We start from the raw sequence: 144,179 nt of genomic DNA, 5'->3' as shown, positions 1-144,179 counted from the left end.
GTTGGATTTGGAAGCTTGCGTGCCTCAATGACCTGGAGAACTATGCTGGCTGGAGTCAGGACCTTGCGCTTTGGTTCTTGGTAGGGTCACCCATGCCAAGCAGGTCAAAAAGTCAAGGCCAGACTATGAGTGGTCCACTCGTCCTCCAGGTCTGGGGACTCTGCTCAGGGTTAACAACCCTGATTCCCGACTGGTACAACACAATTGTTACAGAAACAGCAGAGAAGAATCTTTCTGCATCTGAGTTTGATGGTATCCTTGCGTCTCCACTTGGGACTTGCATGGCTGTCTGTAGTGAACACTGAGAAGAGGCTACTGACGTGATGAAGGAAGCTCTGAACACCGCCAGAGATGGAAGACCTTCATTGCTGCTGTAAACACCAGCGACATAGTGGGCAGTAAGTAAGTATGTGCCTACTTAAAAGTCTGTTAGATGTCTCTAATGTATCTGCCTCTGCTACCATTTCCAGCAGTACATGCCATACACCCACCACTCTCTTCATAAAAAACCTGCCTCTGACATTCCCCTTATACTTTCCTCCAACCACCTTAAAAGTATGTTCTCTTGTTTTAGGCATTACCACCCTCAGTAACTCCGTCATGGGCACTAGCCTCCCCACCTGTAAGGACATCTTCAAACGGTGATGCCTCAAGGAGGGACTATCTATCATTAAGGACCCTGACCACCCAGGAGACGCCCTCTTCTCATTATTATCATCGGGGAGGAGCTACAGGAGCCAGAGGACACACCATCAGCATTTTAGGAACAGCTTCTTTCCCTCTGCCATCGTCTTTCTGAATGATCCATGAACCCATGAACACTACCTCAATATTTTATGCTGTTTGTACTGCAGTTGCAAAACAATAAAGTTCATGCATACGTCAGTGATAATAAACTTGATTCCGATTCTGATTCTCACTCAACCTTTCCTAAGCGGAACAAGCTGAATTACATGTGTTGGTTCTGGAGGAAATTGACAGATGTCAGCCAGTCGGGCCTCAGCTTGAATTATACCCCTGTACATTCCTGGCCAAGCACTGAAGTCTGACCTATTCAATCTGACTGATTAGGCTGAATTCTCTGTGTGATCACATTTTAATTTAATGTGGACTGATAGCTGAAAACATCTTTGCTGGGTTGATAATCAATGAAAATAGCCACTTCCATTAATTAAATTCCGTCCCAATACAATCCTCGCATAGATTTTTCAGCAGCCGACATCGTCTCCTGCCTTTTCTGTTCCATCAGCATACCATTTAATACTGCATACTTCCTTAAGTGCTTTTTATTGATTCTCATTGGGGGTACTGTAATGCTTTGATCTTTAACTTTCCTCTCAGTTTGACACTAAACAGAAAACATGGAGTTGTTTGCATGGCCATTGTGATAGAGTCCATCTTTTGATGATGTAAATTGGGCAGTTTAAGTGGGGGAATAAGGGACAGGTGCTAAAGAAAATGTTGGTCCCTTAAAGGCTGATACTGTGGAGTTGATACAGGAAATAGGGAAGTGGCAGAATTCAATTTGTTATTTTCAATCCGTCTTCATGAACAAAACACTGATCATGTCCTCATACATTGGATATCAATAGGCTTTAGAGAGGGAGGAACGATTTCGGGCACTCTGGCATTCGGATACTAGGCAAAGTGCTAACAAATCTCCACAATCTTGATGAGCTGCATTTTGGGTTTTAGAGAAAAGTAGGTGTACAGGTATTGGACGCTTTGATTGTAATTTGCTAAAATCCCATGGCTTCTGAAGAGATCACAAAGGATTGGAAAATTGCTAATGTAATGCCACTATTCAAAGAATGAGGGAGACAGAGAGCAGGAAAGTGGAGACCAGTTAGCCAAATCTCTGTCAACTTGGGAAAATGCTAGAATCCAGTGTTGAGGAGGTAATAGCAACAATTCATCAAAAAAACATTGACAGACTCAACATAGTTGTATGAAAGGGAAATTATGCATTTAAAATTTTCTAGAATTCTTTGAAAATGTAACAATAAGGGAAGACGAGAGGGAACTGGTAGATGTACTGTATTTAGATTTCCAGAAGGTATTCAGAGATGATTTTAAATATATTACCATAGAGGGTAAGAAGAAAAATAATATTTTCCACTTAGAAGTACAGCATGATGACAGATCTTTTCGATCCAACAGCCAACACTGCCCAATTACATCCATGCAACCGATTAGCCTACTAACTCATAAACCTGTGGTGTGAGGAAACCATAGCACCCAAAGGAAACCCATGTGGTCATGGGGAGAAAGTACAAACTCCTCACAGAAGTGGACATGGGTTACTGGTGCTATTATAGTTTTACGCTGTTACATTTACCGTGCCACCTATTATGGCACGGATCGGGTAGTAGCCAGCATTGGGATAACTGGGGCACATTCTGCTCTCAGTCATTTGTAGGGTGCCGTTTGAGGTCTGAGCTGAACCACAACCATACAACCTGTATTAATAGATTAATAGCACACTTGACTGTAAAAGACGCTGGCTGTGATGATAGGCAAAGAAAGATATTCTTAGTACCATGCAAAATGGAAACTTGTTTCAGTCATGCCCTGTGCAATAGCTTCCTGGAAGATGAGGCCAGTTCCCCCCACTCCGCCTTTGAGACCATAAGACATTGGGGCAGAATTAGGCCATTCAGCCCATCGAGTCTGCTCCGCTATTCCTTCATGGCTGATCCTGGATCCCATTCAACCCCATACATCTACCTTCTTGCCTGCTCTGGATTATGCCATCAAATCTTTTCCACCTTTGGAAGACATTTTAAAAGTATGCCTTTAATATCACTGGCTTATTAAAGAGCCTTTCCAGAGTTCTCAAAGAGGTTTGCAACTGATGAAATAAATTGAAATGTCATCTCCTTTGTAATGTAGGTTCACAGCAGCCAATAAGCACAGGGCACATGCGGCTGACGTGGGTCTCTCGCCTCAGTCCCGGTCCCAGATCACCATGTGGATCATTGTCTCTTGAGATAGTCGTGCAGTAGTGATTGGTGCTCTATGGACATGCTCAATAAAGAAGACCTTCAGATTGCAAGACCAGAATGGGGTTGAAAGGGTACATCAGCTGCGATCAAATATGTCGTGAAACTTGTTGTTTTGCGACTTCAGCACATTGCAATACATAATAATAAAAACTGCACAGAGAAAGTAGGGAGGTAGTGATCATGGGTTTAACGTCCATTCAGAAATCTAACGGCCGAGGGAAAGAAACTGCTTCTGAAGCTGTATCTGCGCCAATGGGGCAGAATTAGGCCATTCGGCCCGTTGAATCTGCTCTGCCATTTGATCATGGCTTATTCAATCCCCTCAATCCCATTCTCTGGCCTTCTCCCCCTAACCTTTGACACCTTTACTAATGAAGAACCTATCAGCCTCTGCTTGAAATGTACCCAATGTGACAATGCCCAAATAATTTGTTTTAGTGACATTGTGTAAGGAATTACTTTGAGGCCATATCAGAGATCATTTCCTTACTCGCCTTATGATAATGCCAGGCAGAATTTAATGTCTCTCTGAGGCTGTTGCTCAAAACATGAATTAAAGCCTCAAACCCACCACTATCATGCCTCAGAGGAAAGAAAACTGCCAAATAGGTATGTGGGTACACTTAATATGGGAGTTTATGTGAAATGCAACAACACCTTTTTACGAGATGAGATGCAAGAGGGCTCGACCTCCAATTTGCTTCCACCTGACTGGTGGTGTAGTGGCATCGGTGCAGGACTTCGGGACGAAAGGTCCAGAGTTCGAATCCAGCCAGCTCCCCTGCACGCTTTCCATCTGTGCTGGGTTACAAACTGGTGATCTCTTTGGAAACTCACCCGGCAGAAGGCAAATGGCAAACCACTGCTGTAACTGGCAGAAGGTAAATGGCAAACCTCATACGTGGTTCCCTGTGGAGGGTGGTGTGGAGGGAAATCATCCACTAACCGGAGAGACATACCTTTCCATTTCAACCATGTGACCTGCTGTTGCAAGATTCCTACAATCAGAATGCACTGGAACTTGCTACCATGAAGAGCTGCACTTAAGGATAAAACTCAGAAGAGGCAAGGGTGACGTGAGAAAGTAGGAGAAATAGGCCACTCAGAATCGGAATCAGGTTTAACATTACTTGCATATGTATGTCGTGAAATTTGTTACGCTGCAGCAGCACATTGCCACACATTATAATAAAAACTGTGAATTAAAGTGTGTGTGTGTATATATATGTATATGTGTACATATATTACTATAAATTAAATAAGTAATGCAAAACAAGTAGTGAGGTAGTATTCATGGGTTCAGTTTCCATTTAGAAACCAGATGGCAGAGGGGAAGAAACCGTTTTTGAATCAGTGATCAGTGGCCCAGGATCGAAATAAGATCTCAGACTCTTGAGTCTGCCCCATCACTTGAGGTGGTACACTAAGATGAGGGAAGACGAGAGGCGGCTCAAATGAAGAATAAATGCTGACATGAGCTGACTGAGAAAATGGCCTGTTTCTATGCTATACATCTTGTTCAATTCCTGCTACAACAAGCCAGAATCCAGTTTTGCTGTATTCACCTCAAGAACAAATGAATATGATGCATGGACAGCCAAGATGCTGCAGACCTTTTGACCTTTCCTACAGCATGGTTCCCGATGGGAAACCTGCTGCCAGCGTCTGCCGTTGGTTATTTCTTATGTCTCAACAGAAACCAATGCTTAAGCATCTCTCTTAGGTGGTGAGGTGAGGATGTGAAAATTACTGCCTTGTTGTTAGTAAATATATAATTCAAGAGCACTTCAAGTTCTGCTATAGCATTTTAACAATTTAATTTAGAGTCATAGAAAACTACAGCACAGAAACAGACCCTTTGGCCCATCTAGTCTGTGCCAAACTATTCAAGCTCCCTACTCCCATTGACCTGCACCTGGAGGTTTCTCTTAAACGTTGAAATTGAAATTGTAGGCAGTTCGTTCCAAGCTCTCAGCACCCTCTGTGTGAAGGACTTTCTCCTCATGTTTCCCTTAAACATTTCATCTTTCACCCTTAACCCATGACCTCCAGTTGTAATTGTGTTGCTTGTTTAATAATTTATAAGTATTGGTAAAAGTGACCATGAAGCCTTCACTGTACCTAATTACCCCAGGGAGTTCGGTGAAAAAACACTTTTCTGAACCATCATAGTTTTTGTGAAGAAATACAAATCACAAACAAATAGGAGTAGGAGTAGGCTATTCATCCCCTCAAACTTGCCCTAGCATCCAATAGCTTATTTATGCAGGTCTCAACTCCCATTCTGTGCCAGTTCACTATAGCCCTTGATTACTTGATGCTTCAAATATTTATGTATCTCCACCGTAACTCCACCTAATGATTTGATCTTCGCATTTTTTAAGGACAGAGAACTTCAGAGATTCACTGGCCTCAGAGAAAACAAATTCCTGCGCACCTCAGTTTTAAGCAACCAGATTTTTATTTTGCAGCTTGATATCTCAAGGAAGGTAGTGCACCCGTGGCTGACAAGAGAAATTAGGGATAGTATCAATTCCAAAGAAGAAGCATACAGATTAGCCAGAAAAAGTGGCTCACCTGAGCACTGGGAGAAATTCAGAGTTCAGCAGAGGAGGACAAAGGGCTTAATTAGGAAGGGGAAAAAAGATTATGAGAGAAAACTGGCAGGAAACATAAAAATTGACTGTAAAAGCTTTTATAGATATGTAAAAAGGAAAAGTCTGGTAAAGACAAATGTAGGTCCCCTACAGACAGAAACAGGTGAAATGATTATGGGGAGCAAGGACATGGCAGACCAATTGAATAATTACTTTGGTTCTGTCTTCACTAAGGAGGACATAAATAATCTTCCAGAAATAGTAGGGGACAGAGGGTCCAGTGAGATGGAGGAACTGAGTGAAATACATGTTAGTAGGGAAGTGGTGTTAGGTAAATTGAAGGCAGATAAATCCCCAGGGCCAGATGGTCTGCATCCTAGAGTGCTTAAGGAAGTAGCCCAAGAAATAGTGGATGCATTAGTGATAATTTTTCAAAACTCGTTAGATTCTGGACTAGTTCCTGAGGATTGGAGGGTGGCTAATGTAACCCCACTTTTTAAAAAAGGAGGGAGAGAGAAACTGGGGAATTATAGACTGGTTAGCCTAACGTCGGTGGTGGGGAAACTGCTGGAGTCAGTTATCAAAGATGTGATAACAGCACATTTGGAAAGCGGTGAAATGATCGGACAAAGTCAGCATGGATTTGTGAAAGGAAAATCATGTCTGACGAATCTCATAGAATTTTTTGAGGATGTAACTAGTAGAGTGGATAGGGGAGAACCAGTGGATGTGGTATATTTGGATTTTCAAGAGGCTTTTGACAAGGTCCCACACAGGAGATTAGTGTGCAAACTTAAAGCACACGGTATTGGGGGTAAGGTATTGATGTGGATAGAGAATTGGTTAGCAGACAGGAAGCAAAGAGTGGGAATAAACGGGACCTTTTCAGAATGGCAGGCAGTGACTAGTGGGGTACCGCATGGCTCAGTGCTGGGACCCCAGTTGTTTACAATATATATTAATGACTTGGATGAGGGAACTAAATGCAGCATCTCCAAGTTTGCGGATGACACGAAGCTGGGCGGCAGTGTTAGCTGTGAGGAGGATGCTAAGAGGATGCAGGGTGAATTGGATAGGTTGGGTGAGTGGGCAAATTCATGGCAGATGAAATTTAATGTGGATAAATGTGAAGTTATTCACTTTGGTGGCAAAAATAGGAAAACAGATTATTATCTGAATGGTGGCCGATTAGGAAAAAGGGAGGTGCAACGAGACCTGGGTGTCATTATACACCAGTCATTGAAAGTGGGCATGCAGGTACAGCAGGCGGTGAAAAAGGTGAATGGTATGCTGGCATTTATAGCGAGAGGTTTCGAGTACAGGAGCAGGGAGGTACTACTGCAGTTGTACGGGGCCTTGGTGAGACCACACCTGGAGTATTGTGTGCAGTTTTGGTCCCCTATTCTGAGGAAAGACATCCTTGCCATAGAGGGAGTACAAAGAAGGTTCACCAGATTGATTCCTGGGATGGCAGGACTTTCATATGAAGAAAGACTGGATGAACTAGGCTTGTACTCATTGGAATTTAGAAGATTGAGGGGGGATCTGATTGAAACATATAAAATCCTAAAGGGATTGGACAGGCTAGATGCAGGAAGATTGTTCCCGATGTTGGGGAAGTCCAGAACGAGGGGTCACAGTTTGAGGATAGAGGGGAAGCCTTTTAGGACCGAGATTAGGAAAAACTTCTTCACACAGAGAGTGGTGAATCTGTGGAATTCTCTGCCACAGGAAACAGTTGAGGCCAGTTCATTGGCTATATTTAAGAGGGAGTTAGATATGGCCCTTGTGGCTATGGGGATCAGGGGGTATGGAGGGAAGGCTGGTGCAGGGTTCTGAGTTGGATGATCAGCCATGATCATAATAAATGGTGGTGCAGGCTCAAAGGGCCGAATGGCCTACTCCTGCACCTATTTTCTATGTTTCTATGTTTCTATGTATCTCTTGCTTGAGATTCTTCGACAAGATGAAGTGTTCCTAACATCCACCCTGTCAAGCCCCCTTTGAATCTCATATGCTTGAATAAGTTCTCCCCTCTATCTTCTAATCTCCAAGGAATACCAGCTCTCCAAAGTGTCTGAACTCTCTCATCCCAGAAATTAGCCTTTGGAGTGCCCTCAGTGGTACTGTATCCTTTACTAGCAAGGGAACCAAAACTGTGCACAGAATTCCAATGTTCAAAGTAAATTTATTATCAAAATACATATATGTCACCATATATATCACAACCCTGAGATTCAATTCCTTGCGTGCATACTCAATAAACCCATAACTAAATAATAGCCATAATAGAATCAATTAAAGACTACACCTACTTAGGCATTTAACCAGTGTGCAAAAGACAAACTATGGAAATACAAAAAGAAAGAAATAATAACAATAAAAAAAAGCAATAAATATTGAGAGCACTAGATAAAAAGTCCTTGAAAGTGAGTCCATTTGTTGTGGGAACATGCCAGTGATGGGGCGAGTGAAGTTATCCCCTTTGGTTCAAGAGCCTGATGGCTGAGGGGTAATAACTGTGTCTGATCCTGGTGGTGTGAGTCCTGAGGCTCTTGGATTTTCTTCTTGATGGCAGCAGCGAGGAAAGAGCATGGATTGGGTGGTGAGGGTCCCTGATGTTGGATGCTGCTTTCCTGTGACACCACTTCCTGTCGATGTGCTCAATAGTGGAGAAGACTTATCCATGATGGACTGGGCCGTATCCATTACTCTTTGTAGGATTGTCCATTCAAGGGCATTGGTGTTGCCGTACTATGCAGTGATGCAGCCAGTCAAAATACTCTTCACTGCACATCTATAGAAGTTTGTCAAAATTTTAGATATCATGCCAGATTTTGCAAACTCCTAAAGGCACAGCAATGCTTTCTTTGTAATTGCACTTATGTGCTGGGCCTAGGAGAGGTCTTCCAAAATAATAGCACTGAGGAATTCAAAGTTGCTGAACCTCTCCAGCTCTCATCTCCCGATGAGGACTGGTTCATCACCACCTTTGATTCAGCTTACAACAGCGGTGTCATCAGCAAACTTGAATGTGGTGTTGGAGCAGTGCTTAGCCACACAGTCATATGCATAAAGCAATGCTAGGTATATGAGTGTCTGTATATAAGGTGACTGTGACAGGAAGTGATAAAGTAGGGATGGTGATAATGGATGCTGTTTTCCTGCAACAGTGTTTCACGTAGATGTGCTCAAAGTTCCTCTGGGTCAATATCACAAATGACCTGACTTGGTCCAACCAAGCAGAGTCCACTGCCAAGAAGGCCCACCAGCGCCTTTACTTCCTGAGAAAACTAAAGAAATTTGGCCTGTCCCCTAAAACCCTCACTAATTTTTATAGATGCACCGAGGAAAGCATTCTTCTAGGGTGCATCGCAACCTGGTATGGAAGTAGTCCTGTCCAAGACCGAAAGAAGCTGCAGAAGATCGTGAACATGGCGCAGCACATCACACAAACCAATCTTCCGTCCTTCTGTCGGAGCAGTGCTGCCAGGATAATCAAGGACACGGCCCACCCAGCCAACACACTTTTCGTCCCTCTTCCCACCAGGAGAAGGCTCAGGAGTTTGAAGACTCGTACGGCCAGATTTGGGAACAGCTTCTTTCCAACTGTGATAAGACTGCCGAACGGATGCTGACCCGGATCTGGGCCATACCCTCCAAATATCTGGACCTGCCTCTTGGTTTTTCACACTACCTTACTTTCCATTTTTCTATTTTCTATTTATGATTTATTATTTAAATTTTTAATATTTACTATCGATTTGTAATCCAGGGAGCGGGAAGCGCAGAATCAAATATCGCTGTGATGACTGTATGTTCTAGTATCAATTGTTTGGCGACAATAAAGTATAAAGTATAAGTATAGACTGGGCCAATTCACAGGTCAACAATCATGATGTGCTAAAGGAACTCAGCAAGGCAGGTAGCATCTATGGAAGGGCATAAATTGTTGGCAATTTCAGTAAGGGCGTAGAGTCCACAATGAGTAAGTGGGGTTTTCTGTAAAAGCAGTGTGTCCTGCTGGTAAGAGTGATTTGGTTTCAGCTAAAGGTAAGGAGCCATGTTGTCTAACTTGGGAATGTTGTGTCAGCTAATCAGGAGAGGGATGGCATGGAACATTCTCGAGAACTGGGCAGGAGGAGTTTTCTGAAGGATAGTAGTCTGGTTTGGGGTCTTTTACCTGGAGATGCGGAGAGAAGAGAACCAGGGAAGTTGCCTGGAGGATCCCATCGGTAGGGGAGACCCTATTGCAAGGAGTGTTTCAGGAGGCGGAGGATTCCAAGAAGGGAAGTTTGACTTGTGGTTGGTAATGAGAATTCAGTGCAGTGAGTAAAGCTACTCCCAGTCACTACAAAAATGAGCTCCAATGCTTATGTGCACATTTAGACTGGTTTAACTGTAATGGGCCCTTTTATCTTTCTTTTTCTTTCTCTGTTAACTGTTTGATAAAGTTGGAAATTGGTAAATATACTTTCTTTATAATTTTATGCTGGTGTACAATCTGTCATTTATGGGCCACCGATAATTGTGAATTTACACAGCATTCACTCAAATTGAGGAACATCCTGACAGTTCTGTTTGGTTGAACCCCAAGTCATATTGACCCTAGTCGTGTATTGCTTATGAAAGGCAGCCATCTCATCCCTGAGTTACGTGGCTGTTAGCAGAGTCAGCTAACGAGCCATGTTGGTGTACGAGCCCCAGTGAGGGGATTGCAGCTAACTTGTTATTGTAAATTGTCCTGTGATTAGGCTCGGGTTAAATCAATTGGGTGCTGGGTAGCACAGCTCAAAGGGCCAAAAGGGTCTGTTCCAGACTGTATATAAGTAAATAAATAATCTAGGGGGCAGGTGTCAGGGGTTTTGGGAATGCTGTTGGAGTAGGCATCTCTAGTCTAGAGAATTCCAAAGATTGACCGCTCTCAGACTGAAGGGAATTCTCTCTATTTAAGTCCTAAATGACTTCTTCCTAACTTCGGGCCAGTAAATTCTTAGTTCTAGACTCCTCAGCCAGAGGAAGTATCCTCCTATTTCAAACCCTCTGAAAATGGTTCGCGTTTCAATGACTTCACCTCTCATTCTTCGAAACGGAAATCTAATTTGCTTATGTGATGGTACTGGGTTTGCTGACTGCAAAGTTGTAAACTCAAACGATGACGTTCTGCCCGATCTGATATGCCTAGAAAGAACAAGTACCCTCACTAAAGAGAGATTAAATGGCAACTACCAAATCTTAAAAGACTGGTTCATTTCCCTGTTTATTCTCCATGGCAAATTTAGCAAACAATACCCACTATTTGAGTGGTGGGTACCCCCTCCTACCAAAGAGGAGATACTTCCAGCTAACCAAGCAGGTTAGACACAGTTCATTTATTTTCACTGATACACATTTAACACCGTGTTTCTATCATTCCTCTAGATGGCCTAAAATACCTGAACTGCTCTCTTGATTTACACTATCGTTTTGCTCTCTTGATTTACAGTATCGTTGTGTCTCTTGGGTTACTTCACATACATGTGATAATCTTTTAGATACCTTTTTACACAAATGGTCTAAAAGCTTCTGGAGACAGAATCCCAGGTGCCCACAATAAATGCTATGAAGTTGACTCCATGAGTACACAAATTTCCAACTTACTTTTGTGCTAAGTGATATTATCAATCTACTCTGCAAGCTTCCTTCAACTGAACCACTTAGCCAGCATTGTCTATTTTGAAACAAGCCTAATTAATATGTCCATTTTCTTGCAATGCACCTCTTCAGCTGTTAGATCAGCTACAGTGGGGCCAGCACATTTGTTCTATAGACAGTACTTCTGTTTGCAAAGCTCACTTTTCAACTTCAAACTGATTACTGTTTTCTCGTGACATTGAGAACTAAAGACTGGCTCCCATTTATGATCAGAAGCTAAGAAACAAAGAAGGTTAGTTGCAAGTTTAACTTATTTAAAAACAATACTTTGATCCTTAGAAGTGTCATCTGCTGTATTTAGAAAGCTGAGCTTGGTAAAAAAAAAACAAACAATTTTCCCTTTGGCTCAAGCTAGTAAATATTCAATTCACTCAGTGTCTCCTTACATGATATATCTGCTTTCCCATCCACCAACCGGGTGAATATTCATTGCATTCCCTTTATATCAAGTGTATTCATATATGGGAAAGAAGACTAACCGTGTATGAAATACTCCCGGTGGAGTCTCACCAAAATAATTGTAGTCTGATTAACTTTGTTCTTCATACAAATCCTTTTGTACTTGGTTTCCTAATAGTCTACTAAACCTGCACATTAGCTTTTAGTGTTTTGTGTACAAGGGTCCCAGGTCTATTTGGACATTAAACATTTTTCAGTCTCACACCTTTGAAAAAAAGTCATTAAATTTGTACTTTTATTTCAGTCTAGATGGACAGCTCTAGATTTTTCCATATTGTATTCTATTTCTATGAGCCTTATAATGCATTTACTTTAAGTAACATTTGTACTTTTATTACTGCATCAAATATTACTGAGTGTGGGCGTCAAAAATGTCTTTGAAGTTTTCGATGGCTCCAATCATGCTGATGGTGCTTACAGACCATGAGTCCTGGTTTTATATTGCTATATCTATACTCTATTCTTGGTTGGTGCAACTATAACGAAACCCAATTTCCCTCGGGATCATTAAAATATGATTATGACTATGACTATGACTATGACTATGAGTTTTGAGGCAGGTTTTCAACAGCTGTCAAAGCCCTTTGGTTGCCTGCATGGAGACAGTCTCTGTGCGGACTCAGCCCTACAGGGTCATGCAGCCACCAATTCTGCAATCAACACTCAGTTACGAAATGCTGGAGAACTCAGCGCCTCAGGGAGTGGATAGTCAATATTTCTGGATTGGAGTCCAGGTAAAGGATCTCAACCCAAAATGTTGACTGATAAATTTCCCTCCAAAAATGCTACCCAACCTGTTGAATTCTTCCATCATCTTATGTTATTTTTGCTCCAGTTTCCAGCACCTTAAGTATTTTCAGTCTTGAAGCATTCTCAAAATTTTCCACATTTCTTCCACTTTGATTTCCCCACGTTCCCTTGAGCTCCCTCTTCTCCCCCCCCACACACAAATTTTACGACTCATACTCACACTAAGGGCACTTTACAGTGTACAATTAACTCACTGACTGGTTCCTGGGATGTGGGAGGAAACTGGGGTTCCCAGAGGAAATGCACATGGCAGCACTGGAGGTCAAGATCTTGTTTCATATCAACACTGTGCCTTGACCATGTGGAACCAAACTGCATAAGGTCAGATAAAATTGCATTTTTGAGCAACAGGAGGTTTGTCTTGATAACTCAACCTCGCAGGTCTCTGCAGCAAAGAATCCAAAACCTTCTCAATTCCTTCTCATCCCCATTTTATACAGAAAACCACTTTACTTACAATCATCCTCACAACAGAAAAAAGTTAGATAATGAATGTGCTGTCCTCAAAGCTCAAGATAAATTTATTATCAAAGGACATATATTTCATCATATATGACCTTGAGATTCACTTTCTTGCAGACATTCTCAGTGGAACAAAGAAATAAAATAGTATCAATGAAAATTGCACACAAAGAATAACAGGCAACCAATGTACAAAAAATGCAATCAGTAAATAGATAGATAAATAAACAAACAAACAAACAGATAAATAAATAAATAATCGGATGACTGAATGAATAAATAAATAATAATACTGAGGAGTTGAGTTGTAGAGTCCTTGAAAGTGAGTCCATAGATTGTGGAATCAGTTCAGTATTGAGATGGGTGAAGTTATCCAGGCTGGTTTAAGAGCCTGATGATTGAAGAGTAATAACTGTTCCTGAAACTGGTGTTGTGGAACCTATGGCTTCTGTACCTCCTTCCCGATGGGAGCTATGAGTAGGTAGGATGGATTTGGATGGTGGTGGGCTTTGATGCTAGATCCTGCTTTCTTGTTGCAGTGCTCCTTGTGGGGATGGCTTTGCCTGTGATGGACTGGGCTGTGTCCATCACTTTTCGTAGGCTTTTCTGTTCTTTGACATTGGTGCATCCATGCCAGACCATGAGGCAGCCAGTCAGGATGCTCTCCATGGTGTATCTATAGATGTTTATCAAAGTTTTGGGTGATGTGCCAAATCTGTGCAAACATAGAAAGAGTCATAGCAAAGTACAGCACAGAAACCTGCCCTTCAGCCCATCTAGTCCTTGCTGAATCATTCAAACAGCTTAGTCACATAGAGCTGCACCAGCACCATAGCTGTCCATACCCCTACTATCCATGTGTCTATCCAAACTTCTCTTAAATGTTAAAATTGAGCTTGCATGCACCACCAGTGCTGGCAGCTCATTTCACACTCTCATGACTCTCTAAGTGAAAACATTTCTCCTTATGTTCCCCTCTAAAGTTTTCGCCTTTCACCCTTAACCCATGATCTCTAGCTGTGGTCACACCCAACCTCAGTGGAAAAAGATTGCTTGTATTTACCCTATCTATACCTTTTGTTGTGACTGTGAATAAAGTCACTGAATCAGTGGATATAGAAGTGTTTTTTCAGCAAAAACTAGTAGCAGGCATCATATTTGAGACATTCTTGGATGAAGTGGCCTCCCTGACCCAATATTACATGCTAAAGATCAAAGGTAACAGCAGTACCATTCTAAAGTTACAATGTATCTACAATGCTTCCTTTGAATTACATACAATTTTCAGTACCTCCTTCTTCACACCTGCATTCCAGACAATGAATATTAATTAGCATTATCTCCCTCGAGGGGCTTTCATGCATATGTAGACATGATATGAATTGGTATTTCCTAGTTTGCAATCAATCCTAATCTTCAGCTCCAGGAAGTCTATTGTTCAGAGTTACATTTTAAATTCAATCTACAATCCACATTCAAATCTGAAGATTAGTTGCTGTTGAAATTAATATTTTCCATATACTCTAACTCCAGAATACGCCCTAGCACCCCTCATAATTTTGGATACTTCTATCAAATCTCCCCTCAGTCTTATGCATTCCAAGGTATAACGTCCTAACCAGTTCAACCTTTCCTTATAACCCAGGTTCTCCAGTCCCAGCAACATAGTTGTAAATTTTTCTCTGTACTCTTTCAAACTTTCCTGTAGGTAGGTGATCAAAACTGAACTCAATTCTCCAAATTAGGCCTTACCAACATCTTATACAACATAAACATAATACCCCATCTTCTGTTCTCAACAATTTGTCTTATGGCCATAGTACCAAAAGCTTCCTTGCGACCCTATCTACCTGTACCACCACTTTCAATAACCTGTATTTCCAGATTCCTTTGTTCTATTGCATTCCGCAGTGCCCTGTGTTCACTGTGTAAGACCTACCCTGGTTGGTCCTGCCAAATTGCAACACCCCACACTTGCCAGCATCAAATTCCATCAACCATTTTTTTAGCCCACTTTTCCAGCTGGTCCATATCCCGCTGCAAGGTCTGGTAGTCTTCCTCACTGTCCACTGCACCCCCAATCTTGGTGTCATTCACAAATTTGCTGATCTAGTTAACCACATTATCATCCAGATCGTTGATATAGATGATAAAAAACAGACTCAGCACCAATCCATGAGGCACTCCACTAGTAACAGGCGTTACTATCTGTTACAGTCAATTTCTAATCCGATTTACTACCTCATCTTGGATGCTGAGCGACTGAACCTTCCTGACCAACCATCCCCGCAGGACCATGTCAGATGCCTTGCTAAGGTCCGGTAGACAACATCCACTGCCTTGTCTTCATCAACTTTCCTGGTAACTTCCTCAAAAAGCTCTCTAAGAATGGTTAGACACAACCTACCACACACAAAGCCAAGCTGACTATCCCTAATCAGTCCCTGTCTATTCAAATATTCATATATCCGGCCTATTTGAATACCTTTCAATAACTTTACCACTACTGATGACAGGCTCACCGGTCTATAATTTCCTTGTTTATTTTTAGAGCCTGTCTTAAACAGCTGAGTAACATGAGCTATCCCTCAATCCTCCAGTACCTCACGTGTTGCTGGGGATGATTTAAATATTTGTGTCAAAGCCCCAGAAATTTCTGCACTTGCCTCCCACAGGGTCCGAGGAAGCATCTTGTCAGGCCCTGGTGATTTATCCACCTTCATTTGCCTCAACACGGCAAACACGTCCTCCTCTGTAATTTGTATAGCATCTATGACTTTGCTGCTGCTTTGCCTCAGTTCTATAGACTACTGAGTAAATACAGACACAAAACATTCATTTAAGGTATCCCCCATCTCTTTTGACTCAATACATAGATGACCATTCTGATCTTCCAGAGGACCAATTTTGTCCCTTGCAATCCTTTTTCTCTTAACGTATCTGTAGAATCCCTTATGATTCTGCTTTACCTTGTCAGCTAGGCAACCTCATGCCTTCTTTCAGCCATCCTGGTTTCTTGCTTAAGTGTTCTCTTGCATCTCTTATAGTTCATAAGTACCTGATGTGTCTCCGTCCATTATGTGTGTTCTTTCTTTCTTAACCAGGGCCTCAATATCTCTGAAAACCAAGGTTCCCCAAACCTGTTATCTTTATCTTTTATTCTGACAGGCACATACAATGTTTTTACTCTCAAAATTTCATTTCTGAAGGCCTCTCACTTACCAAGAAAACCTTTGCCAGAAAACAACCTGTCCCAGTCCACACTTACCAGATCATTTCTGATTCCATCAAAGTTGGCCTTTCTCCAATTTAGAATCTCAACTCGCAGACCAAATCTATCCTTTTCCATATTTACTTTGAAACTAATGGCATTATAATCACTAAATGCAAAATGTTCCCCTATACAAACTTCTGTCACCTGCCACCTAATTCCCTTATAGCATATCAAGTATCATACACTTTCTCATCGGGACATCTATATACTGATTAAGGATACTTTCCTGAAGACACTTGACAAACTCCATCCCATCTAGTCCTTTTACAGTATAAGAGTCCCAGTCAATACGTGGAAAGCTAAAATCACCTACTTATAATAACCTTATGTTTCCTGGAACCGTCTGCAATCTCTCCACAAATTTGTTCCTCTAAATTCTGCAGATTGTTGGGTGGTCTATATTATAACCCCATTAACGTGATCATACCTTTCTTATTCCTCAGTTTCACCCATAAAACCTCAGACAAGTTTTCCAGTCTGCTCTGACTTAGCACTGCTGTGATATTTTTCCTGACTGGTAACACCGCTTCTCACCCTTCAATCCCCCTGCTCTGTCGCGTCTAAAACATCTGACCCCCTGAATACTGAGCTGCCAATCCTGCCCCTCCTGCAACCAGGTCTCACTAATAGCTACAATATCATAATTCCATGTGTTGGTCCATGCCCTGAGCTTATCTGCTCTTCCTACAATACCTCTTGAATTGAAAAATACACAGCTCAGAACATTAGTCTCACCATGATCAACCTTTTGCTTCCTGACTTTGTCATCCGTCTCCACAACCTCTCCACTATTTGTTCTGACACTCTGGTTCACATCCCTCTCCAACACTAGTTTAAACCCTGCTCCTCCCCTCCCCCCGGTCTCTTCTGTACAGTTCCCAACTTCCATGGAAGAGAGCCCAATGATCCAAAAATCTGATACCCTCCCTCCTACACTAACTCCTTAGCCATGTTTAAACTGCATTCCTGGTTCTGGCCTCACTAGCACATGGCATGGGTAGCAATCCTGAGAACACAACCCTGGAAGTCCTATCCTTTAACTTAGCACCTAACTCCCTGAACTCACTTTGCAGAACCTTGTCACTCTTCCTGTCTGCTCTGTCTGCTCATCCTCCCATTTAAGAATGCTGAGGTCTCAGTCCGAGATGTCCCGAACACTGGCACCCAGGAAGTAACATACCAGCCTGGAATTTTATTCTCGTCCATAGAACCTCCTTTCTGTTCCCCTAATTAATGAATCCCCTATTGCCACAGCTCACCTCTTCTTCCCCCCCCCAACGCCCATTCCCTTCTGAGTCACAGAGCTAGACTTGGTGCCAGAGACTTGGCTACTGTGACTTTCCTCTGTAGGTCATAGCCCCACTCCCCCAAATAGTATTCCAAGTGGTATACCTTCTAAGAAACTAGTGGCTGGTCTCAGGACAGCTCCTCTGATATGATAACGCAAAGGAATTTAAAATTACTGACGGACCTCATTGACCTCTTACTTCCCCCTGTTGTAATCAATAATCAGCTCTTTGGCTTTACTGATATTTGGTTTTGCTCTGGCGTGAAAGACACCTTTGTAGATCAGTCACTGCAAACTCAGGGGGAATTTAAACAAAATCAGTCTGTGCTGGTAGCAAGCAGTAAATCCACCAAAGTTTAGTCCCTTGACAACATCAAAAGCCTACCTCCAAAACATAGCTAAATGTTTGTTCAATGGAAACATGTTTTGATTTAAAAATGAAAGGAAACTTGTTCTATTTTGAAACTTCTTTTCAAATGTCCATGGATAAAGTGTCTGCATTCCTGCTCTGTGCATGCTGGTAATTAGAAATTTTATAATGAAATCTGAGACCGAGGCACTGAAGTAAATAAGGACCTCCCTCCGAACTGATTTTGTGGGTTACAACAGATTTTAAATCTCCCTTTCTCACACAGTGAGCTTCAAATAATCATCATACTTCAGCCAGACTCCCTCCAATCAGTTCCTGGCAATTATATCATCACGAGCTTAAATAAAATGGTTTGTACAAGTCAATGCAAATAGACAGGATCACCACAAAGGGATGTTGAAATTAATGATAATTCCTTGTGAATGTCAGATTTTATAAAAGGAGTCCTAATGATGAAATGTGTGTTTAAATATTGTGGTACTTACTCCAGGCATTACAGGATCTGATTACTTCCTCTTCAATGTAACTGTCTTCAGATGGACAAAAGGCTTTGATATGGTTGTCTTATCTTGATTGGCCATTAGTTCTTGCTTTTAAACTCTGACATAAACAGAAAATGTCCAACGGACTTTAGTTTCAACTGCTTGTAACAGCTCCTATGACAATTCTCCTATGACAAGTTTGCATTTTCTTTATTTTTGGACCTTCAAACAAATAAACGCCACACCAGTCTTCATGCCCTGGCACTCCTAGCTGTTGTAGTGCTTTAAAATTACTGTTCCAAGGTCTAGAAAGTAAATATCAGACTGAAGACACCTTAAGATCTTATCATTTGGACTTTAAGCGGTAAAATGTCACCTTAAAAATATAGATAGTTAAATAGATAGATAGATAGATGGATAGATAGATAGTTAGGTAGACTAACAGATAGATAGATAGATAGATAGATAGATAGATAGATAGATAGACAGATAGATAGATAGATAGATAGGTAGATAGATAGTTAGACAGACAGACAGACAGACAGACAGACAGACAGACAGACTGACAGATAGATAGATCAGAATCATTTTCTTGCCAATATGTGAAACATACAGAATCAATTGTGATTTGGTGCCAGGCATAAAACACAGGACAAAACCAGGAACAGACAACACAATAACAACCAACAGTTTACAAGGCAATATACAAAAAGCCATGAGCAATCAACAATTAGCAGAGTGGTCACTTACACAAATGTCAATAATCAGACTTAAATAAATGTGAACATATGAACAGACTCAATAATTATTAACAGAACAACAAGAGCAGGAAACACCATTTGGGGTTGTTGTACTGGGACATTTGGGGTATTACACCTGAGTGAGTGAGTGAGTGCGAAAGATAGATTTAAACACTTACTTCTCAACATCTACCTGCAACCCTGAGTTCCATTTGTACACACAAGACGTGTTTGTGGAACATTCTGAAACTTTAACATCTATGTGATGGTTATTCAGGGATATAAGCTTTTGCACTGCTTCCTGGTGCACACATAGACTTCACTCAAACATACGGCATTTTGTCAGACTGCCATTATATTCTACACTCCACACCTCATACAACACTGACACAGTCACTGTCCTACTGTGCTTTGATATGCCCTGCTGTGAGCTAGAAGAATCAATCTCAGCAAAAGTCATTTTGTCACTTTATCGTCTCCTGTCAGAGTCACCTTATGTTCAGATACTCCTTCACCCAGCATCACTTTACGTGCATACAGTCAGTCAACAACATTCTCTCACTCAACATCAGCAAAACCAAAGAGCTGATTATTGACTACAGGGGAAGAAGCCAGGGATCTGTGGCCTATTCTTCATTAAGGAACTGGAGATGAAGAAGGTCAGGAACATTAATTTCCTTGCCATTATTATATCAGAAGATTTGCCATGGGACCAGCATGTAAATGACATTTCAAAGAAGGCACAGCAGTGCTTTTACTTCCTTTGTCACCCAGACTGACAAACCTCTATAGGTGCACAGTGGAGAGTATCCTGACTGGTTGCATCATGGCCTAGTATGGGAACACCAATGTCAAAGAACAGAAAAGCCCACAAAAAGTGATGGATGCAGCCCAGTCCATTACAGGCAAAGCCCTTCCAACAATGAGGACATCTACAAGGAGCACTGCCACAAGAAAGCAGCGTCTGTCATCAAGGACCCCCACCATCCAAGCCATGCTCTCTTCTTGTTGCTGCCATCAGAAGGAGGTACAGAAACCTCAGGTTCCACACCACCAGGCTTAGGAGCAGTTAGTACCTTTCAGCCATCAGGCTCCTGAAACAGCATTGAGGACTCACCTCAACACTGAGCACAACCTATGGACTCACTTTCATGTTCTCAGTATTACTTATTTATGTGTAACCCTCAGACTCGGCCAGCGTGTGTTCGTCGAGGAGAAAACAACTTCTGGCCCCGCCAAACTGAGAAATCTCATTTGTGTGGATGCCGCGTGATGTGTTGCCCGGTTACACATCCGTACCGCAGAATATCCGACAGTACACCATATGCAATTAAATGACTGAACCTTATAAATCTTAATCTGAATAGAGGGTTAGTAAAGAAAATAAAAAGTAAAAGGGCCTGTTTTAAGGAAAAAGTCTATTGCGCATCATTGGAGCTCACTGTTCGTTCATTTGTTCCCGCCAACCTCCAAGCGTAGCCGGCCCTCGGACCCTCAGACCCTCACTCCTCAGTCCACTCTGTCTGGTGATCTTCCGACTCTCTCCATTATCGTCCTCTCTCTCCATCACTCCCCAATGAAAGACCGCAAAAATCTCTCTTCCAGACTCACAAGAAAGAACAACATTTCTCCCATTGGATAACATACATTCCAAAGTCCTGCTATCTCTAGTCATAACCCAAACATTGCTGCTACAGAGAAACCATTACATTAGCAATGAAACATTATATAGAAGCCACTGCATTAGCCTTACAGCGTGTTACATGTGCATTTATAATTACTGTTTTTTTCTGTTCAGTTTGTATTCCTTTGCACATTGCTTGCTTGTCAGTATTTGTCTGTGGTTCTTCATTGATTCTATTGAATTTCTTTGTTCTACTGTGAATGCCTGCAAGAAAATGAATCTCAAGGTAGTATATGGTGAAATATGGTTGAGTTGAGTTATTCTCTGATCTTGGCTATCCATCAGCAAATGTTTTGTCACCACACCAGGGGATATTATCAGTGCACTGTTCACTTGTGGTGTGTCTTGGCCTTTATATACTTATCAATCAATTGACTGGTCATCATTACAGGAACTTAAGGTGGGGGGGTTATATGGGAGGCAGTGTTTGAGGGTCGGCACAACATTGTGGGCTGAAGGGCCTGTACTGTGCTGTACTATTCTATGTTCTATGTTCTATGAACTTAATGGTGACATACAGTATATTACTTTGAAATGATAAAGTAAATAAGTTTGCTTTGAACATTGAGCTTTGAACTTTCTATGTAAATAAGCAAATCTTATGTATAAATGGCCACACTCAGGTTACATGTACGTTGTGTTTTATAGGATTGCTTTTCTATTTATATTTATTGTGATTTTTATCCTTATTGTTTTTATGCTGCACTGTATCCTGGGCAACAATTAATTCATTTTTTTACACCTGTGTACTGAAGAATGACAATAAACAATCTTGAATTTTGAATCTTGAATTCTCACCATATTATTTCACTCTGAAGTGAGGTATTTTAAACCCTTTGACTGGAGTTATTTTTGTAGTGATTTATCATTCATCCGTACCAGGAATTATCCCAAGCAATTTGGACTGGATTAGAAATATCCTTAAAAAACACAACAGAAAAAAAGATGATTGTGCACCACTTATCATGTGCTTCCATTTGTTTCCAGATCAGTTCTGACCAGAAAGGTAACCAAATGAGTTTTTATGAATACTAAACTCCATTAATCTCCAGGATTTCAAGCAATGATAACACTGGACAACAAAGGTTTTGTTTCCTGAATACTTTGGGGAGTATCTTATGAATTTTGGGCTGCTGATCATGAAAATCATCATGAAATTTCCCTATCATGCACCATTTAAAAAAAATTCATCTATATTTGTTATTTCAAATCATAATTCAAGTCAGAATAACTGATGCCAAGATTAAGGAAGGCATTTTTGTTGGTCCATAAATCAAACAGATTATCAATGATAGGCAATTCGAAGACCTTCTTGTGGGACTGGAGAAGATCTCATGGAAGGCATTCAAAGACGTTGTTGAAATTTTCTTGCTTACTACAGAGCACCAAACTAAGTGCAGATGGTTGACAACATGCTTCATGCATACAAAACCATGAAGTGCAACATGTCACTAAAGGTTCATTTTCGGCATTTCCGTTCAGGCTTCTTCCCTGCAAATCTTGGCGCTGTCAGTGAAGAGCATGGTGAGAGGTTTCACCAGGACATTGCGGTCATGGAGAAACGGTATCAAGGCAACAGGAATCCATCAATGCTGGCTGATTATTGTTGGACACTTAAGTGAGAAGTGTCAGAAACTGAGTACAAATGAAAATAATCAAGAAAATTTTTTTGGCTTAGTTCTACTAATGTAAAGCATCAGCCCTGTTATGTAATTAAACAGATTATATTCAATAAGTTAATTTCTTGTTTCTCCGAATTCCTATTTGATACAAGTAGTCTGAAGTTATATTTGTGATCAGCTTCAAGCAGTTTATCATAAACAAAAACAAAATTCTGAGGAAGCAACACTTTTGAACAGAATTGATTGTCTGGAGTAATCAAACGCGTTGGTTTGCTTCATTCTATGATGGTGATTTGTAACAAAAAAATTCTATTGCAAACTTGCCTCCATTGTGACAACTCTGAGACTTGAACCTATGGTCCTTCGAGAGTCAAATGTTGAAACCACTAAAGCAGCAAACTGCTGCAATAACAAAGCAATCTCTTTGACTTTACACTCTGTGAAGTGGATTGTCTTGAGTTCACATCTGGTGAAAAATGTAGAATCAGTAGTATGTTATTACAGACATTATTAAGTATGCACCTGTTATATGGTCCAAGAATTAAAAAGCTCTTTGAAGTAGATAAAAGCTTGGATGAAAAGAATTACTAGTGCCATTTATCCAGCTTTGTGTTAAGTATTTACTGAAGACAATTTAATTCACGATAAAACCATGGACTGAAAAAAAGTTATTCATACCACTGATAAAAGAAAGAAGCTTTGTTAGGGATGTCAGATACACAGACAACTGTGGCTTTCACACCCAGTAAATAAACATAGAACTCTATTGCACATTTAAAAAATCCAGAAATAAGTTTTTTTTTCCAAACTTTGGGTTAAGTAATGTTCTTCAGAACAGTGACCCATGTTCTCCCAACTGTAGGTTATATAATAGCTTTCTTTATCAAGCTTTGACTAAAAAGCAGCTCAATAATGTAATGGAAGGCTTAGCTATGGACTGCACGCTATCAGCCAGCTATATTTATCTTGCAGCTCTTTAAGTGTTAAAGAGACCTGTTGACATTGATAAGCGTCGTATTGCTTATATTTGCAATGACCAAATACTGACGGGTCATGACCTGAATCGGATACTATTCACTGTGTAACTCATCCAAAAGAAGAAGATAGCAGTGGGTTCCAGTGAGCAAAGTGTCGAGGAATTAAATGAATTACATTTGAAGCAAAGTCTGACTCATGGCATCCCTTGAGGAGTATATGAACCATGCTACTTCTGCCCCGCTTGCACAATAGAGGTTGCTTTGAACGCACCGTAAACTGACAGCTTTTTTCGGCTCCGTGTGCGGTTCAGGTCCAGACCTAGGCACTCATGCCACTGGTGCATGACCAGGAGGAACGAGGTTCCACTTCAGTTACACAGCAGGCCTCCTTGCCTCGTTCTTTGTTCCCCTTGTACAGTTCAATGTTCCTGCTCGCCACAAGGGAAACAATGAAGGTGCTCGCGGTAGATTGGCTGTGGCCAAAGCTGACATAGCAAGCCATCAGTGGAGCAGAACTAATCTGTGGAGAGGGCTTCCTGTGTGATAAGCCCCCCCACCTCAGTAACCTAAGCTTTGATGGAAATCTCAGGGACAAAATAAAAGTACCCAACTTTTAGTGATGCTTGAACTTTTTTCACATCAGTCTGAAGGCTTCCATTGGGGATGTTCCTAGTCATTTGATGTGGCAGCAATTAGCAAGGAACTTTTGTATTCTGTGAAGCTGAAACAACCCACTTCAATAATCACATTTATGCTTTCAATGGGAACAAAAAGCTGGAGGAACAGATAACATGGTTACATCAAACAGAAAACTAGTTGTGCTTGTAACTATTATGGTGTTTCTTTTCTTTAACACGGCTTAAGGTGTTACTTTTCCCATGAGAAAACTACATGCCGGTGACATCATAGAAGAGCTGTTGTCCACCTCCAAACTTGGACTCTGAGGGTCGAGAGGTTCTGAATCATTTTCAGGCAACCCCTTTCAGCCAGATAGGATTTCCTGCTATTAATAACAAAAAAAAAACAAGCTGAGACTGGCTCATAAAACAACTAAAAGTTCTGTGAACTTTAAATACTGCTTTAACTAATTCTCAAATTGGAGGATACCTGACAAAGAATTTTTAAGATTGTTCGTGTCCATTTCCAAAGTAGTTACCTTTAACTTTGAGACACTGTATAATCTCACATCTAAGAAATGTTATGTAAAACTGAGCTAGTGATATTATGATTATAACATCATATTCCATACCCTGTTTAGAAATTTCTTTGTCTATGGCAACAATCATACAATAGGATCAATTTTAGCATCTGTGTGATCTAAAAACAACAATTGAAACTGCAAAGAGAAATTATTTTCCTTTACAGTTTCAGTTGTACTTTTTGGATCATACAATGTTAAAACAGACCCTTCAGCCCTCTGAGAAGGTTAGCCATCACGAATACATTTACACTATACTTACCCCAATTACTGGTTCCTTAAAGTTGTTATAGCCGGGAGTGATAATGGGGATAAGCTCTCACTATCTATTAAATGCTCCCAATGGGATGCATCTCAAGTAACCTCTGACAACCAAATCCAGCTCCTAGCCTTCACATTTGGCTTAGTTATTAAGCCTGGCAGAACCATTTCTATTGACTGGAGGAGGGGCAAAGGTGGGTTACCAGCACCTTAAAACCTGTCGCTTCGGGCAGATGGGGCTCATCTGCTGTGATTGGCAGCTCATCTAGGAGAAGGAAAGCTCAGATCTCAAACCTCTCCTGACTTGCGGATATACCCACTCATGGGGAAGGATTTTGGAGTAAACCTCACGGGAATAATCCAGAGCTGGAGTCCCTAAGGTAGGTCCTACATTGAACTCAATGCTGACTGGCAACTTCTGCGATGATGCTGGGACTAAACTGTATTGGTCTCTGCCGTTCCCTTGGGTTCGTCATCTCTGTGGAGAGGTGGGAGTCTGCAACATAGACAACGGCTTGCTTTCCATAGCATATCACGTAGACAGCTGGGAGGCAACATCCATGTTCGACCCAAACCAATGGAGGGCCTGATCCCACTTACCTTACACTTAATCTATTTTATTCTCCCCCACATTTCTATCAGTTCCTCTAGATTTGATCACTCTTCAGTAACTCAAATAACCATGTATTACAACAGTGCTATGCAGAAGAGCACTCCCAAAGCACAATATGTCGAACCTTGAAGTGGATGACCTCCGACAGCAGAAGACCATGAAGGTACATTAACTGGAGGGGCAGAACTTAGGATGATGGTGCCTAACAGCAATGCCTTTGCTTGCATCTCGGAAACAGCTCTATTTCTATCTTTGATATCTGTTTTTTGCCTTTTCAAGGTTCTTTTGAAGACCCTGGCCTGGAGTTACACGCTGACTTCGGTTCTCTGCGGAAGTGGGACCCACCCTCAGGGCCTCACTACCGGCCGCTTTTCAATATGCCACGGACGCGGCCTGGAAGACCAGTGAGCCTTCAGGGTGCCGGATTTTCATGGCTCTGGAGACAGGCTGATCCAAGGCTAGGATTTGACAGGCCATGGGAGTACACGGAAGATCAGGAGCAGCGAGCTGGCTGCTGGCTGTGTGCCTAGGGACCAGAGTTCTTTGGGCACAGAGCTTGGAAAAAGTGATCCAACAGACTTTTAACACCATAAATCAGCATGTTTTTTTTTGTTATGTCTCCCCTCTCACTGTGAAATGGGGACATCTCTTTTTCCCTTATTAGGGAGAGAGAGAGAGACTGTGGTATGTTGAATATTGGGTGAATGAGTAGTCTTTGGGGTACTGCAAGTCTGTGTCTTTATTGGTGTTTTGCTGCATACTTGAGTGTTCAGTGGGGGGCACTGATGCTTTTTGCTAGCGGGGGAGGGGGGAATCAATGCCTTGTTGCTGTTTATGCGTGGGACGGGAGAGTTGGGGGGGTGCTCTGAGGTTCTAACATTTAACTGTTACTCAATCTTTGGGCTACTCCTCTGTTTTTGTGAATGTTTGCAAAGAAAAAGAATTTCAGGATGTATATACTTTATACTTTATTGTCGCCAAACAATTGATACTAGAACGTACAATCATCACAGCGATATTTGATTCTGCGCTTCCCGCTCCTTGGATTACAAATCGATAGCAAATATCAAAAATTTAAATTATAAATTAGAAATAGGAAATAGAAAAATAGAAAGTAAGGTAGTGCAAAAAAACCGAGAGGCAGGTCCGGATATTTGGAGGGTACAGCCCAGATCTGGGTCAGGATCCGTTCAGCAGTCTTATCACAGTTGGAAAGAAGCTGTTCCCTAATCTGGCCGTACGAGTCTTCAAGCTCCTGAGCCTTCTCCTGGTGGGAAGAGGGACGAAAAATGTGTTGGTTGGGTGGGTCATGTTCTTGATTAGCCTGGCAGCACTACTCCGACAGCGTGCGGTGTAAAGTGAGTCCAAGGACGGAAGACTCGTTTGTGTGGTGCGCTGCGCCGTGTTCACAATCTTCTGCAGCTTCTTCCAGTCTTGGATAGGACAACTTCCATAATAGGTTGTGATGCACCCTAGAAGAATGCTTTCTACGGTGCATCTATAAAAATTAGTGAGGGTTTTAGGGGATAGGCCAAATTTCTTTAGTTTCCTCAGGAAGTAGAGGCGCTGGTGGGCCTTCTTGGCAGTGAACTCCGCTTGGTTGGACCAAGTCAGGTCGTTTGTGATATTGACCCCGAGGAACTTAAAGCTTTTGACCTGTTCCACTTGCGCACCACCGATGTAAATTGGGTCGTGCGGTCTGCTACTCCTTCTGAAGTCAACAACCAATTCCTTCATCTTGCTGATATTGAGAGATAGGTTATTGTCTTCGCACCATGCCACCAGGTTCTTAATTTCCTCTCTGTAGTCAAACTTATCATTACCTCTCTATACTCAAACTCATCATATTGTATACATTTCTCTGACATTAAATGTACCTATTGAATCTATTGAGTATACATTCAGTGGCTACTCCATTAGGTACTGGACATACCTAATAAAGTGGCCACTGAGTGTATATATATTTGAGAATAAATTTACGGTGAAATTGCATCTGCTACATTAGAGTATCGACAGTGGAGAGTGTCAGCAACTTTAAGTTCCTGGGTGTTAACTTATTGGATACCTTATTCTGGGCCCTTCACCTAAGATTCAAGAACAGCCACTTACCTTCAATCATTCAGTAGGTTTATTATCAAAGTATGTACACAGAATACAACTCTCAGATTCTTTTCTCCCGCAGACACACACAAAACAAAGTAACGCCATGGAACTCATTCAAGAAAACATCAAGCACCCAACTTGTGAGAAAAAAACAAATTGCGCAAATGACAAAAGTGAGCAAACAACACAAGGAATATTAAACATCAAACCAGGAGTCCAGTGATATTCAATTTAGTTCTGTTCTTGAACCAGCCAGCTGAGTCCTAATCACTACCTCAGTACAGCAACAGTGCAACAACTTTGATCATATTGCACTACAATGCTTTTTTTTGTTCTAATTGTTTTCTTTCTTATAAAAATGATGTATAATTTAAGTTTAATTTATGTTTTCCTTGGGTACATTGTGTATCTAATCCTATGTGCTTGTGATGTGGCTTCAAGTAAGTTTTTCATTGCACCTGTGCAGGCATGTACCTGTGCATCTGACAATAAACATTGACTTTTTAATAGTTTCTCTTTAAACACCTTCATTTTTTTTTGTCTTCCTGTGGTTGTGAGTTCCATATTTGTACCACTGTCTGGGTAAAGAAATTCCTCTTGAATTCCCTCTTGGATTGCTCTTATACAGGAATATCTATGGCATTCTGTCATATCAAAAATCACATTTGGTTAAAGTGGTTATTGTCTGGAATGCGCCATAGCAGTGATGGTAGATTTATTTAGAATACAAGGGCAGCCTACTGGTTCAGCTAGATAAGCCACGGCTCACAGTGCTGGAAACTAGAGTTCGGTCCTGGCATCCGGTGCCGTTTGTCTAGAGTTTGTATGCTCTTCCTGTGACCACAGGAATTCCTCTGGGTGCTCTAGATTCCTCCTACATCCCAAAGACACGTGGGCTGGTAAATGACTTGGACGCTGTGAATTTCCTTTAGTGTGTAGGTCAGTGGTAGGATCTGGGAGCAGTTCAGAAGATTCAAAATTACTTAAAGCCATTTCCAGTACACAATTGTAAAGGAGAACAATGTAATATGTTTTTCTGGATCCAATGCAGCGCAAAATAAAGCACAATAAGAAAAAGAACAGAATGATTTTAAAAAAAGCAAATAAATATAAATACATAAGATAGCTTATATACATAGATTGATTGCATGTACATAAAGTAACGCTAGATATAGGAGTGTCTGTATAGAAGGTGACTCTGACAGGAAATGATAAAATAATGGTGGTTGGGAGTGTAGAGGTATTGATCAGCCTTATAGCTTGGAGAAAGTAACTGTTTTTGAGGCTGATGGTCCTGACCGAAACGCTACAAACTCCTCCCTGATGGGAGTGGGACAGACTGTCCATGATCCTGCATGATATTGCTGGCCTTTTTCCAGATTGTGGGATTAATGTAGGATTCATGTGAATGGGTGGTTGATAATTGTCACAATCTCAATGGGCTGAAGGCCTGTTTCTATGACTCTATGACATTCGGGAGAGAAGGGTGGAGAGATAAATGAATGAAAGTAAAGAATTTGCAGGACCGTGGGGAGAGGGGTATGGGTGTAGGACTAGCTGAGCTCTTATGTAGGGCCAGTGGAGATTCAACTGGCTGAACAGCCTCCAGTAGCATTCTGTGATTTTGCCACTTCATACTGGTCAGGGAACCCTGGAAATTTATTGTGCTGAATATAAGAATATATTAAAAGGAATCACCAAGGGAACTAGTCAAAATAAAGTAAGTTAAATACATTTTAAGTTATTTGGGCTGCTTGCTCGAGGCAGTTTTTTCTGTGCTTTACCTTTTGTGCTTGGGGTGATATAGTAACATCATGGTTAGCACAGTGGTTTACAGTACAGGCCATTTGGGTTCAATTCCCGTTGCTGCCTGTAAGGAGTTTGTACGTTCTCCCCGTGACTGGGTGGGTTTCCTCTGGGTGCTCTGGTTTCCTCCTACAGTGCAAGGACATACCTGTTGGTAGGTTAATTGCTCATTGTAAATGGTCCTGTGATTAGGCTAGGGTTGAATGGGGAAAGTTGCTGTGCGGAGTGGCTCAAAGAGCCGGTAGGGCCTATATCCATGGTGTATCTCAATAAATAAATTTGAAAGATAATAATTAATTAATTAAAACAGAACTCAAGTCAAAGCAAGGACTATTTTTATTTGATAATGCAGCAATCATTGTGGGGGGGGGGAGAGGGTGGTAGAAGCAGATTCTAAGTCCACACTACACCGAATAATTTTGAAAACGCCAGTTTCAAGTAAAAACGACAGGCATCCACACTAAGCGTTTTTCAAAATATCTCTGTCCACATTAGGCGGATATTTGGGCGAATCTCCTCCTACTGGGCATGCACAGGACACACAGAAAACAAGCGAAGAGGAAACGGTATACTTGGTGCACATTTGTCCAGTTACAGAGTAGGAAAAACTTAAAATGAATTGCTCTTGGCTCTCGCACAGGAGGACTTAAAACTAAAAAAAAACAAATACTGGAGCATATGGAGGCAACTGACCGGGAGTTCACAGACAGTATGACCCAGCTGATGACGAACATTGAAAAACTGACTAACTCTGTTGCACCTTGTTAAATGTATAAAACATGTCTGCATCAGTGTTATCTTGTATTTCCATACAATGTTACATTAGGCTGTTACACATCTATTGTCAGAGAAGTGCTTGCATAAATAGGTAAACCACTTTGGTTCTTGGTTCTTGGTTCTTGATCCTCCAAAATATTCCGCAGGGAATTTAAACTAGAGGTGGTGGAGGATGTTTTCTGTCCTTACCTTCATGCAAGCAAGGACAGAAAACAGGGCAAAGTGAGTATACTTATTTATTCAGTAAGCTATGGGTCAAAGTATTTGGTGAGTACTTTTCTAACTCTTCTGGCTTCGGTCTCGTTGCTGTCTGTTCTGAAATTGTTAGGTTCTGCGAAGCACAGAATCAAATATCGCTGTGATGGTTGTACGCTCTAGTATCAATTGTTTGGCGACAATAAAGTAATAATAATAATAAGAAGAAGAAAACGATGAAATGGCGCCCTGCCGCCGTCTGTTGCGGCACGTCATGACAGCGGTCTTAAAAAGCTCCGTTTATCATGTCCACACTGCAATGGATATTAGGCATTTTCAGATTTATTCACAATGGAGACCGTTCCTGAAAATTTCCATTTTCGGGGGATGAAAACGTTTTAGTGTGGACAGAAGGTCAAAACGAAGAGAAAAAGCTTCGTTTTCAAAATTATCTGGCATAGTGTGGACATAGCCTCAGAATGACAAAGAGAGACAGACCAACTGTTTTTTATTGCAAATTTAAACTGAGGTTCATTGTCTGGTTCAGGTCAGGCCATTACTGATTTTCAGTGGAAGAGCAAGGACCAGAGATTACTGTTAGAAATGTTGGCTGGTGATCACTCAATGCAAGTGCATGACTTTCCTTTGTCCATTAACCCATCTGCACAATCTGGTTAATGCCTGCATTACTTAAGGAATGCTTGTAACACATCATCCTCTGAATCTGCAGCTGATGCTCATGAAGAGTGAAATATCTTACTCTGGCAATCTTCTCTTAATTTCGCAATCCTTTAACAAACTTCGGTGGCCTCAAGCTTACTTTCTTATTGGATGGGTGAATGCTGTTCTCTTCCCCAGTGTTCCTGAATCGTCGTGGAGCAGCTCAGGGAACAGGAATTAGGTACTCAGGTGTGGTGTGAAAATTGATATTCTCCAATAAACACGTTACCTATCCCGGTGTTAGCAGAGTACAATGTGAGCTACATCTGGAGATAACTAACTAGTCCTACTGGTCAAGCTTTATCCTGCAAACTAGTTCAAGATGGATAGATAAGGGAATTCTTTTGATAAGAACAGCCTCTGAGACAACAAGGACAATCGTGGCTTAAGCTGTGGTGAGCCTCAGGCTTACTATCAAAGAAACCGCAAAGCATACAGATCCAGCTATATTACAAATCACTGAAAATCCTCTGAACATTTACAGGCAAACAGGTGATTATGCAAACAGATAAACAAGCATAAAGAAAGTTAAACTACAAGGAAAAATGGTCATTTACTCTAATCCTGCTATAGGAACAAATGTATGTACGTGTGTCGGACTTTTGAATTTAATAATTACACGGGAACTCATTCATTGTAGGAATGTCCATATGTCATCTCCAAGAGGACCACAACCTTGTCGTGGTTTGGAGGCTTGTGTGCCTCAATGGCCTGGAGAACTATGTTGGCTGGAGTCAGGGGTTTATGCGTTGGCTCTTGCTAGGGTCACCCATGCCAAACACGTCAAGAGGTAGAGGACAGACTAAGAGTGGTCCGCCAGTCCTGCAGGTTTGGGGTTTCAGCTCAGGGCTAACAACCCTGATTGGTAAAAAAAAATTATTATAGAAACAGCAGTGAAGAATCCTTCTACATCAGAGTGCATCAGTATTCCTGATTCAGCACTTGCATGACTGACAGTAGTGAAAACCACGAGGAAGCTACTGATGCAATGAAGGAAGCCCAGAACACTGCCAGAGACAGAAGGCCTTCATTGCTGCCCTAAACACCAGTGACGTAACAGGCAGTTGCTTGCTTGTTTGTCCATAAGTCAGGGATGGCTTATAGTGCAATGTGTAATATTGAACTTAAGACAGCGATACAATATCGTGTTACATAATTCCAGGTCTGGAAGTTAGGAACATAAGAAATAGAAGCAGAGAAAGGCACACAAAATGCAGGAAGAACTGAATAGGTCAGCCAGAATCTATGGCAGCGGTTTCCAACCTGGGGTTCAGGGACCGCTGGGTTAATGGAAAGGGTCCATGATATAAAAAAAGTTAGGAACCCTTGAAAAAAGTTGACATTCCAGGCCAAGACCCTTCTTTAGGACTGCTGAAGAAGCAGAGTAAACTGTTCGATGCACTTGTCGTTGCCCCTTTATTCAATAAAATCCGAGTTGTCATTTAAGCTCAATGCCAGTTAACGCACTAGCTCCATATTCCATAATACCTAAAGCTCTATCAGTCTCTGATTCAAATGTACTCAGTAAATAAGTCTCTGCAGCCCTGTTGGGTCTCAAATTCCAAATATTCATCACTCTCTGGGTGAAGAAATATCTTCTCATCTTGGTCCTAGATCGGTAACTCTTTTATGTGGAATCTGAATGTAGTTTCTGATATCTCAGCAGAGGAAGACATCAACTCCACACCAACTCACGCTAAAATAAGAAGACCTCTCATCCTTCTACACCCAGAGGCGCTGGTGCAATCCACTTAACCTCTCGTAGAACAGAAGGCCATTCCAAAAATCAATCTGCGTGATGCTTTGCTGAGCCCACCTCGGCACAGATAGATCCTTCCTTAGCAACACAGAAAATATGGAGGAACTCCATGGATCAGGCAGCATCCAGGGAAGGAAATGGACCATCGACAATTTGACTCTCGGCCTTCCATCTGTCCAGATGAAGCTGCTCGACCTGAAACGTTCAATGCCCATTTTTCTTCATGAATGCTGCCGGACCCACTGAGTTCCTCCAGTATTATGTGTGTTGCTCCTGTTTTCAGCATCTGCACACTCTTGCATCTCCATTATATCCCTCCCTTAGGTGGACCTGTAACAATATTCCCAATGCAATCTCACCTGGGACTTGATTAGGATCTTGATGTCTATGCCCTTGAAATTTTGACTCACTAAATACACTCAGTGGCCACCTTATTAGGGACAGGAGGAGGGAGGGAACATCGACTCAGACCATGAGAGGACTGCGTCAGGCATTTTCATGCCTTACAAGGCGCAGATTGGAAGTCTGTGTGGGGTACCGCTCCTCACACAGACACTAGAGCAATGTGTGGTTAAGTGCCTTGCTTAAGGACACAAACACGCTGCCACAGCTGAGGCTCGAACTAGCGACCTTCAGATCACTAGACGAACGCCTTAACTACTTGGCCACGTGCCCAACACCAGGTACAGGACATACCTAATATAGTAGCCGCAGAGTGTACGTTCATAGTCTTCTGCTGCTGTAGCCCATCCACTTCAAGGTTCGACATGTTGGGCATTCCTAGATGCTCTTCTGCACACCACTGTGGTAGTGCATGATTATTTGAGTTACTGTCACCTTCCTGTCAGCTTGAATCAGTCTGGCCATCCTCCTCTGAATTCTTTCATTAACAAGGTGATTTCACCCACAGAACTGCCACTCACTGGATTTTTTTTTGGTTCTCCAGAAACCCTAAAGACTACAGTGCTGGAAAATCCCAGGAGATCAGCAGTTTCTGAGATACTCAAACCACCCCATCTGGCACCAAAAATCATTCCACAGTCAAAAAGTCCCTTAGATTGCATTTGTTCCCCCATTCTAATGTTTGGTCTGAACAACAATTGAGCCTCTTAACCTTTAGCACATTGAGTTGCTTCCACATGATTGGCTGATTCAATATTTGCATTAATGAGCAGGTGTACAGGTGTACATAACTAAGTGGCCACTGAGTATGTATTAGGGCCGTGATGTCTATATCCTTGAATTTATGCATTTCACTAAAAAATGCAAGTTCTTCTGAGGGATGGTTGTAAGGTGATCAGAGGGATGACTTATTTCTCAGGTAGGTACTTGGAAGTATATTTGTTTATCTTTAAGTTCATCCTGAAGTATTTCTATAACTACTACGATCTAAGGCAATGGTTTCCTGACTCCTATCATCCTTGGTGTCCTTTCTCCCCTTTAAAATCTGCTTGCCTATTATTTTCAATCATGCACTTGATACCTGACAACTCATGAGGGAAATAATCCCTGTTTATTGTAACTTGTCTCCTCATAACATTATACCCCTCAACTAAGCCTCCCGTCATGCTAATGGATAGCTGGCTGGTGCTGTAGTGGCAATTGCACTGGACTTTGAGGCGAATGGTTCCGAGTTCAAATCCAGCTGGCCCCTTGCACACTTTCCATCCGTGCTGCGTTGAGTGTTGAGCTAGCACCTCGGCCTCAAAAGAAAGTCAAAATGCTACGGAAAAAGCAAAAATGTTGCCTGATGCACCACAAAAACTACAACATGCTAAAGGAATGACATGAGTTTATACAGTCTTCTATCACAGCTGAATTTTTATTTTTATTTATAAGTAAATCTTTATAAAATAAATAAACATTTATTTATGGAAACATTCTGTACAGCTCCTCCTTTCAGTGGCTAAAACTGTGGATCGATATTAGGCACATATATGTAGCTAGGGTGCCCAAGACTTTTACACAGGACAGTAGTTATGTATTGCACTGTACTGCTGCCACAGAAAAAAGAGCAAGTTTCATGACGTGAGAGATAATAACCCGATTCTGATAGGAGTCTCTATTGTGGAAGGAGGCAGGGAGAGGGGAATCATGGTTGGAAAAAGGGGAAGGAAGAGAGGAAGGGATGGGAATCACTAGAGAGACATTCTGTAATGATCAATAAACCAGTTGTTTAGAATCAAATGACCTTGCCTGGTGTCACAGGGCTGAGTTTGTCAGCATCTGCACTATCCCCTCAGCCCTGGCACTCCTTCTCTGCCACCTGTCCCATACCCCACCCGCGGTGCCTACCCTTGTCATTCCCAGCATCTGCCAAATTTACAAACTCACTCTCCGCTCTACATTGACATTTACAGTACTATGCATGTCTTTGCACAAAACTGTAATTACTCCTTACGTCCACAGCTTGAATCATTTCTCGCCGCATGTTGGCCATAGATGGACAGTCAATTGACGGTAACACACACAAAACACTGGAGAAACTCAGCAGGTCAGGCAGCATCTATAGGGAAGAATAAGAAGTCAACGTTTCGTGCCAAGGCCCTTTATTAGGACTGGAAAAGAAGGGGGAAGAAGCCAGAATAAAAAGGCTGGGGAGAGGAAGGAATAAAAGCTGGCAGGTGATAGGTGAGGGGGAAGGTAGTTGGATGGGTGAGGAATGGTTGAAGTGAGAAACTATGACATGATAGGCGTAAAAGATAAAGGGCTGAAGAAGAATCTGATAGGAGTGAAGAGAGGATCATGGGAAAAAGGGAAGGAAGATGGGCACCAGAGGAAGATGTTGGTCAGGAGGGGAGAAGAGAAGAGGTATGAAGGGAGCCATAATGGGAATAGAAAAAGTGGGAAGGAAGAGTGGTGAGAGAAATCAATGTTCATGCTTTCAGGTTGGAGGATACCCCTGATCTATATAAGGTGTTGCTCTTCCAAATGACTCAGAAGGATTATTTTGGAGTCTAAAAATGTATAATACCCCTGTGCATTGAACCTGACACTGTGCAATTATGGACTATCATGGCAGAAGATGGTGTTTTCTTTACAGCAGGGAAATCTAGCAAGTGATCTGATGGATGTTTTGGCTTGTTTGACACTTGTAGAGTAATTAGAGTTTTCAGCACAGTGTAAGGTCAAGTGATGCTGGATGAGATGCTTATTGTAAAGCACATCCGTTGGCCATTGGGTCATTCCAAGGCATGTGGTGGCCACATAAAACTGATAATCTTTACTTTTTATGTCTCTGCTGGAAGTAGAAACTTCGCCATTTACTCGCTGCTTGCAAACAGAGAGGAATTTGTCATGAAATTAATGTCCTTGACTGGTAGGAAGGGGGGTTGTGGTTGGTGTCTGTGACTTCCTAGCCAGAAAACTTCACTCAGAATAACTTTGGGTATTGTTTCAGTTTGATTTTGCTGTATTTTCAAGAGCTTGATGACATCATAGCCTCATGGAGCCTCTTAATGTAATGAGTGCTTTGAATCTGTGTCGGGCGCCGGGAAGTGTTGGGCACCGAGATTTCTAGAGCACCTGAAATGGTTAATTGTTGTTTAACGAGTGATTCGCTCTTTGTAATGCGGTCTCCTGGTGCCTTTTGTTTAAGCTCGGGCATTCCATGTTACATGTATTATTTAAGCAGATGCCCGATTAGTGCTAATTGTAGGGTCCCAGTATTGAGAATGTTACTTGCTGTGGTGTCATTCAGCCGAGCCACTGATGTGCTTATGGGATGATTATGAATAAATTGCGGTCGCTGTCCTCATATCTGAGTCTGCCTTTCCTGCGCACTTGGGTTTCAACATTGCCAGTACACATCATGACACTTATACAGGTCTGTGCCCTATTATGGTCCTGGTATGATTCTGCATAATTATACTATCTACTTTGCAATTCAAGGAAAGGAAGGAACCATGAATAACCTTTTGGTCTCTCACCAAGGGCTCTAGCAAATTTCTACAGGTATGCGTGGAGAGCATTCTGACTAGTTGCATCACTGTCTGGTGTGGAGGGGCACTGCACAGGATCGGAAAAGTCTGCAGAAAGTTGTAATCTCTCCAGCTCCGTCATGGCCACCAGCCTCCCTGACATCCAGGACACATTCAAAAGGTGAAGCAACACACACAAAATGCTGGAGGAACCCTGCAGGCCAGGCAGCACCTATGGAAAAGAGTAAACAGTTGATGTTTCGGGCTGAGACCCTTCATCAGGACTGGAAAAAGAGGTGAGAAGTCAGAGTAAGAAGGAGAGGGGAGAGGAGGAAGAAGCACAAGGTTGTAGGTGCTTGGTGAAACCGGGAGAGGGGGAGCGGTGAAGTAAAGAGCTGGGAAGTCGATTGGTGAAAGAGATAAAGGGCTGCCGAGGGGGAATCTGATAGGAGAGAACAGAAGGCCATGGAAGAAAGGGAAGGGGGAGGAGCACCAGTGGGAGGTGATGGGCAGGTAAGGAGATAATGTGAGAGAGGGAAATGGGAATGGGGAATGGTGAAGGGGAGGGTACTTACAGAAGTTCGGGAAATTGATGTCCTTGCCATCAGGTTGGACGGTACCCAGACAGAATACAAGGTATTGCTCCTCCAACCTGAATGCCGCCTCATCGTGGTAGTAGAAGCAGCCATGGACTGACACGTCAGAATGGGAAGTAGAATTGAAATGGGTGGCCACTAGGAGATCTCACTTTTTCTGGCGGACAGAGCGCCGGTGCTCGGCGAGGTGGTCTCACAATCTACATTGGGGTCTCACCGATGTACACGAGGCCACACTGGGAGCACCAGATCCAGTAGGTGACCCCAATAGATGCGCAGGTGAATTGTCGCCTCACCTGGACTGACTGCTTGGGTGTTACCTGGTTCGGATATGGCCCAAGTGCGGAGTGAGAGACACAGAAGTAGGTCGACAGTTCACAGACTTTAACGTGAACAGTGTTAAAGGGAAAATAAACAATAAATGCAAGGCCAAATAGGGCCGTTAACTAAAACCCTCAATTGGGAAATAAAGCCTACATTGCGGCTGGAAAGAAAATCTTAACATTAAACGAATACCGCTAGTCTTCAGAGTCTGTTGAATCGAAGGTCCAATTCTCAGGGAAGGCTGAGAGCAAACAGGCAGCGAAGCGTGGCTGTGCTCTATCCAAGTCTCGACAAGCACTATGACAACAAGTATGGAGTTAAATACTATCATGATTAAAGAACAATTAGCTGGCATGTGCAAATTCACAAGTGCAATTGCCGTATCTACTGCGCTGCCGAATCCGTGGTCGTGACATTTGGGACCCTGAATGGCAGTGAGGGAGGAGGTGTAGGGGCAGGTGTGGCACTTGTTCTGCTTGCAAGGATAAGAACCAAGAGGGAGATCAGTGGGGAGGGATGAATGGAGAAGGGAATCCCTGCGGAAAGCAGAAAGTGGAGGGAGGGAAAGAAGAGTTTGGCGGCGGGAACCAGTTGGAGATGGCGGCAGTTAGAGAGTTATGTGCTGGATGTGGAGGGTGGAGAGGTGTTAGATGAAAACAAGAGAAACCCTGGTAGGGTGACAGATGGATGGAGGGAGGGCAGACATGCATGAAATGGAAGAGATGAGGGTGAGGAATGTGTTGATGTTGGAGGACAGAAAGCTCCTTTCTTTGAACAAGGTCCTTTTAAAAGGTGATGCCTCAAAAAAATGGAGGACCCTCACTTCCCAGAATGTGCTTTCTTCTTATTACTACCATCAGGGAGGAGATACAGGAGCCTCAAGATACAGACTAGGAACAGATTCTGCCACTACGTCATCAGGTTTCTTAACGGACGATGAACTAACCCATGGACGCCATCTCGCTGATTTAGCTCTCTTTTTGCACTACCTGTTTAATTCAGCATTTCATATACAGTATATTTTGTATTGTAATGTACAATATTTTCAAACGTATTGCATGGTAATGCTGCCTCAAAACAGCAGATTTCACAACATACAGCATGTCAGAGATAATAATCCTGATTTGATTCTGATTTCGAAGCTTGCAGTTCAAAAAAAACCATCAAATTTTCAAATGCTTGTATTTATTTTAAAGCAGTTAGCCAAAATTCATCAAGAATTATTGCAGTCTCTACTCTATGTAAAACAGTAGCAGAGCAGTTAACGCAACTCTTCCCAGCTCCAGTGATCGCTGATTGGGATTCAATTCCCGTTGCTGTCTGTAAGGAGTTTGTAGGTTCTCCCTGTGACAATGTGGGCTTCCTCCAGATCTCGGGTTTCCTCCCACATTCCAAAGACGTACGGGTTAGGGTTAGTGTGGGTGACACCTGCGGGCTGACCCCAGCGCATCCTCTGGCTGCGCTGGTCATCGACATATAACTGCATGTTTGAATGGACATGTGACAAATATAGCTAATCTTTAATAAAGTTAATTGTTATGACTTTGTTTTTGCAGGATCACACTCTTAATGCATTTCTCCCGTACCGTGGAATCAGTGAGATGGAAGAAATGTGTTCACTCTGGAGTGACAGTAACCATTTCACTGAGGTTAGAAAATTGTATTGTCCCAGATGCCAGGAAAAATAAAAAGCAGAAACATGTGGTATGCTACATACTTTACTAATGTATGACTCCCTGCAAAGAACTTTACAGCTAACCGCCTGGGCTGTTAGAATGGTGCAAACCTGTGTAATTACCTGGCACTCTCCAATGTGTATACTTCTTTTTTGCCTTTTATGTTACCAATTCATGTAGCTAAGTCACTGTTCCTATTTAACCGAGGAAAGTGTAGACTAAACCAAGCTTAATCACCACAGACAGATGCAGTGTATATCTGCCACAACCCTCCCCAGCCAACTACGCATGACACATGTGTCTGGTATACCATTCGACTTAACAACAACGGACATCTCCCTTTTTGAAAAAAAAAGTTGAGTGTGGGCATTTTAGATTTTGACTGTATATTTGGATTAGTAGTCATACATTTAATGACAAACTCTCAGACAAACGTTTGAAGTAAAACATTAGTCAGTGTATTAGAGATAAGGCACTTCCTGTGATCTTAGTTCTGCAAATCGTTGTCACACATACATTAATGTAGGAGCCCATACTTTTTCCTTCCCGTATTTAATCCAGAACAAACGAAGGGTTGGGGTCCTTTTCCCTTTGAGTGAGGAGCATAGAAGTTTCCCCAGGGGGACTTCTGAGGGTTGAGGGTATTCTGTTGTGCAACATATCTGGTTTGTCCTTCACTGCATTCAAACACAAGCAGAATGAAGCAAAGGATGAGCTGCATTTCTGTAGCGCCTCGCTCTGGCGCTACAGAAAGAGTTTTACAGGCACAGAGGTAATTTCAGTGAAGTGAGCACTGACTGTAATGTGAGGCAGCATGCGATGAGCTCACAGCAAGCTCTCTCAAAGAGCAACATGTCAATGGTTAAATAACTTTCTGAGGTGATGTTTGCTCAGAAATAATAGCTGGAACAAAAGAGACTGAGGGGAGATTTAATCAATCCCCATAAAGTGGTGAGGGGCCTGGACAGGGTGAACAAGTTTGACTTAGTTTCCTAAACAAACAGGGCAATCATTGGAAGATGCAGATTTAAGTTAATTTCAGGAGGTTAGAGTCATAAAGTTATCGAGTAATGCAGTGCTTAAACAGACCCTTCAGTCCAACTTGTCTATGCTCATTTCAGATAGTTCCATTTGCCAAGTTTGCTCATATCCCTATCAAATCTTTCCTATCCATATATCTATTCAAATGCTTTTCATATATTGTTATGACATCTACCTCAACCGCTTCCTCCGGCAACTCGTTCCAAATGCACACCACACACTGCATGAAGAAATTGCCCCTCAAGTCCCTTTTAAACCATTCCCTTCTTAAACCTTTTAAATTCCCTCTTAAACCTTTCCCTGGAAAAAGTTAGTAAGGAATAAGAGCAGAAATAGGCCATTTGGCCCATCTATACCATTCAATCATGACTGATTTATCCCTTTATCCCTTTCAATCTCATTCTCCTGCCTTTCCTTGGAACCTTTGGCAACCTTACTGATCAAAACTTATCAACTCCTGCTTTAAATATACCCAATAACATAGAGTCATAGAACACAACAGCACAGAAACAGGTACTTCAGTCCATTTCGTCTGTGCCAAACCTTTATCTGCCTCATCCCGTCAACCAGCACTAGACCATAACCCTCCGTACCCCTCATCTGCCTATCCAAATTTCCCTTAAATGTTGAAATCGACCTCACATCCACCACTGTCTGTAGAAATCAATTCCATAGACTTACCACCCTCTGGCTAAAAAAATTCATTCGCATCTCTGTTCTAAAGTGACGTCCCCCTTATTCTAGATTCTTACTATTGGAAACATCTCCTGGACATCTATTCTTGGCTTTCAATATTCAGTAATTTTCAATGAGATCCTCCCCCAAACCCACATCATTCTTCTAAACACCAGTGAATACAGGCCAGTGCCATCAAATACTTTTAACCCTTTCAAACCCAGGATCATTCTTATAAACTGCTTCTGGACCCTCACCAATGCCAGCACATCCTTCCTTAGCCATGGAGGTCAACTGCTCACAAAGATCCAAATGTGATCTTACCAATGCATGCAAAAGTCAACATTACATTCTTGCTTTTATATTATAAAAGGCATTGTGTACATTCACTCTATTAATGCCCTTCTTGATTTTGCATACCTCTATAAGGTCAAAGGGTATAAAGGGTTAATGGTGTCGTGAGGAAAACTTTTCTTGCTCAACATTTGGTCAGAGTTTGAAAGGCACTAGTTGAAGGAGTGGTGGGGGGGGTGGGAAAGGATGTCATCACATAAAAACGTGAGCAATTGAAGAGTGATGTATTCCAAGAGCAGAGAACTGGGATTTAGTTATTTATTGACATAGAGTGCAGAGCAAGCCCTTCCAACCTTTCAAACCATGCCGCCCAGAAACCCTTTATTTAATCCTAACTATGTTCTAATCACAGGAATATATATAATGACCAATTAATCTACTTACCGGTGTGTCTTTGGACTATGGGAGGAAACTGGAGCACCCGGAGGAAACACATGTGGTCACGGGGAGATCTACAAACTCCTTTCAGGCAGCGGTGGGAATTGAACCCCGGTCGTTGGACTACTAGCTAGCATGTCACCCCTGACTAACATGAATCATTCAATCCTAATTCAATCAATTAGTATTAATTGAAAGGCCTGGAGAAAGACAATTAAAAGCAGACCTGGAGAAGATGCTTCCAATAGTAGGCGAGTCTAGAACCAGAGGGCACAGCCTCTGAATAGGATCTTCAAGAGATGAGGAGGAACTTCTTTAGCCAGAGGGTGGTGTATCTGTGGAATTCATTGCCACAGCCAGCTCTGGAGGCCAAGTCATTGGGTATATATTAAGTGGAGGTTGATAGTTTCTTGATTAATAAGGATGTCAAAGGTTATGGGAAGAGTGGGGAGAATCTGATTGAGAAAGAAAATAAATTAGCTGTGATAGAATGGTGCAGTAGATTCAATGGGCTGAATGGCCTAATTCTGCTCCTATGTCTTATGGTCTTTTGAATTATGGGGGGGGTGGGATACTATGGTCACAATAGATTCCTTTTCTGTCATATATTATTCTGATTCTATTGGAAAGGATATCTTCATCTTCTTTAAGTAGTGCCACAAGATCAGACTCCAGATAGCATATTAGCTTGACATTATATTTGAAAGGTTATACCAGGGATGGCCAACCTTTTACATTCCATGCATCAATTTTTTCCATGCATGAGTTCAGATGCACCATACAACTCTTGTACCCCCATCCAATTCTTGTAAAAAATGTTAATATAAATATATTTAGCATTTTTACATGATATATTGATTTAATGTAAAAACAAGATCAACATTACTTACCTTAATGAGACTTTTAACAAATATATTTTGTCTTCTTTTGATTTCTTCCTTTTTCTTAATCACATATTCTTTCCGTAACTCAGACCCAAGCACTAGCTTCAGTTTTCCTTCTGTTTCAGTCTGATGTTGTGTTTTATAGTGTCTATGAAGATCATGTCTTCTATTATGTAAGAAAGCATTTTCACAAACAATGCACAAAGGTTTTCCTGACAGACCCGCTAAAAATAAGAACTCATTTTCCCACTGTTCATTGAATTCACACTTACTATCACTTTCTGCTTTTCTTTTGCTCGTTTTCTTTTGCACTGTGATGGGTAACTGAATGTAAAAACAAGGTTTAATTTTTGAAAGAGTACAAAACTGCAAATGTTCACAAAGGACGAACAAGGCACAACTCCGTAGCGCACGAGTGTCAATTGTAAACTGACTGGCAAAAACCTGCGACGCACTGCTGGTGCAGACGCCTGGCACCTCAGGATCAAACAAGTATCAAACGTGTATTGAACGACTGCAGAACAAAAGTCCTTCTTTCCTAGTTTGACTCATTGAACATTTTTTTAAATTGAAAACAGATTAACGTGAAAGAAGATAACATTTGCCAAAAGATGTGCACAAAATAATAAAGTCACTAAAAATAATTGCTAAGTTTTAGATTTATTCTCAGTAAAACCCATTTCTAGATCTAAGCTACTTGAATTCCTGTTATAGATTTTTTCTCTACAAATGGGTTTTTGGTTAATACTTTTTGCATGAGTAGGCTTACTGTTTTATTATTATCATTGGTGTGCAATGCGCCACTTCTAATCATTTAATGTGCCACAGGTTGCCCATCTCTGGGTTATACTTTCAGTAGTGCAGCAAACCCTCAGAATTGGCATTAGGGTGAGAGTGCAGATTGTGTGTCAAGTTATTGGAGTGGGGTTTGAACCCTTAATCCCATTCTCAAAAGGAAAAGATTGCTACACACTGAACCAAGGCTGGCAAGTAACTTCAAAAAGGTAACTAATCTATCATGTAAACTCGCTTTAACTCTCCACTGATGCTGTTTGACTGGACGATTACAAGTCAGCAGGAATGTGGGGCTAAAACCCAGGTCTGATTTACATTGCTGTCTGTAAGGATTTTTAAGTTGTCCCTGTGATCACACGGGTTTCCTCCAGGTACTCTAGTTTTCTCCCAGTTTCTAAAGACGTACAGATTAGTAGGCTACAATAGTACACTCTCTCCTCGACTGGGTGGCCTTCCTCCAGGTGCTCCAATTTCCACCTACTGTCCAAAGCTGAAATGGCTAGTAGTTAATTCGATGATTGTAATTGTCCTGTGATTAGGCTAGGGTTTAGTAGGTGAGTTTCTAGGCTCGAAGGGCCTGTTTCACGCTGTATCTTTAAATAAATATAAGATATTTATCTATAAAGACTGGAGTTCAATAATTTATGGGTAGCTGCTCAAAGGATGAGTACATTAGTTGCATTTTTCTACACTTGTGGACAGATTCTGGTCAGAGTTCTTTGCTGAAAGACATCTGTGTTTTTAACTGTGTGTGAGCAAGCACAGGATTCAACAGTTACTGTTGTAGTTGTTCCTGAATGACTAACATCTCCAAGCAACCTCCTACACTTCAGATTACAGGAAGCAGGAATTGTAATTATTTTAATGTGTGTCATCTGCTATCACTCCTGTTTTTAATCGCATCCTCCTTACCAGTGGATCTGCAACTGAAGACGAGGTGTCCATGGTTCAAAGGACTTGGCATTGCTGCAGGCTATTAACGCTTTGCAGATCCCAGCCGTATATCTGGAGTAACATGACAGATGGGGATCAGCAGTCGCACCCTCAAGCCTGAGTCAAAAATTGATGGGCCCTTCCTGTAGACTGGAGGACACAGTGTATGCTGATGCACCGGAGCGCTACTGACAGGGGTTGTTTCAGTGAAGACCTGGTTTTACAGTCAAAGGGAAAACCTCTTCTGCCGGTGTTCAAAGTTCAACGTAAATTTATCATCAGTGTAATACTACCCTGGGATTCACTCAGATTCACTTTCTTGCAGGCATTCATAGAAGAAAAAGGAAATACAATAGAATCAATGAGAAGCTATGTACACAGACGGACATGCAGCCAAATGTGCAAAAGAAAACAAACTGAGCAAAAATAAATGATAATAAATAAATAGGTAAATAATACTGAGAACATGAGTTGTTGTGTCCTTGAAAGTGAGTCCATTGGCTGTGTTCAGTGATCATAGTTCAGTGTTACGGTGAGTGAAATTATTCACGCTGGTTCAGGAGCCTGCTGGTTGAAAGGTATTAACTTCCTCAACCTGGTGGTGTGGGAGCTAAGGCTCCGGTGCCTCCTTCCTGGAGGTAGTAATGAGAAGAAAGCATGGCCTGGATGGTGGGCGGGGGGGGGGGGGGGTGGGGTGCAGTCCTTGATGATAGATAATGCTTTCTTTTAACAGCGCTCCCTGTACGTAGATGTGCTGCATGATGGTGGGGAGGGGGCTTTTCTTGTGGTGGACTGAGCTGTATCGACCCCATTTTGTAAGTTTTTCTTTTTTGGGCATTGGTGTTTCTATACAAGGTCATGATGCAACTAGTCAGGACATGCTTCATTGTGCATCTATAGAAGTTTTTTTTTTCAAAGTTTTAGATGCTGTAGATGTTTTTGCTAGGATTTCTTCCAATTTCTCTCAAGTAACTGAATTGTCTTTACATTCTGAGAAATCAGGTACCTTCCTTCTGAAGATACAAGAGACGGCAGGTACAGGAATCTGGATCCAAAAGCAAATTGCTGGAGGAACTTAGTGGGTTAGGCAGCATCTGTGTAGGGAAATGGACAGCCGATACTTTAGATCGAGACCCGTCATCTGGACTGAGAGAGTATGAGGAGATAGCAGTATAAATAGGCGTGGATGAGGGGCGGATCAGGAGCTGGCTAGCGATTGGTGGGTGCAGGTGAGGAGGGCTGATAGGGAGATGGGGAGGGAAGAATGGAAATTGTGACAGAAACTGGGAGGTGACAGTTGGAGGTGACAAATGGATGCGTATGATAGAATCTGATGGGAAAGGAAGGTGGAGCACGAAACCACATCAGAGAGGTGGAATGAGCAGATGGAAACAGTCAGAACAATGAGAGAGTAATGAACGGATGAGTCAATGGATGAAGGGTAAGAAAGAGGGTGATTAGAACAGAGGAGTGGTCTGGGTGTATGTTGGAAGAACTGCGCTCAGGAAAGAGAAAAGAGACAGAGAGGGAGAGTCAACCACACTTGTGAGTGACATCCATTCCTTGAATAAGGAGAAGATCTCAAAACCCTGGAATAGAAGGTCTCATCTCAACATAGGTGTGGTGGAGATAGAGAAACTGAGAGAAAGGAAATGCGTCCTTAGTCCTGGTGTTCCCACAAAAGCTTGTTTTATTGTACTTCTTTCTGAGTATCAATTGCTATATTTGCTTTTCAATACTGGTTCTATTTAAAGCAGTCCACGATCTCTGTGTGTTGAAGATTTGATAAGTGAAGGCATGATCTTTATGTATAGTGTGCTCTCACAGAAATCCTTCAACACACAATTGTTCTTCCCCAACACCCTCCCCCACCTCTATCCTCTCTCAATAGGTCAGATTCCAGATCCAGGCCCCCCTATCAGCAATCGTCACCCCAATCCCACTCTACCGCAACATAGAATATGTCCCATAATCTTTCAACAAGCCAACTCGAGATCAAGCCAAGAAGATCTGCACCCCGTCCATCTCCCCTTTGTTGGTGATTTCTCAATTCACAATCAGAGTCATTGTGGCAAAAATGGAGTCTAATTATACTCGCAACTACATTCTAGCTTTTTAATCAGAAATCCTACTGGTCTTTCAAATACTCACACAATTTTTTTCTGGAACCATAGATATATATCAGATAAACAACAGGAATTCTGCAGATGCTGGAAAATCAAGCAACACACATCAAAGTTGCTGGTGAACGCAGCAGGTCAGGCAGCATCTCTAGGAAGAGGTACAGTCGACGTTTAAGGCCGAGACCCTTTGTCAGGACTAACTGAAGGAAGAGATAGTAAGAGATTTGAAAGTGGGAGGGGGAGGGGGAGATACAAAATGATAGGAGAAGACAGGAGGGGGAAGGATGGATATATATCAGATATATAGCTAGGGTACCTGAGACTTTTGCACAGTACTGTAGTATTTTTACGTATTTCACTATACTGCTGCAAAAAAAAACAAATTTCATGACATATGCAAGTGATGACAAACCTGGTTGTGATCTGGGTCTCTATTGTGAAATGAGAGTGGGAAGGGGACAGAAAGAGGGGAATTCATGGTTGGGAAAAGGGGGAGGGAGAGGGAAGGGAATGGGAAGCACCAGAGAGACATTCTGTAATGATCAATAAACCAATTGCTTAGAATCAAACTGCCACAGACTGTGGTGGAGGCCATGTCTGTGGGTAGATTTAAGATGGAAGCTGATAGTTTCCTGATCAGTCAGGCATCAAAGGATACGGTGAGAAGATAAGTGTTTTGGGTTGAGTGGGATCTGGGATCAGCCATGATGCAATGGCAGAGCAGACTTGATGGGCTGAATGGCCTAATTCTGCCCCTATGTCTTATGGTCTTATGGACCTTCCCCGGTGTCTTAGGGCTGGGCGTGTCTACACCGACACCACCCCCCGCCATGGCAGTCCTCCTCTGCCACCTGGCCCACACCCCTCCCACAGCTCGCCACCTTCACCACTCCCAACATCCTTTTCTCCCGTCGGATTTACAAACTTGCTCTCCGCTCGAAGTTGACAAATAGAGTACTGTGCAAAAGTCTTAGGCACCCGAGCTATATCTATGTGCCGTATGCTGCAATAAAAAACTACAAAGAAACATACAGTGCATGGCAGTTTTGTGGGTGAAAACATCTTGTTACTATAGAGAGGTCAAAAGGGAATGGTTAGCCTGTTTCAAACTGACAGGAAGGGGATGGCAACCCAAATCACCACACACTACAACTGTGGTGTGCAGAGGACATCTCTGAATCCTCAACACGTTGAACCTTGAAGTGGATGGGCGACAGCAGCAGAAGACCATGAGCATACACTCAGTGGCCACTTTATTTGGACCCTCTGTACCTAATAAAGTAGCCACTGAGAGTATCTCTCTGTGCCCTATGTGGCCACTTACCTCCAAATCCCTTAAAAGATAATGGTGCATTAAAAAACATTCCCTGGGTCAATACATTTGATCCCGTTCGAATTTTGAAAATTCAGTGTCGATGTACAGATCTATGACAGAAAATGAGATGAATACTTAAGAGCTAGTAAACCTCAAAGGTGTTGAAAGGATTGTGTTCTCTGCATTCCCATACCAGGCTGACTGGATGTATTGAATCACTGACCACACTGCTGACCACCTCTTAAAGGGGGGATAAAATCCCCATCTAGATGCCAGAACACATTCATTCCTTTAACACTAGTAGTCCGTGAAAATGGGAAGTTATGCCAGGAATGTGCCATATTCTACTCCAAAGCAACACACACAAAATGCTGGAGGAACTCAGCCACGGGAAAATAAAGCTTGCGTTCTGGTTCTGCCGTTTCGCCTCTGTTACTCTCCCATGGAATCTGTGAGGGCAGCACGCTGTAGGACAAGACTGATGACAGGGCGGAGGTTGGCAGAACGATGTCCGGACATTTCTGCGCTGATTGATGTGGATGTCATTTTAAAGAATTTGCTGGTCAATTAGCGAAATCTGAGAAAACCTTAACATTGCTTGCAAGGTCAAAACAGCTCAAAGTGTGAGGCTGCAATCAGCAGCCTTTTGAAGTGTTGTTGACTTTTCATTTGCTTCGAGCATGTGTCAGGTACTTTGCAGATAGCTTGCTTTAAGGCTTTCACCCACAACTGAAAACAGACCTCCTCACCACTATCAGTGCAGACTGGAAATCATTCCTCAGTTATGCTTTTTGAAGCTGGCCTGGTTCTCTAATTGCCCAGATCCTCTTCTTTCAGGTACTCAGCTCTTGAGCAGAACCAAAAGGTATACCTCCGAGTGAACATCTAGAGTCATGAAGAGCTGAAAAAGGCCCCTCGGCCCACACTTGTCCGTGCCTAAGATACTGAATCCCATGTCTCTAAATCTTGTCATCCATATACTTGTCCACATATATATCTAACTTATCCGCCTCACCACTTTGTCTGACAGCTGCTTCCTTATATCTACCACCAAAGTTGTCCCTCACATTCTTATTACAGCTTTTAGCTCTGACCTTTAAACCAGTTGTCTAGTTTTTGAAATCTCCAACCCTGCACAAAAGTCCACCTTACCTACCAATTCCTCTCATGATTTTGATTGGCTGGCTGGTTGTCCGTAATTTCCGACGATGACCATTAGATGTGTGCAGTTCAGAATTCAAGTTGTTTCATGTCATTTCCATTTTAGCATTTTTCCAGCAGCCCAGTCAAATCAGGAGCGAGAAAGGAGGCAACTCTCAGGTCCCTGAGTGAGATATAAAAGAGAGGGCTCGTGGGCTTTTGGTGTTTTTCCTGCGGCCCAATCAAATTGGGAGTGAGAGAGCAGGTAACTTGAGATTTAACAAGGAGCATACATGGGTTTACAGTGTTTTCCGGTGGCCCAAATAAATAGCAATTCACAAGCAGAGTGGCCATTGTTTGGAGCATTCATTGTGTGAGTGTTAGAGTGACTTTGATGAGAACAGGCCTGGGTGAGGTATATATTCTGAGTTTCTTCTTAGTCATCCTTCATTCTTCATAAGACCATACGACCATAAGATATGGGAGTAAAATTAGACCATTTGGGCCTTTGAATCTTCTCCGCCATATCATCATGGCTGATCCAATTTTCCTCTCAGACCTGCCTTCTCTACGTATCCCTTTAAGCCCTGACCAATCAAGAATCTATCAACTCTGCCTTAAGTATACAGAAAGACTTGGCCTCCGCAGCTGCTTGTGGCAAAGAATTCCACAGATTCACCACTCTCTGGCTAAAGAATTTCCTCCTCATCTCCATTCTAAAAGGACGCCCCTCTATTCTGAGGCTGTTCCCTCTAGTCCTAGACATTCCCAACACAGGAAACATGCTCACCACATCCACTCTATCAAGGGCTTCTGCTGGTTTTTAAAAGCTTCCCAATCCTCAAACATCTAACTAATTTTTTGCTCTATTATACGCCCTCTATTTTGCTTTTATGTAGGATTTGCCTTCTTGCATCACCTTGCCTTTAAAATACTTCTCCTTCTTTGGGATGCATTTATCCTGCACCTTCCAAATTGCTCCCAGAAACTCCAGCCATTGCTGCTCTACTATCATCCCTGCTTGTGTCTCCTTCCAATCAATTATCACCAGCTCTTCTCTCATGTTACTCCCTTTACTTCACTGATACATTTGACTTCAGCTTCTTCCACTCAACTTGCAGTGTGAATTCTAACATATTATGATCACTGTCTCCTAAGTGTTCCTTTACCTTAAGCTCCCTAATCAAATCTAGTTCATTACAAAGCACCCAATCCAGAATAGTTGATCCCCTAATGGGATCAACCACAAACTGCTCCAAAAAGCCACTTCTCACTGGGGATCGAAAATCAGCACCAACCTGATTTTCCCAATCTACCTTTATATTGAAATTGCATGACTATCATAACATTGCCTTTTTGGCATGCATTTTATATCTCCTGTTGCAATTTGTAGCCCACATCTTGGGTCCTGTTCAAAGGCCTGTATATAATTCCCATCGGGGTAATTTTAGATTAGATTAGATTCAACTTTATTGTCATTGTGCCCAGTACAGATACAAAGCCAATGAAATGCAGTTAGCATCTGACCAGAAATGCAAAGAATAGTGTCATTTACAAAATAACTGCGAATAAAAAGTAAGTGCTACAGCACACAAATATAAAAGTACCGAGACAGTACAATATGGGTGCAATACTGCTTAGCGCTGTGATGTGAGGTGCAGCAGGGTCACAACCTCAGGGAAGAAGCTCTTCCTGTGCCTGCTGGTACGGGAGCAGAGGCTCCTGTAGCGCCTACTGGATGGGAGGAAAGTAAGAAGTCCATGGTTAGGGTGAGATGCATCCTTGATAATGCTTTTCACCCTGCCTGGGCAGCTTTTATGGTAGATGTTCTTAATGGTGGGCAATTGGGTGCCAATAATCCGCTGGGCAGTTTTCAGCACAGGCTGGAGTGCTTTGCGGTCCGATATGGGACAATTGTCATACCAGACTGAGATGCAGTTGGTGAGTATGCTCTCAATGGTACAGCGGTAAAAGTCCGTCAGTATCCTGAGACAGAGGTGAGCTTTTTTGATGCTCTGCAGGAAATAAAGGGCTATTGCACCTTTTTGATCAGGATGACGGAGTTCAGGGACCAGGTGAGATCCTCAGAAATGTGGACACCAAGGAATTTGAAGCTTGATACACGCTCTACTACAGCTCCGTTGATGTAGATGGGGACATGAATGTGGCTTCTAGCATGCCTGAAGTCCATAATGATCTCCTTGGTCTTCTGGGTATTAAGGGCCAGGTTGTTGTCGGCTTACCATGCGGCCAGGTGCTGGACCTCGTCCCTGTAGGTCGTCTCGTCATCCCCTCTGATCAGGCCAACCACCATGGCGTCGACTGTGAACTTGATTATGTCACATTTCCTTAATTCCTTGCATTTCCTTAATTCTACCCACAATGATTCTAGATCTTCCAACCCTATGTCACCTTTTTACCAGGATTTGATTTCATTTCTTAATCAACAGAGCCACACCACCCATTTTGTCTACCTGCCTGTCCTTGCGATACAATGTGTATCCTTGGATGTTATGTTCCCAACGACTTTGTGATGCCCACAATTTCATACCTGTCAATTTTTAACTGGGCTACAAGATTATCTACTTGATTTCATATACTGTGTGCATTCAAATATGACACCGTCAGTCTTGTACTTGTCACCTTTGATTTTGTCCATCTGTTACACTGCAACTCATCTCACTGACTGCAATTCTGCTCTGACATCTGCCAGTCTCAATACACATTACCTCTGCTTTTACAGCAACTGCCCCATCCTCAGCCCTATCACTCAGCCTCCCATTCCCCAGCCAAATTAGCTTAAATCCTCCCCAATAGTTCTAGCAAAACTGCCTGCAAGGATATTGGTCCCCCTGGGGTTCAGGTGTAAATCATCCCTATTGTACACTTTCTACCTTCCCCTGAAGAGATCCCAATGATCCAGAAATCTGAACCCCTGCCTCGTGCACCAGTTCTTCAGCCATGCATTCATCTACCAAATCATCCTAATCTTGCCCTCACAGGTGCGTGACAGAGGCAGCAATCCAGAGATTACTGCCCTGGAGGTCCTGCTATTCAGCTTTCTGCCTAGCTCCCTAAAATTTCTCTTCAGGACCTCCTCTCTTTTCCTACCCATGTCACTGGTGCCAAAATGTACCAAGATTTTCTGGCTGCTCAACCTTCCCTTTAGAATGCCATGAACCCGATTCACCCTAGCACCTGGGAGGCAACATACTATCCAGGTGTCTCTATCATGTACACAGAGTCTGTGTCTACTCCTCTAACTATGGAATCCCCTATCACTGCTGCAGTCCTCTTCTTCCCCATACTGAGCCACAGTGTCAGAGATCCAAAGTGTTGTGCTTGCTATTGAGGGGAATGGCCACAGGGGTACTTCCATTCCCCCCCACCCCCCGACAGTCACTCAGGTATCTGCTTCTTGCAACTTAGGTGTGACTATTTCCCTGTAGCTCCTATCTATCATCACCTCAGTTTCCCGTATGAACCAAATCATCGAACTGCAGCTCCATCTCCTTCACGCTTTCTCTGAGGAGCTGCAACTTGGTGCACTTGGTGCAGATGTGGTTATCCAGGAAACTGGAGGTCTCCCAGAATTCCCACATCTCACACAAATAACACAGCACAGCCCCTGGAGCCATTCTCACTGCTCTATGTCCTAACAGATGGTGAAATTGTGGAGGCATTAGTAATGATCTTTCAAGAATTTGCCTCCTGTGAATCAGTTGATGTTGTGTACTTGGAATTTCAGAAAGCCTTTGACAAAGTGCCACACATGAGGCTGTTTAACAAGCTATAAGCCCATGGTATTACAGGAAAGATTCTAACATGGATAAAGCAGTGTCTGATTCACAGGAGGCAAAGGATTTGGATGAGAGAATAGATGATTTTGTTGCAAAGTTTGCAGACAATATGAAGTCAGGTTGAGGGGCAGGTAGTTTTGAGGAAGTAGACAGGCTACAGAAGGACTTAGACAGATTAGGAGAATGGGTAAAGAAAACAGATGGAATGCAATGTAGGGAAGTACGGTCATGCACATTAATAGAAGAAATGAAAGGGCTGACTATTATCTAAATGGAGAGAAAATACAAAAAAACTGAGATGCAAAGGGACTTGGGAGTCCTTGTGCAGGATTGTCTAAAGGTTAATTTGCAGGTTGAGTCTGTGGTGAGGAAGGCAAATGCAGTATTAGCATTCATTTCAAAAAGACTAGAATATAAAAGCAAGGATGTAATGTTGAGACTTTATAAAGCACTGGTGAGGCCTCACTTGGAGTATTGTGAGCAGGTTTGGGCCCCTTATCTTAAGAAGGATGTCCTGAAACTGATGAAAGGGTGTTTACGAAAATGACTCCAGGATTGAATGGTTTGTCGTATGAAGAGTGCTTGATGGCTCTGGGCCTGTGTTAACTGGAATTCAGAAGAATGAGGGGTGACCTCATTGAAACCTATTGAATGGTGAAAGGCCTTGATAGAGTGGATGTTTCCTGTTTTGGGACAGTCTAGGACCAGAGGGCACAGCCTCAGAATAGAGATGCATCCTTTTAGAACAAAGATGAGGAGGAATTTTTTTTAGCCAGAGGGTGGCCAAGTCTTTCTGTGTACTCAAGGCAGAGTTTGCAAGATTCTTGATTGGTCAGGGCTTGAAGGGATATGCGGGAGATTGGGTCCTTCTCTGAAGTGAGAGATAATGTCCGGTAGGGTCATAAGGGGGTAATAGGTGTCCAGGAAGGGGTCACTCCTCTGGTGAAGGGGCCTATCATGCCCATTCTGGGGCAGCTCACTCAGCTTTGGTCCCCTCTCATAATTTTACTTACCTCTCTAAGATCACCCCTAAACCTGAGATTCTCTTTGATTTATTCACTGTGGAATCAAAACTCTTCAATTTTGTTGCTATCTACCTTGAAGAGTTTTGGTTCCTTATCAGCCCAGTAACACCATCCCTACTGTAAAGTATGATAGAGGTAGCATCATTCTATGGGGATGCTTTTCAGCAGCAGGGACTGGAAATCTGGTCAGAACTGATGAGAAGATGAATGCCACTAAATACAGAGAGATCCTCGATATAAACCTGTTAGCCTCTGCCAGAAAGCTTAAATTAGGGAGGAAGCTCGTCTTTCAGTAGGGTAATGATCCAAAGCGCACTTCCAGAGCAGCGATGGAGTGGCTTCAAATGAAGAAGATTGATGTCTTTGAGTGGCCCAGTCAGAGTCCTGACCTTAACCCGATCAGACATCTCCGGCAGGTCCTCGAGATTGCTGTCCACTGCCGTCCCCCATCTAGCCTGACGCAGCCTGAGCAATTTTGTAGGAGGAATGGGCAAATCTTCCTCCATCACATTATTCAAAGCCTATGGTGATGTATCTAAAAAGACTACTGGCAGCAACTGCTGTGAATGGTGGTTCAACTAAGTATTGAGTAAAGGGGGATGAATACTTTTGAACTTCTGACATTTAAGTTTTGATATTTAGATTTTCATGCCTTTCAATTTTTCCTGACTTTTGGACTCTGCTGTGAAAATGGAGCATGCTATTCACAAATAAATAATCTTAGTTAAATTGATCAAATTGCCTGGTTGAAATATTTATTTACAAATGTGAACAAAGGGTTGGGGGATGAATACTTTTACAAGGCACTGTATACTTCTTCTGAATGGCAGTCGATTGTAGACTGTAATTCCCATTTAGAGGATGTGTTTTTGAGCCGACTAAATGATCTGGCACTTTTGCAATCCTCTGGGAGATCCGGTGTGATTATGAACGGAGTGTGCAGGGGCGCCCATCGATCCCTAATGGCGGAAAGTGAACCCATGGTCAGCTCCAGCGCTCTGCACTGATTGAAGCATTAAGCAAGATTAAAATCAACAAGGATGAGAACGGAAAACGAGGAGGTGTTCAGCGCCATCTGCCTGAGTTTGACCGGTCTCCCTCTCACTGTTGCTGGTGGAGGTGCAGGAGCCTTGGGTCCCACACTGCAAGGTTCAATCACCTCGGTGGCTCATGGTTGTGAACTGATTTTCGGAGGATTCTGCGGTTGGATGTTTAAGGTCCTCAGCGCTGAACGTGCTCTGCGACTGTGGACTCACTTTTGGGGACTCTGCGCTCCATGTGGTTTTGTTTACATTTTTTTTACTATTTGCACTATTTGATCGAAGTGCTTCAGTGTGGAACTGCTCTGCAGCTGTGGCCTGGAGCCATCGACACAGCACTGAACCGATGGACTCAGTGGCTACAACTCCCAGACCTTTTTGGAGACTCTGCAGTTTGATGTGTAACCCTCAGTTTCGGCCAGCATGCGTTTGTCTAGGGGAAGACAGCCTCTGGCCCAGCCAAACTGAGAAATCTTGTTTGTGTGGATGCTGAATGATGTGTTGCCTGGTTACAAATCTGAACTGCAAAATATCAGACAGTACACCATATGCAATTAAATGATTGAAATTTATAAATCTTAATCTGACTATAGGGTTAGTAAAGAAAGTAAAAAGAAAAAGGGCCGATTTTAATGAAACAGTCTAATGTGTATGTTGGAGCTCACGGATTTGTCCATTCATTCCCCGTTGGCCTCCTCCCAGCGTCGCTGACCGTCACACCCTCACTCCGAGTCCACATCGTCCGCTGGTCTATCAACTCTTTCTATTCATGTCTTCTCTCTTCACCTCTCGCCGACAAAAGACCGCAAAATCCTTGATCCCAGACCCACAAGAAAGTACAACATGCCTCTCGTTGTATAGCGCACATTCCAAAGCCTCCGTTATCACTAGTCATAACCCAAACATTGCTGCTACAGAGAAACCATTGCCTGAGCAGTGAAACCTTACAGCGCTTTACAGATGTTTAATATTCTGTGTATAATTTGCTTGCCTTTTGCTGTTTACGCGATTTGTTCTTTTTGTTGCGCATTGGGTGTTGATGATCTTTGTTGTGTGAGGTTTTTCTCTAAATGCGTCCTAGGGTGTTTCTTTGTTTCATGGCTGCCTGTGGGAAGACAAATCTGAAGGCTGTATACTGTGTACTGTACTTACTTTGATACTAAATGTACTTTTAAACTTCTGAACCTTTGAACTTTTAAGCAGAAAGGAAGACTGCACTTATGCAGTATCATACAGAAGTCTTAGGCATATATATATATATATATATATAGCTCAGGTGCCTCACACTCTTGCACACTATTGTATTGATCAACAGGGAGCAGAGAGTGCGTTTGTAAATCTGGTAGGAGCAAAGGATACTGGGAATGGCGAGGGTAGTGTGCCACAGGAGGGGTGCGGGATAGGTGGCAGAGAAGGAGTGCCACGACAGGGGGGGATGTTGAATGGCTGTACACAGACCCAGCCCTGAGACACCAGGCACGGTTATTTGATTCCAAGCAGTTGGTTTACTGATCAATACAGAATGTTTGTGGCGGCAGTGCAGTGCAATGAATAAAATTACTACAGTACTGTGCACAAGTTTTAAGTTTTAGGCATCCTAGATATATATATATATATACACACACACACACGTACCTAAGACCTTTGCACAGTTCTGTATATGGTATTGCTTCGTTATTGTATGTGCAAGGTATAGTGTGTTTGCGTGACAGAGAGTTTCCCAAGTTCAGAGCAGACTTACACATCCAGGCAAAGGAATAAACTGCAGCTCAGGAACAATTTTTACCCTTCAATCACCAGGCTCCCAAACCAGTGAGGATAACTCCATTCACCTCAACTCTGCAATCTACAATCTATTGACTCACTTTCAAGGACTCTACAACCCATCTTCTCAGTGTTTATTTATTTGTTTGTCTGTTTGTTTGTTCACTCAATCATCCATTTATGTATTTATGTATGTATGTATTTATTTATTTGCATAAGTCATTTTCTTTTTGCATTAATTATCATTCCTCGTGCATGGTTTTTCATTGATCCTATTGTATTACTTTGTTCTACTGTGAATGCCTGCAAGAAAGTGAATCTCAGGGTAGTATACGGTGACATATGCATACTTTGATGATAAATTTGCTTCGAATGTTGAACGTTGAGCTTCAGCACTGTACTGGAGAGTTAGCCTAAAATATCTTCTTAAGCAGAAATGGACTATCAACTGTTAGGTTTACACACAAAATTCGATGATCTCATTGCTTGCAATCTGGAAAATACATTGCATTCTACAGGATAAACAGTCTAGTCTTCAGGTGGAAAAATATCTTAACTGAAAAATAAAAGAAGGCCTAGGGAATGATAGAAAAATAGAATTAAATAAGCCCTAAATCAAATACCTGACACTGGTTAAATAGATTACTTGTGTTCAAGAGAATTCTATGAATCCAGGTGGTTTGTATGAAAAGAAATGCTTTTGACTTCACATGACTATATATAGACTAGACCAGTGCTGTGCTTGTTTCATGTCCTTTGCAAACCCAAGGTGTTCAAACATGCTTAACAGCCAATGAAGTTCACATCTGTAAGGCACCAAAAGACACTTGAGTTCTCTGCAACTGCGAAACTTCAGTTAACCTAAAAAACTGGAGTTCAGAAAACTGGAATCAGTAGTAGAGACCACAATACATATCTGATTCACAAATACCATTTAAGGACAAAATCTGATACTCATACCCAGTTTGGCCCTCATGTATCTCCAAGCTTATTTTATTATCTACCCTCTAATATTGCTAATAAATTAAAGATAAAACATGCCTTGATTAAATATTATGATAAACAGTTTCCAAGCTCTTAGAACATTGTCCCAGAGCAAAGCAAAATAGGATAGTAGAACAATTTGCATTGCAATTGAAAATGAATTCTTCATGAAATGTACTGTATATCCAATTCTGCCTGATATAGCAACTTACATTCAGTAAGACCATAAGATATAGGAGCAGAATTAGGCCATTTGGCCCATCAAGTCTGCTCCAACATTTCACCATGACTGATCCATTTCCCTCCCAGCCCCAAATGCCTGCCTTCTCCCAGATTCCTTCATTTCCTAACTAATCAAGAATCTATCAACCTCTGCCTTAAGTATACCCAATGACTTGGCCTCCACAGCTGTCTGTGGCAACGATTTCACAGATTTACCACCCTCTGGCTAAAGAAATTCCTCCTCATTTCCATCCTAAATGTACGTCCCTCTATTCTGAGGCTGTGTCCTCTTGTCTTAGACTCTCCCACCATAGGAAACATCCTTTCCACATCCACTCTATCAAGGTCTTTCAAGCTCTTTACCTATAATGCTAGAAAAGATTATTAATAACAGAGAATCACAGTTTGCATCTTGGTTGAAAATTAAAGATTAAACAATCCTTTTATTAATGGAAAATCAAAGGTTAGCATTCCTCAATCCAAATATACGCTGTATTTGTGTAGAAGGAGGGTTTTTATACAACACATACACCTCTTGGATGTGGCTCAAAATACTAAATACTAAGATCTTTCTGAGAGAAGGTTAGGCACAAAAGGATCAAGCGGTGAGTCTGTGCATAACATCCCACAGATGCCAACGAAATGAATAAGCAGTTAACTTAATCTTTTTTAGAAAGACATTAGAAACCTCCTTGGCTTGTTTTCCATTGTGTCACAGTATCTTTTTTACCTGGTTGAAGTACTGCAGTAGGAAGCTCTCATATGAATCTCATCCCTAGGGCACCAGCATTGCTCCCTTGCTGAAGTGGTGTTCAAAGTTCAAAGTCAATTTATTATCAAAGGACATATATGTCGTTGAGATTAATCTTCTTGCGGGCACACTCAATAAATCCAATAACCAGAATAGAATCAATTAAAGGCTGCAACAACAGGGTGGACAACTAGTGTGCAGAAGACTGTGCAAATACAAAAGGGAAGAAATAACAAGAATAAATAAACAAGCAATAAATATCGAGAACATGAGATGATGAGTCCTTGAAAGTGAGTCCATAGGTTGTGGGAAGAGTTTAGTGATGATGCAAGTGAAGTTGGGTAAAATTATCCTCTCTGGTTCAAGAGCCTGATGGTTGAGGGGTAATAACAGTTCCTGAGTGTACTGGAGTGAGTGCTGAAGCTCTGTACCTTCTTTCTGATGGCAACAGCGAGAAAAGGACATTACATGGGTTGTTGGGGTCTCTAATGAAGAGTACTGCTTTCCTGAGGCATCACTGTGTGTTGATGTTCTCATTGGTGGGGAGGGCTTTACCAGTATGGACTGAGCTACTTTTTGTAGGGTTTTCACTCAAGGACATTGGTGTTTCCATACCAGGCTATGATGCAACCAGTCAGTATGCTTTCCAGCACACACCTATTGAAGTTTATCAATGTTTTAGATGTCATGCCGAATGTTTGCAAACTTGTAAGGAAGTAGAGGTGCTGCTGGCTTTCTTCATAATTTCACTTATGTGTTGGGCCTAGGACAAGTCCCGTGAAATGATAACACAAAGAAATTTAAAGTTGCTGATCTTCTCCACCTCTGATCCCCAATGAGGACTGCCTCATGAACCTCTGGTTTCCTCCACCTGAAGTCAATAATCAGCTCCGTGTTCTTGCTGACATTGAGTAAGAGGTTGTTGTTATGGCACCACTCAGCTCCAATTTCAATCCCCCACCTGTATGCTGATTCGTCTCCGCCTTCGAATGTGTGTGCGTTTGCATATGGTACCAGCTTGCATGTTAGTCCCTGGACTGGCATTCAGTCTAGTGTTGACTGCATTTCCAACTGCACAACACTATTAATGTACAATATTGTCCCTAGGTGCTTCACAGAAATATAACAAAATCAAAAGGACGAAAGAAAGAGGATTTTACTACAGATGGTCAAAGAGGCACTCTATAGCTGGGTTTCCAACCTGTGGTACACAGACCACTGGCTTAATAGTAAGGCTTCATGATAAAAAAAAAGTTGGGACCCTCCACACTACAGTGTGTGACTGAGTGCTGAAACTTTTAAGTTTTTATTATTTTAATATTTAAAGTTTTATTATTTTAATATTTCTCTAATTTAGAGATGCAGCATGGAAAAGGGCCTGCTGACCCATCGAACTGCACCACCCAGCAACCCGCCTATTTAACCCTAGTCTAATCACAGGGCAACTTACAATGACTAATCGGTACATCTTTAGACTGTGGGAGGAAACTGGGGCACCCAGAGGAAACCCACGTGTTCAGAGGGAGGTCGTACAAACTCCTGACAGAGGATGCCAGAAGTGAACTCCAAACTCCAACACTCCAAGCTGTAATAGCGTCAGGCCAATTGCTACGCCACCATGGCACTCACCTGGGGGAAGTTAGTAGGGAATTGAGGAGAGCAAAAGGATAAAATGGATGCTTGATGGTCATAAGATCATAAGAACATAAGAAATAGGAGCATGAGTAGGCCACCTGGCCTGTCGAGCCTGCTCCACCATTCAATAAGATCATGGCTGGTCCGGCCATGGACTTCTTTCCACCTACCGGCTTTTTCCCCATGATCTTTAACTCCCCTACTACGGTCAGTCTGGATCTGATGGGTGGAAGAGCCCATCTCCAGGTTCCATCACTAGAAAGCGGGTAAGGATGGAGTTTCAGAACATCTGATAACATGGCCGATAACAATATGAAGGAGTGGGGCAAAGTGAGACCAAAACTAGAAATATCCTGGGTTGTTGGAGAGTTGTGGATTTACAGGAGGGGAACAATCCACGGAGGAATTTGAGCAAGCAGATGAGAATTGTAAACTTAGATGTTAACATACAATGCTGGAAGCAATCAGTAGATCAGACAACATCTGTAGAAAGAGAACCAAGTTGACAAACCATGTTGAAGACTTACGGTTAGAAGTGGGAGGGACAGATAATAAATGTAGATTTAAGCTGTAGAGAAGGTGGTGGGAGGGAATGGATAAGGCTAAGTTAATGACCGTGGTAGGCTGAGGAAAAAGTTGCCATGTGGATAATTTACAGGGCATATCTGGTTAATTACTAAAAACACAATGACTAAATTTAAAATAATGTCTTGAGTTTTTTAGAATGACATCACCTACTAGCATGTACTGAGTTCCTCCAACGTTTTGTGTAATTCTGGGAGCCAAGCTCTCAGACTTCTGGCTTGCAGCTCTTCTAATATTCAACTGTGCTGTCCCAAAGAGTGCTGTATGAGGCCTCGACCTTTAGGCTCTATAATGAGTCAACCTATAGCCAGGAACGTGATGACCCATTCCCGTTAGACTGATTGAGGTAAATTATTCTTTATTCTTTCTTACTTCTCTTCTAATACTTCTATATTTGTCTATCTGTGCACTTGTAATGCTACTGTGAGACTGCAATTTCCTTTGGGATCAATAAAGTATCTGTCTGTCTATCTATTTATCTGTCTTTCTATCTGTCCAGGGATCTTTTAAATGTGATGAGGGCCTTTCCTGGACTTCCAATATTGCAAATGCTGGAAATCTGCATTATTGCTTACTTCAGTATTCACAATTTGTGCTGACAACTCTTGAACATTAACTCTTTTCTAATAGTAAATAGTCATAGAGCACTACAGCAGAGAATGGGGCCCTTCCTCCCAAAGACCCGTCTAGTCTGTGCTGAACTATTATACTGCTTAGTCCCATCAGTGTGCACCTGGCCCATAGCTCTTTACACCCCTCCCATCCTTGCACTTATCCAAACTTCTAAATGTTAAAATCAAACCTTAGAGGGAGGAGAAGATGGTGGCGCGATGCAGTGCGCGCGACCGTTCTGAATGATATCGTACGTGTTAACTAGGGGGTCGTGCGTAATCCTGATTTGATGGAGACAGCCATGAGAAGCACAGAGGAACACCTGGAGAAACTTCTGAAATGCCTGCTTCGCTGCCGCTGCTACTGTGCAATCAAGAATCTCCGGAGGGGAAGGCCCCAAATCCTCGGCTTTGCCTATTGCCTGTTGCTGGGGTCGGGGTCGAAGCGCTCAGCAGAGATACTTCTACATTTTATACTTTATTGTCACCAAACAATTGATACTAGAACATATAATCATCACAGTGATATTTGATTCTGTGCTTCCCGCTCCCTGGATTATAAATATTAAATATTAAAAATAGTAAAAATTAGTAAATATTAAAAATTTAAATTATAAATCATAAATAGAAAATAGAAAAAATGGAAAGTAAGGTAGTGCAAAAAAAACGAGAGGCAGGTCCGGATATTTGGAGGGTACGGCCCAGATCCGGGTCAGGATCCGTTCAGCAGTCTTATCACAGATGGTGCTTGGTGCTTGGTGTCAGTGAGCTGGTTGGAGGCTCGGAGTTTTCGGACGGACTTGGAGTTGGACTGTGGTCGGATGCTTCCAGGATGCTGCATCAGCAAGTTTGTGGTGCTGGAGGTTCACCGTCTGCGTGAGATGATGGGACTTTCGAGAGACTTTGAGACTTTTTACCGTGCCATGGTCTGTTCTTATCAAATTACGGTATTGCTTTGCACTGTTGTAACTATATGTTACAATTATGTGGTTTTTGTCAGTTTTTCAGTCGGTTTGTCTTGTATTTCTGTGAAATCATTCTGGAGAAACATTGTATCATTTCCTAATGTGTGCATTACTAAATGACAATAAAAGACGACTGTGTGTCCTCATAATCATAATCATAGTAATCCATTACTTGCAATGGCAGCTTGTTCTACATTCACATCACTGTCTGAGTGAAGAAGTTCTCTCTGAGGTTTCCTTCAACATTTCATCTTTCCCCCTAATCTATGACCTCTACTTCTAGTCTCACTCAACTTCAGTGGGAATAGCCTGCTTATATTTATCATTTTGTATACCTATATCAAATCTCCCTTCACTCTTCTACACTCCAGGGAATAAAGTCTTAAACATTTCAGCCTTTCCCTGTAACCCAGGTCCTCAATTCTGGGCAACATCCTTGTAAATTTATCGCCCCACTCTGTGAACAGCTCAATATTAGGAGTCGCAAAGAATAGAAAATAAATTAAAAACTCAATGAAACTGAAATTCATATGTGCCCCTTTCTTGGTTTTTGTATCACAGAGATTTATTTGATCTGTGCAAGTTTTCCAGTTTTTATTTATTTATTTTATTGAGCTACAGCATGGTGTGTGAGAGTCAGGGCAACTGGAATAAATGACACTGCAAATTGTAACAATGAAGCAGCAAACTATAGGCCTAGCCTCTTGCTGTAGCAGGGGTGATCTCTCTCTCTCCTCCGTTAGTGAGAGAGAGGGCCTGTTGAAATGTTGAAGTTTTACAATGGACAGTAGTTTTTCATGGGCTCTAGATCGTGGTCACTAGAGTCTTGCTATTGCTTGCATGGTGGGTGGTGGTGGGGGGCTGATGCTTTTGATGGAGTGGGGGGAGAGTTGATGCCTGTACATGGGGGGGTGCTTTGGGGTTTGAACTTTTTTTCTGTCATTCATCCTTTGTGTTTATTTGGTCTCTCTGTTTCATGGATGTCCGTAAAGAGTAAGGACTTCAGGTTGTGTAGTGTATACATTCTCTGATATTAAATTAAACCACTGAATCGGCCCTTCCGTCTCTGCAAGCCATGCTGCCCCATCAATCCCTAATTTAATCCTAGCCTAATCATGGGACAATTTACAATGACCAATTAACCCACCTAAACTACCAACCAGTAAGTCCTTGGACTGTGACAGCAAACCAGAACACCTGGGGGAAACCTGGGCTGTCACAGGGAGAACAGACCATCTCCCTACAGAGCACCAGCGGGAATTGAGCCCATCTCACTTGCTCTGTAAATCATTGTGCTAACCCCTATGCTACATTGCCACCCTGTTCTAACAGTGTCCAACATGAAATGTAAATGCAGTTTCTCTTTCCTCTCTACTGACTGACCTGCTGTGAGTATTACTTTCATAATTTGTTCCAGGTTTGTTTTCAAATCTTTTACCCAAGTGTAAGGGCATCATTAATGCAAGTGATTGAAGGGATTTGTTTTTGAACAGTAGCTAACCGTTTGAACTCAGTCGCTAGATACAACAGAAGCAAATGACAGGGTTTGAATCCTCTGTTGTTTTAATATCAAACAGTGTCATTAATGGTGTTTATGTTGTGAAGCTTATTCCCATTCTTGTCTTTGGTGGCTCTCTTGTTTGTTCTTCTCTCTCTCCTCTCTTTTATTTTAAGTAGAAATGATGGGGACATGTTTGTGCAACAGGAGAGCACAAAGACATTTCCTCACACAGGAGGCTAAAAGGTTAAATCGCTGTTGTTGAGCCTGCTATTAACATCCGAGGCTTGAGCTCAAAGGAAATATAAAGTAGATTAATGACAGTAAAGTAAAGTTAGAGAGCAAACAGTCAAAGTGGACTGAGAGAGCTGCTGCTTTGGGATTAGCCACAGTGTTACATGAATGTCTTCATTCAAGATTCAAGTTTGTTTAATGTCATTTTCAGTACCCAAGAACAAAATAATTGTTACTCCAGACTGATGCAGCATAAGAAAAAATACACAATCAGTCAAAGAACGCAATAGTAAAAAAAACATAAAAACACAAAATACAAAAATTATAATAATGTTCATACCTTCCCTCCTCCAATCACCTTCTCAGCAGCGTACACTGACTAATTACATCATGGACACTTGAGAGTGCCACCAAACTTATGGACAAATTTGGAGGAGCTGGGGTTTGGAGACTGATGAAGTTTGACCCTTGGAAAAGGAAATAAAGATAAAGAACATATTATTTAAAAAGTCATAATAAATATAAATACCTATTTATTGACATGGATAGGCTTTTTCCATTGAGAGTGGGGGAGATTCAAACAAGAGGTCATGAGTTGAGAGTAAAAGGGCAAAAGTTTAGGGGTAACATGAGGGGGAACTTTTTTACTCAGAGAGTGGTGGCTTTGTGGAACGAGCTTCCAGCAGAAGTGGTTGAGGCAGGTTCGATATTGTCGTTTAAAGTTAAACTGGACAGCTATATGGACAGGAGAGGAATGGAGGGTTGTGGGCTGAGTGCTGGTCGGTGGGACTAGGTGAGAGTAAGAGTTCGGCACGGACTAGAAGGGCCGAGATGGCCTGTTTCCATGCAATAATTGTTATATGGTTATAAGATTAGCTCATATCCATAGACTGAATGTATGTACATAAAGTGACACTAGGTACAAGAGTGTTTGTACATAAGGTGACTCTGATAGGAAATGATAAGGTCGTGGTGGTGGGAATTGTGGTGAGGTCAGTTAGTGGGTGGAGATGTTGATCAGCGTTACTGCTTGGGGAAAGTAACTGCTTTTGAATCTGGTGGTTCTGGTGTAGATGCTATGTAATCCCCTCCCTGATGGGAGTGGAATAAACAGTCCATGAGCAGGGTGGGTGACATCCCTCATGATATTGCTGGTGTTTTCTGTATATATGTCCTCGGTGGTGGTAGGCTGGTGCCAGGGATGTGATGGGCAGTTTGAAAGCCTTTTGTGAAGCCTCCCTGTCCTCATCGTCTTGACTTCACAGCACATCCTTATGCATTGGCTTGCACAGAAAATACTCTGAACGGTGTGTGTAACATCAACAAATTTGTAAAGTTCTTACCTTGGTGGGGTTGAAGGAAGTGAAATCTCTGCTGCCTTCATTGCCAAGCTGCTGCTTGGAGCCATTGGTTCTCTTGGCCTGTAGCCATTAGGGGGATGTTTTAGGTCATGTGACAATACAATCAAATTTGGAAAAGCCTACCACTTATTCAGGATAAGTATCCATCCATAAGGATAATATCCATTCCCAACCAGCCATCACACGAGGGTGAGCCCTGAAATTAACAACTAGGCACTGAGAAGCCATCAGGCTGTCAAATCAGCCCAATTTTGGCAGAGAGATTTGGCATCAGGCTGGGGCTGACAACAAATGTCAGTGCTCCAGAATAGACACTCGATATCATTTATGTGGTTGCTTGAATCAACAGTGGATTACAACCCTTGAATGTCTCTGGGTCTGTACACATTGGAGTTCCAAAGGATGTGGGGAATCTCATTGAAACTTGGCAGACATTGAAATCCCTGCATGGAGTGGACATGGAGGGGATGTTTCCATTAGTAGGAGAGTATAGGATCCGAGAGCACAACCTCAGAATAAAGGGACGCCTGTTTAAATCTGAGGTGCAGAGGAATATCTTCAGCCAGACGATGGAGGATCTGTGAAATTCATTACTACGAAGAACTGTGAAGAGAAGTTACTGGGCGTATGAGGTTCTCGATTGGTGAGAGGGTTATGGGTTACAGGGAGAAGTTGGGAGAATGGGGTTGAATAAAGCACAGACAGGAAACCCCTGTCCTATTGTCTCCAAGAATTGAAGTTTATTCTTCCATACACTGCTGAGAACAAACTCTGATATATAAAAAAATCACACCTTGAAATAAACATCTTCTGTATCTAGGATGGAGGAACAACACCTAATATTCTGTTTGGGTAGCCTCCAACCTGATGGCATAAACATTGATCTCTCAAACTTCCGGTAATGCCTCCCACTCCCCCTTCACCATTTCCCATCCTCTTTTCCCTCTCTTGCCTTATCTCCTTGCCCGCACATCGCCTCCCTCTGGTGTTGCTCCCCCCTTTTCTTTCTTCCATGGCCTTCTGGCTCTTTCACCAGTCAAATTCCCAGCTCTTTACTTCATCCCTCCCCCTCCAGGTTTCACCTATTACCTGGTGTTTCTCTCTGCCCTGCCCCCACCTTTAAATCTACTCTTCTGCATTTTTCTCCAGTCCTACCAAAGGGTCTTGGCCCAAAGCTGTCGACTGTACTCTTTTCCTAGATGCTGCCTGGCCTGCTGAGTTCCTCCAGCATTTTGTGTGTGTTGCTCGGATATCCAGCACCTGCAGATTTTCTCTTGCTCTGTATTTTCTTCTTGTTTGTAAACTAATTGATTAAATAATTACCAAAATATTGCAGATTGATGAGGACTTTGTTGGATCAGTGCTGTGTGAAGCTACATGACAGAACTGCCAGCATTACATCCAATCGGATGAAGCACCTCAGAAACCATTGTAGCAAATTGCTTGCCTGTTCTTGAAATACAATTGGATCAAATCCTCTTCCTACTGAAGTAGCAAGTTCTGTGTATTAGAAGTATTTTAACAATGTGCCGTGGCAAGGATTAAAAAGTTTGAGCCAGCAAGGCTAAAATAGGAAGATTATCTAAAAGAATGCAGCTGTGGAGTGGTCTGCTGCATTGGCCTAGTGGACTTTGTTGACATTCCTGAGATAGATATTTCATTATTATAATCACATTTATATTCACTCTCTGTGTGCCAAATATTTCTGGAATTTTGTTCTTTTAGTAACCAAATACAGAATACTTCAAGACACAAAATGCAGGGAGTGCTCAGCACTTTAGACGGGGCAAAATTTAAGTGGTAGCCTTTTATGTGTGGCTTTGTATGTTTGACCTATATGACATGACTGCTTAGTTTGCAACGAGCAAGAATGATGGCACTGCGGAATGCGTTTTCTGATAGATCAGCAATATTTTTTAGTTTGAGTCTGCTTCACGAAGGCAGCTATTGGTGCTCAGGAGATCGAATGTGTTATGCTTCATAACTTCAAAACATTAAACTCATTCAAAGGAACACACGGGAATCTGAAATGTGAGTCTAACTTCCTGCTTTACTTTAAGTGAGAAGCGCATGTATCACATGGTCGCGTCATGACGTATGCAATTCATGTATTTTTACATATAACCAAAATGAATTATATAAAAAACAATGCTTAATCAAACAATATATCAAACAAGATTACCCAAATGTTACTGAAATACTAAATACACAACAGGATAAGCATTTCTGTTACTTTGATAGAAAGAAGGAGCAAGAGAAAATTTTAAACATGAGATTTTGCAGATACTGGAAATCCAGAGTAACACACAAAATGCTGGAGGATGGGTGGCATGGTTGCGTAATGGTTAGCACAAGTCTTTACGGCACCGGTGACCATAAGCCTATAAGATTAGGAGAAGAATTGGGCCATTTGGCCTATCGAGTCTGCTCCACCATTTCATCATGGCTGATCAAATTTCTCTCTCAGCCCCAATCTCCTGTCTTCTCCCCTATCCCTTCATGCCCTGACCTATTAAGAATCTACCAACTTCTGCCTTAAATATACATAAAGACTTGGCCTCCACAGCCGCCTCTGGCAACAACTTCCACAGATTCACCACTTTCTGGCTAAAGAAATTCCTCCCTATCACCATTCTAAAAGAAAACTCTTTTATACTGAGGCTGTGCCCTCTGGTCTCAGACTCTCCCATTACAGGAAACATCCTCTCCACATCCATTCCATTAAGCCTTTGATCAGTGATCAGAGGTTACTTCCCACTGCTGTTTGTAAGGAGTTTTTACCTTCACCCTGTGAACACGTGGGATTCTTCCATGTGCTCCAGTTTCCTCCCACAGTACAAAGATGTACCAGTTAGTAGGTTAATTGGTCATTGTAAATTGTCCCATGATTAGGCTGGAATTAAATTGAACCTGTTCTGCACAACTGCCCACTCTCACCTGATTTAGCTGACACCGACCTGCTCAACATCAACCAAACAACACTAGAGTGGCTGTCTGGTGTGACAAGCTGTGATGATGATGAATCAGGGGTTGCTAGGCAGCACGAATCGAAGGACTGGAGTGGCCTATTCCACAATGTACCTCAATAAATAAATGAATAAACAAACAAACTTATCATGTCGGGCAGCATCTGTAGAAAGGAATAAATGATCCACATTTTGGGCTGAGATCTCTCATGAAGGGACGATTAGTTTACTGCTAGCAGTTTTCACTCTGCTTTTGCCATTGTAGGTTGATGGGGAGTAGTTTATACTCCACTCAATTGATAAGGCAGACACAAGGAAAGTAGTTGGATGCAGTGTGAAACAATTTGCTGGGGTAACTTGGGAGGGCAAGCAGCATCTGTGGGACAGAAGGAATTGTCACCTTCTCAGGTCAAAACCCAAAAGGTCAACAATTCCACTTCCCCCCACAGATCCTGCTCGACCTGCTGAGTTCATCCAGCAGATTGTTTGCTGCTCTAGATTTCAACATCTGCCACCATTTGAGTCTCAAGTGTAGTTATGTGCCGTGGATTATTCTCCATCCCTTAGTTAAAATAGAAGGGATGATGGCAGAACAGCAATGGCTGGAGTTTCTGTGGCCAGTATGGAAGGTGCAGCTTAGATACATCCCAAAGGTGAAAAAAGTATTCTAAAGGCAGGATGAAGCAACCATGGCTGAGGAGGGACAAAGACAGCGTAAAACTAAAAGAAAGGACATACATATAATATAGCAAAGATTAATGGGATGTCAGAGGATTGGGAATCTTTTAAACACCAACAGAAGGCAACTAAAAAGGACATAAGGAGAGAAATAATGAAATATGAAGTTAAACTAGCCAATAAAAACAAAGCGGATACCAAAGGATTTCAGATATATAAAGAGAAAAGAAAGGCAAGAATGGATAATGGACAACTAGAAAATGATGCTGAAGCAGTAGTAATTGGGGCAAAGAAATGGCAGACAAACTCAATGAGTATTTGGCGTCTGTCTTCACTGTGGAAGACATTAGCAGTATGCCAGAAATTTGAGTGTCAGGAGGCAGGTATGAGTGTAGTTGTTATTACCAAGGAGAAGATGTTGGGAAAGGTGAAATGGCTGAAGGTAGGCAAGTCACCTGAACCAGATGGAGTACATCCCAGTGTTCTGAAATAGGTAGCTGAAGAGACTGTGGAGGCATTGGTAATGATCTTTTAAGAATCACTAGATTCTGGAATGGCTTTGAGGCACGGGAAAATGCAAGTGTCATTCTACTCTTTAAGAAGGGAAGGAGGTAGAAGAAAGGAAACTATAGGCTGGTTAGCCTGACTTTAGTGGTTGGGAAGATGTTGGAGTCCATTATTGAGAATGAGGTTTTGGGGTACTTGGAGCTACATGATAAAATAAGCTGAAGTCATCAGGAGAAATCTTGCCTGACAAATCTTTTGGTATTCTTTGAGGACATAACAAACAGGATAGAGAAAGGAGAGTTAGTGGATGCTGTTTACTTGGATTTTCGAATGTCTTTGACAATATGCCACACATGTGGCTGATTAACAAGATAAGAGCCATGGTAATACAGGAAAGATCCGAGCATTGATAGAGCATTGGCTGACAGGCAGGAGGGGCAAAGAGTGGGAATAAAAGGGTCTTTTCTGGTTCGCTGCCAGTGACTAGTGTGTTCTGCAGGGACTGGTATTGGGATGGCTTTTTTTTTGCATTATATATCAATGATTTGGATGACAGAATTTATAGCATTGTGGCCACATTTGTGGATGATACAAAGATAGATATAGGAATAGATAGTGCTGAGGAAGCAGGGAACCTGCAGAAGGACTTAGCCAGATTGGGACAATGAGCAGATCGGGATATAGAGTAGGAAAGTGCATGGTCATGTACTTTGGTAGAAGGAATAAAGGTATAGACTATTTTCTAAACAGGGAGAAATTTCAAAAATCAGAGGTGCAAAGGGACTTGGGAGACCTCATGTAGGAATCCCTAAAGGTTAAGTTACTGGTTGAGTCAATGCTAAGGAATGCAAATGCAATGTTAGCATTCATTTTGAGAGGACTAGAATATAAAAACAAGGATGTAATGCTGAGGCTTTGTAAGGCATTGGTCTTACTGCACTAGGCGTATTGTGAACAGTTTTGGGCTCTTTATCTAAGAAAAGACGTGCTGGCATTGGACAGAGTGTAGAGGAGGTTCATGAGAATGATTCTGGGAATGAAAGGGTTACAGTGTGAAACATAGAAAACCTACAGCACAATACAGGCCCTTTGGCCCACAAGGCAGTGCCAAACATATCCCTACCTTAGAACTACCTAGGCATTACCCTTAGCCCTCTATTTTTCTCAGCTCTATGTAGCCACGCAGGAGTCACTTAAAAGACCCTATCGTTTCCACCACCACCGCCGCCGGCAGCCCATTCCACGCACTAACCACTCTCTGTGTAAAAAAACTTACCCCTGACATCTCTTCTGTACCTATTTCCAACCACCTTAAAATTATGCCCTCTCGTGGGAGCCATTTCAGCCCTGGGGAAAAGCCTCTGACTATCCACATGATCAATGCCTCTCATTATCTTGTACACCTCTATCAGGTCACCTCTCATCCTCGTCGCTCTGAGGAGAAAAGACTGAGTTCACTCAACCAATTCTCATAATGCAATGCTCCCCAATCCAGGCAACATCCTTCGAAATCTCCTCTGCACACTTTCTAAGGTTCCCACGTCCTTCCCGTAATGAGGCAACCAGAACTGAGCACAGTACTCCAAGTGGGGTCTGACCAGGGTCCTGTATAGCTGCAACATTACCTCTCAGCTCCTAAGCTCAATCCCACAATTATGAGGAGTGTTTGGTGGCTTTGGGCTTGCATTCGGTTGAATTTAGAAGAATGAGGGAGAATCTTATTAAAAGCTCACTGAAATGCTAGGGAGAGTGGTTGTGGAGAGGATATTGCCTGTAGTGGGGGAGTCTAGGATCAGAGGCCTCAGAATAGAGGAACTTCCATTTAGAACTGAGATAAGGAGGAATTTCTTTAGTCAGAGAGTACTGAATCCATGGAATTCATTGCCACTGATGGATGTGGAGGCCATGCCACTGGATATTAAATAATATCCACATCGTGGGTTACAGGGAGAAGGCAGGAGAATGGAGTTGAGAGGGATAATAAATCAGCCAAGATGTAATAGCAGAGCAGATCTGATGAGCCAAATGGCCTAATTCTGCTCCTATGTCTTATGACATTATGCCCTAAAGATTGACAACGAATAGCACACGTGACTTGTGGTGAGGGCTGCATATCCGTCGCAGACTTCATAGCCAAACGTTGTGGTGCTGCCAACATCGCGGCCTCTCTCCCAGATGAGCTCAATTGCTTTTACACTCGGTTCGATGTTGCTAACTCTGAGCCTCTGAGGAAAGCCACCGCTACAACCTGCAACCTGGTCATCTCTGAGTCTGAGGTACACAGATGTTTCCAATGAGTGGCCAGTCGCAAGGCTGCAGGACCATCCAGGGCGAGTACCCAGGATGTGCTCAGCATAACTGGCAGGTGTGTTTACTGATATTTTAAATCTCTCCCTCTCCCAGTGTAGAGTGCCCTCCTGCTTCAAATCATCCACCATTGACCAAGGTAACATGCCTGAATGACTGATGTCCTGTCGCACTCACCTCAATAATAAGCAAATGCTTTGAGAGGCTGGTCAAGGACTACATCTGCAGCATGCTACCACCCAAACTAGACCTCCTACAATTCACCTACCAACACAACCGATCGACAGATGATGCAATAGTCACTGCTCTACATACCGTCCTTACACATCTGAGAAGAAGGATGCTTATGTGAGAATGCTGCTCTTGGACTACAGTTCATCATTCAACACCATAGTTTCATCCAGGCTCAATAAGAAGCTCAGAGACCTTGGCCTTGACCCTGCCTTGCACAACTGGATCCTGGACTTCTTGTCAGATAGCCAGCAGGTTGTAAGAGTGGGCTCCCTCACCTCCAACCCTCTGACTCTCAATACAGAAGCCCCTCAGGCCCTACGTACTGAGTCCCCTCCTTTACTCTCTGTATACCCATGACTGTATCGCCACCCACAGCTCTTATCTGCTAATTAAATTTGCCGACGACACTACATTAATTGGCCTTATCTCCAAACAATAACGAAGTGGCCTACAGGGAAGAAGTCATCTCTCTGACACAGTGGTGTCAAGAAAACGATGTCGCAAGAACGAAGGAGCTGGTTGTGGATTACAGGAGGAATGGAGACGTGCTAACCCCTATTGACGTCAATGGATCTGGGGTTGAGAGGGTAAACGGCTTCAAGTTTCTCGGCATCCACATCACCGAGGACCTCACATAGTCTGTACACATCAGCTGTGTGGTGAAAAAGGCACAACAGCGCCTCTTTCACCTCAGACAGTTGAGGAAGTTTGGTATGGGCTTCCTGATCCTAAGAACTTTCTACAGGGGCACAATTGAGAGCATCCTGACTGGCTACATCACTGCCTGGTATAGGAACTGTACTTCCCTCAATTGCAGGACTCTGCAGAGAGTAGTGCAGGCAGCCCAACGCATCTGTAGCTATGAACTTCCCATGGTTTAGGACATGTACAAGGACAGGTGTGTAAAAAGGGCCCGTAGGATCATTGGGGACCCAAGTCATCCGAATCACAATCTATTCCAGCTGCTACCATCCGGGAAACGGTACCGCAGCATAAAAGCCAGGACCAACAGGCTCCGGGACAGCTTCTTCCACCAGGCCATCAGATTGATGAACTCACGCTGATTGGAGTATACTCTATATTACATTGACTGTTCTATTTATTATAAATTATTACAAATTACTATGATTGCACATTACACATTTAGACGGAGACGTAACATAAAAATTTTTACTCATGTATGTGAAGGATGTAAGAAATAAAGTCAATTCAATTCAATTCAATGTTTCCTCATAGCTTAAAATGATGAATTTATTTCCAGTATGCAACAAATATTCATTGTTATCATACATATATTTTAGACCTGAGGAGATTATTCAGCCCATCAAGCCACTGCCAGCTCCAAAATAAGTTCTTCAATTCATCCCAGAACTTTCTCCATTACCTTGCATTTTTTCTTCTTTCCAGTTATTTATCCAATATTCCTTTTGAAAGTTACTTTGAGGCTCCTCCCAATTCCCTTTCTGTCTGTGCATTCCAAGTCATAAAAATTTGCTACAGTTAAAATAAAATGTTTCCTTATGTTGCTCCTGGTTTGTCTGTCATCAGTCTTAAAGATTAGATTTATTTGAAATATGTATGTCAAAACATCAAACCATACACTGAAATGCCTTGCTTGCGTCGTGTCAATGACCAACAGAGTCCAAATATGTGCTGGGGGCAGCCCACAAGTAACACCATGCTTCCACCGCCAATAAAGTATGCCCACAACTTACAAACTCTAACCCATGCAGCTTTGGAATACGGGAGGAAACTACCACCGTCACAGGGAGAACGTGCAAACAGTGGGAGTTGAAATCTGAGCGGTGATCACTGGCGCTGTAAAATGTTATGCCTCGTTGTCTGTAACCTTGGGTCACTGAGCCGCCACCACAGCGAACAATTTCCTCTTACTTACTAGGAATGAACCATTCATGATTTGAACACCACTCCTTAATCTCCCCATTACTTTTTCCACTCTGAGGCAAACAAGCCCCATTTCTCCAGTCTCTATGTGCAATTGAAGCCCCTTATAATCGCAGTTTACTCAACCTTAGAGATATTGTTAGAAAATGAGTGATTTTCCAGGAAGCTGGTGTGAGAAAATATTGATTTGACATGGAATTGTATTTGCCCCCTCAAAGCACCATTCCTTGGGCCCTTATCTAACAGGGAGTGGGGAAGGGTTCCAACAGGAGTCTGAGGATCCCCGGTAATCTAGTGAAAGGTCAAATGCATGTGCATGAACCTCTTGGCTTTACAAATGCATGTTTATGCCCTATCAAATAGTGGAAAAACTTATCCTGCGAGAGTTACTTAGATAAGTGTAGTTCAGGGATCAGCTGCATGACTTGGAGGCCTAGTCAGGCTCAACCCAGGACTGGCAATAACATTTATTGATAACAATCAGAAAAATAATCCAAAATGTATAATTTTCCTGTGAGAACAGAGGACACAGAGAATGCTGCCTCCGTGCAATACTGCATAATTGCAAAACCAAAGAAAGAAGAGAAATATTACTAATGACAGCACAGGAATGGAGCAGAATTATAAAAATCAGAGAACTGTTATGATGCAGAATCAGAATCACGTTCATTATCACTGAAGTATATTGTGAAACTTGTTGGTTTTCTGCAGGCATAATAAATAATTGAAAGTCTATTAGTCCCATTCAGTTTAACAGAGAAATTCTGTCAGTCCTATTCCACTTTTCCCCAACAACTTTGCAAGTTTTTTTGCATTTGAGCACCCACCCAGTTCCATGTTTGTTTGTTTGTTTATTTATTTATTTATTGGATACAGCGTTCCTGCCCCTTGAGCCATGCTGCTCAGCATTCCCACAATTGCTCGCCTAATCACAGCACACCTTACAATGACCAATTAACCTACCAACCAGTACATCTACCAACAGTACATCTTTGGACTGTGGGAGGAAACTGGAACTCTCAAAAGAAACAGACGTGGTCATGGAGAGAACACGCAAACTTCTCACAAGCAGCAGTGGGAATTGAACCCACGTCACCTGTGATGTAAAGCATTGTAAGCACCGCAACACTGGCTTGTTGAAAGTCTCAGTTAGGTTTGTTTTCACCAGCTTACACAGAATGTGAACTTTGGATGCTAATTCCTGAATGTGGAAGGATATGTTTGTTTTCTCCAGGTGTGTTATCCTCAAAATGTCAAAAGATTAAATACTTATACATTAAATATTATCTCCGTGGATTGTCACCTTGTCGTGGTGGAGAAGCTTGTGTGGTCCTGAGATCCCGAGAGCGATGCCGTCTGGAGCTATGCTCCTGGTAGGGTCGCCCATGGAGGTAAGGTCGAGGGTGAGGTCCCTGACAAAGAACAATCCAACCAAGACCTCAACGGTGGAACAGGCGGATGGAGTTACTTCAAACTCAACGGCTGTGAAGGCGGATGAAGGCTGCAACAAATCCATCAGCTCCAATCGTCGTGGTTTCCATGCCACTGGAATCAGTTGGTTGATTTGTGAAGTATCGTATGCTTTTTGGAGTGCAACGTCAAGTACACGTTAAACAAATACACGCACAGGCATCTTCACTCTGTGAGCCACTTCTTCAGAACAAAGACCATCATCCTCGACCTCGAAGGATAGCCACAACGACGATTATTATAAAATATTAAAACCTGTCCTGCTGTTCCTTGAACGACCTATAATGTTGAATGTTGAATCCTCTGCTGAATCAGAAACAGGTTTACCATTACTGACACACATCATGAAGTGTGTTTTGCAGCAGCAGTACAGTGCAAGACATAAAAAATTACTGAAGTTACAAAAAGAAGCAAATCATATGTTGTGTCAAACCAATTAAATTAGTAATCAAATGGCCAACTAAACCATTATGTCTTCTGCCTACATAATGTCCATATCCTTCCATTTTCTCACATTCATGTGCCTATTTAAATACATTTTAAAAGTCCCCAATGAATCTACATGGGTGGCAGGGTGGAGATACGTTTCTACAAAGGAGGTATAAGGCGCTCCTGCTAGCCTTCAGGTCAGCCTTAGGCAAGATGTAGCACCTGTTTAGCCCCTGAACAGGGTCACATGAAGCCATGGGAGCAGGTGGTGTATGGTCGTATGAGCAGCTGGTGCATATCACAAGTCTTGGTTATGTGACCACTGACACCAGGCAGAGAATCTGTGAAGAGCATTGATAATGGCTGGGGTCACCCGTCTCGTAAAGACGTCACTCAGAAAAAGGCAACAGAAAACCACTTCTGTAGAAAATTTTGCCAGAAACAATCATGGTCATGGCCTATTTCGTAAGACAACAGGACATAACAAACAAACAAATCTATCTCTCTCTACTACCACCCCTTATACCCTTCCCTTGTTTGTCTTGTTTCCCTTCTCCTTTACCCCTCAGTTTACCATCAGGAGTAGTGAGGGGATGTTGATGGACTTCACTGCAATTGACTTTCCTGTTGTTGCTCACCATGACCTTCCCCAAGGTGTCTAGCGAGTTTTGGAGAATTATGGCTAGTCTCTGCAGCTTCTATCTCTCCATCAGCAGTCTAGAGCCACCCCATGGGTTAAGTAGCTTCCTTACTTAAACACCCCCAATGCCTACCACTTCCATTAGCTCTACAACTTATTGAGATTGCATCCTTTCCCTTGGTAAAAATCAATGTAAAGTAAAATTCATTATCTTAATTATGTCGACTTCATAGTGACTAATCAGCTTCTCCTCTCCATTTATTACTCATTTGCTGAGAGAAAAAAAAATCACATTCTATTTTAATTACCATTTTCGATATACACGTGATAAATAAATGAATCTGAGTCTGAATACAGCAAGATGGATTAAACATAGAGACATAGAAAACATACAGTACAATACAGGCCCTTTGGCCCACAAAGCCTTGCTGAACACGTCCTACCTTTGAACTACCTAGGCTTTACCTATAGCCTTCTATTCTTCTAAGCTCCATGTAGCCATCCAGGAGTCTCTTAAAGACCCTATCGTTTCCGCCTCCACCCTGCCACTGGCAGCCCATTCCACGCACTCACCACACTCTGCGTAAAAAAACTTACCCCTGACATCTCCTCTGTACCTACTTCCAAGCAGCTTAAAACTATGCCCTCTCATGCTAGCCATTTCAGCCCTGGGAAAAAACCTCTGACTATCCACACAATCAATGCCTCTCATTATCAAGTACACCTCTATCAGGTCACCTCTCATCCTCTGTCACTTCAAGGAGGAAAGGCCAAGTTCACTCAAACTATTCTCATAAGGCATGCTCCCCAATCCAGGCAACATCCTTGTAAATCTCCTCTGCACCTTTTCTATGGTTTCCACGTCCTTCCTATAGTGAGGTGACCAGAACTGAGCACAGTACTGCAAGTGGGGTCTGACCAGGGTCCTATATAGCTGCAACATTTCCTCTTGGTTCTTAAACTCAATCCTACGATTGATGAAGGCCAATGCACCGTATGCGTTCTTAACCACAGAGTCAACCTGCGTGGCAGCTTTGAGCGTCCTATGGACTCAGACCCCTAGACCCCTCTGATCTTCCACACTGCCAAGAGTCTTACCATTAATACTATATTCTGCCATCATATTTGACCTACCAAGATGAATCACCTATCATGATTACCTCTGTGACTTTGCACCTTACATCCACCTGTACAGCAATATATCCTTTACCAATTTCGGCCATAAGATCAAAGACATAGGAGAGGAATAAGGGCATTTGGCTGATCAAGTATGCTCCACCATTCTGTCGCGGCTCATCTATTAACCCTCTCAAACCCATTCTCCTGCCTTCTTAAAGTTCAAAGTTCAAAGTAAATTTATTATCAAAGAACATACCATATATGTCACCATATACAATGCAGAGATTCATTTTCTTGTGGGCAAGCACAGCAAATACAAGAAACAAAATAGAATTAATGGAAGAACCGCACACAGCAGGATGGACAACAACTACAGTGCAAAAACATAACAAGCTATGCAAATGAAAAACAAAAGAAAGAGAAGAACAAAAAAAATCCTAATAAATAAAGAAATAAGCAATAGATATCGAGAAAATGAGATGAAGAGTCCTTGAAAATGAGTACATAGGTTGCGGGAACAGTTCAGTGATGAGGCAAGTGAAGATGAGTGAGGTTATCCCCTCTGGTTCAACAGCCTGATGGTTGAGGGATAATAACTGATCCTGGGGTGGGTCCTGAGGCTCTGTACCTTCTTTCTGATGGTAGCAGCAAGAAGAGAGCATGAAGGGGATGGTGGATGGTCCTTGATGACGGATGCAACTTTTCTGTGACGGAGCTCCATATCGATGTGCTGAATGGTTGCCATAACCTTTGATGACCTTACTGATCAAGAATGTGTCAAACTCCACTTTAAATATACCCAAGGACTTGACCTCTGCAACCATCTGTAGCAATGAACTCCACAGATTCACCACCCTCTGGCTAAAGAATATCCTCTCATCTCTGCTCTAAAGGGATGTCCTTCTATTCTGAGGCTGTGTGCTCCGGTGCTAGACTCTCCCATGATGGGAAACATTCTCTCCACCTCCACTCTATACAGGCCTTTCAATATTCGATAGGTTTCAATGAGATCACCCCCTCATTGTTCTAAACTCCAGCGAGTGCAGGGCCAGAGCTGTCAAACACACCTTTTACATTAACCCTTTCATTCCTGGGATCAATCTCGTGAACCTCCTCTGGACCCTCTCCAATGCCAGCACAGCCTTTCCTAGATAAGGAGCACCAAACTCCTCACAATGCTCCAATTTACCTCGTACTGCCTCAATGCATTAATCTGTATGGACAGCATGCAAGACAAGCTTGTGCCACGGTACCTGTGACACTAATAAACCAATTTACCAATGCATTTTTTTTGTTTCCTTTCAGAGTCTTCTGCATCTCCTCTGCTATACAGGGAACTCTAGCTTTGTTTTATTTTTAAATCTTTTTCCTCTTGTGGAACTTCATTCAGCAAGTAGTTGGAACATCTACTTAAATTCACCCATTGCTCCATGACGACTTTATTTACTTATCTGTGGTTCCACTTTATCCTGGCTAGGTCTCTTTTCATTAGAGCCAGATCATCTAACCACATCCTAATGGGGCCTGATGAAATGCGTTAGGTTTGAGTAGACTTTCATACCAAAATACCTTGGACTTAAATTGGATGGAGCTACCAGCCAGCATCTCTTCATGAATGAATGCCCTAATGAGGTTTACAATTGATTCATAACTTTAAAACAAACTTAGTTAGTTCAATGAACAATTGTTACTCATTCACACACATACTGTTCCTTTGCTTTACTTAAAAAAACAGAAAATAATGGAAACACTCAGCAGCTTAGACAACATGTGTGAAATGAGAAGCAGTTAACATTTTAGGTCAAAGCTCTTGCATCAGAATTCTTGGTAGTGGTTGGGGTAATTAACAAGAAATATTCAGATTCAGATACAAGTTCATTTATTTATTTCGTTCATTGAAACATACAGTGAAATGCGTCATTTGTATTTAGGACCAACACAATCTAAGGATATGTTGTGAGCAGCTGGCAAGGGTTGCCACACATTCTGGTGCCAAAAAAGCATGCCCACCATGCACTGTAGAACAACACAAGCAAGAACAGTAATAACACAGATCAAACAGTAGGAGCAAAACAAGTCTACTTCCACCCACTCACGCACACAGCTGGGCTTTCAACCTTCAGGCCACTGACCAGCAGGCCTTGGCCCTGGGCTATCAGACATTGGGCCTCCAATCTCTAGTCCCTGGCCCAAACTCACAGACCCCCCAGTCTCCAGATACATTGACCCAGGGGCTTAAACCTTTGGGCCTCAACCTTCAGAAGCATTGATACCTGGACACTCGGCTTTGGTTTGATTGGCTGTGGTTGTGTTTTAATTTTGTACCCCACTGGACAACAGGTGAACATTGTTATCTCACATGACCAGTATTTCTTCTTTTAAATTTATTTGGTTGATTTGGAGGAACAATTGGAAGCCAAGTTTGAGGTTAGTTAACAAGTTTAACGTTCTTGAGGAAAGGGAGTTTATCTTGGTAACAACACCATGAAAATTTCCACAGAGAACAGAGCATGGTTATGTCATTTATGCTTTGAACGCATTTCCCACAGTCACTTCCAATGGTGCTTGCACACCATTTGTGCATCAATGACCGCAGTGACCATTTCCTGTTTGCATCTGATTAAGAACAACTGATTAAAGGAGGAAATTCAGAAGCATGAATAACAAGAGTGTAAATAAGATGATAATGCTTTTGAGAAGCAGGACACAAATAAATAGAATTTACAGCACAGTGTTTAAGTTCAAGTTTATTGACATCTGTCTGTACACATATACAACCAAATGAAACAATGTTCCTCTGGGCTACAGTTCACCCACAAAACATACATCACACATAGCACATAAAGCAAAATATTACCAGAAATAATATTTAATTCAAAATGCATGCAGCACAAGTAAACAGTATATAGTACACAACACGCTAACCTTATGACAAGACCTCGGTGGTGGCAGGGTATTCATTAGTCTCACAGCCTGAGGGAAGAAGCTGTTACACTGTCTGGCCGTCCTGATGTTTCTGTACCTCCTTCTTGACAGTAGTGGGTCAAAGAGAACTGCTAATGTCATAACAGTTGACATTAAGCCCAAATGATAGAAATTAATATTTTTTTATTTTCAAAGTATTCTCATTCTTTTTAGTTTCTACTTTCAAAAGGATACAAAAGGCAAAAATTTAGATAATTACCCTATTGAAGTAGATATCCATAGATAAACAAGTAGAATTCCTGAGCTTGTAGTTATGAAACATCTAATCATTTTTTTTTCAGAACAGCTTCAAAGCTCTTTGAAAGTAGAAGAGGGAGACACAAAGAACGAGCACACATCCAATGTCATGAAACATTTCAAATCATTGGGTGTCCTGAGCACCACAGTCAGAGAAGAACTTTTGAAAAGTTCACTGTAAATATCTGCAGCAGTAAATTAGCATGTGTGGGCATGTGGCCAAGTGGTTAAGGCACTGGACTAGCTACCTGAAGGTCGTGAGTTCGAGCCCCCGCCGAGGGAATGTGTTGCGTCCTTGAGCAAGGCACTTAATCATACATTGCTCTGCGACGACACTGGTGCCAAGCTGTATGGGCTCTAATGCCCTTCCTTTGGACAACATTGGTGCCGTGGAGAGGGGAGACTTGCAGCATGGGCAACTGCTGGTCTTCCATACAACCTTGCCCAGGCCTGTGCCCTGGAGAGTGAAGACTTTCCAGGCGCAGATGCATGATCTCGCAAGACTAATGGATGCCTTTATATAAATCAGCATACAAAATAGTCCCATAACAACAATTGAAAACATTACCGTATTATGCATTTTTAGACAATTGAGGGGTAATAATTAGGCATGTCACTTTAAAATTAAAGAGAAAATGGGCAGCACAGTAGTGTAGTGGTTAGCACAACACTTTACAGTATAAGTGACCAGGTTTCAATTCCCACCACTGTCTGTAAGAAGTTCATACGGAGAGGAGGAAGAAATACAAGGTGATAGGTGAAATTGGGAAGGGGGTGAAGTTCTCCCCGTGACTACGTGGATTTCCTTCAGGTGCTCCAGTTTCCTTCCACAGTCCAAAGATGTACCGGTTGGCAGGTTAATTATTCATTGTAAATTGTCCCATGATTAGACTAGGATTGAATCAGGGGATTACTGAGCATCGTGCCTCGAAGGGCCAGAAGAGCCTATTCCGTGCAATATCCAATAAAAGTTAAAAATTACATTACAATGCAAAAGTGGGGAAGATCTGAATGCTCATTTTGAACCCAGAGTCTCCAACACCTGCAATTGAATAATGACCTTAATAATTTACTTCAATCTAGCTCTAGAAGAGCCTCAGCCCTTGCCCAACGGGTGTAAGCAACACACACAAAATGCTAGAGGAACTCAGCAGTCTAGGCAACATCTATGGAAAAGAGTACAGTCAACATTTCAGGCTGAGACCCTTCATCAGGGCTGGGGAGAAAATTGAGGAGTTAGAAGGTGGCAGGAGAGGAGGAAGAAATACAAGGTGATAGGTGAAATTGGGAAGGAGGGGGGTGAAGTAAAGAGCTGGGAAGTTGATTGGTGTAAGAGATACAGAGCTGGAGAACCGGGAATCTGGTAGGAGAGGACAGAAGGCCAAGGAAGAAAGAAAAGGGGGAGGAGCACCAGAAGTGGGTGATGGGTAGGTAAGGAGATAAGTTGAGAGAGGGAAATGGGAATGGGGGAATGGTGAGGGGGAAGAGTATCATTACCGGAAGTCTGAGAAATCAATGCTCATGCCATCAGGTTATAGGCTACCCAGACAGAATATACGGTGTTGCTCCTCCAACCTGAGTGTGGCCTCATTGCAAAAGTAGGGGAGGCCACGGACTGACATGCAGGAATGGGAATGGGAAGTGGAATTAAAATGGGACCAACGGGTCTAAAAGATTGTTGCTCCCCGTGAGGGACTATAAGGGGGATGAGTAACCAAGCTGCGGCACTGTGGTTCAGGGAGCCATTGAAGAGGGGCGAGGGAAGAAAAATGCAGTTGCAATTGGAATAGTATAGTCAGAGGAATAAGCACAATTCTCTGTCAAAGGACCAAGAGTCCCAAAGGCTGTGTTGTCTGCCAGTGCTCAGGTTCAGGACATCTCTTCTGACCTGCAGACAAATTTGGAGCATGGGAGGGGAGGCTAGTGAACATAATGGAGCTGGTTGAGTTTACTACTCCCTTACAACTCTCTGCAGCTTTTTTCTGAACCAGTGCAGTGGTTCCTCCATACCAGACAGTGATGCAACAAGTCACACAAATGTCCACAAATGCCCTAATTTTTCTCCTATGTCTTATGGTCTTATAGGTCAGAAAGCAGAATAGTGAAGGAAAGGGAAGGTCCCGCAAAGGAGGTTGGTCAAGAAAGTTCAGACTCGTGGCATTCAAGATGAGGTAGTAAATTGGATTAGACATTGGCTCTATGGGAGAAGCCAGAGAGTGGTAGTAGATGGTTGCCTCTTTCACTGGAAGCCTGTAACTAGTGGAGTGCCGCAGGGATCAGTGCTGGGTCCATTGGTGTTTGTCATCTATATCAATGATCTAGAGGGTAACGTGATTAACTGGATCAGCAAATTTGCGGATGACACCAAGATTGGAGGTTTAGCAGACAGTGAGGAAGGCTATCATGGTTTGCAGCAGGATCTAGATCAGCTGGAAAAATGGCCTGAAACATGGCAGATGGAATTTAGTGCAGACATGCTTAAGTGTTGCATTTCGGTAGGACCAACCAGGGTAGATCTTACACAGTGAACAGTAGGGCAGTAAGCAGTGTGGTAGAACAAAGGGTTCTGGGAATGCAGGTCCATGATTCATTGAAAGTGGTGTTGCAGCTAGATAGGGTTGTAAAGAAAGCCTTTGACACATTAGCATTCATAAATCAAGTTACTGAGTACAGGAGATGGGATATTATTTTGAATTTGTATAAGACATTGGTGAGGCCTAATCTGTAGTATTGTGTGCAATTGTATTCATCTACCTATAGGAAAGATGTAAATAAGTTTGAAAGTGTACAGAGAAAATTTACAAGAATGTTGCCCGGTCTGGAGGACCTGAGTTATGAGGAAAGATTGAATAGGTTATGACATAATTCCTTGGTACGTAGAATATTGAGAAATTTGATAGTGGTATACAAAATTATGAGGAGTATAGGTAGGGTAAATGCAACCAGGATTTTTCCACTGAGGTTGGGTGGGACCACAAGCAGAGGTTATAGGTTAAGGATGAAAGGTGAAAAGATTAAGGGGAATATGAGGGGAAACTTCTTCACTCAGAGGGCCGTGAGAGTGTGGAATGAGTTACTACCGCAAGTGGTGCATGTGAGCTCGATTTCAACGTTTAAGAGAAGTTTGGATAGGTACATGGATAGAAGGGGTATGGAGGGGTATGGTCTCGGTGAAGGTTGATGGGAGTAGGCAATTTAAATGGTTCGGCATGGACTAGGTGGGCTGAAGGACGTGTTCCTGTGTTGTACTTTTCTATGAGTCTAAAAATCGATACTCATGCCATCCAGTTTGGAGGCTACCAAGACAGAATATGAGGTCTGAGAATGGATTATGAGGAATTTTTTTTACTCAACACTGTGGAACAATCTAAGGTTTAACCAGAACAACCGTGATCAAAATGGCTGCTGGTGGTTCCCTGACACACCATAACAGCACCCAAAAATTTCTTGGCTCAAGTTTACAAATAGGATAGATCCTTCCTCATCTGTAAGCTAGCAAAAATAACCTTACAGTATTAAATTATGACTCGGGTTTAGATTCTGCTTTTCATGCATTCATCTTTCAAGAGTGCAACCTTTCAAGAAGAACACACAAAGACTGGAAGCTTTTATTCAAGTTTCCTGTATTATTGTTTATGAAAGTACAATCAGCTGTTCTTTTGTCCTTTTGACAGTTTGTAGAAAGCTAATTAGTTTGTTTTTGTAAATAGAATCGCCCTATTGGGTCCCAATGTATCACACAATAAAAAAAGCATTAAGGGCCAGTTTAGAAATCTAAACTTAAATCATTCTTTCTGGAAATAGTGAAAGCATTATTATATTTGAATGTTTGCTTTAGAACATAGAACATAAAACAGTAGAGCTTAGAACAGACACTTTGGCCCGTGATGTTATACCAACTTAATTATATCTGTAACTAATCTAATCTCTTTTCCCTCCACATTGTCAATACCCCTCCATTCTCTGCACATTCATGTGCCTTTCTGAGAGCTTCTTAAATGTTTCTATTCTAGTTGTCTCTACTTCCTTCCTTGGCAGGGTAATTCCAGGCACTCGCCTCTCTCTATATAAAATCCTTGTTATACACATCTCCTTTGAATTTAACCCCTCACCTTCAACGCTGCTACATTTCTTAAAACCAATAGCACTGTTGCCACTCATGTGATGAAAGTTGGAACATTATAGGCAAACACTTTTAAATGGGATTGTTCTAACATTAGCTTCAGAGGAGGTGATTCATTTTACAGGACTTTGTTGGACACTTTCAGTAAGCAAATCCAAGGCAACTATGTATATTTAAAACATATTCTTTGAGATTCCTCGTGAATGTTGAACTTCTTCACATCCTTCACATTGAGTCTCCACTGGTGTACATCAGCGGGAGAGCTGGCAGCAATGTAGTTTCCATTTTGCTGATTTTGCATTCATGATATCTTGAAATGAGGTGTATGGTTAGCCAGTGTCTTCACATGAGGGAGTGAAGAGCCTGGAATTCTTTTCACTGTAATTTCTGAAGCTTGGAATTTTTTTCATTTTTAACTGCAGATATCAAAGTTCAAAAGCTCAAAGAAAATTTATTATCAAAGTGCGTATATGTCAGCTTGAAATTCATCTTCTTGCAGACATTCACCGTAGAACAAAGAAATACGACAGAATCAGTGAAAAGCTACACAGAAAGATGGACAAACAGGCAATATGCAAATAGAATAGATAAACAAATAACACAGAGAACATGAGATGTAGAGTCCTTGAAAGAGGAATCATTTCAGAGTTGAGGTAAGTGATGTTATCCACGCTGGTTCATGAGCCTAATGGTTGAAGGGTAATAATTATTCCTGAACCTGGTGGAGTGGGACCTAAGGCTCCAGTACCTTCTTCCCGATGACAGCAGTGAGAAGAGATCATGGCCTGGATGAGTGGGGCCCTTGATGGTGGATGTTGCTTTCTTGTGGCAAATCTCCTTGTAGACATGCTTAATATGTTCATCGACATGGAATTATTCATTCATTGGATATGCACATGACTAGGATTAGTGGCTGTTTTTATCTACCTCTGAGAGCTGCTGGGATGATAAGGTTGCAACAAGATGACTGCACTGCTGAACGTGAGAGAAAGAACGGAAGATTTCCTTTCCTCAAAGACATTGGTGCGCAAATGAGTTTTTACACGCTAAAGAAACAACATATATTTTGAGAGTCAGAACACAAATGGGAATTATTATCACTAACCTACATCATGAAATCTGTTATAATACAGCAGCAGTACAGTGTAAGTTATAAAATTAGTGTAAGTTACAAAAATATATAAATAGTGCAAAAGACAAATAATGAGTTACTGTTCAGAGGTTCATGGACCATTCAGAAATCTGATGGCGGAGTAGAAGAAGTTGCTCTTGAATCATTGAGTATGGGTCATCAGGTTGCCGTACTTCCTCCCCAATGGTACTAAGCCTAGTCACATGTCATGATGTTCTATGGGTTGTAGGTAGGGGTGTTCTCATGCGCTTCCCCTCGTTTTAGGTGGTGGAGGCACAGATATAGAAGGCTGTGCTGCTTTAGCCTGAGTGTAACAATAGCCTATTGTATACACTCAGTGATCATAAGGTACAACTGTACACCTGTTCATTAATGCAAATATTTAATCAGCCAGTCATGTTGCAGCAACTCAATGCATAAAAACATGCAGACATGGTCAAGAGATTCAGTTGTTGTTCAGACTTTGACCATGGAATGATAGTTGGTGCCAGATGGGGTGGTTTGAGTATCTCAGAAACTGCTGATCTCCTGGTACTTTTATGCTCGACAGACTCTAGAGTTTACAGAAAAAGGCACAAAAATCAAAAAAAAAAATTTAGTGAACTGCAATTACAGCCATGTGACCAATTATCCTATTACCCGTACATCTTCAGATGTTGGAGGAAACCCACGCGATCACGAGGAGAACATACAAACTCCTTACAGACAATGGTGGAAGTGAACCTGGGTCATTGGCACTATATTGAATTGAATTGACTTTATTTCTTACATCCTTCACATACATGAGGAGTAAAAACAGGGCAGTCAATGTAGCATAGAATAACAATTGTATCAGCATGAATTAATCAGTCTGATGACCTGGTGGAAGAAGCTGTTCTGGAGCTATCCTGGCCTTTATGCTGTGATAACATTTCCTGGATGGTAGCAGCTGAAACAGTTTGTGGTTGATATGACTTGGGTCCCTAAAGATCCTTTGGGCCCTTTTTACACACCTGTCTCTGTAAATGCCCTGAATAGTGGGAAGATCACATCTACAGATGAGCTGGGCTGTCCACACCACTCTCTGCAGAGTCCTACGATTGAGGGAAGTACAGTTCCCATACCAGGCAGTGATGCAGCCAGTAATGATGCTCTCAGTTGTGCCCCTGTCAAAAATTCTTAGGATTTGGGAGCCCATACCAAACTTATTCAACCGGTCTGAGGTGAAAGAGGCGCTGTTGCGCATTTTTTACTACACAGCTGGTATGTACAGACCACGTGAGATCCTCGGTGATGTGGATGCTGAGGAACTTGAAGCTGTTCACCCTCTCAATCCCAGATCCATTGATGTCAATGGGAGTCAGCCTGTCTATGTTCCTCCTGCAATCCACAACCAGCTCCTTTGCTTTTTGCAACATTGAGGGAGAGGCTGTTTTCTTGACACCACTGTGTCAGGGTGATGACTTCTTCTCTGTAGGCTGCCTCATTATTTGAGATAAGTCCAATCAATGCAGTATGGTCAGCAAGTTTAATCTGCAGATTAATGCTGTGGGTGGCAACAGAGTCTTGGCTATACGGAGAGTAAAGGAGGGGGTTTAGGACACAGACCTGGGGGACTCCTGTGTTGACGGTCAGAGGGGCAGAGGTGCGGGAGCCCACTCTTACCAGCTGCCAGTGACCTGACAGGAAGCCCTGGATCCGGCTGCTCAAGGCAGGATGAAGGCCGAGGTCTCTGAGTTTCTTCTCAAGCCTGGAGGGAATTATGGTGTTGAATGCTGAACTGTAGTCTAAGAACAGCATTCTCACATAAGCATCCTTCTTCTTCAGGTGTGTAAGGCTACAGTACTGTACAGCCCCATGGACTGCTGATGCTCAGGCAACATGTCTATGCATCATGAAATACCTTATTAGCTAACAACAATTTGGGATATCCGGATATTATGCAAAGTACCTTACAAATGGACATCTTCATTCTTTTGCATATGGCATCAATTATGATCTCAAACTATTTACAATAAATGAAATATTTCATAGTCATTGCTGTCACACAGGAAACATGGTAATTATTTTGAATGCAACAAGCTTGCATAAAGATCATTGAAATGAAGATTAAGTGACTGGTTCAGTGTTTCTGGTAGAGGAATAAATGTTTTCCAAAACAATGCAAGCACCACGCACAAAATGCTGGAGGAACTAAACAAGTCAGGCAGCATCTATGGAGGGGAATAACAGTCAACATTTCAGGCCAAAGTCCTTCATGAGTCCTGATGAAGAGACTTGGTCCAAAGCGTAGATAGTTTATTCCCCTTCATAGATGCAGCCTGACCTATTAAGTTTCTCTTGTATTTTGTGTGTGTATTGCTCAAGATTTCTAGCATCTGCAGAATCTCTTGTGTCTGTAATATAATTACAACTTCAAAAATGCAATCAGTGCTTTCACTGAGAGGGCAGTTGGTTTGATTTCATTCTAGAAGACCATGCTTATCAATCTGGTTTGTCTTGCTTAACTTCTCAATTCACTAGAATTGAATTAAATTCACAAACTCCTAAAGGGTAGACTAAAATGTGACCATTAAGCATTGATAACAATGTACACTGTGATGTGGGTCTTTCAAAGCTAGTCACCTTCTTGTGATGTACCAGAGAACCATCCTTAGATTTGAGAATACTATGTTAATCATTTAAGTGCCAATCTAAATTAATTCCACTGCCCCCACCTACTTTTTTATTCTCTCATCTGCACCCTTCCTTTCCAGTCTTAAAGAAGGGTCTCAGCCTGAAACGTTGGCTGTTGATTCAGTTCCATAGATGAAGCCAGACCAACTGAGTTCCTCCAGCATTTGAACGCAAACAACAGGAATTCATGCCCTTACACTTCCTCCCTTACCACCATTCAGGGCCCCAAACAGTCCTTCCAGGTGAGGCAACACTTCACCTGTGAGTCGGCTGGGGTGATATACTGTGTCCAGTGCTCCCGATGTGGCCTTTTATATATTGGCGAGACCTGACGCAGACTGGGAGATTGTTTCGCTGAACACCTACGCTCCGTCCGCCAGAGAAAGCAGGATCTCCCAGTGGCCACACATTTTAATTCCACATCCCATTCCCATTCTGACATGTCTATCCACGGCCTCCTCTACTGTAAAGATGAAGCCACACTCAGGTTGGAGGAACAACACCTTATATTCCGTCTGGGTAGCCTCCAACCTGATGGCATGAACATCGACTTCTCTAACTTCCGCTAGGCCCCACCTCCCCCTCGTACCCCATCTGTTACTTATTTTTATGCACACATTCTTTCTCTCACTCTCCTTTTTCTCCCTCTGTCCCTCTGAATATACCTCTTGCCCATCCTCTGGGTCCCCCCCCCTTGTCTTTCTTCCCGGACCTCCTGTCCCATGATCCTCTCGTATCCCCTTTTGCCTATCACTTGTCCAGCTCTTGGCTCCATCCCTCCCCCTCCTGTCTTCTCCTATCATTTTGGATCTCCGCCTCCCCCTCCAACTTTCAAATCCCTTACTCACTCTTCCTTCAGTTAGTCCTGACGAAGGGTCTCGGCCTGAAACGTCGACTGCACCTCTTCCTACAGATGCTGCCTGGCCTGTTGCGTTCACCAGCAACTTTGATGTGTGTTCCTCCAGCATTTGTATCTGTTGCTTTGGATTTCCAGCATCTGCAGAATCTCTTGTGTTTATAATGATCATTTTTTTTTACAATAATTAGGACCTAAAACCCCATAAAGTACATAAAAAGCAAATTTGAATTCAGAACCAGTTACACAACACCTTAGTATTGATCAAAACCTCTTTGAAGAACGAATATCAAAAGAGGCAAAATCTCCGCCTACAGCATGTCAAACAAATCCCCGTCAAAACATAACAGAAAATATTCTTTGTAGTATCCACTTTTGTGAAGGGTACCATCTGTAACCTAAGGTTCAAATGCTGGATTAACTCTGTTAATTAAACAGCGTGGCCAGTAAAATCAAATAGCAGTTTAGTGTAAATTAAGACGTAAGTAAGGTAAGGAGCGGAGTAAAGAGAGCTTTTAAAACATTGGTCTTTATAAATCAGGGCATCGAGTGCAGGAGCTGAATTGCTAATTTGAAATTGTATGAGACATGGTTGAAGCCAAATTTAGAGTATTGTGTGTCGTTCTGATCTCCTACCTACAGGAAAGATATCAATAAGCTTGAAAGAGAGCTGAGAAATTTTACAAGGATGTTGCTAGGACTCGAAGACCTGAGTTGTAGGTAAAAGTTGAAAAGGTTAGGACTTTATTCACTGGACCGCAGGGGAAATTATAAAATTATGCGGAGTATGGATAGAGTGAATGTATGCAGGTTGGGTGAGAGGAGAATGATTTAGGGCTAAAGGTGAAATACTTAAGGGGATCTAAAGGAAAACTTCTTCACTGAGAGGGTGGTGTGACTGTGGAAGAAGCTGCCAGTGGAAGTGGTAGATGTAGATTCGATAGTAATATTTCAGAGAATTTTGAATAAGTATGTAGATGAGAGGAGCATGGAGGGATGTGGTTCGGGTGCAGGTACATGGGACTAGACAGAAGACTCGGTCAGTGTTGACTTGATGGGCCAAAGGGCCTGTTTCTGTGCAGTAGTACTTTATGACTATAAATACAATTTAAAAAAACTTGAACCTTTTGACCAATGAAGTGTTTACGATGGGAGAGTCAATGTTGTACATGGCAGGAGACTTCCACAGAGCAAACAGCAAGTTAGAGTGTACAGGTATCTATGTTTTCCGGGAATGTTACTGTTCACTTGGTTTTGAGCTGCTGTTGTAAACCTCCAGGATCCTGACCTGATTCCTGATAGCAGACACTAATTGTATGTAGAATATAGAACATAGAACAGTACAGCACAGTATAGGCCCTTTGGCCCATAATGCAATGCCAATTTTTTAAACTACTCTAAGGTCAATCTAACCTTTTCTCCTCTGTTTTTCTATCATCCATGTGCCTATCTAAGAGCTTCTTGAATGCCCTAATGTATCTGTCTCTTCCACCACACTTGGCAGGGCATTTCACAAACCCATCACCCTCTATGTAAAAACATTTCTCTGACATCCCCCATTCCCCCTCCCCCCATACATTGAGCTATACTCTATAGCTTGCTCATTCTCCTTGTGACTACATGGATTTCCTATGAATGCTTCAGTTTCTTCCTGCATCCCAAAGATCCGCATGCAAAAAAATCTCCAGTCTTGCTGAAGGGTTTCGGCCCGAAACGGTGACTGTATTTTTCTTCCCATTGATACTGCCTGGCCTGCTGAGTTCCTCCAGCATTCTGTGTGTGACACTAGGGTGCTTCATTTAGTAGTTTTCTGTAGAAGCAGTATGTCCTGCTGATAGCATGTTCGTATTTCAGGAAAGATAAGGGACCATGGTGTTCAACTTTGGAATGTTGTGTCAGCCAATCAGGGTGATGGACTCGGGAGAAGGTTCTAGAGGGGGATGGGCGGAGAGATTTGTGACGGACACTAGTGGGGTTCGTGGTCTTTTTGGCGTGAGCTGCAGAGAGGACAGGAGGGAAGATGGCCGAGGATGCCGTGAGAAGAAGCGTCCCTGTTGCACAATATTCTTTGCACAGATGAGTGGCTGCAGGGTGGTAAGGCCAATACTCCCGAGAGAGTGCCTGTTTGTTGGAGATGGATTTCGAGCGACGTTTTCAGGATGTGGTGTGTGCTTTCACGCAGACCGTGGGTCCAGTGCGTGAGTTAGACGACTCCAGTATGAGATCCAACTTTATGTGTATGTTGGACTGGGTTAACTGTAATTGGCCCTTTTATTTTTTTTCTTTTTCTAATTGTTTGATAAAGCTGAAATTTGCAAATATGCTATATAATTTTATACAGTGTACGATTTGTTAATTCTTGCCACCGACAATTGTGTAAAGGCAGTATTTATGTAGCATTCGCTCAAATCGAGGTTTCCTTAATTGAAACATCACGAAGTTCCTGTTTGGTTGAACTCCAAATCATACCGTCCCTAGACTTAGATTGCTTATGGACACCGCTGAGTCTCATGGCTTTTAACAGGGCCTACTAACAAGCCAAGTTTCCATACGAGCCCAGTGAGGGGGCTGCATGCAGTTATTTATTACTGCCTGTTACGCTGCTGGTGTTCAGGGCAGCAATGAAGGTCCTCATCTCTGCCGGTGTTCAGAGTTTCCTTCATCACGTCGGTAGATTGCTCTTGGTCTTCACTACCAACAGTCATGCAAGTCCTCGGTGGAGACTCAGGAATACCATCGCACTCTGAAGTAGAAACATTATTCATTGTTGTTCCCGTAACAATTTTGTTTGACCAGTCAAGATTGTTAGCTCTGAGCTGAACCCCCAAACCTGAAGGGACCAGTGGACCACTCTTACCCTCTGTCTCTACCCTTCGACATGTTTGGCATGGGCGACCCTCGCAAGAGCCAAAACATAATGCCCTGATCCAGCTGAAATAGCTCTCCAGGTCATTGAGGCACGCAAGCATCAAAACCATGATAAGGTTGTGGTCCTCTCGGAGGAAACATATTCATGCTGGCAGGTGAGTTGTCCCCTGTAAGTTGCTCCCGGCGTAGTGCGGATGGTAGAATAGATGGAGAATATGTTATAGGGAAATCAGTGGGGAGGAATGAGATTGCACAGAGAACTGGTGTAGACTCATCAGGCATCCTAGGAAATGTGGGAATTCTCTTCTTCACAATGTTATAGTCACTTAAGAGGGCAAACGAGGCCTTATTTTAAAGTCATGTCTGAATGGTGTCAGGACTGCTCTGAAGTAGCACCCTAAAGTATATCATCAAGGCTTTTGAGTGGTGCTTGAACTAACTTGATGTTATGGAAGAATAGCAATTTAAGGAAATCAGGGTCTCACAGGAAAGAAGAACATAGAACAGTTCAGCACACTACAGGCCCTTCAGCCCACAATGTTGTGTCAACCTTTTAACCACTCCAAGATCAATCTGGCCTTTCCCTCCCACATAGACCTCCATTTTTCTTTCATCCACATGAGTCTCTTAAATGCCCTTAATGAACCTGCCTCTACCACCATTCCTAGAAGTGTGTTCCATGCACCAACCTACCCCTGAAACCACCCCCCATCTCCAATCACCTTAAAAGAATGTCCTCTGGTATTAATCATTTCCAGCCTGGGGAAAAACATATTGGCTCTCCACTCTACCTATGCCTCTTATCATCTTATACACCTCTATCATGCCACCTCTCACCATCCTTTACTCCAAAGTCTAAGTCTGAGCCTAGGCGTCGGGCACGATGACAGACTCTCCACTTCTCCCTCCCCCTCATCAGTGTGTTCAGTTCATCTACATTAGCCGTGCCGCTGTCTTCTAGGAGTGTGTTGACCATAGTCTTGGGAGGGCGCCCAGGGTTCATCCTCCTGTGCTTGGGCTCCCATATGGTGACTAGGCTGGCAGGCAGCTCGGGGTAGCGTACACAGTTCCCCGCTAGTTCCAGTCTTCTTGCCTCGATTTTAGTGGTGAGCATCGGTAGGTTGTTATAGGGCTCGATGTTCCCATTATCCTCGTCCCCAAGTCTGGATCCCTCACAAAGACAGATAAGTACTGCGGTGTCAGCTTGAACTGCATCTTAGCAAAGGTATACAACCGGATGATCCTGAACAGGATTCCCACCGCCATTGAACCTAGGCTAAAATTCAATCAGAATGAGCAACACCCAAGTTCCACAAATATATGGAACTTGCAGCATCTGAGGCAATGCATAAGCTCCCACCTGTTCAACCCACTTAAATACTTATTCAAATTGTATAACAATGTCTTACAAATTAAGCACATAGTAGAAAACTTGAAATCTTTCACTTTATTTCAATGGGATTGGAACAGGTTGTTACAAAGACAGTACAGTGCAGGTAGACAAATAAAGTGCAAGGACCACAATGAGGTAGATTGGGAGATAAAGAGTCTGAGAGTTCATCTTCTTGCATGTGAAAGATCTATTCAAGAGTCTGATTACAGTGATTTAGTGTCTGGTTAAGCACTGAGGTTCTAAGTCAATGATTAGATTTATTATATTGGTTCCAGAGATGAGTTCAGTTTAATATCATGTGAACTAAAAACTAAGGGGTACCATATGCACCGGGAACAAAAGTTTTGTTGAAATAAGAAGCTGCCTAAGGCTTTAATCTGTGCAGTCATTTTTCAATGGCTGTACCAATTTAACAGCTAATTAAATAAAGACAAGCTACTCTGCATGTAATCGTGTAAATGTTTTAACATGGAACTGTTGTTGGAATGACTCCCTGAGTTGTTATTTTAACTGCTTCCCTGGTCAGTTTTGATCCTCCAACAAACATTACAAAACTGATTATTCCATTATTATTATGTTGCTGGGTGTATGGGGTGGTTTGGTCCTGACTAAATATCAGGAAATGCCAATAGCGATTATGTAGCTTCTATCACCCAAGACAACTTCACCTTCACGTAAGACTTAGGTCTGGGTGCACCCTGTCTCGCTGAAGGAGCTCTGTCTATGGTGAGTGTTTGGCGCCAGAAAAATAACCAGACCAATGGTGGTGGTGTCACCGAAAAGCACTGAAGTCTCTGGCAGCAGGGAGATGGATTCCAAACTTTGGTGGAGGATTGTCTTTGTACAACAACAGCAGAGGTTGGGCGGCGTCTGGTGTATGATTCCCAATTGGGGACACCAGTAGAGGTCAAATATTCTAGATAGATGAGCACTGTGGCAACAGGAGGCAATGGCAAACAACTGTTGAAATTTTTGCCTCGTCAATCATGGAAAGAAACAAAAGAAGGAAACCAGGCGACAGCGTGAATGGGGTTGATTCTAATCAACAGAACAACACCTCGCTGGGTAGGGGTAGTCATGTGCTGCAGGTGACAGCAGACTGTCATCCAGAGACTGTAAGCAATAGGGAAAGGCTAAGAGTAGCATCATGGAACATTCGTACACTTTACCAGAAAGGAAAGCGGGACAACACATTAAATGAAAAGAAAAGGTTGGAAGTTAATATTTTAGGCCTGCCAGAAATTAAATGGGCCAAGAGTGGCAAATAATCTAAGAATAGTTCTCTGATAATGTATTCTGGAGGTCAACAGCATATGTATAGAGTTGGAATTATCTTAAACAAACAAGTATCAAAATGTCTTATGGGACTTTGGGTGATATCCGACTGGCTACTTTGAGTTAAATTAAGGGGTAACCCTTTTAACATTAGCATAATCCAAGCCTATGCACCAACAAATGATGCGGATGAAGAGGATATCAACAAGTTTTATGTGTTTATGTGCTCGACAGTGCTTATGAGCAATGTAAATCTCAGGAGATAAAACTAGTCTTGGGACTCCAAAGTTGGACAGGAAAGGGTTGATAACATCACAGGACCTTTTGGGTTAGGGGAGAAAAATGAAAATGAAGAAAGGTTTACTGATTGGTGTGTCAGAAACAACCAAGTGATCACCAATACTTGGTATAAAAACTATCCACATAGACTGTGTACTTGGATTAGCCCTGGAGATAGAACAAGGAATCAAATAGACTTCATTACCATCAATGAATGTTTTAGAAATAATATATTCTAAAGCCTACCCAGGAGCAGACTGTGGTTCAAGTCACCATCCAGTAATGGCTACCATCAAAACAAAATTAAAGAAACTGAAACGTGGAAAAAAGAGAAAGAAGTACAGGTGTCCCCAGCTTTTCGAACGTTCGCTTTATGAAACCTCGCTGTTACGAAAGACCTACATTAGTACCTGTTTTCGCTAACAGAAAGTGTTTTCACTGTTACGAAAAAAGGCAGCGCACGCCCCAAGCAGCCAAGCTCCTCCCCCGGAACTGCATTCTAGCCAGCATTGCTTAAACACGTGCCTGTGAGCATCTGTGCTTTATGTCGATTTATTTTGAGCATCCGTTTGCAAGATGAGTTCTAAAGTATTGGAAAAGCCTAAAAGAGCTCATAATGGTGTTGCACTTAGCGTAAAACTAAATATAATTAAGCATTTCGATCGTGGTGAACGAAGTAAGGACAAAGTGAGTTTGGCTTGTGGAAGCTGATAAAGATGATGTTGAAGTCGTTTTGGCATCCCATGACCAGGAACTGATAGATGAAGAGCTGATGCAATTGGAAGAGGAAAGGATTACAATCGAAACCAAATGCAGTAGTGAACAGACTGAAAGTGAAGTCGTCCAGGACCTGAACATGAAGCAACTGCGTGAGATTTTCGCTGCAATTGACAACAATGATCGCAGAAAAGCACAATTTTAATTTTGAAAGGGTATGTTGGTTTAGGGCATATTTGCAGGATGGTGTGAGGGCTTACAAAGAATTATATGATAGAAAATTGCGTGAGGCTAAGCAGTCAAGCATACTGTCGTTTTTCAAGCCTTCCACATCAGCCACAGCAGACGACGAACCTCAACCTTCGACATCGAGGCAGGCAACATAGAAGAAGATGACCGATTGCCGATTGCATTGCCTCTTATCTGGACCGACATCTATGTGCCAGGCGGCACTTAAGTAATTAGCTTGTTTATTTCAGCTTTTTTCTTAAAGATGTGCTGGGTGTGTCCCGGCTACCACTGCATTCTTCGCGGATCGGTATTGGTCGATGGCCTGGAGGTTGGGGACCCAGACCACTGCACCACCCCAACCTCCGATGACTCAGCCTAACACACCATCATCAGTGTGCTCTGCGCTGTCTTCCCAATTCCGGTAAGTGATACTAGACTGTACATACATTATTTCTATTTTATATAGGCTGTGTATTTTTATGTGTTATTTGGTATGATTTGGCAGCTTCATAGCTTAAAGGTTACTGGAGAGAGTGTTTCTGCCGAGAGCGCTTGCGTGAGATTTTCGCTACGCAGAACAGTGCAGCAATGATTGCAAAAAAGTATTTCTACTTTATATAGGCTGTGTATTTATCATATCATTCCTGCTTTTACTATATGTTACTGTTATTTTAGGTTTTATGTGTTATTTGGCATGATTTGGTAGGTTTTTTTTGGGTCTGCGAACGCTCACAGATTTCTCCCATATAAATAAGTGGTAATTGCTTCTTTGCTTTACAACATTCCGGCTTACAAACCGTTTCATAGGAACGCTGTACCTTCGGATGGCGGGGAAAACCTGTATATGTTGGAAGAACTTAAAAATGATCACATACTTAAGCAACAATTCAAAACAGCTGCAGAAGAACACCTCAACGAAAATGAAACAACACCTATTTGGGACAGATTTAAATATACAGCAATCAGCAGAGGAGATAATCCCAGTAGAAGAAATCCAACACACCAACAAGGGGTGGATAACCCAAGAAATTCTAGATCTGATGGAACAAAGAAGGTTAGTGAAGAATAATGAAATACAGTACAGAGAGCTAGACAGACAGACCAGACAATTGTACAATATTGCAAAGGAAGAATGGTTGGATCAAAAATGCAGTGAAGCAGAAGGCCATATTAACAACAGCAAAGAAATGCACAAGAAAATTAAGGAAATTACTGCAATTAAGAAAACCTCCTCTACAGGTTCATAAGATCAGCAGACGGATCCAGACTAACAGATCCAGATAAAGTATGTGAGAGATGGATTCAATATACAGAACAGCTTTTTGAAGATAATAGAGGGGAACCCCCAGATAGTAAACACACTAATTCTGGCCCACCTATTACCAAAGAAGAAATAACTAAAGCAATGAAAAGCATGAAACATGGTAAAGCCAATGGACCTGATGAAATTTCAGTGGAAATGATACAAGCCCTAGAAGATCTGGGCATAGATACTCTTTTTGAACTGTTTAATGGCATATATGAGTCTGGTGTATTGCCTGACGATCTCTTGAAATCAATATTTATAATTCTGCTAAAAATTCCTGTAACTATTGACTGTGAAAATTATAGAACAATCAGTCTTATGAGTCACATAATAAAGATTTTGTTGAGAATTGTTCTGAGTCGAATTAAAAACAAGTTAAGAACAGAAACTTCTAAACTGCAATATGGGTTTATTGAGGATAGAGGAACTAGGAACGCAATTTTCATACTACAAATACTTTCAGTAAGGGAAATTGAATATCAAAATGATGTCTTTTTATGTTTTATTGATTTCACTAAAGCATTCAACAAAGTGTAACATGAAAAATTATTTCAAATTCTCACTAAACTAAACATTGATGGAAGGGACCAACAACTGCGTCAAAATTTATATTGGAATCAAACGGCAGCGGTAAAATTTGACAAAAATATAAGCAGTTGGACTAAGATTCAAAGAGGAGTTTGACAGGGATGCGTTGCCTCACCAGAATTATTTAATATCTATAATTAAATGATTCTCAGAGAAATAGAAGACCTAGATGGGATAAAAATTGGAGGTGTTAACATCAACAATATAAGATATGCAGATGATACCACCTGAATAGCAAGTGCTGCAGAAGACCTACAAGACCTCCTAGGCAACGTAGTACAAACGAGTGCAGATCTTGGACTAACCATCAACTGTAAAAAAACCAAATGTATGGTAATATCAAAACAGCAGGATACTCCCAACTGCCAATTGTACATTGGTAACAAAGAGATTGAACAAAAGATCAGCTTTAGTTACCTTGGTAGCTTTATATCACAAGATGCTAGAAGTAAAGTAGAAACAAAAAGAAGAATTGCCATTGTCAAAACAAAATTTCCAAAAAATGAAACCCATTTTTACCAACAAACATATTTCTATGACAACAAGGCTTAGGCTACTAAAATGTTACAGCTGGTCAATCTTGCTGTATGCTTCCAAAACATGGACTATAACACCAGAACTCCAAAGAAACTTAGAAGCAACAGAAATGTGGTTTCTTAGAAGAACACTGAAAATATCATATAGAGATAGGGTAACTAATGAGACAGTACTCCAATGTACCCATACAAAAAGGTCTTTAATGAGGATATTAAATCAGTGGAAACTTAATTTCCTGGGCCATGTCATCAGAAAGGGAGAAATAGAATGCCTTACATTACAAGACCGTATGCCTGGGAAACGCGGAAGAGGAAGGCAAAGAAGAAAATATATGGACACTGTGAGAGAACTAACAAATCTAAATGTGTGAGATATCATTGACACTGTGAGGGATTGTTTGATGTGGAGAGCGAAGATCGTCCAAGTGTGTATCGTGATGGCATATGAAGAAGAAGGTTATGTTACTGTTTGTGAGCTCTTACGTTGTGCAAATTTAAGTTTGTACACTCTCTCCGCGACTGGGTGGATTTCCTCTGGGTGCTTCAGTTTCCTCTCACATTCCAAATACGTATGGGTCAAGGTTAGTAAATCCTGGGCATGTGACGTTGGTCTAGAAGCATTGTGAAGCTTGTGGGCTGCCGCCAACACATCCTTGGACTGTATTGGTTGTTGATGAAAAGGACAAATTTTATTGAATGCTTCAATGTACATGTGACAAATAAAGCTAACCTTTTCTTTATCTTTAATTTTCCTACGTTGACGGAACTTCAGAAGGCAGTTTATTAGGTGTAAAGTCCTCTGAAATGCCCCAGGAAATCCCTCTCCCCATTTGCTCAGCAGTCCTTCAGCACACCAATAATAATGTCAGGTGGCTCCACGAAAAATCCGGTGTTGGGCTGCACAATAGAAATTTGTTAATCCCATCATGACGGAGAGTGAAATTATGTTATGAAAACATGTGGCAATGGACCAAATCTTGCTCCGTCAAAAGCTGATCACTAACAAAACTGAAAAGTCTTTGAAGCAGCCAAGCCAACCATTTGGACAGTTGGACTGGACTGTTAAAGGGCCTTGACCCAAAACATCGACTGCCCATTTCCCTCCATAGATGCTGGCTGATCCAATACATTTTCTTCAGCACTTTGTGTTGCTCTAGATTCCAGCATCTGCAGTCTCTTATCCAATCTTCTGATAGATATAGATTATCCTATAATGTAGGAGGCATGGCAACAGATATGTCCAGTCAGCACTCATAATTAAAAACTTGATAATGAGCAGATAATCTCACAGGGAAATCTGTCTTCCCATTTCTTAGCAGTGAGCAGTTGATATACTGGTACATGTGTGCTTCAATCTATTTCAGAAAATCAATTCCACCTGAGGTCACCTATTAATATTTTAGTGATATTTGCATCAGGATCAATATTAGCCAAAGTAGGGGCAATAACTCTTTTGCTCTTCTTCAATGGGTTCAATGGTTCCACTTAATATTAGAGAATGTATACAATACACAGCCTGAAATTCTTACTCTCCACAGACATCATGGAAACAGAAGAAAAACCTCAAAGAATGAACGACAGAAAAAAAACTTATGAACCCCAAAGCCTACTGCGCCCCCCCCCCCCCGGTCATGCACAAGTGGCAGCAAGCGGCATCAACCATACCCCCATTTATTCTATCAGAACGCATCAGCACTTCCACCACCTAAGCCCAAAGAGGAACTACGGTCTGCAGACCATCAAAAACCACTATCTATCCCTCATTCTCTCTCTCTAAGTAACAAGGGAGAGAAAGGTATCACTCCTTCCACAGTGAGAAGGGTGACAAACAGACACTGGTTTGATGTTCAGCGTCTGTTTCTGGGTCACTTGGTGTTCAATCTAAGAAACCTTGGTTTAATACATTATCTAAAAGAAGACAGCTGGTAATGCAGAAACCTTCAGAGTGACACAAACCTCCCAATCTATGTTGAAGCACAGTCTATTTTAGATCATAACCAATTAACAATTAACTTTTAATTAAAACATTTAAATATTGTTGGTCACCTACATACAGGAAAGATAGCAATAACATTGAAAAATGCACAGAAAATTTACATTGATGTTGCCAGAACTTGAGGACCTGAGGTATAGGAAAAGGTTGAGTAGGTTCGGATTTTATTCCCTAAAGCAAAGAAGAATGAGGGGAGATTTGATGGAGGTGTACAAAATTATGAGGGGTATAGATATGGTAAATGGAAGCAGGTTATCTCCACTGAGGTTGGGTGATTCGAATACTCTAGAATGAAATGTAGAATATTTAAGGAGTAGCTGAGGAGGAACTTCTTTACTCAGAGTGTGGAATAAGCTGCCAGCAGAAGTGGTGGATGCAGGTTTGATTGCCACATTTAAGAGAAGTTTGGGTAAGTACATAATAGGGGTGGTATGGAGCACTAAGCTCCAGGTGCAGGTTGATGGGAATAATAGTTTGGCATGGACTAGACGGGCCAAAGGGCCTGTTTCTGAGCTGTAGCGCTCTATGACTCCATGCTTCTAAGGAATGAGATCTGAATTCATGAAGCATGCAGTGTTCCTGAGGTGCTGGAGAGGGTAGATGTGAGGATGCTTTCCCAGCTGAGGTGCTTAGAAGCAGAGGTTATAATATCATTATTAGGGTCAGGTCGTAGAGGATGGACAAGAGGAAATTTCTTGAGTGGTAGTACATATTGGAGTTCAATGGAGGCTGAGTTGCAGTGTAGATACACAACTGAGCATCAGAACAGTGGATATTAGAAGCTTAGGTCATTAAGTGGCGTTGAGGGGAAAGATCAGGTGCGGCCTCATTGAAAGGGAGACCAAAGTGAGGGGCTGAATGGCCAGGCTGAGCAGGAACTGTGCTTGGCCTCATAGCAGTCTCTAGGATCAATATAGAGACAGTGTCAGAATAACGATAACATGTGATTGCAATTCCCCTCCCAATCATTTGACGTTTGTATCACAGACACATGCAACGCAGTACTTATGAAGCACAGAGGCAAAGAAAACAGCACTGTGCACACATGTGGTCTGAGTCAGTTAGTTATGTTGGAACCTAATCTGAGCATTGGGGAGAAGGTGATTGGTGAGCTAGCATCAGCTGGCAGCACCATTGGCAACACCTACCCACACTTTACTAACAATTAAATTCCAGATTGCTTAATGTCATTTCCTGTACACAAGTGCAATGGAAAACAAAAATATTGTTACTCTGGATCCGATGCAGCACAAAAAAACAATAAGATAAATAATGCAATAATCATAAAAACACAGTAAATATAAATATGTAAGAGAATTTACATACCTGGATTGATTTCATGTTCGTAAAGTGAACACAGGATCGTCTGTATGTCAGGAATTGATAAAAGTAGTGTTGGTTGGGGTGTGGTGGGTGGGTTAGTGAGCGGAGGTGTTGATTACCCTTACTGCTTAGGGAAAGTAACTGTTTTGGAGTCTTGGTGGTCTTGGCCTGGATGCTATGTAACCTCTCCCTGAAGGGAATTGAACAAACAGTCCATGAGCGGGGTGGGTGGGATCCTTCATGATGTTACTGGTCCTTTTTGTGCACCTTTCTATATATATATATATATCCTTGATGTGACAGGTGCGCTAATGATGCCGATGCATTGGACAGTTTTGACTACCCATTGTCAAGCTTTCCTGTCCTCTGCAATGTAAACTGACATGACAGTAACTGGTCAATTTTCATTTGTTCCAGATTTTGCCAGGATGAAACTGTACTGAACAGAGGCTCGTTCTGGAGCATATAATTAGTACCAGAACTGTTGGCTTCTTTCTCTTTGTTCTGTCCAGTTTATTCAATTACATCATGTACTTGCATTGAGTCAGGGTGGTCAATCTGATTACATCTTGTTGTTCAATTGGTGGGAGTGTAGAATGAGCTGAAGTGGTGCATATGGCTTCTATATTAACATTTAGGGGAAATTTGGATAGGTACATGGATGGGAAGTGTAGGGAGGGCTATGGCCCAGCTGCAGGTAGATGAGACGAGGCAGAATAACAGTTCAGCATGCACTGGATGGGCCAAAGGACCTGTTTCTATGCTGTAGTGTTCTACGACTGAAGATCTGTGATGCAGAGGGTCAACAGAAAAGTCTGTAGTGTGCCACTAACTAAACCTATTTGTTATTCATCCTACTTCTCTTCTAAAATTTATATCTATGCACTTGTAATGCTACTATGCCACTGTAATTTCCTTTGGAATCAATAAAATATCTATCTATCTATCAATGTAAACATAGTTGCGAATGCTTCTATCTTCCAACAATTCCAAATTCTGATTGCCACTTTATTTGACAATGCACCTTTCTTAGACTTTCCTCTCTATTTATGACAAACATGACCATTCTTGTTGCTGCTCTAATTGAATGTTCTTTGTAGTGGCAATATTCTATAATTAACACAAGCTGCAGTTTTAATAAACATGCTATTGTGCCACACGATGCCGTGCTGCGATTCAAGCTAACTGTGGAAAGAAATGTTGGAATAGTTCTTCATGATTGCTTACAATCAAGAATGTTTTAGGTCAGTCTTTGAGTTGTAATCTTATTGTTTTTGAATACAATCTGAGTCCAGATTCAAGTCTCAGTTTTGATTAATATCAAAAGGGTAAATTAATTGCCTGGTAGTCAAAAACGGGTTAGTAAAAAGCAACTTGTGGTCGTCAATTTGAATTCTGGGTAAAATCAGATAACAAACAGAATAAATACAACCGATCACTCTTTGAGATACATTCTACCTTATAATATGTCTCAAAGAATATGGTAATAGTCCAGCCATGCAGTTTACATAATAATGTCCTTTGATTATGTCACTTGACAACATTTAGGATTGCCAGGTTTTAGGATGGAGAAAACACTGATAAGGCCAATGATTTACACACAGCTCTTGAGAAATGTCAGAGGATTAGCTTTGTGCACAAATGCCAAAGGACCAAGTTCAAAGGAATTTGATTTTCAAAGTACATGTACATCAACATATACTACTCTGAAATTGATTTTCTTGCGGGCATTCACAGTGAATACAATTGAATCGAAGAAAGACTACACAAAAAGGCTGACAAAGAAACAATATGCAAAAGAAGACAAGCTATTCAATATAAATAATAATAATAGTAATAATAATTATTATTATTTAGAAAATAATATTGAAAATATGTGTTATAGAGACCTTGAAAGTGAGTCCATAGATTGTGGAATCAGTTCAGAGTTGAGGTGAGTGAAGTTATTCACACTGATGGTTCAGGAACCTGACGGTGGAAGGGTGACAATTTTTGCTGTACATCTACATCCCTTCTGTCACTGAAAAGTATATGAGAAGGTAACTGAAAGGGACAAAATGTTAGAGTTCAGTTCACATTGTTTCACACTTAACATGGTGGCCCAACAGCTCTACTTCCATACTGTTTGCCTGCATGAAGTTAAAATAATTTCTTCCAAAAACATCTAAAACATCATTCCACGAACTCACATCATTCAATTCAGCTGCATGTATCTGAATACCACAGCATGCATACATGATCCCCAGAGAAGTAAAACCATGACATGCGAAGGAAAGTGTGTAAAGGCCTTTGGCCTTGACCGCTACTAATCTTTTTAAGCAAAAGACCGAGAGCCAACATAGTTGGTTCACCATGTAGAGGACTTCACGCATATGGGCTGCAGAGAGTTCCTAGGTCACATAATCAGGATCAGAAATGGTTACCTCTGTTCCACAGACTCTCATCATGCTCCCATGAAATAAAGAAACATTGTTATTCATCGTTCCAATAATATCAACATCCACATCTGGCCACCAGTTATTTGGGAAGTGCCCATCATATTTCACACCCCACATGCAGGAAGAGGAACCCTGCCTAACTGGCTTCAGGGATTGTCACTCTGCCTGCATCCGTGGCTGCTGGCCCCATGGAGACACCTTCCACTTGCATAGTGGGACTACTGGCTAGAAGCCTAACAATTTGCATTCAGTTCTACATCTGCCGCTTGCAAAAGAAATGTACCATGCAGCTTGGGTGCATTGGGAGAGGGAAGTAGTTGCATACAAGGCATCCCAGAGAATAGGCTATTTCCCATCAGAGGATGTGCTCTAACCAAAGTCCACTCAACACAGGTTTGCTCAACTGAGATAAAATACCTCATTGTTATAAAATTGTTGTATACACTCTGTGTGTATACACTTAGCTACAGGATTGGAACCTGCTGTGGTCTTCTGCTGCTGTCGCCCATCCACTTCAAGGTTCAATGTGTTTTGTGTTCAGAGATGCTCTTCTGCACGCCACTGATGTAACACAAGGGTATTTGAGTTACTGTTGCCTTCCCGTCAGCTTAAACTAACCTGACCATTCTCCTCTGACCTCTCTCATTAACAGGTCATGTGCGAAAACCCAGGAGATCAGCAGTTTCTGAGATACTCAAACCACCCTGTCTGGCACCAACAATCAATCCATGGTCAAAGACACATTTCTTCCCCGTTCTGATGTTTGGTCTGAACAACAATTGAACCTCTTGACCAATCTTTTATAAATTGAGTTGTTGCCACATGATTGGCTGATTAGATATTTGCATTAACGACCTGGTGCACAGGTGTACCTAATAAAGTGGCCACTGAGTGTAGCTCCATAGTGCGATAAATTAGACATTTGGCCTCACAATCTACCTCATTATAATCTTGCACCTTATTGTTTACCTGCACTTTTTCTGTAGATATTATACTTAATTTTGCATTGTTCTTGTTTTTCCTTATTCTAGCTCACTGCACTGTGTAATGACCTGATGTGTATGAACAGTATGCAAGAAAGATATTCACTGTATCAAGGTGCATGTGACAAGAATAACTCAATGCCAATTCCAAATAAAGAACACTCTCACTTTCATCATCATGGTGAAGGGTCTCGGCTCGAAATGTCGGCTGTTTACTCTTTTACATAGATGCTGCCTGGCCTGCTGAGTTCCTCTGGCATGTTGTGCGTGTTGATCTGGTAAATCTCTCATGTTTACGATTTTCTCCTTTAGCATTTTGTGTGTGACACTCTCACTTGCGCCCTGCACGGGGGCTAAGAAGGCTCACTATGCTTAGACAGGAATATGAACTGGCAGCGGATAGAGAGTTACGGACAATGTGCAGGCAGATTGGATTGGTTTGAACTGGCATGACGGTTGGCCAGAAGTAGTGGGCTGAAAAATTTGTTCCCACTATGGGCACTGTGTTCGAGAAGTGCTTTGGAGCTCACCTGGATGAGTTTATCTCTTATTACATAGACACACCAACAATTATTTTGTGCACTGGCTGATATCTAGAATATTGCTATGCCCTCTTCTCGCTACTACCATTGAGCAGGAAATGCAGAGGCCTTTTATCCCATACCACAGGTTCAGGAACAGTGATTACCCTTTAATCATCAGGCTCCTGAACCAGCGTGGGTTACTTAACTCATCACTACTCTGAAATGTTGGCCTGCATCAACAATGGGATTGAATTCATGAGCCGTGAGGTAATGTTGAGACCCCAACTTAGAGTACTGTGTCCATTTCTGGTCACCTCACTACAGGAAGGATGTGGATACTATAGAAAGAGTGCATAGGAGATTTACGAGGATGCTGCCTGGATTGGAGAATGCGCCTTATGAGAATAGGTTGAGTGAACTTGGCCTTTTCTCCTTGGAGTGACAGAGGATGAGAGGTGACTTGATAGAGGTGTATAAGATGATGAGAGGCATTGATTGTGTGGATAGCCAGAGGCTTTTTCCAGGGCTGAAATGACTAACACTAGGGGACATAGTTTTAAGGTGATGGAAGTAGGTACAGAGGGGATGTTAGGGGTAAGTTTTCACACAGAGAGTGGTGGGTGCATGGAATGCACTGCCAGCAACGGTGGTGGAGGCGGAAACGATAGAGTGGTTTAAGAGACTCTTAAGTAGGTACATGGAGCTTAGAAACATAGAGGACTATACGGTAGGGAACTTCTAGGCAGTTTCTATAATAGGTTACATGGTCGGCCTGGACCTGGAATGTGCTGTAGATTTCTATGTTCTATGTTCTATGACGTTATTCTATAATCTACAGACTTGCTTTCAAGCACTCATTACAACTCATGCTCACAGTAACTTTTATTTGCAGTTTATCTTGTTTTTCACAATGGCTGCATGTCAGGTTTTTCTGTTTATACATAGTTTTTCATAACTTCTATTGTATTTCTGATGCTATCTTATCACTGATGTGTTAGCCATCATCTTGTCCTGGACGTAGGACAAAACTGGAGTGGCAAAATGAAAGGGGTATCGCTACGAATTGGAATGTGAGTATCTATAGTTCAGTGATTGGGGTTATAGATGGAGCCACCCCAGCCTCCTCTATCTATTACTCCTGACAGTGCACGGCACTGCTATTACATCTTGGAGTTGGAGGTTCATTTCCAGCGCCCTCTCGTAAGGTGTTTGTGCGTCCTCCTCATGAGCACATGGATTTTGAGTACCAATGAGTTGTGGCTGAAAGAAGCTCGTAGTTGGAAGTTTAACATCCAAGGATACACACTGTATCGAAAGGACAGGCAGGTAGGCAGAGTGACTCTGTTAGTTAAAAAGGAGACAAATACTTAGGGTAGATAGAGGAAGATGTAACATCCTTGTGGGGCCACGCCACCCCCTCTGCCTATCTTCCTATCCCGCCGATACAACGTGTAACCTTGGACATTCAGATCCCAACGACAGCCAAACTTCACCATGATTCAGTGATGGCCACAACATCATACCTGGCAATCTGTAGTAGTGCATCAAGATCATCCATTTTATTTTTTATACTCCGTGCATTGAGATATAACACTTTGAGGACTGTATTTGCTACCCTTTTTGTTCTGCATCCCTAATGTACTGATACTTATCCTGCTGGCTGTAATTTTGTCCTATCATCTGCCTGCCCTTCCCAACAGTCTTACTGCACGCTATCTTTGCTGTTTTAGCATCCGATATACCCTGAGTCCCTTCACTCCAGTTCTCACACCTGCCGAATTAGCTTAAACCCTCCCCAACAGCTCTAGCAAACCTATCTGCGAGAATATTGGCCCTCCTCGGGTTCAGGTGCAATCCATCATTTTTGTATCATCATATCTCCTCCAGAAGAAATCCCAATGCTCCAAGGAGTTTGACATGAGGCTGCAGGAAAGATACCAGCACGGATAGAGGATTGATTGATTGGCAGCAGACAAAGAATGGGAATAAAGGGTGTTTTTTCTGCAAACATGAGGAAATCTGCAGATGCTGGAATTTCAAGCAACACACATCAAAGTAGCTGGTGAATGCAGCAGGCCAGGCAGCATCTCTAGGAAGAGGTGGCTGCCAGTGACAAGTTGTGTTCCACGGCGGTTGGTGTTGGGACCGATTCTTTATTATGTTATATATCAATGATTTGCATGATAGAATTGATGGCTTTGTGACCAAGTTTGCAGATGATACAAAGATAGGTGGAGGGGCCGATAATGTTCAGGAAGCAGGGAGACTGCAGAAGAAGTTAGACAGTTTAGGAGAATGGGCAAAAAAACGGCAGATGGAATACAATGTTGGAAAATGTATGATCACGCATTCCGGTAGAAGAAACAAGAGTTTAGACTATTTTCTAAATGGGCAGAAAATTCAAAAATCCAAGGTGCAAAGTACTTTTGCAGGACTTCCCAAAGTACAACACCTTGCACTTGACAGCATTTAAATTCCATCTACCATTTTTCAGCCAATTTTCCAGCTGGCCCAGGTCCTGCTGCAAGCCATGATAATCTTCCTTGTTGTCCATTACACTTCCAATCTTGGTGTCATCTGCAAATTTGCTGATCTAGTTATCATTATCATCTAGATCATTGATATAGATGACAAACAACAATGGACCCAACATTGATCCCTGCAGCACACCTCTAGTCACAGGCCTCCAACCAGAAAGGCAACCATCTGCTACCACTCTCTAGCTTTCCCCACAGAGCAAATGTCTAAGCCAGTTTACTACCTCATTTTGAATGCCGAGTGACTGAACCTTCGTGATCAACTTTCCATGTGGGACCTTATCAAATGCCTTGCTAAAGTCCATGTAGACAATATCCACTGCCTTGCCTTCATCCACTTTCCTGGTATCTTCCTCAAAAAACTCTATAAGTTTGGTTAGACATGACCTACCATGCATGAAGCCTTACTGACTGTCCTTAATCAGTCCATGTCTATCCAAACACTTTTTTATCTGGGCTCTCTGAATATCTTCCAATAACTTTCCCACTGCTGATATCAGGCTCACTGGCCTATAATTTCCTGGTTTATTGTTAAAGCCTTCCTTGAACAGTGGAAAAATATTGGCTAAGCTCCCATCCTCTGGTTTCTCACCTGTCACTAAGGATGATCTAAATATCTCCGCTAAGGCCTTGGAAATTTCTACACTTGCCTTCCACGGGGTGTGAGGGAAAATCTTGTCAGGCCCAGGGGATTTATCCACCCTAAATTACCTCAGGACAACAAACACCTCTTCTGCTGTAATATGTAGAGGGTCCATGAGGCTGATGGCTTTTTGTCTTACTTCTAAAGACTCCGTGTTCATCTCCTGAATAAACAGAGATGTAAAAAAAATAATTTAAGATCTCTTCCATCTCCTTTGGCTCCACACCTGGATTACCTTTCTGATTTCAGGGAGAAGATAGTTGAATTGGTTGGAGAGGAAAAATGGTTCAGCCATGAAGGCTTGGTGGGACAGACTTGATGGGCTAAATGGCCTAATTCTGCTCCTATTTCTTATGGTCTTATTCCTTCTGGGTGCTCCCACAGTCCAAAGATGTTCCGGTTGGTCAGTTAGTTGGTCTTTATAATTTGTCCTGTGATTAAATAGGTGAGTTACCGAGCAGTCCAGCCCATTGGGACAGAAGGGCTGTATTTCTATAATAAGAAAACAAAAATGAATCTCAAGGTAATATATATGTACTTTGGTAATAAATTTACTTTGAACTTACTGTATCTGCTTCTAAGCGTTCATTTATTTGAGGAGGACACAAAGGAAAGTGGCAGGGAGTGAAAAGGGCCTATGAGGGAACAGCAAGCGTGGTCCAAAAGTCAGTGCTCAGCAGTGTGTTGGGGTCCATCAGAATGGAGTGGGTTCAGCGATCAGGGTCTGAAAGGGGAGCAGAGCGATTAGCAGATTGATCGATGAGGTGCTGAATGAAGGCAGGAAGCAATTGAATGGAAGAGGCATGGTCTAGAGGGGCTGAAGGGCCTGTTTCTGTGCTGTTGTGCTCTATGACTTAATGACAACCCCGCCCCCTCCCCCCAACCCCAGGCACGGCAGGATTTGATCCAGAAACTACTCCAGAAAGGAAATGATTTCCATGTGTAAAGCAAACTGTGCCAGCCTTCCAAAATCAGCAGTCTGTTTGCTGCCTTGTTAGTGAAGCATAGATTAAACTTCCCTGACGTTACTGGGTGCGCTGTTTGAACGAGTGGCAGGGCACCAACCAGTCTACATCTCACTGTAGATTCAGCCTGAACCAAAGAGGTTTTGACTGTCCTTATCCTAGAGCATGTCATCATTTTCAGCTCCTGCGTCAGCAAATTATAGGCCCCCATTTGTCCCGTCAGAGGCAGAGACAGGGCTTCCTACTTCTGAATTTGCTGAAGCTCCTGCAGCTGGTAACATTGCGGTGTCTTACACCTCTCACTAAATCCCCTGGCTTGTTTCAGTACCTCGACCCTTCTATGTATAATGCTCCATTGGCAGATGGAATACTGTGTAGAGAAGTGTATGGTCATGCACTTCAGCAGAAGGAATTAACTTACTTAAACTCATCACACATACTGGGGCAAAGCTGCTGACATCAGGTGTGTCCCAGGGATGAAGTCTTTGGAGCCTCTGCTGCTGTTTCTGTAGCTCTGGGTTTTAATAACCATATAACCATATAACAATTACTGCACGGAAACAGGCCATCTTGGCCCTTCTAGTCCGTGCCGAACTCTTACTCTCACCTAGTCTCACCAACCTTCACTCAGCCCATAACCCTCCATTCCTTTCCTGTCCATATAGCTATCCAATTTAACTTTAAATGACAACATTGAACCTGCCACAACCACTTCTGCTGGAAGCTCATTCCACACAGCTATCACTCTCTGAGTAAAGAAGTTCCCCCTCATGTTACCCCTAAACTTTTGTCCTTTAACTCTCAACTCATGTCCTCTTGTTTGAATCTCCCCCACTCTCAATGGAAAAAGCCTATCCACATCAACTCTATCTATCCCCCTCATAATTTTAAATACCTCTATCAAGTCCCCCCTCAACCTTCTATGGTCCAAAGAATAAAGACCTAACTTGTTCAACCTTTCTCTGTAACTTAGGAGATGAAACCCAGGCAAAATTTTAGTTAATCTCCTCTGTACTCTCTCAATTTTATTGATATCTTTCCTATAATTCAGTGACCAGAACTGTACACAATACTCCAAATTTGGCCTCACCAATGCCTTATACAATTTCAACATTACATCCCAACTCCTGTACTTAATACTCTGATTATGGGAGGAGGTTGCTAACCCCACGCCCAGCCCTCTTCCTTTTGCAACCAGTCTTGGGACCGTCCATGGCAGAATTAGAATCAATAAAGGCATAGACTATTTTCTGAATAGGAAGCAAATTCAAAGATCAGAGGTGCAAAGGGACTTGGGAGTCCTTATGCAGGATTCTGTATAGGCTAATATGGCTAATATATTTTGCGGGTTCATTTGGTGGTAAAGGAGGCAGATGCATTCATTTTGAGAACACAAAAGCAAGTATGTAATGATGAGGTAACTGAGGCATTGGTCAGGCCACATCTGGAGAATTGTCAGCAGTTTTGGGCTCCATACCTCGGAAAGGATGTGCTGGCATTGGAGAGGGTTGATGAAAAATATCCTGGGAATGAAAGGGTCAATGTATGAAGGATACTTGAAGGTTCTGGGCCTGTTCTCACTGAAGATAAGAAGAACAAGGGAGGATTGCACTAAAACCCATTGAATACCGAAAGGCCTAGATAGAGTGGAAGTGGAGGAAATTTTGCCAATAGTGACAAAATTGGACAAGAGGACACTACCTCGGAGTAGGATACCCCTTTATAACAGAGAAGAAGATGAACTTCTTTAGGCAGAGGGAAGTGATTCTGTGTAATTCATTGCCATAGACAACTGTGGAAGCCAAGGCAGTGGGTATACTTAAAGTGGAGTTTGATAGATTCTTAATTAGTAAGGGCATCAATGGTTACAGCGAGAAGGCAGGAGATTGAGGTTGAGAGGGATAATAAATCAGCCATGATCGAATGCCTGGCCAGACTCGATGGGCTGAGTGGCCTAATTCTTTTCCTATGACTTATGGTCTTATGGTGAAAAATAAGAGATTGGGATAGGAATTGTTGAGGATGTTCGCAGGAGGGGGACGGGGTAGGGGAGGCTGATTTTATTTGGGAGAAAAATTGCTTTCTATTTCAGCAATAGGCCAGCAAACTTGGCAGGTTGAATGGCCTAATTCTGCTCCTGTGTCTTATGGTCGTATCACAGTAGGCACAGTAATCGCAGAAAGGGAGGGTGCTGGAGAATCAAAGTTAAAAGTTCAAAGTACATTTATTATCAAAATATACAATCTTGAGATTCATCTTCTTACAGGCAGCCACAAAACAAAGAAACCCAATAAAACCTATTTAAAAATCCAATGTGCAGAAAATAAACAAATTGTGTAAGCAATAAAAGTAAGCGAATATTATTAGGAACTGACGTTCATGAAAGTGAGTCCTAAGCTGTGAAGACAGTTATCACTACAAATGATTCAGGAGCGTATTAGTTGCAGACCCCACCCTCAGTTCAATGCAGAGATGAGTAAACCTTATGGAGCAGTGAGCAGAACTGGCCCATCCCTCGCCTACGACCCTGACACCCTGATCTTTACAGTCGGGCCCCGCATTTAGATTGTCCAAACCTTCTGTTCCGTGCTCTTGCAGCCCAGCCCTGCCACCTCGATACGCTCTCGAGCCTGGGCCCCACTTCTTTGACTCAGCCCATACTTGATATTTCCATTTCTGCCCAGAGCTTAAATTGATCAAACCTTAGGTCTTTCCTCAATCTTGGTCCTGGGCTCTGTCTCGATTCTGCCTTGTCTCTGCTCGCCTTGCCTCAGTTCTTCCACATTGAATCACCGCCAAATCCGCTCCATCTATGGCCAAACATTGGCTCATTTCCCATTCTCCGGCCCGGACCCCACCGCCTCGACTTGCCACGTCATGACTGTCCTGCACCTTTGAGACTTCAGCTCACACAGCAAAAGTGCCAGTTTGCACAGGCGGCCCAAAAGCTCAGCTCCGAAAGGCAAGTTACATGCTATTGATTGCAGTGATCACTTTCCAGAAAAAGTGTGGTTGGTAAAGTATCCGGTTGCTTTCTTTGTTTTGTTTGGCGCCAGCAAGTAGTCACTGAGTTTCACCAGCACCATTGTAAACCTTCAAGTACACTAAACCTAACGTAGTACAACTGAGGGAGCTGAGAGCAGGGTCACATGTAGGCAGAGTGGTGAAAAAGCATGCCGGCCTTCATCAGTCAGAGCATTTAGTACAGGGGAAGGGACATTATGTTGCAGTTGTATAAGTTATTGGTGAGGCTGCACTAACAGTATTGTGTTCAGCTTTGGTCACACTGTTATGGAAAAGATGTGGTTATACTGGAAACAGTGCAGAAGAAATTTACAAGGTTGTTGCCAGCACTTAAGGGTCTGAAATATTTGGAAAGGTTGATCTGGCAAGGTCTATTTCCTTGAAACTCAAGAAAATAAGGGCTGACATTAAAGAAGTGTTTAGAATTATGACGGGTGTAGATAAGGAAGACAGTAGGAGTCGTTTCCCCAGGGGAGTCTTAAACTGAGGGGCATTTGTTTAGGGTGGGAAGGGAAAGAGTTTGCAATTCATGTACACAGAAGGGGCAATTTATAATGGCTAATTAACCCACCAACGTGCACATCTTTGGAACATGGGAGGAAATGGAAACTCCTGGAGGAGGATAATGCAGTCACGGAGAGAATGTCCAATCTCCACACAGATAGTGCCATTGGTCAGGATTGAGCCCAGGTCTCCAGAGCTGTGAGAAAGTAACTTCAATGGTCATGCCATCACGTTGTCCCGAGACCAGCTTGTACTAGACAGCAATGAACACGATGCACCCTGGTTGGTCAAACCTTGGCAACCCTGCTGAAATCCGAATGAAGGTCGGCAATTTCTCTGCCTGGCAAATCCCATCTCATCAGCATGCACCAGAGGTCTGGTGTCCAGCAATCCAGCATACCAATAATGCCACCTTTAAAGGCACACTCAACAAAAGCTGGTCTGTCATCCTGAGGGCAATAATTCCCTTTATTATTAAGCAAAGAAGGAGTAAAAATCTACCAGGATAAGCACACCAAAAGCCTATTTTAAGGGGTCTTGAAAGCAGAAAGAGTCTCAAATTATTCATAAAATTGATTCAAGAGTTCAAACTGTAGTTGAATTATTAAAAGCAAACAATACATTGTCCTCTTCAATAATTATAGACAAATACGCTCAGTGGGCACTTTATTAGGTACACCAGTGCACCTGCTCGTTAATGCAAATATCTAATCAGCTGATTATGTGGGAGCAACACAATACATAAAAGCATGCAGACATGGACAAGAGGTTCAGCAGCTTTCCAGACCAAACATCAGAATGGGGAAGAAATTTGTTCTAAATTCCATATCCCACCCCCCATCCCCTCAGCACATTCTACAGAGGTTGTATTGAGAGCATCCCGAGCAGCTGCATCACTGCCTGATTTGGAAATTGCACCATCTCGGATCGCAAGACCCTGCAGCGGATAGTGAGGTCAGCTGAGAAGATCACTGGGGTCTCTCTTCCCGCCATCACAGACATTTACACTACATGCTGCATCCGCAAAGCAAACAACATTATGAAGGACCCCATGCACACCTCATACAAATGCTTCTCCCTCCTGCCATCTGGCAAAAGGCACCGAAGCATTCGGGCATTCACGACCAGACTGTGCAACGGTTTCTTCTCCCAAGTCATCAGACTCCTCAATACCCAGAGCCTGGACTGACACCAACCTACTGCCCTCTACTGTGCCTATTGTCTTGTTTATTATTTATTGTAATGCCTGCACTGTTTTTTGCACCTTATGCAGTCCTGGGTAGGTCTGTAGTCTAGTGTAGTTTTGTGTTGTTTTACGTAGTTCAGCGTAGTTTTTGTATTGTTCATGTAGCACCATGGTCCTAAAAAACGTTGTCTCGTTTTTACTGTATACCGTATCAGTAGTTATGGTCAAAATGACAATAAAAAGTGACTTGACTTGACTTGACTTGGTGCTAGACAGGGTGATTCGAGTATCTCAGAAACTGCAGATCTCCAGGGATTTTCATGCACAATCTCTGGAGTTTACAGAGAATGGTGCAATAAACCAAAAAAAAATCCCATGAGTAGCAGTTCTGAGGGGCATAAAGGCCTTGTTAACTAGAGGGGTCAGAGGAGAATGGCCAGACTGGTTCAAGCTGAGAGGAAGACAACAGTAACAGTAACCACGCATTACAACAATCGTGTGCAGAAGAACGTCTCTGAATGCAGAGCACGTCAAACCTTGGAGTAGGTGAACTACAGCAGCAGAAGATCACAAACACACTCTGTGTGCACTTGATTAGGTACAAGAGGTATAGTAACAAAGTGGACACCGAATGTAAGCGACACACACAAATGCTGGAGGAAATCAGCACATCAGGCAACACCTTTGGAAAAGAGTAAACAGTCGAGTTTCGGGCTAAGACCCTTCATCAGGACTGGAGAGATCCTGCTTTTTCTGGCAGACAGAAGATAGGTGCTCAGCGAAGCAGTCTCTCAATCTACATCGGGTCTCACCAATATACAGAAAGTTACACCAGAGGCACTGGATACAGTAGATGAATCCAACAGACTCACAGGTGAAGAGTCGCTTCACCTGGAAGGACTGCTTGGGGCCCTGAGTGGTAGTGAGGGAGGAGGTGTAGGGGCAGGTGTAGCACTTGTTCCACTATACAAGATGGGTCATTATTAAGACTCAGTTTTAATTGTGCTGGTGTGCTGAGTTCCTCTAGCATCTTGTGTGGACCCTATACTCCTTCCATCTGAAAAAGCAAGATCTCCCAGTGGCCACCCATTTTAATTCCACTTCCCATTCCCATTCTGGCATGTCAGTCCATGGCCTCCTCTACTGCCGCGATGAGGCCACATTCAGGTTGGACAAATGACACTTTATATTCCACCTGGGTGGCCTCCAACCTGATGGTTTGAACATTGATTTCTCAAACTTCCGGTAATGGCCCCCCACTTCACCTTTCCCCATTCCGATTTCCCTCTCTCGCCTTATCTCCTTACCTGCTCATCACCTCCCTCTGATGTTCCTCCCCCCTTCTTTTCTTGCATTGCCTTCTGTCCTCTCCTATCGGATTACCCCTTCTCCAGCCCTTTATCTCCTTTCACCAATCGACTTCCCAGCTCTTAACTTCACCTCTCCCCAACTTCCGGTTTCACCTATCACTTACTGCATTTCTTCTTCCCCTTCCCCCACCTTCCTACTCTTACTCCTCATCTTTTTTCTCCAATCCCGTCGAAGGGTCTCAGCCCGAAATGTCGACTGTTCGCTCTTTTCCATCGATGCCGCCTGGCCTGCTGAGTTCCTCCAGCATTGTGTGTGTGTGTTGGTTGGATTTCCAGCGTCAGCAGATTTTCTCTTGTTTGTGATTGGACATTGAATATATGTATGTTTGTCTATACATCACTATATCTGCCTACTCAAAACCTCTACGGAGCATTAGGTGGTATAAGGCACTCTCTCCCTCCGCTCATCTGCAGGTGACCCTTGGGCAAGTTGTAGCACCTGGTAATCTCCATCAACCCCCCCCACCCCCCCGCTGATCAGGGTCACACGAGGCCATGGGAGCAGGTAGTTCAAGGTCGTATGAGCAGCTGGTGCATATCGTAAGTTGTGACAACTGACACCAGGCAGACTGTCTCTGAAGAGTGTTGATAATGGCTAGGGTCTTTACAAGACACTGCCCAGAAGAAGGCAATGACAAACCACTTCTGGAGAAAAATTTTGCCAAGAACCATCATGGTCATGAGACCACGATCAGCTACTTAATACAACAAGGCACATAATGATGATCAAGATCACAGGGCATTGTTACGTAAAGAATCCTACAGCCAAAAATAATATCAACACAGTAGTGATGCTGGTCAAAGAGAAAGCACATTCCCTTTGCCAATCGCTACTTTGCCCCATTCATACCAGGCAGTGAGATGGGTTATGTGTCTGCTTGTAAGAATCCTGTGATGCTAGAATCTGCTTTGGGATGGGCACGGAGAGATTTGGCTCAAAGATTAGTAGACTGCCTGAATCAACACAATCATGTGCTATACACACCTGTATGTTGGATCAACATCAGACAGAATGGAAGAATTTTTCTCTCTTTTTTTGTTATATAATTGAGAAGACATTGCTGATTTCAAGAAGGCTTTTTGCATCTGTCACTATTTAGTAAATAAATTACAACTTCCTTAATTGTAGCTGAATGCGCATTTGACAACAAATTTGATTTGACTTTAACTTCTGTATCCACCATCCCTTAAAGCTACTTCCCTGGTCTCACTCAGACCATGATGCCCCAACTCAGAACCACAAGGTATTCTGCACATGCTGGAAATCCAGAGAAACAAGCACAAAATGCTGGAGGAACTCCCCAGGTGAAGCAGCATGTCAGTTTCTCCAACATTTTGTGATTGTCCCACCCAGGCCCACCTCTCAATTGCACCCACAATCTATCTCAACCCACACTCCTCCTGATCAGTTTCTCTACCCTCTATCCTCATCCCCTGTTTCAACCGCCTCCCCTGTTTATTTCCATGGTCTGCTTCTCATCCACTCTTTCCAGTTAAACAGTAACTGAACATTTCTCAACATGGAATGTAAATTACCTTATTTGAAAACTGAAATAAATTTAATCAAGCAACACACACAAAATGGCAGAAGAACTCAGCAGGTCAGGCAGCATTTATGGAGAGGAATAAAGAGTTGACATTCGGGCTGAGACCCTCTATCAGGACTGGAAAGGAAGGGTCAGAAGACAGAATAAGATGCTGGGATGGAGGTGACAGAGTACAAGCTGACAGGTGATAGATAAGGCCACTTGAGGGGGAAGATGGGTGGAATGAAGTAAGGAGCTGGGAGGTGATAGGTGGAAAAGGTAAAAGGCTGGAGAAGGGCTGTAGGGGGGAAGGGTTAGATCAATCTTAGAGTAGATTAAAAGATTGTCACAACATTGTGGGCTGAAGGGCCTGTACTGTGCTATAATGTTCTATGTGAGGTAATATTGCAACTCTATAAAACCCTGGAAAGACCACACTTGGAGTATTATGTTCATATCTGGTCACCACATATAGAAAGGATGTGGAAGCTTTAGAGAGGGTGCAAAGGAGATTTACCAGGATGCTGCCCGGACCGGAGCACATGATTTACGAGGATAGGTTGGGTGAGCAGGAACTTTTGTCTTTGGAGCGAAGGAGGTTGAGCAGTGACTTGATAGATATGTTAAAAATGATAAGAGGCATTGATCGAGTGGACAGCCAGAGATATGGTTAACATGAGAGGACATAATTTTGAGGTGGTGGGAGAAAAGTATAGGGGGGATGCCAGAGGTAAGTTTTTTTACACAGAGAGTTCTGGGTGCATGCAACACCCTGTCAGGAGAGGCAGCAGAGGCAGCTATATTAGGAGAGGGGTTCCGAACCTTTTATATGCCTTTGAGACCCCAGGTTGGGAACCCTTGCATTAGGGGTATCTAGAAAAAACTTCTAGTAGGCACAATTATGATAGGAAAATGGAGGCTATATAGAAGGGAAGGTCAAGGCTTATCTTACATTAGGCTAAAAGTGTGGCACAATATCATGGGCTGAAGGGCCTATATTGTACTGTAAAGTAAGGAATTTTAGATTTACAGTATGTAGCATGGAAATAGATCATTCAGCCCAGCTATCATGCACCCATTTACTCTAATTCCACACTAATACAGTTGTATTCTTCCCATATTCCCATCAATTTCCACTAGATTCACCGTTTGAGTGTTTGATGGCTCTGGGCCTGTACTCACTGGAATCAGAAGAATGTGGGCAAGGGGAGGGTGGTTCTCATTGAAACCTCTTGGATGTTAGAAGACCCAAATAGAGTAGGTGTTTCCTATGGTGGGGAAGTCTAAGACCAGAGGACACCGCTGCAGATAAGAAGGTAAGAAGGACATCGTTTTGAACGGAGATGAGGAGGAGTATCTTGAGCCAGAGAGAGGTGAATCTGTGGAATTTGTTGCCACAGGCAGCTGTGGAGGCCAAGTCATTGGGTATAGTTAAGGCAGAGGTTGATAGATTCTTGATTAGTCAGGGCATGAAGAGATACGGGAAGAATGCAGGAGATTGGGGCTGAGAGGGAAATGGATCAGCCATGATGATATAGCAGAGCATACTTGATGGGTCAAATGGCCTAATTCTACCCCTATATCTTATGGTCTTAGGTTCTATCACTCACCTGCTGGAGAAATTTGCAGGGGCCAATTAACCTAGCAACCTGCGTGTCTTTGGGAAGAAAACTGGAAGATCCACCCTGAAGAACTCCACATGGTTGCAGAGACTCTCCACAAACTCCACGGAGATGGTGCTGGAAGTCAGGATGAAACCGGGTCGCTGGAGCTGAACCAGCTGCAATATTGTGCTGCCCTTTCCGTTCCTAAATTGGAACTCCAGAAAAGATATAGTTAGTCATTTCCTCCAATCTTATCACTTCCTAAACAGAAACTACCTTAATGACAAAGTTCTCCCTTGTCTAATTTTTCTCTATCTGTCTCATCTCTTCACGCATCAAACCAGCGTATAACTGAGGTGAAGCTATATTTAGTAGCTGGTGTGTTAAGTGGGCCAGAACTGAAATTTGACTTTCCACACTTGGATCAGTGCTGTATTTTGATACACAATGAAGCACTTCAGAGGCTATTTGCTTTTGTTTTGGGAAATTTAATCTTCAGTTTAATGCCAATAAAAATTAATCATTGAATTGCTTTGGGAAGTGATTGGGTTACAAATGGCTAATAGAAAACACCACTGCTGCTTCTTTGTTTTTCTCAACATACATATCTAGTTTTTGAATAGTTGAACATAGAACAGTACAGAACAGAAAAAGGCCCTTCAGTCCTCAATATCTTGATGTCAAATTGAAGCTATCTCATCTGGTTGCATGTGGTCTACATCCTTCCATTCCCCACCTGTTTTTGAGCCAACTTAAATGCCACTTTAACAGAACTATCATATCCACTTCCACTATTTTTCCTGGCAATGCTTTCCAGTCTCCAGCCACACTCTGTGTAAAAACATTGCCTTGCAAATATCTTTTGAACTTTTTTCCTCACACCTTAAAGTTATGCCCCGATTGCTGGTGGGACTGTTGTGTTGCCGGAGAGGGGAGACTGCCTTTCGATCGCTGGTGGGATTGTTCTGCTCCCAGAGGGAGAGATTGCCTTTAACTACTAGCGGGATCGTTCTGCTGCCAGAGAGGGAAGCCTGTTTGGCCTGCTGCTGTCTCCGGAGAATGTTACCCAGGGTTTTTCTGCATTTTGGACGTGGATATAGATATGTACTTGGATTATGGACTATGGATTATTTTTCCAGTCTTGTAGTTTTTTTTAATATTCTTTGTTTTTCGCCCAAACTTTCTCATTTTTTTCTGTGCAGGGGGGTGGGATTTAGGGGTTTATGATCTTATTGCTCTTCTTTTGTTTCCCCCTTGGTTTCAGGGCTATCTGGAGAAGAAGAATTTCAGTGTTGTATACTTAGATAATAAATAACCCTTTGAACCTGTGATATATACAGTATTTATATTATATATATATATATAATTTGGCATTTCTGCCATGGGATAAAGACCTTGACTGTCTTTTATAAATTTATATGTTTCCATCAAGTCTCCCTTCAGCCTCTGACACTCCAGAGAAAACAACTCAAAGTCCAAACTTTCCTCATAGCCCTGAATCCTAATCCAGAAAATGCCCTGATAAACTTGTAGGATATACTAAGCTTAATGGCTTTGCTCTTTACCATCTACTGATCCTCAAGTGCCAGGTACTCCCTTGGCTTTTGGTACACCACCCAGTCTGAATCCTCTTACCACTCAAACGTTCAGGTGCATTAACGTTTGCCAGATCCTGGGTCACTGACAGAGGAGGTTGCCCAGTGAAACAAAGGCTAGAGGGTTCCCTGCTCCCAGACATGTGATGTATGTCTTCCGATGATCCTTTGGTCTCAGTATCTGAAGAGGACATGTGGCTGCCTTCAAGAGAGTGAATCCAAGGAATCCATCCGGTCTGGACGGAGTACCTGGCTGAATATTGAAGACCTGTGCTGACCATCTGGCTGGTGTGTTCACAGATATCTTCAACGTCTCATTCTGACAGTGTGTGGTACCACCTGCTTCCAGCAGGCTTCATTCATACCAGTGCCCGTGAAGATTGCGCTAACCAGCCTCAATGACTATCTCCCTGTGGCATTGACATCCACAATGTTTTGAGAAGCAGGTGTTGAAGCATATTAGCTCTTGTCAGAGTGGTGACTTGGATTTGCTCTAATTTGCCTACCGAAGCAACAGCTGTACAGCAGATGCCATCTCACTGGCTCTTCACACAACCCTGAAATATCTGGACAGCAAAGGTGCACACATCAGAATGTATTTTATTGATAACAGCTCAGCATTTAATACCATCCTCGCTCAAAACTAATCAGTAAACTCCAAGACCTGGGCCTCAATGTTGTCCTTGTGAAATTGGATCCTGGATTTTCTCACTTGTGGACCCCAGTCAGTTCAGATTTGCAAAAACATCTCCTCCACAATCTCCATCAGCACAGGAGCACCACAGGGATCCCCTGCTCAACTCACTTTACACCTATGATTGTGTGGCTAAGTACAGCTCCAACACCATATACAAATTTGCTGATGACACCGTTGTTGTGGGCTGTATCAAATGTGGTAATGAATCAGCACACAGGAGGGGGATTGAATATTTGGCTGAGTGGTGTCATAACAACAACTTGTCACTCAATCTCAATAAGACTGAGGAATTGATTGTCGACTTCAAGAGAGGGATACCAGAGGTCCATGAACCAGTACTCATCAGATCATCAGAGGCGTAGAGGGTCAGTAACTTTAAATTCCCTGGACGTCGCTATCTCAGAGGAACTGTCCTGGATCTATCAAATAAATATAATTGCAAAGAAAGCACAACGTCATCTCTACTTCCTCAGGAGTCAGCGGACATTCGGCATGTCATGAAAAACCTTGGCAAACTTCTATAGATGTGTGGTGGAAAATAGGCTACCTGGCTGAATTACAGCCTGGTATAGGAACACCAATGACTTTGAGCAAAATATCCTGCAACAGGTACTGGATTCAGCCCAGTACATCATGGATAAAACCCTCCCAACAACTGAGCACATCTACATGAAACGTTGCTGTAGAAAAGCAGCATCCATCAGCAAAGATCCTCACCACCCAGGCCATGCTCTTTTCTCACTGCTGCCATTGGGTAGAAGGCACAAGTGCTTCAGGACTCACAAAACCTCAGGAAAAGTTATTACCCCTCAACCATCAGCCTCTTGAACAAAAGGGATAACCATACTCATTCTATTTCTGGTCCTGACACAACCGATGGTCTCACTTTAAAAACTCTTTATCTGGTTATTTCGTGCCTGGTATTTATTGCTATTTATTTATATTTGCATTTGCAGTTTGTTGTTCATTGATCCTGTTTACAGTTACTGTTCTATAGATTTACTAAGTACGCCCACAGGAAAAAGAATGTCAGGTTTATATGTGGTGAGATGCATGTATTCTGATAATAATTTTTTCTTTAAAATTTTAACTTTTTGAATGTACAAGTCATTGACCAGCCTGTCAACCTACTTGTTTAGCCACCTGCCACCTTCAAGTTGAAGTTTATTGGCTTCATCGGAATTTACATACCAAGCATAAGTGCCATGAAAGTTAACTTCTTGCAGCGACAGTACAATGCATTACAAACATGACATCATAAGTTATCTAATTTTAAATCAATATCAATTGAACATAACTTACACTTGCATATGAACAAAGTAAGCATAACAACAGTCAAACAGGATTGAGAGCGAGAGAAAGAAATATAGGCTGAGGTTGTGTTAGGGTTTTTCAGCTTGATCTATAAACCAGATGGCAGCAGATAAGAAGCTGACAACATAGAACACAGTAGTGTGATCAATCAAGTTGAGTGTGATATTCTCCTAAGGCAGGGGTTCCCAACATTTTCTTATGCCATGGACCAATACCATTAAGCAAGGGGTCCTTGGACCTTACGTTGGGAACCCCATCCTAAGAAGTTGTCTATTGGTGGGTCATCAGATTGCTGTAGAAGCCGATCCAGGATCCACGTATTCTGGCGCAGTGTGGGAAAGAGTAAGTGGTGGCTGTGGTTAGTGGTCGGGTCTTTTGGTTTTATGTTTCTCCTTTTGCAGCTGCCACTTGTTCTCTGCGGCACAGTGGAGATGACTCGCGTGCTCCCTTTTGAACAGATTTCCGCAGGTGCTTCTGTTGAGTGCAATCTCTTCCCAGTTTTTAGATGTAACGTTCAATTCCTTCAAGCAGATTTGTTAATGTTATATTTGAAGTGTTTCCTTTGCCCAGTAGGGTCTTGTTGACCTTCCTTCAACTAGGAGAAAAAAAAGATCTGCTTGGGGAGAGAAGTACATACGTGGAACAGAACAACACAGGAACAGGTCAATTGGCCCACAGCATTATGCCAAACTAATTAGATTAATAATCAAATGCCCAGTCAAACTGATCCCTTCTGCCTAAACAATGTCCATATCGTTCCATTTCCTGCATATTCATATGATTATCTAAAAACCTCTTGAACACCTCGATTGTATTTGCCTGCACCATCACCCTAGGCAGCACATTCCCAGCACCTGGCACTCTGTATAAAAATATTGCCTGGCACATCACTTTTGAATTTACCCGCTCTTGCCTTAAATGCAAGCCCTCTGGTATTAGACGTCAACTGTGGGAAAAAGGTACTCGCTGTCTTTCTATGTCTCTCCTAATCTTAAAAACCTGTATCACATCTCCCTTCAGTGTTTATTGCTCCAGAGAAAACAACCCAAGGTTATCCAACGTCTCCTTATAGCAGATACCCTCTAATCCAGGCAGCATCCTGGTAAATCTCTTCTGCACTTTCTCCAAAGCCGCCACATCCTTCCAGTAATGAGGTAGCCAGAACTGAATGCAATAGTTCAGATATGGTCCAACTGGAGGTTTATAAAGCTGCAGCTTAACTTCCTGAATCTTGAACTCAGGTCCTTGATTAAGGCAAGCATGTTATGTGCCCTCTATACCACACTATCAACGTTTGTACCCACTTTGAGAGATATGGACTTTGACTTCAAGATTATTCTTTATATTAAAGCTGTTATGGTCTTGCCATTAACAGTGTGCAATGTCCCTTCATATTTTATTTCCCAAAGTCAACATTTCACATTTGGCCAAGTTCATCTCTATCTGTCCATATCTACAAATGACCTGCAGGCATATCTCACTTTTCCTTGCCAGTCTTCTGTGCTACCCACAACACCATCGATCTTTGTATTGTCTGCAAACTTGCTAACACACCCATTTATGTTTTCATCCAGGTTTTTTATATACTGGATATCACAAATAGCAGAATCAGAATCAGGTTTATTATCACTGGCATGTGTTGTGAAATTTGTTAATTTAGCAGCAGCAGTTCAATGCAATGCATGATAATAGAGAAAGAAGAAATAAATAAGTAAATCAATTACAGTAAGTATATGCAGTATATGTATATAAAATAGATTAAAAATAGTGCAAAACAGGAATTATATAAAAATAAAAGTGAGGTAGTGTTCATGGGTTCAATGTCCATTTAGGAATCAGATGCAGAGGGGAAGGAGGTGTTCCTGAATCACTGAGTGTGTGCCTTCAGACTTTTGTGCCTACTTCTTGGTGGTAAAAATGCGAAGAGGGCATGTTCTGGGTGATGGGGGCTCTTTATAAAGGACACCGTCTTTCTGAGACATCGCTCCTTGAAGGTGCCTTGGGTACTATAGAGATGAATACCCAAGATGGAGCTGACTAATTTTAAAACTTTCTGTAGCTTCTTTGGTCCTGTGCAGTAGCAGCCCCCCCACCCCCACTCCCATACCAGACCACAAAGCAGTCTGTCAGAATGCTCACCACAGTACATCTGTAGAAGTTTTCAAGTGTTTTAGATGACAAACCAAATCTCTTCAAACTCCTAATGAAATATAACTGCTGTCTTGCCTTCTTTATAGCTGTGTTGATATATTGGGACCAGGTTAGATCCTCAGAGATCTTGACACCCAGGAATTTGAAATTGCTCACTCTCTCCACTTCTGTTCCCTCTGTGAGGATTGCTTTGTGTTCCCTCGTCTTACCCTTCCTGAAGTTCACAATCAGCTCTTTTGTCTTACTGATGTTGAGTACAAAGTTGTTGCAGCAACACCACTCAACTAGCAGGTATATCTCGCTCTTGCACACCCTCTCACCTCCTTCTGAGATTCTACCAACAATGGTTGTATCATCAGCAAATTTATAGATGATATTTGAGCTATCCTGAGCCACACGGTCATGGGTATAAAGGGTGTAGAGCAGTAGGCTAAGCACACACCACTGAACTTCACCAATAGTGATCGTCAGCATGGAGAAGATATTATTACCAATCTGCACAGATAATGGTCTTCCAGTTAGGAAGTCTAGGATCCAATTGCATGTGAAGAGCCATTGAGATCCTGGTATAGATTCCTTCAGGACACCTTGAGGCAGAATATGTTCTGTCGAACACCACCCTCTGTCTTCTGTGGACAAGTCAATTCTGTATCCAAGCAATCAATTTATTGTGGATCCTATGTGCCGTCATCTTCTGGACGAGCCTACCATGAGGGATCTTATCAAGCGTCTTACTCAAACCCAAGTAGCCAACATCCACAGCTCTACCTTCATCAATCACCTTAATCCCCTGTTTGAAAAACCCAATCAAGGTAGTAAGACACAACTTGCCCCACACAATCCTATGCGAACTGTCCCTAATTAGGTTCTAGTTTTCCAAATATTCACAAATCCTATCCCTAAGTATTCTCTCCGGTAACTTTCCTGTCACTGACATGAGATTCACTAGTCCACAGTTTCCAGGATTAGCACTATTCCTTTCTTAAATAATGGAACTTTAGCTACTCAACAGTCTTCTGTGATCTTTCCTGTGGTTAGAAAGGAAATGTAGATATTAGTCAAGGCCACAGCAGTCTTATCTCTTGTCCCTCTTAGTAGCTTGAGGTATATGAAGTCCTGGGGACTTATCTACCTAATATCTTTTAAAAGACTTAACACTATCTCCTTCTTTAACATGAAATGCCCTAGCAAATGATCACACTTCACAATGAACTCCCTATCGGCCACATCCTTCTCCTTGTAATGTACTCATTTAGGACCATAGCCACACCTTCCACCTTCAATCATATGTTCCTTCCTTTATTCTTCAGTGGTCCTCCTAGTTATCCTCTTGTTGTTGAACTTGAGGTGTGGGTTGTCAGCATTCTCCAAGTCTTGGCAATACTATCAGATCAAACACTCAAGCCTGATATTCATTCTGAACATTCTGATCTTTAATATTCTGTGTCAATGATGTTACTTCCTTCAGATATTTTCATGATGTCAATTCTCTACGAAATATGCCCTTTGAGCATATGCTTATAATAAGTGCAATTTGAATCTTATTTGCAAGAACAAAGCACATCCATTTTCTTCATAGGACAGCGTGAAATATGCCATTCAGCCATCAAATCCCCTGAGGTAATAAGGACAGCAGACCAATTTTAGCATTCTCTTTTCTTATTCCTGATTGTTCTCCTTAAAGCATTCAGCTCATTTCCTGCGGATGGCTCCCGTTAAATCAGTTTCTGCACTTTCTGGAATGCGACTTGTTCCAGTTACTCACTGTTGTTTCTGGAAAAGAAAGTGTCCTCATGTCATCACTAGTATTTTGTCACAAACCATAAACCTGTGTCTCTTGTCATCAAGCTCGCAGCTACCAAAAACCAGATTGCTTTGTTTACATTCTCCGGAATCAGAGTCAGATTTTTTATCACTGGTTTATATGATGTGAAAATTATTGTTTTGAGGCTTCCAGTAATCTTTCTCCTTCAGCCCGTAGAATGATTGCATTTCTTACTTTAATGGCGAAAAGATGTATCTTACAACATTGGAAAGAGCTTAATGCTCCAACTACCTTTTTTTGGTTTTCTCAGACGATATTATGCTTGAATTTGGAGAAAATTAGAAGCAATCTTTATGATTCCTCACTTAAATTTGAACAGACCTGGAGATCTTTTATTCAATATTTTCATTTAATGTAATTTTTTTTCTCCTCTTTTTTTGCTCCATATTTATATACCCTTCTTGTTTTTTTTACTGTTTTTAATGGAGGTCGGGATTGAGGACGTGATTTTAAGTTTTTTAACTCTGCTTGGTTCCAAGTTAGCCCATTGCTTTGCTTTGCTTTTAGTTAGTTGCACGGTGGTTTTTTTGGGGTTTTTTTTCCCTTTTCTCTATTGATATATATATATATAAAAATTAGTATACTATTATGTTACCTTAGTATGTTATGTTTAAATTACATTGTTTGTATCATTTTTTTTGTATTAATATCTCCTGTAATTTTATTATATTCTAACAGTGTATTAGTGCCTATATGGCTTACCTTTTTGTATACTTATTCAATAAAAAGATTTAAAAAGAAAGAAAGAAGCTGCAGAACAAAGAAAAGACATAAAATTGCAACAAATTACAAAAATAAGTAAGTAGAGCAAAAAAAGATATAATGAGATAATATGCATGGGACCATTCAGAAATCTGATGTCAGAGGGTAAGAAGTTATTTCTGTATCATTGGGTGTGAGTCTTCAGATTCCTGTACCTCCTCTCCAATGGTAGAAACAAGAAGAGGGCATTTTCCAGATGGTGATGGTCCTTAGTGATGGACACAAGAAGGTCTGTAGATGTTAGAAATCCAAACCAAAACACACAAAGGGCTGGAGAAACTCAGCAGGTCAGACAGTATCAATGGAAATGATTAAACAGTCGATGTTTTGGGCCTAAGCCCTTCTTCAGGACTGGAAAGGAAGGATGAAGATGCCAGAATAAAGAAGGTGGGGGAGAGGAAGGAGGCTAGCTAGAAGGTGATAGGTGAATTCAGGTGGGTATGAAAGATAATGGGCTGGATAGGAAGGAATCTGATAAAAGCAGTAGACCATGGGAGAAAGGGAAGGAGGAGGGGTCCCAGGAGGAGGTGATAGGCAGGTGCGAAAAGGTAAAAGGCCACAGTGAGGTGTAGAAGAAGAGGGGAAGGAGAAATTGATATTCATGCCATCCAGTTGGAGGCTATCCAAACAAAATGTAAGACATTGCTGGATGCTAACTTCTTTGGCACCACCTCCTGAAGATGTCCTTGATGTTGGGGAGGGTTGAGCCCATGATGGACGTGGCTCAGTCTCCAGCCCTCTGCAGCCTCTTGTTCTCTTATGCATTGGAAGCTCCATACCAGGCAGTGACACAACCAGTCACAACGCCCTCCACTGCACATCTTTAGAAACTTGTAAGCGTTCCTGGTGACAGGCTAAATCTCCTCAAATTCTTAATGAAGTAGAGCCATTCGCATGTTTTCTGCATAATTACATCAATTTGTTGGACCAGGATAGATTATCTGAGATGTCAATGCCAGAAATATGAAGGCACTCACCCTTTCCACTACTGATCACTCAATGAGGACCTTGTGTGGTTAAGCCATTGTGAACTTAACCACACCCATCAGATCTCCCTTGAGCCTTTTTTTCTGCTTACAAGGCCAACACCACTAATGTGTGCATCACAGTTGGAACCATTTCTAATAATTTGCTTCAGTTCTCTCTCCAAAGCCCTCCATACATTTCAAAAACATAGTGGCCTGAATTAAATGCAGTACACTGGCTGGACCCCAACTAGATATTTTCAGGGTGTAACTTGCAGCATTATCAGTTTGTTACAGTTCTTTTAGCGTTATTAAGCAATGACACCTGTAATTTAGACTTATAAAAAAAGTGCAAAAATATGTCACACATTGACAGTTTGTCACACATGGAGGTTGTTAAGATAGTTAAGTATTAATTTCTGATAGAGGTAATTGACACAATGATAAATTAAGATGCTACATTTGTTCAAGCAATTTGGTTTGCAAATAAAAAATGGCTGTGCGTTTCTAAGTTTCAAAGTAAGTGTATTATCAATGTGCTTGTTACATACACCTGTTAGGGTGTATTCTCCAGATACCTTATAAGGTAACCGTAGCCTTCAGCCAGGAGCAGATGTCATCAGGTGGTTCCCAACCTTCACTGAGTGTTTCAACCCTTAACCACGACAGTCTCCAGTTGATGGGCCGGCAGTGGTGGCCAAATCACTGTCCATCTGCTCCTGGCTTCCAGCTTCCCTCCTCTCACCTACTCCAAATCCAACATGAGGCTCATTCTGCCTCTTCCCCCATCCTACGAGCTGCTTGATTTTTGCTCCTTTCATCCAGGCCCAGATCTGACAACAACCGCCATGCTGATTTGGCTGGGAAACCTCTGCAGCCGATCTCCACAGGGAACAACCATGCCTGCCATCCCTCGTCTTTACACTCCTGCACTAAGGGCTGGTACTTCAAGGCCTTTCTCTCATGGGCCTCTTCCCATCCCTCCTCTCATGGCACAGTCAGCTCAACCAGAATTATTTTCTTGTCTTCGGTTGACCACAGTACAATGTCCGGGTGTAGGGTTGTGTGTACCACATCTGGGAACTGCAGTTTTCTTCCCACATCGACCCTCATCTCCCAGGACCTGGACGTTAGCAGCAGATTGGGCTTTGGTTGTTTGGTTACGAAAGGCCTGGCTCCCTCTTTGATGAAGGTGATGGCCTTCCTCAAATCTGTGCCAGCCATTCGCTTCTTGCATCTCTACCGCTCTAGTGTGTCAGCAAGAGCCAGAAGCACCTTCTCAGGGCACCACCTATACCGTCCTTGAGTTAGAGCTATTTTACACCCGGACAGTATATGAGCTAGTATCCCCTTTTGACCACAGAGCTTACAGTTCGGGTCCTCTGTCATCCCCCGTGTGTACAGATGTCATGGTAAAGGAAGGGTGTCATACACGGATCGCAAGAGGAAGGAAATACGGAAGGGCTCCAGTCTCCATAACTCTGCCCATGAGATCTTGCGCTTAGGCAGATCCCATTTTGTGCAGGCACCCTGGGACCCTTGTTCCACTGCCTTTGAAATCCACTTCTCTTCCTCACAGATCTGTGCTTCTGCCTGTACCATGTCTCGGCTGTTCCTTATGCTTGCGTTTCCCCACTTCTGGAAGTGAACTGAGCCGAGGCCTTGCCGCCTGATGCAGGGGTTGCCAATGATATCTCGCAGCTTCAGAGAACACACTGCCTCCTCCACAGCTGTGTTGGCTGCCCACTTGCGCCCAGATCTGGTTGTAACGCCTGCTTGCTTTACCAAGACATCATTGGAATCTCATATATGTCACCATATACAACACTGAGATTTATTGTCTTGCAAGCATAATCAATAAATCCATAGAATAATAACCATAACTCCCTTTGGTTCAAGAGCCTGATGTCTGAGGGTAGTAACTATTCCTGAACTTGTGGTGTAAGTCCTGAGGCTCTTGTACCTTCTTGCTGACGGCAGCAGTGAGATGAGAGCACGTCATGGGTGGTTGTGGTCCCTGATGATGGATGCTGCTATCCTGCAACGTTCCATGTAGATGTGCTCAGTGGTAGGGAGGGCTTTATCTGCCATGGACTGGGCCGTTTCCGCTATTTTTTGCAGGACTTTCGGTTCAAAGGCATTGGTGTTTCCATACCTGATGTGATACAGCAGCTTTTCTTGAACTTCTATTGAAAACTCAGTGTCAAACCTCGACTAATGTTACTCCTATGATGTCAAGGCTGAGGGTAAGGAAGAGAAAGTCCCACCACAAAGTTACGGGAAATAATGTTTTAAGTATTCATCTAAGTCATCGGCTTGGTTTAACTCGTAGTGAAGTTTGTCAAAAACACCAAGGATAGCTGAATGTTTCTGAAAGTTCAAAGTTCAAAGCACATTTATAATCCAAGTATGTAGCAGTATACAACCCTGAGAATCAACGTCCCGCAGACACCCACAAAACAAAGAAATGCCAAGGATCCCTTTCAAAGAAAACATCAAACACTCAACATGCAAAAAAGAACAATTACACAAATGACAAAAAAAAAACAAGCAAATAACACACAGAATATTAAACATCAAATTGCAGGGTCCTTGAAACAGTCTAGGAATGTTCAGTTTAGTTACTTAAAAACTTTCAAGAACTATAAGCATCTTTAAAAATGTATAAACTAAATGACAAAAACAATTAAATGCTGTTAACTTAATTCCAAAAGTGTTAATTCCAAAATGTAATTATTAGTAGTCTGTTGTTTAACAGTGTGATTCAAACAGCAATTAATCCACTAACAATAGTTAAAAACACCTGATTACTCTGGTTAGGATTGATAACATTAGAGGAGTGGGGAGATAGGATTTAAGGAGGACTCGGTAATTTTGTGTTGATTTGGGTGGGGACAGTGCGAATGAGAAGCAACAAATCAAAATACAAATTACTTGGAGTAGTATTTGTCAGTCTTGTGTCAGCACATGTAATAGTTCAAACATGGTAATGGTGCAAGACAACATCAAAGGTATCTGTTAAAAAGTGGTTTATCAGAAAGGGAAAATCACTGAACAAGAGGAGAATCAGGGTCACCTTTGAAAATCTTTAATTTTATTGTTGTGTTTCAAAAGGCTGGTATAGCTATTTCATTTCATTATCATGAAAGAGAAAGCATTTAGATGAGTGACAATACTTGAAATGTTCGATTAAAGATTAAAGCCAAGTTACTTTGTATCTCGTTCTCTGTTCACCTGCATGAAAGAAAACTTGCAAGTGCTAGGGTGGATTTATCCAGTGTATTTGAACGCATTGAGCCACCAGGTTTTCAAAAGCATTCAGACTGCAACAATTGCTACCATCCAGGCTACAGAAACAGCGTATCTGTTCACAGTCATCTCTGGAATTGACGGAGAACTATCCACATTACAGAATCTCTCTGGTTTAAAATTGAGACACAGCATGGAGTAGGCCTTTCCGGCCCTTCGAACGTGCTGCCCAACAACCCCCGAATCACTTTCTCACGTACTGCCCGTTACACCACTGGCACTTAGGGCAGCAGTGAAGGGTCTCCATCTCTGGTGGTGTTCATGGCTTCCTTCATCATGTCAGTAGCTACTTCTCAGCTTTCACAGCTGTCAGTCATACAATTCCCGGGTGGAGACTCAGGAATACTGTTGCACTCAGATGTAGAAGGATTCTTCATTGCTGTTTCTGCAACGATTTTGTTTTAGCAGTCAGTGTTGTTAGCCCTGAGCTGAACCCCCGAACCTGGAGTATTGGAAGACCACTCTTAGTCTGTCCTCTACCTTTTGACCTGTTAGGTGTGGGTGACCCTACGATAAGCCAAGGCATGAAGCCCTGACTTCAGCCAGCATAGCTCTCCGGGTCATCAAGGTATGCCCACCTCCAAACCTTACAACAAGATTAAACCCCAGCCTAGCCACAGGACAATTTACAATGACCAATTAACCTACCAACCGGTATGTATTTGGATTGTGAGGGGAAACCGGAGCAGCTGGAGGAAACACACACGGTCATGGGAAGGACGTACAAACTCCTGACAGGCAGCCGTGGGAATTGATTCGGGTCACTGGTACTGTAAAGCGTTGAGCTAACCACTACGCGTGTTCATTCCCTGTCTTAACACATTGACTGATATAATGTTTGTTCTGAGTTATTGTCTCAATAACATGACATAAGTACAAATATATTTTGTGATATATTGGGGATTGATAGTGCTTTTAAAAACTTTCCTGCCATGAATTAACATAGCTTCAAAATGGAGTCTTCAGTAGATAAACAGCATAATAAGGGGTGAGCCCAATTCAACGTTCATTGTTGATCATCTAAAGTTCAAAGTTCCAAATTAATTTTATTATCAAAGTACATATCTGTCACCATATACAACCCTGAGATTCACTTTGCTGTGGACATAATCAACAAATCTATAGAATAGTAACTATAACAGGATCAATGAAAGACCATCCAGAGGGCAGAAAACAACAAACTGTGCAAATGCAAATATAAATAAATAACAATAAATAATTAGAACATGAGATAATGAGATAAAGGGTCCTTAAAGTGAGATCATTGGTAGTGCGAACATCTCAATGGTGGGGAATTGTAGTTATCCCCTTTTATTCAAGAGCCTGATGGTTGAGGGGTAGTAACTGTCTTGAACCTGGTGGAGGGAGTCCTGAGGCTCGTATACCTTCTACCTGATGGCAGCAGTGAGAAGACAGCATGATGTGCATGGTGGGGATCTTTGATGGAGTTGATGATGTTGATCTTGTGTTGGTAGAGAGCTAAGCTCTAGCCACTGTCCTCACTTGAATTGGGATAGCTAAAATTACTAGATAGCCACACGTCAGTAACAAGCCTCTCCATGTCTCCATTAGGTTCTTCTTTTTTATTGTTATTATTTCCATTTGTTGTCCCTTGGGATCATGGATGAATTTTCTCCACCTAGCTTCTGTGGGTTTCAAGGTGGCTCTTTGTTCCAGTGTGTTACCAGACTGGGTTGGGCTGGAGGTGGTTGATGGAAGAAGTGGATGTTTAGTTCGTGAGGTGGTACACTCCCACTGCCATTTAAGCTGGGTTTCTGTCTGCTCTTGTTGCATGAACTCAGAGCTCTCAATACTTTACCCAATGTCCCTTCTTCACTTTGGGTGGTAAGGGCTAGGGGTTCTGGTAAATGAAGAGTTACGGGAATGAGCTGGAGGACAGTGTTCAAAATGGAGCACTCCTAGGCTGGATTCCTGAGGATGGAGGTCTAACGACTGCAGGCCCCAAGAATGAGGGCCAGAGATCATTGACTTCGGAGAGTACTGGGGTCAGATGTCTGAAGTGAGTGAGTCCCATGATAGGAGGTCTAAGTTGGTCAACAGGTCCTGAGTCAGAGGCACATGATCACTGTGTCCAGAGGTAAAATCCTAGAGACTGGCAATTCCAGAGGTCAGAGGCCTGCGATCATGGTGCCCAGCGCTCAAAACCCAGATGTTAGTGAGTGCAGATGTCAGAGGTCCATGATCAGAGTATTCTGGGGTTGAAATCCATAGGCTGGTGAGTCTGGAGGTCAGAGGTCCATGATCGGCAAGTTCTGGGATCGAAACCCAGATTTTGACGAGTCCAGAATTCAAAGCCCAGAGGTCAAGGTGCTGAGCTAGGTAAGTCCAGGGGTCGAAGCCCAGAGGTTGAAAGCCAGGGTCAGTGAGTCTGGGGAAGCTTCTAGGTCAGTGAGTCCAAAGGTTGGATGCAAGTCTGCAATTCCAGGCCCTGGGCCAAGGACTGGAAGTCAGAGGTCAGAGGTGGCCTGGCCTGAGGTTGGAGGCCCGTGTGTGTATGAGTAGGAGGGTGGGAAAGGGGCTTGCCCTGCTGCTGCTACTTTGTATCGTTGTTTTTGGAGTTGTCATTGGTGTTGCTTGCTGTATGTTGGCTGCAGGTTGTCCTGCGGAACACTATTGGGATGCTATGTTGACACCGGCATGTGTGGCGACACTTGCGGGCTGCCCTTAGCACATCCCAAGTTTGTGTTGGCTGTTAACACAAACACTGCATTTCGCTGTATGCTTCAAGGTACATGTGATAAGTAAATCTAATCTAAATCTAAACCTAATACCTGCTTCATTCGGTTTTGATGCACTGGTCTTTTTTGGGTTGCAAGAGATCTTTAAGTGGTGTGAACTACATTATCTGGAGCATAACTTTGAGAATTGACTACTCACCTCCATCCCCACCCTCAATGTCCACCCCGGTAATAACTAGGTTGGCGCCTGCTGGGTACTGAAGTCATGGAAGTGAACAGGAGCGCAGGACAGATGAGGTTGGTTAATTGTGTATCGTAATCCTTCAGCCTGTTTTGGGATGTTGGACAGTTTCGCTCTCTGTCTCTTTTGTTAAAATGTTTTGAGCTAGCACACAGGTTTTGCCTTTGTTCCTGTGACATTCCGTCAGGTCTTGTTGCCCCACCCAAGACTTCTGTCTTCTCAGCATTCCATCTTGGTAGGAAAAGAAAGTGAGAAGGAGGGTGAGAGGGCCAGTGTTTTCACAGAACCCCTGGTTTACTCATTTTTCAATATCTTATTGAGACTCGTGCAAGGTTGATATTTTAAGTAGGTATCATAACAAAAGCCTCGCAAATGGTTGGAAAGATAATGCAGCACATTAAGACTGTAAATGGCTCGAAATCTCTTACAGTAAATCAGCTGATAGGAATATTTTACTCCCTGGAGTCCTATTGGATTTCTAGGAAGGGCATGGCTACTGAACTGAAGTAGTGTTGACTTGTCCCTACAATGCATTTGCTCTTTTTGACACTGCGGTGTAAACAATCCCTTTTCCTCCCTCCCTCTCTTGTCGAACATATCCTTTGTGAATAAATGATTGGTTGGTTTATTCAGGTGTTTACAAAACAGTGGGTCCTTTGTCACCGATTTAAATTCTGTAATTAAACAAGCATTGTTGGATAATCACGGAGCATTAAATGATGCAGAGTATAAATGTTACAGGCATGAATGATTTCAATTTTATAGCCCTTGAGTGTTTTGGCAGAACTATTGTTAGTCTGCTTTTGGGCACTTCTACTTCACAGTCAACAAAGTAACAATACAGAAGAGATCATGTTGAAAGATTAGCAGCAAACTTTAGAGACCAAATCTGGATAAAAAGGGCAATTTGGCCCATTCCAAATTTAAATGGCTCTTTCTTGGTGATAACGTTGTTGTTCTGTATCTCACTAAAATGTTCCACAAGCTGGGTAAGCCATTACAACAAGCATTGTCTGATTACAATTTAGAATTGTTTTCATCCTTTATCTTAATTCTTGACTTTTGGGCGTGCTTCTGATTTGGAAAGGACAGACTATTTTTGGAACTCCAGTGTGATTGTAAATTACTTTAAAGGCATGGTTAATTGTTATGTATTGCACATGATTCGCTCTCAGTGGTCACTTTATTAGCAACACCTGTAGACCCGCTCATTCAAGCAAATATTTAATCAACCAATCATGCGGCAGCAACTCAATGTGTAAAAGCATGCAGACATGGTCAAGAGGTTCAGTTGTTGCTCAGATCAAACATCAGAATGGGGACAAAATGTGATCTAAGTGACTTTGACCATGAAATGATTGTTGCTGTCAGATGTGTGGTCTCAGAAATTCAAAGTTCAAAGTAAATTGATTATCAAAGTATGTAGATATTAGTCTCTATACAGGCAGCTACAAAACAAAGAAGCCCTGTTGAAAAGAGACCATCAAAAACCCAGTGCGCAAAGAGAGAAAATACAAGTCATGCAAACAATAAAAGTAAACAAGTAGCATTCAGAGCTGAAGTTTTATGAAAGATACGAAGCCAGGTATCACTGCAGCTGGAGCCTCAGTTCGTCACAGAGGTGAGCAAACGTCACAGGACCATAGACACAAAGCCAGGCATCACTGCAGGTCACAGCCTCAGTTCAGCACAGAGCTGAGTAAACATCACAAGGTAAGGAAGGGTTGAAAAGTCTGAATTTTGATAGTGCAAGAGCGCGACTGTGTGTTATGGTTTTATTTATTGAGATCCAGTGCGGAATAAGCCCTTCCTGCCCTTCGAGCCACATTGCCTGGCAATCCCCTAATTTAATCCTGGCCTAGTCATTGGACAAATTACAATGTCCAATTAATCTATCAACCGGTACATGCATGTGAGGAAATCGGAGCACCCAGAGGAAACCCACGCAGTCACGGAGAGAACATAGAAACTCCTTATAGGCAGTGGTGGGAATTGAACCCGGGTCGCCTGTACTGTAAAGTGTTGTGCTAACCACTATGCTACTGTGCTGCATGCATTCATTCACTATAGGCAACTTTATCCTTACAAAGTCAATTTCTTATAAAAGTACATAAATGTCACCATATACAACCCCGAGATTCATCTTCTTGCAGGCATTCACAGTCAATTCAAAGAAACAAAAATATAATATATAAATAAACAGTAAATATTAAGAACATGAGATGGAGCTTCCTTGAATTTAAGTCCAAAGGCTCTGGGAACAGTTGAGTGAAGTTATCCTTTCACATTTTCACAAATACTTGTTTCATCTGTGGCTTTAGGGTAAGTCCTGACATATTAAAGTACGCTGGTAAGTTTAAAGAGATGGCCAATCTTAGCAATAAACTGCACATAAAGTTCATTAGAAATATTTGGAGATCTTTATGGAATATTTTAAAGTTCAAATGTCAAAGTAGATCTATTATTAATGTATATATCTCCAGGTACAACCCTGACATTCACAAGGAAGTAAAAAAGAACCTGTGAAAAGCTACACACAAAGACTAACAAATGACCAATCTGCAAAAGAAGACAATTTCTGCAAATACAAAACAAAATAATATTTGTGCTAAAAGTTCTATGTTTATTATGTCTTTTTTTTAAACTCTTTATCCTTTGCTTAAATGTGAAGTAAACCAGATTTTCTTGCAGCAGTTGTTGGTCGCTGAGAACTCAGTGGACCGAGGAATCTGCTTTTCTATGCCGCATCTCTCCAAGATGATCATTTTAAGAATAAGAGGTGATTTTATTGAAACAAATTGGGCAGGAAGGCGGAGCTGAGGCTCGATTAAGTAAATCAATGAATGACCTTACTGAATGCTAGAGCATTCCTACCCTTATTTTTTATGTTCTTATGTGCTCACCATCATTATAAAGGTATTTGACAGTCGAATCATTGGACCTAATTCTCTTTATTTCTCTCCAGAGTGGGAAAGTGAGAATCTTTGGACAGTGCCTCACTTTTTTATAATATACAGTATTTCTGTTTTTGTACACTTTTTAAAATCTATTCAATATACCTAATTGATTTAGATTATTAGATTAGATTATGAGGACACACAGTCCTCTTTTATTGTCATTTAGTAATGCATGCATTAAGAAATGATACAATGTTTTTCCAGAATGATATCACAGAAACACATGACAAACCAAGACTGAAAAACTGACAAAAGCCACATAATTATAACATGTAGTTACAGCAGTGCAAAGCAATACCGTAATTTGATAAGAACAGACCATGGGCAAGGTAAAAAAAAGTCTTAAAGTCTCTCGAAAGTCCCATCATCTCACGCAGACGGTGAACCTCCAGCACTGCAAACTTGCCGATGCAACATCCCGGAAGCATCCGACCACAGTTCGACTCCGAGTCGGTCCGAAAACTCCGAGCCTCCGACCAGCTCCCCGTCACCGATGCACCGAGCACCATCTCCACCGAGCGCTTCGACCCTGGCCCCGGCAACAGGCAACAGGCAAGGCCGAGGATTTGGGGCCTTCCCTCCGGAGATTCTCGATCGCGCAGTAGCAGCGGCAGCAAAGCAGGCATTTCAGAAGTTTCTCCAGATGTTCCTCCGTGCTTCTTCACGTCTGTCTCCATCAAATCAGGATTGTGCACGGCGTCCTACTTCACAGATACGATATCAATTCGGAACGGCCGCGTGTGCTGCGTCGTGCCACCATCTTCTCCTCCGTCCTGATTTACTTGTTTATTTATTATTATTATTTTTTAAATTTATTATAATTATTTTTCTCTGCTGGACTATGTGTTGCATTGAACTGCAGCTGCTAAGTTAACAGATTTCATGTCACATGCTGGTGATAATAAACCTGATTTTGATTCTCTGATTCTGATTCTGTCAATGTTGGCTTAGGAAATGGATGGTTGAAGGATAATAAATGTTCCTGAACCTCGTGTTATGGGTCTTCAGGCTCCTGCACCTTCTTCCCGATGGACGGATGGTTTATTAAACACAAAGTAGTACTGCAAAGGAAAATGCTTCTTGAAGTACCAAATTGACTGTGTTCAGATATTACCAGGTAATAGAGGAGGCAGAGAGTCTGGTAGACTGGTGCGAGCACAGCAACTTGGGTCTCAACATGAACAGGACTAAAGAGATGATTGTGGACTCTGGGAAGGTGCAGTTTGACCACTCCTCACTGCACATAAATGGCTCCTCCGAGGAGAGAGTTAGGAGCACCAAGATTCTGGGAATGCACATCAGAATCAGGTTTATTATCAGCGGCATGTGACGTGAACTTTGTTAACTTAGCAGCAGCAGTTCAATGCAATACATAATCTAGCAGGGAGAGAAAAAAATAATAATAATAAATAAAATAAAACATAATAAATAAACAAGTAATTATGTATATTGAATAGATTATTAAAAATGTGCAAAATTAGAAGCTTTGGACACTACCTCACTTTTTAATATACAATATTTTTGTATATTAAGAAGTGAGGTAGTGTCCAAAGCTTCAAAGTCCATTTAGGAATCGGATGGTAGAGGGGAAGAAGCTGTTCCTGAATCACTGAGTGTGTGCCTTCAGGCTTCTGTATCTCCTGCCTGATGGTAACAGTGAGAAAAGGGCATGCCCAGGGTGCTGGAGGTCTTTAATAATGGACGCTGCTTTTCTGAGACACCGCTTCCTAAAGATGTCCTGGGTACTTTGTACGCTGGTGCCCAAGATAGAGCTGACTAGATGTACAACCTTCTGCAGCTTCTTTCAGTCCTGTGCAGTAGCCCCTCCATACCAGACAGTGATACAGCCTGTCAGAATGTCTCCACGGTGCAATCATAGAAGTTTTTGAGCGTATTTGTTGACATGCCAAATCGCTTCAAACTCCTAATAACAGACAATCTCACTTGGTCCCTCAACACCACCTCTTTAGTCAAGAAAGCACAGCAGCATCACAACTTCCTGAAGAGATTAAAGCAAGCAAGGCTTCTCTCCCATTCTAACCAATTTTTGCAGGACCATCATTGAGAGTGTCCTGACCAACTACATCAGTGTCTGGTATGGGAATTGCAAGGTATCTGATCACAAGACCCTACAAAGGATTGAAAGGACTGCATCATCTTGGTCTATCTTACACCCATCTGAAATATTTATCAGGAGCGCTACGTACACGGGGCCCTAAGCATCATCAACGATCTCTCCCATCTGTCCAACAATGTCTTTGACCCCTTACCATCAGACAGGAGGTACGATAGCTTTAGGACAAGGACTGTTAGATTGGGGAACAGCTTCCTCCTCCAGGCCGTGAGACTACTGAACTCCCTGCCACCACCCAGGTATCATCACATAGGAAGTGCCAGAAGCGTTATGCTGTTTACTTCTTGACTTGTGTTGTAAATTCACCCTTTTATTTGTTAATTTATTTTTGGTAATATTACCTTATGTTTTGTGTGTGAGTTATATGTACTACGTTGTGCATCTTGGTCTGGAGGAACGTTATTTCATTTGGCGGTATACATGTAATGCTCAAAGCTCAAAGAAAATTTATTATCAAACGACATATACTATATGTCACCATATACAGTGCAATGCTGAGATTCACTTTCTTGTTGACAATCACAGTAAATTCAAGAAACCGAATAGAATTATGACTAGATGGAGCCTGTGAACCATAGTGGCGTGTTGCTGGCCGCTTACAAAACTTCTAAGTATACTGTAACTATTCTGAATTGCTCTTACTGCAATCTGCAATCTGCAACCTTTAAGCAGTGTACTTTTGAACCATCTTGACGAATTAGCGATTTTATGATCTTCTGAAGGATATGATGAACTTAACACTCAAGCATGCAAGTACAGCACCTTTACGTGGATGAAGGTGCATCATCATGGCGGAAGACAGGGAGGAGGGGAGGACTCCAAGCTAGGCTGAGACTTAGAGGAATGAAACTCCCCCTACCCAACATCTTCTCGGCAAACGTACAGCCACTGGAGAACAAGATTAGGGACTTAAGGGCAATACTGCTGTGTCAGATGGAAATGAAAAATTGTTGTACACTGTGTTTCATGGAGACATGGCTCACTCTGAACACGCCAGATGTAATAGTAAGACCCAAAGACTTTTTGATACACAGGTTTGAATGAACTGTTGATTTCGAGAAGACAAATGGTAGGGGTCTGTGTTTCGTGATAAACTAATTGTGGTGCTCAAATGTGGCGGTTTTGTCTTACTCTTGTTCCCCTGACCTGGAACATCTAATGATTCAGTGCTGACTGTCTACATACTAAGAGAGTTCCCTCTGTGATCCCGACTATAGTTTACACACCATGATAAGCCAATATTAATCACTCGAGAAATTGAATGCTGCCATCACCAAACAAGAAACAGCTCAGCCAAGACATTTCAAATCATAGTTGAGGACTTCAGTTGTACTTGTTTGAAGAAATCTCTGCCCATTTATCATCAACATGTACCCTGCAGCACCAGGGGATCCAACACACTCAGTCACTGCTATACTACAATAAGGAATGCCCATCATTTCGTGACTAGGCTGCACTTCTCCTATCTGCATACAGTAAGAAGCTAAAGAACATGGCGCCAGAGATAAGGATAACAAAGAGGTGACCGTGGGAGGCAAAGTAGTGGCTGTGGGGTTGCTTCGAACTGGTGAACAGCGCCGTGTTCAAGGACTCATTGGAGGATCAGAATGAAAGCACAACGGTTGTCATGGACGTTAAAAAAACAGTTGTAGATGAATGTATCCCCACAAGATCATTCAGTCACCCCAAACCAGAAGCCCTAGATGACCCATGGGATCTGCAATCTGGGGCATTCAGGTCTGGCGAATACAAGGTGTCCAGCTATGATCTCCGGAGAGCCACCTCACGTGCGAAGTGGCAAATTCAAACCGTTCTTGAATCATTGAAGGATGTTCGACAGCTGTGGAAGGACTTGAATGCTATTGCCTCTGACAAAGTGAAACCAAGTGACATAGGTGACAACAAGGCTTCGCTCCCAGATGAGCTCAATGCCTTCTATGCTTGCTTTAATCATCAAAACATGGAGGAACCTTCATGGATTCCCACAGCCCCCGATGACCATGTGAGAGCCAACATCAAAACATCCTTCAAGAGGATGAATCCATGGAAAGCATCTGACCAGACGAGGTAGCTGCCCAAGACTAAAGACCTGTGCTGATCAACTGGCTGAAGTGTTCACTGATATCTTTTAACTCTCACTTCGGCAGATTGAGGTACCCACCAGCATCAAACAGGCTTCATTTATACCAGGGCCTAAGAAGAACATGGCCACCTGCCTCAATGACTATCGTCCAGTAGCACTGACATCCACAGCGATGAAGCGCTTTGAGAGGTTGGTGATGAAATGTATCAACTCCAGCCTGAGAAGTGACTTGAATCTACTCCAGTTTGCCTACATGCACAAGTCCACAGCAGATATCATTTCATTGGCTCTTCATGCTACCCTGGAACACCTGCATACGTCAGGATGTTCTTTATCAACTACAGCTCAGCATCCAATCCCCTCAAAATTAATCGAAAAGCTTCAAGACTTTGGCCTCCATAGGATCCTTGTGCAACTGGATCCTCCTTTTCCTCACTTGCAGACCCCAGTTAGTTTGGATTAGCAAAAACATCTCCTCCACAATCTCCATTCACACAGGTGCTCCACAAGGCTGTGTGTTTAGTCCCCTGCTCTACTCGCTTTATAGTTACGACTGCGAGACAAAGCACAACTGACAACACCTCGGTTGTTTGCCAAACCAAAGGTGGTCTCTGTTATGTTTTGTAACTCCAAAACATAAAACTAATCGAAAGAAAAACACAGAGCCGGGGATATGCGTGTGAACTTCGCTTTTACTTTAGTGAGCCTCTCAAATATGACATGGTGACAAGATGACGTATGCCATTCGTTTACTGTATTTTTTACAGATCATTAATTATGTAAAAAAGCAAAAAAAAGCTTAATTAAACAGGATTTACAATATTACTGAAAGATTAAATACGTAACAATGACAAATCAGTTTATAGGACCTGGGAGATTGAAAATCTGGCTGAGCAGTGCCACAACAACCTCTTACTCAATGTCAGCAAGACCAAGGAGCTGATTATTGACTTCAGGAGAAAGAAACCAGAGGCCCATGAGCCAGTCCTCATCAGGGGATCAGGCTAGCAACACTGAATTGCTCTGTTTAATCATTTCAGAGGACCTGTCCCAGACCCAGCATGTAAGTGGGATTACAAAAAATGCACAGCAGCATCTCTACATCCATATAAGTTTGCAAAGATTCAGCATGGCATGCCTGAAAATTAAGTCTGATGAGTCCTTCAGAAGTTCATGAAATCACTAGCTCATTAAGATGGTATGTATACTGTCTTAATATGCATACAGTATGTATAATAGGTATATGTATATGGTTCAATGACAACAAGCTTGAACTTGAAAATAACCATAAAACCATAAAACATAGGAGATTTAGGCCATTCAGCCCATCGATTCTGCTTCACTATTCCATCATGGAACATTAGAACGAAATGAAAAACTAGGGGCCGTAGGTATAAGGAGAAAGGAGAAAAGGGACCTGACAGGTAACCTCTTCATACAGAAGCTGATGCATACATGGAACAAGCTACTACAAGACGCACTTAAAGCTGGTATGATAAGAGTTTTTTTGAAGATTTGGACATGGATAAGAAAGGTTTAGAGCAGAGATTCCCAACCTTTCATTCAACCAAGGGTCCATTGATCCCAGGTTGGGAACTTCTGGGAGGGATCTGGGGCAAATGAAATTAGCTTAGATGGGCACCCTGGTCAGTATGGTCAAGTTGGGCCAAAGGGTCTGTTTCCATGTTGTATTAATCTATGACTCCATAACATAAGTTGATTTTTGTTTATATAGAACTGTACCTACTGACAAATATCATTGCTCATACTTTGCATCAGAATTAGTTCTGACACAGAGTAAGAAATCCTCTCCTATTGATGATAGTTGGATTATCCCAATTTTGGATGAACATAGTTGAAACACTG

The sequence above is a fragment of the Mobula birostris genome, chromosome 11 (genome assembly GCF_030028105.1).
Source record: "Mobula birostris isolate sMobBir1 chromosome 11, sMobBir1.hap1, whole genome shotgun sequence".
Classification (NCBI taxonomy): domain Eukaryota; kingdom Metazoa; phylum Chordata; class Chondrichthyes; order Myliobatiformes; family Myliobatidae; genus Mobula; species Mobula birostris.
Note: the sequence above shows the minus strand (reverse complement) of the source record.